This window comes from Dendrobates tinctorius, unplaced genomic scaffold (assembly GCF_039654945.1).
Source record: "Dendrobates tinctorius isolate UK_male_01 unplaced genomic scaffold, ASM3965494v1 ptg000035l, whole genome shotgun sequence".
In the NCBI taxonomy this organism is placed as follows: Eukaryota; Metazoa; Chordata; class Amphibia; order Anura; family Dendrobatidae; genus Dendrobates; species Dendrobates tinctorius.
This window is the reverse complement of record NW_027361703.1, coordinates 33479009-33623187: the sequence shown is the minus strand read 5'-3', so window position 1 is coordinate 33623187 and position 144179 is coordinate 33479009. Positions and strand designations below refer to the sequence as shown.

Genomic DNA, 144179 nt, shown 5'->3' with positions numbered 1-144179 from the left:
TGCAATTTTAGGATGTATTAACAGAAGCATACAGTCTAGATCACATGAAGTCATTATTGCCCTCTACTCCTCTTTAGTCAGACCTCATCTGGAATACTGTGTCCAGTTTTGGGCGCCACATTTTTAAAAAGACATCAACAAACTGGAGCAAGTTCAGAAAAGAGCGACCAGAATGGTGACCGGTCTGCAAACCCTGTCTTATGAGGAAAGGTTGCAGGATTTGGGAATGTTTAGCCTGCAAAAAAGAAGACTGAGAGGAGACTTAATAACTGTCTACAAATATCTCAAGGGCTGTCACATTGTAGAAGGATCATCTTTATTCTCATTTGCACAAGGAAAGGCTATAAGCAATGGGATGAAACTGAATGGGAGGAGACACAGATTAGATATTAGAAAAAACTTTTTATAGTTAGAGTGATCAATGAGTGGAACAGGCTGCCACGATAGGTGGAGTTCTCCTTCAATAGAAGTCTTCAGAGGCTTGACAGATATCTGTCTGGGATGATTTAGCGAATCCTGCTTTGAGCAGGGGGTTGGACCAGATGGCCCAGGAGGTCCCTTCCAACTCTATGATTCTATGATTCTTTATGATGAAACTCAAAAGCCTTCCATCCATAGATTCTGTCAGTTGCTTGATCTGTTTACGATCAACATTGCGTGCAGCAGCCACCACAGCCTCCCAGACACTGTTCCGAGAGGTGTACTGTTTTCCCTCCCTGTAGATCTCACATTTTATGAGGGACCACAGGTTCCCTATGAGGGGGCCATGATACTGACTTCTTCCTGTACCACTGCTTGAAGAAGGTGTCTTCCAGAAACTGGCAGTAGGTCTGGGAGTTGAGCTTCACTCCATGCTCAACCCCAAAAGGTCCCACAAGTTCATCTTTGATGACACCAGCCAATACCAGTACCCCACCTCCACCTTGCTGGCGTCTGAGTCGGAGTGGAGCTCTCTGCCCTTTACTGATCCCGCCTCGGGCCCATCCATCTGGACCATCAAGAGTCACTTTCATTTCATCAGTCCATAAAACCTTATAAAAATCAGTCTTAAGATATTTCTTGGCCCAGTCTTGGCTTTTTTTATGTTTCTTGTTCAAAGGTGGTCATATTTCAGCCTTCTTTACCTTGGCCATGTCCCTGAGTATGGCACACCTTGTGCTTTTTGATACTCCAGTAACGTTGCAGCTCTGAAATATGGCAAAACTGGTTGCAATCGGCATCTTGGCAGCTTCACACTTGATTTTCCTCAATTCATGGGCAGTTATTTTGCGCCTTGTTTTATCAACACGCTTCTTGTGACCCTGTTGGATATTTGCCATGAAACGCTTGATTGTTGGGTGATCACGCTTCCAAAGTTTGGCAATTTCAAGACTGCTGCATCTCTCTGCAAGACATCTCACAATTTTTGACTTTTCAGACTCCATCAAATCTCTCTTCTGACCCATTTTGCCAAAGGGAAGGAAGTTGCCTAATAATTAAGAACACCTTATATAGGGTGTTGATGTCATTAGACCACACCCCTCCTCATTACAGAGATGCAAATCACCTGATTTACATAATTGGCAGTTGGCTTTCAAGCCTATACAGCTTGGAGTAGGACAACATGTATAAAAAGGATGATCTGATCAAAATACTCATTTGCCTAATAATTCTGCCCACAGTGTATTGGAAGCGTAGTTGACATAAATTTGATTAAAAAAAAGTAAAAGCCATCTCACCACATCACAGTGAATCTATTCGGGATGGTCCTAACATCTAGTATTAAAACTTTCTACCATTTGACAAGTGACATACATGAAAAGAAAGGGAGCATGGTCTAAAGCTAGGTTTAACATTAGCGTTTGAATCCGCAGCATATCATCCGCATGCAAAGACGCATGCACAAACGCATGCAAGAAGCATGTTTAGGCAGCATTTTTTATCCGCATCATCTTACGAATGACGGAAAAAAGCACTGCGTGTGCATGTGTTTGTATGCGTTTTTGCATGCGTTTGCGTTGTTTCTGCGTATGCATTCAATGTTTCCAATGCTTTTCCAGTAGAGTTAGTGTGACAGCAAAGGAAACATTTCACGAGTAGAAGAAAAAATGGATTCAATGAGCAAGTTGGAGGTTTTTACAATGGCTCTCAAGGTTCACTGATATGAACATCAATGAAAATCTGTGGCTAGACCTCAAAATAGCAGTGTATGTTAGACGACCCAGGAATATCACATAACTGGGAGAATTATCCAAGGAAGAATGGATGAAAATCCTTCAAACGGGAATTGAAAGACTCTTGGCTGGCTATGAAAAGCATTTACAAGCTGTGATACTTTCAAACGGTGGTGCTACTAGGTAATAACCGTGTAGGGTGCCCAACCTTTTGCATTGGCCCATTTTCCTTTTGTAATTTTTAAAAAGTAAAAGATGAAAATATATTTTTGTTTGCCTAAAATACAAAGTAAATGTGTCATCCTAAACTTTGGGCCTATATATGTGTATGTGATGACCTATATGTGTATGTATGTGCTCTGTGTACACATGTGTGTGCTATGTGTGTATACATGCGTTTGTGCTGTGTGTATACATATGTGTGTGTGTTCTTGGTTTATACATGCGTGTGTGATATGTGTGGGTTTTCATGCGTGTCTGCTATGTGTGTGTGTAACATACATGGTGTGTGTCACACATCATGTTTGTATTTAGCATCCACATTTATAAATACGGGCAGGGCAGACGAGAGTTCATTGGTGTAAATATGTAATCGCCCAACAAACGAGCAAAATGCTGCTGATTTATTAGGTGATTAGATTGGGTTAGTAAAATAATTAATTGGAGTGTTGAAACCATTAAAAATAACTTGTACTATACATTCCACCCCTGGTTTTCAATCACTTTAGTTAATTAAGCTGCCACTAAACTATACCATTTATCAATTATTGCATTGTTCATATATATATTTATGTATTTATTTATTTATTTGCTACCAATAGAAAACCACTTTGGTAAAAAAAAAAAAAAACATCCTGGGCTTAAAAAGGGAAAAAACAAAACAAAATCAAACATTGGACCTACAGGTACAGAAATATCAAATGTCTTTGTAGAAATCTTCTTTCTTCGGATCTTCTTAAACCACAATCCTATTGGGTCTCTATTGCAGGGAAGCAAGGGGAGTATCACCAAAGCCTAATGCCAGGGTAACTTCACTACTTTCCCTGGATAGCAAAAGAACAGACTCTAAAGAGTAATCCGTCCCTGCCCTTTATGACATTAACCCCTCGATTCTCCAAAGCAATCGGTGAGGGAAGTGCAGGTGTCCATGGCTGAACATAGAATCCCTTCGTCTTCTATTGCTGCAGCTCTTCAGGGCCTCACTTTATATGCCATTTGGTTTCAGGCAGAAGCTTCTAGGGTTAGTTCTCCCCTCGCTTATCATCAGCTGGCAGTTATGAGGATTCACCCTGGTGACGGTTCAGCAGCATCTGGGCTCAGTCTCAGCGCTCAATTGGATATCTTCAGTCTATGCACAAGACACAGCCTGCACTTTGGGAAAGTGAAATTCAAAATCATACTTGAAAAAGTTCCAAAGCCTTGACAGAGCTAACAGTCCAAAGCAACAGTCCAAGATAGATTAACTTGTCCAAGATAGCTCAGTCCTGGTGGCTTGTTTTTCCACCCCTTGATCAAATGAATAAAACAAAACTACTGTAGGTTTGTTGGTCCAAATTAAATGTGCCCAGAACGACCATTGAAATTTTCTACTGTAGCAAATAAACATTTCTATTCTAGATGATAAATACTAAATAAAATATATCATACAGTATATGTTTGGACTTATACTGTGTATATATATATATATATATATATATATATATATATATATACACTCACTGGCCACTTTATTAGGTACACCTGTCCAACTGTGTGTTAAGACTTAATTTCTAATCAGCCAATCACATGGCGGCAACGCAGTGCATTTAGGCATGTAGACATGGTCAAGACAATCTCCTGCAGTTCAAACCGAGCATCAGTATGGGGAAGAAAGGTGATTTGAGTGCCTTTGAACGTGGCATGATTGTTGGTGCCAGAAGGGCTGGTCTGAGAATTTCAGAAACTGCTGATCTACTGGGATTTTCACGCACAACCATCTCTAGGGTTTACAGAGAATGGTCCGAAAAAGAAAAAAAATCCAGTGAGCGGCAGTTCTGTGGCCGGAAATGCCATGTTGATGCCAGAGGTCAGAGGAGAATGGGCAGACTGGTTCGAGCTGATAGAAAGGCAACAGTGACTCAAATTGCCACCCGTTACAACCAAGGTAGGCAGAAGAGCATCTCTGAACGCACAGTGCGTCGAACTTTGAGGCAGATGGGCTACAGCAGCAGAAGACCACACTGGGTACCACTCCTCTCAGCTAAGAACAGGAAACTGAGGCTACAATTTGCACAAGCTCATCGAAATTGGACAGTAGAAGATTGCAAAAACGTTGCCTGGTCTGATGAGTCTCGATTTCTGCTGCGACATTCGGATGGTAGGGTCAGAATTTGGCGTAAACAACATGAAAGCATGGATCCATCCTGCCTTGTATCAACGGTTCAGGCTGGTGGTGGTGGTGTCATGGTGTGGGGAATTTTTTCTGGGCACTCTTTGGGCCCCTTGGTACCAATTGAGCATCGTTGCAACGCCACAGCCTACCTGAGTATTGTTGCTGACCATGTCCATCCCTTTATGACCACAATGTACCCAACATCTGATGGCTACTTTCAGCAGGATAATGCGCCATGTCATAAAGCTCGAATCATCTCAGATTGGTTTCTTGAACATGACAATGAGTTTACTGTACTCAAATGGCCTCCTCAGTCACCAGATCTCAATCCAATAGAGCATCTTTGGGATGTGGTGGAACGGGAGATTCGCATCAGGGATGTGCAGCCGACAAATCTGCGCCAACTGTGTGATGCCATCATGTCAATATGGTCCAAAATCTCTGAGGAATGCTTCCAGCACCTTGTTGAATCTCTGCCACGAAGAATTGAGGCAGTTCTGAAGGCAAAAGGGGGTCCAACCCCTTACTAGCATGGTGTACCTAATAAAGTGGCCAGTGAGTGTATATATATATATATATATTGAAATAAATCATAACTCCAGAGTATCAAACACATCAAATTCATGTCAATCACATTTGAATAATAATGATGATCATAATTACCAGTACAATCATGCTAATTGAGATCACAAAATAATGTTACAACTAAATCAAAATCAGAACACTTACATGTTTCTACATTTTTTAAGGAAAACAGAACCCAAACCAATATGCTATTAACCCAATTCAAGCAAATTATTATTTTTACATGATAATATACACATTACATCAACACACACTCTCCCTGTCTTCACCTAATGCATTCATTCAGTGGGCATGAGAGATTCTTATTTAAATATAGACAAAAACACACTTTGGGTAACCACACATTTGTGTTGCATGCTAATACTTTAGTCGGGTGTAGGCGAACAAAGTTATATTAGGATCAAAAGACCGACATTAACAAACATTCACTGAAATCATTTCTTTAATGTATTTCAGAAAAACCCAAAATGCACGGGAGCTCCCAAAAAAATAAAAATATGAAAAAATCAAAAATAAAAGTCATAAAATATCATCTAAATTTAGATAGGTGGACTCCTGTTTTAGTACTGCAGTAACAAACTATTTACTTTGCACTCTATTTACATGTTAATTAAATGAGCGCTGCGGAATATGTCGACGCTATAGAAATAAAATGTATTATTATTAAACGGCCAAGAGTTTCTTCTTTCACTCCTGCAAATAAACAAAAGGTTACTTACACCCCCCACCCCAACATTTAGTGGACTGAAAAGAGAAAACAGTTCCTTTAAAAACCAAGAATGCTAAACAAAGTACAAACAAAATTGAAAGAATGAGCTCATAAAAAACAAAAATAAAGATACCAAATAAAAAATAAAAATACCAAGTGGATTTTTTCTTTGGCTGTGAACCAATTTTAACAAAGGATATCCATGACAAATACACAAAGAACATACAGTGACAAAACATGTACAAATAAGTCATCTATTTCTTTAGTCAACCCCCAGTATATCACCAGACATCCAACACTAGTTCAATGTCTGTAATTTCACTCCCTCTTTTCCTTGCATGTTTCTCTCACATGGCTCCCACATACAGAATCATCTTACATCTGTTGTGGTCTTTTGCTTTTTAAAACATCAAGGTCTATTACAAACCCTCAAGTGAGAAATGCACATTTATGCATCACCAAGACCAAACCCAATTCATCATAAATGCCAGCCAGCACATATGTCATAGTATGCTCACAGGAATATTTCTCTTCTTAAAAAACTCTAGAACGAAAACAAACATCAATAGACATAAAAAAAAATGGCAAAACTGTTCAAACAACAATTTTCAGGGGATGTTCCACAACTTTTATCTAAAATCTGCAATTTAATTAGTCCATGAGGGAATCATGGCAGGGGGTGTAGTATGCCTTTGTTTTGAAGTGTAAGGGGCGGATACAGTAGGGGCTGTGTATGCCTCCATCGGGTGTCCCACCTCTATCTTTCCAACCCCCTATCTCATTTGTCGCCACCCTCCTGGGCCTGGCGATGTGCAATTTACTTCTCCTCAGATCTTGCCATCTCCTCAACAGGTCACTAGCAGAGATCCCATCTATCTCTTGGAAAGGAACTCCACTAGCTATCAGGTCACAAAACAACTCCTTCCTGCTCTTTTAATTTGGGTATCATCTTCTTTTCTCCTTTCTTGAGCTACTCTCTCTACTGTACTATTTTTGACACTTTTGTTTTCTCTGGAGCACATAACTGGGAGATTAAATTGCATGCTGTGTAGACAGTAGTAGAATTTCCCATAATTGCACTGAACATAGTGAATAATGGGGCTTTGTAAGCAGCGGGGCACCTTCTATGAACTTATTATTCATAATTACTGTCAATGTTGCAGCATCTGGTCCCTTCCAATCCTCAACAACAGCAAAGTGATCATTCAGATTTGGCAAATTATTACGAGTTATACCACCTATGCATGTGATTTCTCTCAATCTCTCAACTCTGTATGTATGAGACTCCCATCAAGTCTGTGGTATTAATTCAAGAGGAGAGTCATACACTGGTGCCACAGAATCCCTCACCAAGTGCAACAAAGAGAAATTCTCTGCAGTGTCCCTTACCCATCTCATTTTTAGATGTACCATAGGATCAATACAGATACTACCAATTCCTAATGCCTCTTGATTATTAAAAAATATAGTATCGGCTCCCTGATCCCATAATCTGAGAATCCACGTTAACAAATGTTCTCCTGCTTGCTGCCTGTACCTGGTAGCTAATTCTGTTAATTCTCCTGCTGAATAATTCCTAATGTCCTCTGTCATTGTGACGAGGTCAGCTTACCGCTGAGTCGACTTTTCTTTAGAGTGGACCCTCTGGGTCGTGGCACCCACCCACCTAGGGTGAGCTGACCTTGTGAGGAACCACCCCCTATACAGGGAGTGTCAGGGGCAAGACCAAGGGGTGAGCCACCACGACTGCTAGCACCAGACGGCCGGCTCAGGTAGACACTAGGTACGAGTGTCTGACTACAAGGACGAGCAGGAAGCAAGACAAGATGTAAGTTCAAGGTATCTTCATTAAGACAACTTCAGGAAAACATTCAGTGCAAAAACGTGAGAACAAGCAAACACAGCAAGGAGCGTGCGAGGGCACACCAAGGTCCATGGCATGGTACGTGCCAGGTGGCACACCTGGGTCTCAATGGCATCGGACTCTGGACAGCAGGCAACGATCAACATGGTCATCAGGTTCCAGATTTCTGATGGCGATCGGCAGGATCCGGCAAACCAGGGTACAGGCAGAGAGACACGCCAGGGTCAGGGTTCAAGACAGAGTCCTGCGCATGCAGAGAGACACGCCAGGGTCTGGGTTCAAGGCAGAGTCCTGCATGTGCAGAGCAACACGCCAGGGTCCAGATAAAGGAGCCACAGATGAAGACACGGGAATCCAGTGGGGAGGACTGCGAGTAGACAAGGAAATCTTCATTCTCTGGCTGCCACAATTTTCCAAGCAAGTTCAGAGAACATGGGGCCGGGTCTGAATCTTCATCAGAACGGTGGCTGAGGGTAGAGCCATTTTCCAATCGGGTTCGGAAGACATAGGCCGGGTCTGAATCTTCATCAGAACAGTGTCCGAGGGTACCACCATCTTCAAAGCGAGTTCAGAGGACATGGGCTGGGTCTGAATCTTCATCAGAACGGCGGCCGAGATACCAGCGGAGTCCATGGCCTGAGTATTCTGTGACGAGGTCAGCTTACGCTGAGTTGACTTTTCTTTAGAGTGGACCCTCTGGGGCATGGCACCCACCCACCTAGGGTGAGCTGACCTTGTGAGGAACCACCCCTTATACAGGGAGTGTCAGGGGCAAGACCAAGAGGGTGAGTCACCACGACTGCTGGCACCAGACGGCCGGCTCAGGTAGACACTAGGTACGAGTGTCTGACGACAAGGACGAGCAGGAAGCAAGACAAGACATAAGTTCAAGGTATCTTCATTAAGACTTCAAGAAAACATTCAGTGCAAAAACGTGAGAACGAGCAAACATGGCAACGTGCGTGCGAGAGCACGCCAAGGTCCATGGCATGGTACGTGCCAGGTGGCACACCTGGGTCTCAATGGCATCGGACTCCGGACAGCAGGCAGCGATCAACAAGGTCATCAGGTTCCGGAGCTCTGATGGCAATCGTCAGGATCCGGGCATCCGGCAAACCAGGGTACAGGCAAGGAGGCACGACAGATATCCAGGCATGGTGCGTGTTAGGGAACACGCCGAGGTTCAAGGCAGGATTCCAGGCAGGGTACGTGCTAGGGGCACATCAGGGTCCAGGGCAAGGTGCAAGGCAGTGTGCATGTGTAGGGGACACGCCAGGGTTCAAAGCAAGGTGCAAGGCAAGGTGTGTGTGTAGGGGACACGCCAGGGTTTCAAAGTTCAACAAACAAGATAGGGTGTGTGTGTAGAGACACGCCAAGACACAAGGTACAAGGCAGAGTCCTGCGCATGCAGAGAGACACGCCAGGGTCAGGGTTCAAGACAGAGTCCTGCGCATGCAGAGACACGCCAGGGTCAGGGTTCAAGGCAGAGTCCTGCATGTGCAGAGCAACACGCCAGGGTCAGGGTTAAAAGCAGAGTCCTGCGCGTGCAGAGGACACGCCAGGGACAGAGTACAGGCTAGGACCTGTGCGTGTGAGAGGGCACGACAAGGGACATGGCAAGACCTGTGCGTACTTTTACAGAAGTACAGGGAGGTATACCACGGGGCAGGCGAGGGCCTGTGCATGCTAAGAGAAGCACGGAGCGCACAGTGCAGAGACAGCATGGGTGCAAGGAAGCACAGAGAGCACGGTTGGGGCACTGGCTAGCTGGACGGGCTGCAGCACAAACAGGCGGGTAAGACTCCAGCGAACCTGACTGGGGCATAGCAGGCGACACAGCTGTCACTGACCCACGAGCACGGCTGAGGCACAAGCAGGTGGGCACGGCTAGGGCAGGCACGGCTGAGGCACAAGCAGGAGGCTAGGAAGGCCAGGCGCATGCAAAGAAACAAGGCAAGGCAAAGCAAGAAACAAGGCAAGGCTAGGCGAGAAACAAGGCAGGACAGGGTACGGAACATGGAGCGGAACATAGGCAGAAACAGAGCCAGGTCAGAGCGAGAACAGAGCTAGCAGTGGAGCGTAGGCCGAAGCCCAGAGCCGGATCAAGGGAGCACCGTGAGACTAGACATTGAAATGTGCAAGAGAGCACAATAGGACAGAGTCTAGCAGCGGAGCGTAGGCCGAAGCCCAGAGCCGGGTCAAGGGAGCACCTTGAGACTAGACATGGAAATGTGCAAGAGAGCACCATAGGACAGAGTACGGAAAACCAGGCAGAGACAAGAAACATGAGAAGCACTACAAGGCTCAGAATAGCAAAGACCCGAAATGGCGAAACATGCAAAGGCAAAGAACAGCGGAAGTACTACAAGGCAAAGCAAGGCAAAGACAAACATGGCACGAGAGACAACACAAGACATGGCACGAGACAGGAGGCAGAGTACAAGTACAGAGCATGTGCAGAGACGTACGACAGGGCAGAGTGCAGGGGCACAGAATACAGAAAGCGACCGAGCAGACCAAGCAGCCATGCAGGGAAGCAACATGATACTCAGTCCCCGACCACAGGAAGGGGCGGTCTGATATAGCACCATAGCACCTGCACTACCGGGTGAGGATCAGGGAAGGACTTCCGGTTCAGATCCTCCAGGATCACAGAGAGCACTGCCAGATCAGACTGGGCCGAACCACAGAGAAGGTCACATGATCAGGGGTTCCAGGAATACCTAGAGGATTGCAGAATCAGACAGTGATAGAACATGGGAAAGGTCACATGATCAGGGGTTCCAGGAATACCTAGAGGATTGCAGAATCAGACAGTGCTAGAACATGGGAAAGGTCACATGATCAGGGGTTCCAGGAATACATAGAGGATTGCAGAATCAGAGCAGAGACGGGTGGTTACCTAGCAACGGCGTGCAGCCATGAGGTAAGGCGCGCGTGCACACCGCTCCAGGCATCTTGCAGCATGAGACATAACGGGCATGAGAATTCAGTACACGTGCACACCGCTCCAGGAGTCATGCGGCATACCAGACATGGCGGGCATGATAGTTCGGTGCATGTGCACACTGCTCCAGGGGTCATGCGGCATAACAGACATGGCGGGCATGACAGGCATAATGGACATGGCGGGCATGACAGTCATGGAGGCTTGTGCTCCAACAGCTGCATTTCCAGCATCCATCCTATCTCCACTGCGCTGTGTGACTTCTCTCTTGGTCTTTCTTAATAGAATTGGTCTGGCATGCCTTTCTACCTCATCTATCTCACTGTTAGAGCCATCCCATTCTAGCAAATCTGACCATTTCTCATGTGCAATCATGGTCCTAATCTGTGAATCTGTGCAGTACGAATATCTGTCACTGGCTGCTGTCTCCTCCTGCGCTTATTCTTATTCACATTTTTCATTACATAAGCGTCAAAATTCCTTTGCATATTGTCATGCTGTTTCTTTTGGTCTCTCAAAGCTGATTGCAAGCTAATCCTTTGCTCTATAAATGTATGCAGCTCTAGTCTAAACACGTTATCAATCTCCCCCTGCAAACTTTGAAGTGCCTGGACACAGACCCATCCAACGTCTGCTGCTGATTTCTGCTCTTTTGCATCATACTTTGAGAGATCAAATTTGGCAGCAACAGCTTGGGGATTTGATAAGCGCTGTCCCTCCATATACTTATTACATTCCTGTTCCATTGGGGACCATTTTCATGATAACATTCATTCTGGCAAAGGTCTGACACTGCTGCTCTCAACTGCTTTCCTATTCTTAACAAACTTATTCAATTTTGCAAACATTTTTATTCAAAACAATCCTGCTTTTGACACCACTTTGTTTTGTAATGGATTCAAAAGGATTGTAATGAATAAGAAAATGCTCACACAAGAATTGAATAAAACTAGTTAAATTTACTTAATAAATGATAAGATTAAATAATAAACAATTTAAAAATAAATGCATATGAGTCAGAAAACAAGCATTATTCATACATTACATTATTCAGGAAGAAAAATCCATCCGTGTGTCCATCCCTCTCTCATCTGTCTGTCGCTCTGTGTGTGCCCCTCCCTGTATGTCTGTGTGCTCTTTAATGTCTATAAACTTCTTTGATGTCCCAAGGTATGTGTACTGGACACGGAAACTGCCTCCAATAAGGGTAAACATCTCATGGGAAAGGTCTAATTAGTATCTTTGAATGTCAAAGGTCCTTTGTTTAGAAGTTAAGTGTTAAGATAATAAAAAACTGTTATTTGTCCTCTTTGGACAGTTTGAACAAGTTTCAATGATCTGAATTTCAGGTAGGTTAGCATATATATATTTAATATAATATATATATTAGTTATATATATATATATATATTAAACCATATCAATAATTAGTAAAAATAATTAATTGGAGTGTTGAAACCATTAAAAATAGCTCGTACTATACAGTTATGAACGCAATCTTTTCCTTTGCCGACTCTGTAAGAGGTACCTGCCAATAATCTTTGGACAGATCGAGCATGGTAAAGTACTGGGCCTGACCCAGTCGCTCGATCAGCTCGTCCACAAAGGGCATTGGATAAAGATCGAACTTCAACACCTCATTTAATTTACGGAAGTCATTACAGAACCATAATGATCTGTCTGGCTTCAGGATCAGCACAATCGGGCCAGCCTAGTCACTCCGGGGTTTCTCAATTACTCCCAGCTGAAGCACTTGTCTTACCTCACTCACGATGGCTTGTCTACGGGCCTCAGGCACACGGTATGTTTTCATTCATACCCTTAAGTGAGGCTCGTTGACAATGTCATGTTGGATAACAGAGGTACAACTGGGTAGTGCCGAGAATACATCTGCATTCTCTTGCACTAATTTCCAGACCAATCAACGCTGCTGTTTTGAGAGAGTGTCTCCTATTTTTACCTCTCTCTCAGCCTCATCCTTGGCCAATGACAGAGGGTTCCCTGTTGGTATGAACGGAGTTGCCTCCACAACCAAATATTCCCAGTCCTTCCAGGCTTTTAGTAGGTTCACCTGATATAACTGTTAGGATTTTCTCTTCCTTGGCTGGTAAACTCGATATTTCACTCCCCCCCCCCATTTTTCTCGAACCTCACATGGAACTTTCCATTTTGTCATAAATTTACTCTCTGCAATGGGCCCTAGCACTAACACCCAATCACCTACTTTAAAGGAACTGACCGTGGCCCTTTTATTATATTGCAGCACTGTGCGGCCTGGGCATCCATTAGATGCTCCTTTACTATGGGCTTGACTGCCGCAATCCGGTCCTGCATACTTGCCACATGCTCGATTACACTCCTATGTGGTGTTGGCTTCTGTTCCCATGTCTCCTTAGCTACGTCCTGCAACCCCCTCGGATGTCTGCCGTACAATAGCTCAAAAGGAGAGAAACCTGTGGAAGCCTGTGGTACCTCGCAGATCGCGAACATCAAATAGGGCAATAACATGTCCCAATCCCTCCCATCCATGGAGACCACGTTTTTGAGAATGAACTTGAGGGTTTTGTTAAACTGCTCAACTAATCCGTCGGACTGGGGGTGATACACTGACGTGCGCAACTGCTTTATCTTGAGCAGCTTGCACAATTCCTTCGTCACATTGGACATAAAAGGAGTCCCCTGATTAGTAAGGATCTCCTTTGGTAGCCCAAGGAGACAGAACATGGCAAACTTCCGGGCTATAAGCTTAGCCGAGGTGTGCCAAAGCGGTATGGCCTCCGAATACCGGGTGGCGTAGTCTACGATCACTAATATGTGTTGATGGCACCGGGCGGATTTTACTATCGGACCGACCAGATCCATCACAATCCATTCAAAAGGTACCTCTATAGTACTATTAGTTTGTGGTGAGTGAGGTTAGCTGGCACTCAGGACATGTTTCACAGAACCTTTTCACCTCAGTGTAGACCCCAGGCCAAACAAAAACGCCGCAATATGTGCTCCTGCGTCTTTTTGGCCCCAAGTGCCCTCCCAGCATATGGGTGTGAGCCATTCCAAGCACCGCCTGATGGTAGGATTGGGGTACTACTAGCTGTTCTACAACCACCTCCTTCCACATTTTATAAACTCTGTATAATAACTCCTGATTGATTGCCATATGTGGGAACACTGGCTCCGCACCCGGTTGTTGAGTCACCCCATTTACCTCAATTACTCTTTCCTGTGCCCGGGTCAGAGTGGGATCCTGGAGCTGAGCTGTCCCAAATGTACCAGGGGACACTTCCAGCTCGAGGATCGATGGGATATCCACAACTTCTCCTTCCAATACCTCTAGGGGAACCTATCGGGGTTACACTCTGCCCATAGGTTGGCGACCCTTACGGCAAGTATCCCCGACTCGGGATCTTCGTGCTCCGCGCCAGGAATAACATTTACCCTGGGAGGGTTCATTTTATTTTTCCATAAAGACCAGAAGAGGGGTAAATCCCTTCCCAGGACAGCCCCATAAGGAAAGGTCCTCAGTACTCCCACCATATGTTTAATTTCCTCGCAGGGCGTATCAAATGAGACCTCCACTGTCAGGTACTCATGGAGTTCACCATGAATGTATACAACACCCACATTTTTCCAAGTGAGTTCTAAGTCCGAGATTAATGACCCATGCACCAATGTCACCAGGCTCCCCGAGTCCAGGAGGGCCTCGGCCTGGTGTCCGTTGACGCTCACCTGGCACAGATGCGGTTCACCCGCTGGGACAAATGGATCCGCGGTGAAAATGGCCAGGACGTACATGGACATAAGGCGAATGTACCCGCAGTCCATGGGATCAGCTGTCAGGGGGCAGTTAGTAGCCACATGTCCTGGCTGTTGGCACTGTTAACACTTAATAGCTGTGGCACGACTGGACCTTGGGGTCGATTTAGGGAAACTGGGTCTCTTGTCACTCTCACTCCAGGGTACCCCTTCAGTGCGGACTCGGTCCTGATTGGCCCCAGGAGAGGGTCGTGGACCTTTCAGAGGCTCCTGGGCTGGCGGGCCCCGGCGTGATAACCGTAGTGGAGCAGAATCCCATACAAAGTCTTGAGTGATCGTATACCGCTCAATCAGGTTGACCACCTGGTCTAGGGTGCCAGGATCCCTTTGGCCCACCCAACACTGAATAGTGTCTGGCAGAGTTCTTACTGGACGGTCGACCACCATCCTCTCCATCTGGTAAGGGTTAAGGTCTCAGGCTGAAGCCTTTTTTTTAAGAGCTGTAGCTAGTCAAATGTCTGAGACCTGGCGGGGTGAGACTCCATACAGGACCACTGAAAGACCCGTTGAGCCCGCACATATATATTAACCCCCAGTCAGGCAAGGATCTCACCTCTCAGTTTCTCATAGTCCAGGGCATCATCCTGAATGAAGTCCAAGTAGGCATTATGGGCATTTCCTGTCAGGAAGGGGCCACTGGGTCATCAGCACGCTCTCTTGCTCTACTGTGCGCTCAAACACTGTGAGGAAAGCCTTCAAATCATCCTCAGGACTCATCTTCCTCAGTGCTGACCGGACCTTGTACCAGACCTCCGAACAGATTGTGGTTGTTGGTCAGGATGTCTCTTGCAGGGCCACAATCTGTTGTAGGATCAGCTCTTTAGTTTTCTGCTGCTGCTGATACAGTAGCTGCTGCTGGTGATTGTGTGAGGAGACAGAGGTCGTCATGTGTCTCCCGCCTTTGGACACTGTTCACATGTATTACGTGTTGAACAATGTTGTTTATAAGTATTATATGTGTTCATGTAATGTTGCTGAAATATGTATGTATTTGATATGTACTGTTTATAAGACTAGGGATAATATAGGATAATAGCATAGGACAATAGTGAGGGGCACCAGAGATAGGGAGCATTAGGGGTTTTCCAGTTGGGAGGGGTTACAGAGGAGTGCAGCATAAAGCAGTGGGATATAGGAAGGCACTTCCTGGTTAATAGTCAGTCGAGATGCAGCAGTGACCAAAGACATTCTGACAGCCGTGGGATTGCCAGGACCCGTCATGTCTTTAAACAACCACCGATCTGCTATATGAAGCTAATTAGCAGTTCGTATTATACTGTTTAGACAGGCTATGACTGAACTTTCATGTGTGCAGAATGATTGATTGTTACGCCGTGCGGCTCTCACCGCGCACCTCCGGAGCTGGTGCACGCGGCCCAACATCTTCACTTCCTGTCTCGCGGACGGCGCTGGGGTCCCATAAGGTGCACGCATGCGCCGCGCGCTGACTCTGCTGCTGCACAAACCCACATCTCCGACTGCGCTCACACCAATGCTGACGTCTCTATGGTCCCAGAGGACCTGACCCAAAAGTCCCGATGCGCATCCCCTATATCAGGCTGCCTCTTCCTGTAGGCGGCGCCTGATTATCGTTTTGACTTCCTTGCTAGGCCTGCTTGGTCCCTGCATGGTCGCTCTCTGTACACAGGTCCACTACCTTGTACTCTGGCGTGCTTGCTAGTAGCGCTCTGTTCTACCTTGTACTCTGACTTGCTTCCTAGTATGCGCTCTGCTCTACCTTGTACTCTGGCGTGCTTCCTAGTACGCGCTCTGCTCTACCTTGTACTTAGGTGTACTTCCTAGCACGCGCTCTGCATTGTCTCGTACTCTGGTGTACATCCTAGCACGCGCTCTGCATTGTCTAGTACTCTGGCGTACTTCCTGGTATGTGCTCTGCATTGTCTTATACCCTGTGTGCCCCTGTACACACGCTTTATGCACTCCTGTACCCAGCGTGCCCCGTGTGCATGCTCAGCAGAATCCGGTACCCTGCGAACCCCCGTGTATACGCTTTACGCACTCCTGTACCCTGTGTGCCCCCATCTTCACCCTGCTAGACACGCTCTCTCGTGCCTCCTTCGAGCCAGCCACCTGGTTCCAATAGTTGCGGTACTTTTTCCCCCTGGGTCTTCCCCTGACGCTCCCTGAATAGGGGTGGTCCTCACTAGGTCAGCTTGTGGGTTGGTATCACGTGGATTGGCTTGTCAGCTTGTGGGTTGGTATCACTACCCAGAGGGTCCACTCCATGAGTCGTTACATTGATTACATGATCGTCCTGTGCTCATAAGAAGAATAGCATTGTTCTCAGCAGCAGGGCCATTCCATGGTAACTTATGCCGTTATATTCACAAGCCAAAAACTGAGTTAATAATGGCTACAGACTGTTCTTTGAAGGCAGGCACAAAAATGAGTGAATGTACAGTTAGATACATATATATTTGGACAGAGACAACATTTTTCTAATTTTGGTTCTAGACATTACCACAATGAATTTTAAACAAAACAATTCAGATGCAGTTGAAGTTCAGACTTTCAGCTTTCATTTGAGGGTATCCACATTAAAATTGGATGAAGGGTTTAGGAGTTTCAGTTCCTTAACATGTGCCACCCTGTTTTTAAAGGGACCCAAAGTAATTGGACAGATTAAATAATTGTAAATAAAATGTTCATTTCTAGCACTTGGTTGGAAACCCTTTGTTGGCAATGACTGCCTGAAGTCTTGAACTCATGGACATCACCAGATGCTGTGTTTCCTCATTTTTGATGCTCTGCCAGGCCTTCACTGCGGTGGTTTTCAGTTGCTGTTTGTTTGTGGGCTTTTCTGTCTGAAGTTTAGTCTTTAACAAGTGAAATGCATGCTCAATTGGGTTGAGATCATGTGACTGACTTGGCCATTCAAGAATATTCCACTTCTTTGCTTTAATAAACTCTTGGGATGCTTTGGCTTTATGTTTTGGGTCATTGTCCATCTGTAGTTTGAAACGACGACCAATCAGTTTGCCTGCATTTGGCTGGATCTGAGCACATAGTATGGCTCCGAATACCTCAGAATTCATTTGGCTGCTTCTGTCCTGTGTCACATCATCAATAAACACTAGTGACCCAGTGCCACTGGCAGCCATGCATGCCCAAGCCATCACACTGCCGCAGCCGTGTTTTACAGATGATGTTGTATGCTTTGGATCATGAGCTGTACCACGCCTTCGCCATACTTTTCTCTTTACATCATTCTGGTAGAGGTTGATCTTGGTTTCATCTGTCCAAAAAATGTTCTTCCAGAACTGTGCTGTGTTGTGAGTTCATTTTCCCCTTCACCATTGAGTTCTGATGAACGGACCTCTTCTGGTGAAGGAAGGTAGTGAGGCTGATTACAAAGCACCTGAGCAGAATGATGATGACTGGGTGACTAGAATTGCTGACTGGATATAAGGCAGCTGACGCCCTTCTGCCTTGCGGGTGATTACTTTGAGGGATTCTTGGAGACCAGTCTGTTTCCTGCTCCTCAAAAGCTAAGTTTTCTGCTATACTTTTTGCATTTGTGTTTTGGTTTTGTTTTGCCTTGTTTTTCTGGATTTCTGCCTTTCCCTGCTGGGTGAGCTGAATTCCTTTTTGCTCTGTCTTCAGAAAATACCTGAGTACTGATATGGTCTTTTTGAAGCCTAGCGTCTTCAGGGCTTTTTTCCCTATCAGTCTGTTGGCTCTTGTTTTTGAGAGGGTTTTGGCGGATTGCAGACAGCAGCTTTTCTATTCTGTCCTATTTAGTTAGCTTGGGCCCCATCATTTGCTCAGCCTATCTTTCCATCTGTGTGAGTGTTTTTTCATCTTGCTTCACCGTCATTATATGTTGGGGGCTGCCTATTGCTTTGGGGTCTGCTCTGGGGCAGTTTAGATTTCCCTTGCTGTCTTTAGGCTATGTAGTTCTCCGGCTGTGATCGAGGGGTCTAGGGCGCCGTAGGAACCCCCCACGGCTACTGCTAGTTGTTGTTAGGTTCAGGTGTCTGCAATCCGATAGCTGCCAACTTCTCTGGTTTTCTGGACTTAGCTAGTATTTCTGTTTTTGCCTCCTACGGTGACTCATTCATAACAGTGCTGGCTTTTTTAGATGTTTTTTAGCAAAGTCCAGTCTAGCCTTTTGATTCTTGATGCTTATGAGTGGCTTGCACCGTGCAGTGAACCCTCTGTATTTACTTTCATGCAGTCTTCTCTTTATAGTAGATGTGGATATTGATACGCCTACCTCCTGGAGAGTGTTGTTCACTTGCTTGGCTGTTGTGAAGGGGTTTCTCATCACCATTGAGATTATTCTGCGATCATCCACCACTGTTGTATTCCGTGGGTGCCCAGGTCTTTTTGCATTGATGAGTTCACCAGTGCTTTCTTTCCTTCTCAGGATGTACCAAACTGTAGATTTTGCCACTCCTAATGTTGTAGCAATTTCTCGGATGGGTTTTTTCTGTTTTTGCAGCTTAAGGATGGCTTGTTTCACATGCATGGAGAGCTCCTTTGACCGCATGTTTCCTTCACAGCAAAACCTTCCGAATGCAAGCACCACATCTCAAATTAACTCCAGGCCTTTTATCTGCTTAACTGAGAATGACATAACGAAGGGATTGCCCACACCTGTCCATGAAATAGCCTTGGAGTCAATTGTCCAATTACTTTTGGTCCCTTTAAAAAGAGGGTGGCACATGTTAAGGAGCTGAAATTCCTAAACCCTTCATCCAATTTTAATGCGGATACCCTCAAATGAAAGCTGAAAGTCTGAACTTCAATTGCATCTGAATTGTTTTGTTTAAAATTCATTGTGGTAATGTCTAGAACCAAAATTAGAAAAATGTTGTCTCTGTCCAAATATATATGGACCTAACCGTATATTGTACATTACACTATTCTCAATAGATTTCAACACAGTTTGATTTTTCAACAATACAAATTAAATACAAAATACAGTGTTATTACTTGGTAACTTATGCTACACAAAAAGAAAAGGCAATTGTCCATATCATGAGACTGCCAAATTTTCTGTTCTGGCAAACAGGGGAGAAGCACTATTTTTATTGTATTAAAACACCATAGTCCAAGGAACTTTAACATATTTATTTTAACCTCTCAAGTTAAATGCAACAGCTTTTATTACAAGAAATGTAAGTAACTTACGTTACAACACAATATAGTAACTTACGTTACAAAACAAAGAATGTGTTCAACTTTGTCAGCGTTCATATTTGAGAAGGCAAATTGACTTTATTTAGACAAAACATAGGCTGCATTTGATGCTTAATGCACACTTGCGGAGTCTGGTTGGGTCCCGTGGGGGAGTTAATGCACGCTTTTGGGGTCTAGTAGAGACCTGGGCGAGGCGGGGTTTGGGGGTTAGTGCACGCTTGTAGGGTATGGGTGGGGTTCCGGGGGGGGTTAATGCACGCTTGTGGGGTATGGGTGGGCTCCTCACTGGGGCAGGGGTTAATGCATGCTTGTGGGGTCTGGTTGGGCTCCCGGGGGGATTAATGCACGCTTGTGGGTTCTGATTGGGCTTCCGGGGGGATTGATGCATGCTTGTGGGGTCTGCTTGGGCTCCTCACTGTGGGGAGGGATTAGTGCACATTTTTGTGGGGTTTGGGAGGGCGGTTAGTGCACTTTTGAGGGGTCTGGTTGGCACACTTGTGGCATCTGGTTAGCCCACGGGGGGAATTAATGCAAGCTTTTAGGGTCTAGTTGGGCCCCAGAGGGGTTAATGCACGCTTGCAGGGTCTGGATGGGCCCTGCATTAACCCTCCCCAGGAGCCAGCCAGACTTCACAAGCGTGCATTAACCCCCCATGAGTCCACCAGACCCCACAAGCGTGCATTAACCCCCCCAGGAGCCCATCAGAACCCACAAGCCTGCATTATCCCCCAGGAGGCCACTAGACACCACAAACGTGCATTAACCCCCCTTCTCCATGAGCCCAACTAGAACCCACAAGCGTGCATTAACCCCCGTGTTTGTGTGGTCTGGTTGGGCTCCCGGCGGGCGTGGTTAATGCCAGCTTGTGGGGTCTGGTTGGGTTTCTGGGGGAGGGGAGATTAACGGTATGTGCACACGTTGCGGATTATCCTGCGGATATTTTCGCACGGATTTGGCTAAATCTGCAGGTAAAATGACCTGCATTTTACCTGCAGATTTCGTGCAGATTTACTGCGGATTTTCATCTCTTCATCTTTTCAGCTGGCGTTAATGGCATTGTGACTCTAAAAATACAAAGAATAACCTTATAATATAAAGTAAAATGAACATCAAAATCATGATAGTATTTAATTATTTCAAAAAGCTGACTGTAAGTGTTGTCCAAAAATTGAAAGGCAGGTAAAGGGCATGTCACACTAAGAGATATCGCTAGCAATATCGCTATAACTAGTGACGTTATAGCGATATTGCCAGCGACATCGCTGTGTCTGATACTTACCTACGACCGGCTCCCCCGCTGATTATCGCTGATTGCGCGAGAACGTTCAGGACCGTTTCTCGTCGTCAGCTTCCTGTGGCGCTTCCTGCTGTGAGGATGAGCGACGCGTGGAGCCGGGCGGGAGGACGCATGATCGCCTAGTGTGACAGGTAAGTAGCGATCCCCGTCCCCTGCGATGTCGCTGGTGAGATCTGCCTGTGTGGCAGCTCACTAGCGACCACTTAGCGATGTACCAGCGATCCTGACCGCGTCATATCGCTGGTGGGGATCGCTGGTACATCGCTAAGTGTGATAGTACCTTTACTTACCAAGCTGAAGTAACTTAAATTACAAAGCTGATGGTAACTTACGATACAATAAGTTTACTTCATACAGAAACTGTGACGCTTTTAGCAGCAACATGAAACTTAGGCTGGTTTCACATTCGCGCTTTTTAAGCGCACGCACGGCCGGGGGTAGCTCCGCCCCCGAGCCGGCTCTCTGCCCGGCATGCCCGCCCCTTCCTTGTAGCGCCGCCTCCTAGCGCACAGCGGCGCCTGCGATCGGCGCACCCTATCTTTAGCATAGGGTGCGCAGATCGTGCGCAGGCCGTGCGCTAGTTGCGCTTTGACCTGCGCACTTTTGACGGTGCGCCGTGCGCGCCAAAATCCGAAAAGTTTGATTTTGGCGCGCACGGCGCACCGTCAAAAGTGCGCAGCGCAGGTCAAAGCGCAACTAGCGCACGGCCTGCGCACGATCTGCGCACCCTATGCTAAAGATAGGGTGCGCCGATCGCAGGCGCCGCTGTGCGCTAGGAGGCGGCGCTACAAGGAAGGGGCGGGCACGCCGGGCAGAGAGCCGGCTCGGGGGCGGAGCTACCCCCGGCCGTGCGTGCGCTTAAAAAGCGCGAATGTGAAACCAGCCTTAGTGAATAATGTAGTTAATACATTATGCAATATAAGAACTCTGCACGTTACAACTTAATTTATGCTTAGTTCTCAATACTACAATTTTTTTTAATCTTTTTGGTTACTTACGTTACTGAGAAAATGTCTACAATGGATATGTGCAGAATTTCTGGTAAACAATAATCTTACAGAACCAAAGATAAGATATTATAGCATTTTGGTTTCCTAACAGTACTTCTTTTATATTTACTGAACTTAAGTTTTGCATGTTGCTAGTTAATAGTAATCCACTTACCAATATAGCCTGTTACTGTATGAATCCAGTAAGAACATTAGGTGTTCACATGCAACCCTCTGCCATCTTGGAAATATATGGAATTTGAAAGAAACAGTATTGCCACCTTATGCCATGTGTAATGAAGTACCAACTTACAAAAAATTAACTATTTCCAAAATATTTGAAATTTTTGAAAATATTCCTTCTCAGCATGGAACTGCCCAGCACATGTTTATACAGGATAATGTGATTCAGAGATTGATGATATTTATGGAAGCGTAAAAATCATTTCACTCTACAAACAAACATTTTGCTCATGTATCGAGTGTTTGACAGCCTTTTCAGAAAGGAAAACATTCAGTTTCTGATTATCAGCTGCAGTGTAATTGCACCTTAAAGAGTAACTAAACTTTTGGGAGAATTTCCTATGTTTTAAGCCCATTTATTCTGAGCAGATCAGTTGGGGCCACAATCCTGAGACCTCACCAATCGCTCCACAGACCAATTTGAAATGCATATCTCAGGAGACTGAAGAGCATACACAACACAGAGCTGATATAGTAGAAAGTCATAGCTCTGTCCTCAGACCTGCGCACTTCTAAGAGGTCTGTTGTGCGCCATGTACACTTGTCGAGTTTTGCAGTTAAAATAGCAGAGTGATGTGGGGAAGACTCGAGTTATGTGGAGGACGGTAACCGTTATGTGGTCTAAGATGGCGCCGAACCTGGATTCTGTAATGGCAGTTAGTGGTGCAGAACAACAAGAAGGTGCAACCATTGTGGGCATAGAAGAAACAAAAGGGTGTGAAGAGTTGTCTGACTCTCCAGAGGTTACGCCTACCGGAGGGAATGTTTGAACTGCAAGTGTCAGCATACAGCAAAGAGTGGCCGCTGAAGTAAAACAAAGTGGAAGGAAAGGCCCACCCAGAAAGGTATGATGTAAGAAAATGAGCAGAGGAGATAGAGAAATGTGATTGTAAGCTGAAGAGAACCCCAAACAGTGAGAGGTGGAGTCACGATGGTCAACAAGCGGCGGAAGAGACAGCACCATTTGTGGGTTGTAAGTCAGAGAAAGAGAAAGAAGAGCAGTGTGATATGATGGCAGTGTGGAAGTTATTGTTGGCGAGAAGTGGTCAGGCACAGAGTAAGCCAGTTGGGCAAGGACGGTTGTGCCAACTGATGGAGATGATGGAGTCAGAGGTGAGGCTGAAAGGCCTGTTAGAGACATCAGAGGCCAGGTATGAGCTGGAAGCTGAACCTCTGATGGCGGCCTGGTTCATGGCCCGCAGTTCGGCGAAACACATGGAGGCTTTACGGACCCAGGCGCCAGTGGATCCCTTACCAACACCAGAAGTGGTCCCCATCCCTGGACGGGCAACCCCTGTGCCCAAAGTCACCAGCATAATTCGGGATAAGAAGACCGGAGGAGAGAGTGCGCATCCAGCTGACTAGCCCTGGAAGCGAAGACCTAGCTCAGCAGATGACACGGACTGTTCTTGTGCTTCCATCAAGAAAGAGGGTATAGTTTTCTGAGTGGCCTGAGGGGGTAGCTTGTGGGTGCTGTTTATGGGTGAAGATGGAGATCCAGAGGCAGTCTGTTGCAGTGTCGCCACGTGCACAAGTGCCCATCCCAAGGGTCGTGATGATTCACCCACATCCGGGGGTTTGTGCGGAAGAGGGGACCAGAGTAGTGGTCCCAATCTCCTGTAGCTCCATGGAAGAATTGGGAGCAGAGACTGAGGTATCCGCCAGGCTTCCGGCAGTGACAACTACCCCAGCTGTCTTGTACATGGCGCAAGGTGCGCACTTGGCTATCTATGTAAAGGGGGCCGGGTCCAGGAAGAAAAAATGGGTCTAAGGAAAAGTGAGAATTGATTCTTTTTATGGTGACGGAAGTTAGAGAAGGCCGTGTCGTGCAAGTTGCACCCTCGTTTTAAAGGTCAAGGTTCCAGTGGGTCTATGTCCCACATATCTGGGACTCCCCCACATAAACGGCGGAAGTGAGTCCCCCCCCTAGTTTTGCTGCGCTCTTTGAGCATCCCCCTCATGGATTAAGAGACACTGCAGCCTTAGTTAAAGACTGAATCTCATCCAGTAAGAACATCAACCTTAAGGGAATGTGTGTGTTCCTGTCTTATAGACAGATGTGAAGAAAATAGGCTATGTCCTCGTCCTACAGACTGATGGGGGACAAAGGACCGTGTCCTTGACGTGAAGGGCTACCCTTACTTTACATGGATACACTAGGTCGTGTTGTTAGCTCGAGGGCCCTTGTTCAGATGGAATTAATCAGAGGAACCGGTGCCGTGTTAGTAGAATAGTAAAAAAAAAGGACTCGGATGGTCGTAATTCCAGGGTCCTAACTGAGAGGACAAGCTCTGTGCTTCTCAAGCAAATGAAAGAGACTTTATCTGGTTCGGACTAAAAAATGTGCAGAAGAGTGGCTCAGTATCTTCCAAAGCATCTGGAGATATAAGTAATGTGCGGCAGTGTGTTGGTGCTTTGCACGTCTTGAATGGCTGAGGACAGCCATCATTAGAAAAGGAGGAAATGTAAGATGTACACTTTGCCTATGTTTGACCTTGAAGAACCAAGTCTTGCTATGTTGCGTAATGTGAACTGTGTTATGCAATAATGATGTCGATAGTTTGAATTGCCTGACAGTAGGGATAACAAAAGTTAGTTTTGGGACTAGCCCAGAGTGGGAGGAGCTAAGCAAAAGGGAAAGAGAAAGTTTCCATTTGGGACGTCAATAGGTTTTGGAGTGCATAGAAAAAAGGTCTGGAGTCAGCAGTGCTGCATTTCATCCGTGTCCCAAGTAGTAAGTAAGTAGTGAGAGAAGACTAGAAGGAAGAGAAAGCATAATCCGGAGCAGAAACGAGGAACAGTGACTGAGAGATATACCAGAAGCGGGTCCTAGGGGAGGAGTTTAGAGGCCTTGACAGGATGGAGTAAGTGAGACGAAGAGAGTGCCCTGGACAGACGTTCCAGTGCGTCAGTAGGATAGAAGATAAGGTGCCATTCTGGCACCATAATTCCCAGTGGGGGAAGAAGACTTGCAGGTTGAGTAAAGGACTCTTGCTAGCTAAACTGTGGTACTGAGCTGGGTTGTGGTGAAGCAGTGAGGAGCAGTGAAGCCATAGAACAGTGTTGACGAACCTATGGCACGCGTGCCAGAGGGGGCACGCAGAGCCCTCCCGGTGGGCACGCGCACCATCTCTTCAAAACTAGCGCCGCCACCACTCTCCTCAGCCCGCTCGTAATTTCCCCCATCAATAGCGTCCTCTCCCCTCTGCTCTCTAACTCACCCATCAGGCTGCGCACCGTTCCATCAGTCTGCGTGCGTGCTCAGGATGGGGATCTCGCACGTGCTCAGGACGGGGATCTCGCGAGGGCTGTGGAGAGTGGCGGCGCTATTGCCGAGATGACGCACGTGCCCACAGGTAGGACTGATATATGAAGAGACCAGATCAGTGTTGCAACGGGCAGAGGTGAGTAGTGTTTTTTTTTTTTAATGTGGGGCCATTATACAGTATTTACCATCATATGGGACCATTAATACAGTATGGAGCATCATTTGGGGCCACTATACAGAATGGAGCATCATGTGGGACCATTTATACAGAATGGAGCATCATGTGGGGCAATAACACTGTATCAAGCACTATATGGGGCCATAATACTGTATGGAAGCAATGCAGGGCCCCGTTATACTGTTATAGAGCACTATGTGTAAGCCCATTACACTTTATGCAGGACTATGTAGGGCCCATTACACTCTATGGAGCACTATGTGAGGCCCATTACACTGTATGGAGGACTATGTGGAACCATTGTACCGTATGGAGGACATTTTGTGCACATTACACTGTATGCAGAGCTATGTGGGGATTACCTTTGGAGAATCACACTGTGATGGGGTCATCATTCTATGTTGGGAGTATTGAGGGAGGGGGATAAAGTAGGGTCATCATACTGTGTATGGAGGAATACTGTGTTAATGTATCCTTTACATATTTATATCCGGCCTTTGGGCCATATTCTTTTTACTGCTATTACATTATTCCACTATAATTCCAAAAGTTAATCATTTTATCTGCTAAGGAAACCACGGTGGCTCAGTGGTTAGCACTGCAGCGCTGGAGTCCTGGGTTCAAATCCCACCAAGGACAACATCTGCAAGGAGTTTGTATGTTCTCCCCGTGTCTGCGTGGGTTTCCTCCGGGCACTCTGGTTTCCTCCCACATTCCAAAGACATACTGATAGGGAATTTAGATTGTGAGCCCCATCGGGGACAGTGATGATAATGTGTGCAAAGTGCTGCGGAATTTGTTAGTGCTACATAAAGAATATTGTTATAAGGAAAAACTTCCTCAATTGTAGACATTGTTTTTAACAATTATCAAGGTTGGCCAGCGACTTTGTCAAAGCTTTTAATTTTGGCCCTGTGTGTATTTAATTTGACATCCCATCATGATAAAGCGTTACTTACAATTGTAAAGAGGTTGTAAAAAACAACTTGTCAATTTTACTTTTCAATAAAAATCCCCTTCATTCTCAGGAACAGACCTCCACTGCAATCGGTGGCTAGTATTTTAAGCTTGGAGTGCAGCGCTTACAAGCTCTTTTCTACAGACGCCATAGAACACTAATGAAGTTGTTTTTCTAATCTAAAACTTCAGTATTCCGGTTAAATTGCCGTGTTGGCACTTTGCTATAAATAAGTAGGTTTTAGACTGCAGTTTGGGCACTCGGTCTGTAAAAGGTTCACCATCACTGCCATAGAACAAGTAAAGAGAAAGAAGAGAAAGGGATTGAATTTTTGTGAGGAAAATGTTAGATTGTCAAGGTTTGATAAGACGCGTACCCGCTATCTACTGTATATAACCCTCCCCAAATCAGTGTCCAATAAAAGGTTTATTTTGAACTGATGCAAAGCTCCCAACAGTCCGGTTTTTGATTGCATGCCCCGCTGTCCCGGGCGGGAGCTTATTTTTCCCGCATTTCACAGAGCCACACGCCCCCGCATGCACCAACCTCATACATCCTCGCCCTCCCTGACAGACCCACCGGCCACCACAGCCCCACAGTGATGAATCTCAGCAATGACATAGCCGATCGCTGGGCTGTTCAGTGCGCACAGGACCTGTGATGAGGTCACATGAAGGGAGAAGTCAGGATCACATGATCAGGGGCCGCTGAGGCCCCTGATCATGTGACCCCTGACTCCTCCCCTCCTATGACCTCATCACAGGTCCTGTGCGCACAGCCCTCAGTGTCACTGTCTGCAGGAATCTGCTGTGCTGGTTGTCATGGTTCTGGATGAGGGGAAGTTTATGTGTGGGGTCAGGAGGGGTTTTCACTATGGATGTAGCAGAGCTGCGCGTGTACAAGGTGTACGTAGCAGAGCCAAGCGTATACGAGGTGTACGGAGCAGAGCCGCGCAAGTACGAGGTGTACAGTGCAGAGCCACGTGTGTACGAGGTGTACGGAGCAGAGCCGCGCAAGTACGAGGTGTACAGTGCAGAGCCACGTGTGTACGAGGTGTACGGAGCAGAGCCACGCGTGTACGAGGTGTACGGAGCGGAGCCGCACGAGTACGAGATGTACAGAGCAGAGCCACGTGTGTACGAGGTGTACGGAGCAGAGCCACGTGTGTACGAGGTGTACAGAGGAGAGCCGCACATGTACGAGGTGTACGGAGCAGAGCCGCGTGTGTACAAGGTGTGTGGAGCGGAGTCGTGTGTACGAGGTGTGCAGAGCGAAGCCACGTGTGTACGAGGTGTACGGAGCTGAGCCACGTGTGTTCGAGGTGTGCTGAGCGAAGTCGTGTGTATGAGGTGTGCGAAGCAGAGCTGCGTGTGTACGAGGTGTACGGAGCGGAGCCGCGTGTGTACGAGGTGTAGGGAGCAAAGCCGCGTGTGTACGAGGTGTGCGGAGCAGAGCTGCATGTGTACGAGGTGTGCGGAGCAGAGCTGCGTGTGTACGAGGTGTACGGCACGGAGCCGTGTGTGTACGAGGTGTACGGAGCAGAGCGGCGTGTGTACGAGGGGTACAGAGCAGAGCCGCGTGTGTACGAGGTGTACGGAGCAGAGCCACATGTGTATGAGGTGTACGGAGCAGAGCCGCATGTGTATGAGGTGTACGGAGCAGAGCCGCATGTGTACAAGGTGTACTGAGCAGAGCCGCATGTGTACGAGGTGTGCGGAGCGGAGCCGCGTGTGTACGAGGTGTACGGAGCGGAGCCGCATGTGCACAAGGTGTGCAGAGCTGCGTGTGTACGAAGCAGAGCCGTGTGTATTCAAGGTGTACGGAGTGGAGCTGCGTGTGTAGGAGGTGTACGGAGCAGAGCCGCATGTGCACGAGGTGTGCAGAGCCGCGTGTGTAAGGAGCAGAGCCGTGTATTTTCGAGGTGAGCGGAGCTGCGTGTGTAGGAGGTGTACGGAGCGGAGCCGTGTTTGTACGAGGTGCACGGAACTGAACCCTGTGTGTACAAAGTGTACGGAGCTGAGCCGTGTGTTTACGGAGCGGAGCCGCGTGTGTACGAGGTGTATGGAGCAGAACCGCGTGTGTGTACGAAGTGTATGGAGCAAAGCCGCACGTGTACAAGGTTTACGGAGTTAAGCCATGTCTGTACAAGGTGTTCAAAGCGTGGCCGCATGTGTACAAGGTGTACATAGCAGGCCCGCATGTGTACGAGGTTTACGGAGTGGAGCCATGTGTGTGCGAGGTGTACCCAGCGGAACCATGTGTGTACGAGGCAAAGCGAACCGTGTGTGTATGAGGTGTCCCGGATCCAGCGGGACAGTCCCGATTTTGAGAGTATGCCCTGGCAGGGAGCTTACTTTTCCCACGGACACAGGAGTACACAGCGGAGCCCCAAAGAGCACTTTAAAATTCACACGTGACGTTCAACCGGAAGCGACATGCTAGAAGCTGACCAGAAATTAGGTAATTTCGGGAGGAGATTGTGACGGAACCATGGAGGCACTTCAGGGAATGCTTCAGATCCATCACCGTGTCCTCCTCCGATAACGCGGACAGCGGGATCGCCTTAGACTCGGGGATGCCGGCCATGTGAGTGGATCATGATATCTCCTGCACTGGGAGGCTCAGGTGGGCATTACAATGGGAGCCGGGCTGCTATAGTATCTTTATAGAATCTTTCTCTCTCTGTTTCTTTCTTTCTCTCTCTAATCTTTCCTTCTTTCCTCTCTTGCTTTCTCTCTGTTCTTTCTTTCCCCTCTTCCTTTCTCTCTCAGTTCTTTCTTTCACTCTGCTCTTTCTTTCTTTCTTTCCCCTCTTTCTTTCTCTCTCTAATCTTTCTTTCTCTGTTCTTTCTTTCTTTCCTCTCTCTCTCTTTTCTTTTTCTCAGTTCTTGTTTTCGCTCTTTCTTTTGCTCTGTTCTTTCTTTCCCCTCTTTCTTTCTCTGTTCTTTCTTTCTTTCCCCTCTTTCTTTCTCTCTCTAATCTTTCTCTCTTTCTCTCTCTCTGTTCTTCCTTTCTTTCTCTATGTTCTTTCTCTCTCTGTTCTCTTTCTTTTTCTTTATCTCTCTGTTCTTTCTGTACCATCTTTCTTTCTTATCTCTCTCTGTTCTTTCTTTCCCCTCTTTCTTTCTGTCTGTTCTTTCCTTCTTTCCTCTTTCTTTCCCTCTGTTCTTTATTTTCCCTCTTTCTTTCTCTCTCCCTTTCTGTTCTTTCTTTCCCCTCTTTCTTTTTTCCTCACTCTCTTCTTGTTTTCTGTCCACTCTCTCTCTCTGTTCTTTTTCTTTCTTTCTCTGTTATTTCTTTGTTTCCCCTCTTTCTTTCTCTCTGTTCTTTCTGTTTGTTCTTTCTTTCTTTTTTCCTTCCCCTCTTTCTCTTTTCTTTCACTCTGTTCTTTCTTCCCCTTTCTTTCTCTCTAATCTTTCTTTCTCTCTCTCTGTTCTTCCTTTCTTTCTCTCTCTGTTCTCTTTCTTTCCCTCTCTATTCTATTTCTTTCCCTTTTCTTTCTTTCTGTCTCTCTGTTCTTTCTTGTCTTTCTCTCTGTTCTTTCTTTCCCCTCTTTCTTTCTCTCTCACTCTCTGTTCTTTATTTCCCCTCTTTCTTTCTCTCTTTCTTTTTTTCTATCTCTCTCTCTCTGTTTCTTTTTTCTGTCCCCTTTTTCTTTCTATCTGTTCTTCCTTTCTTTCTCTGTTTCTTTCTTTCTTCTTTCTTTCTCTCTGTTCTTTCTTTTTCTCTTTCTTTCTTTCTCCTATTTTTTTCTCTATCTCCTTTCTTTCTCTCTGTTTTCTTTTTTCCTCAGTACCAGTCAGTGTGCCCACAGTACCAGCCACTGTGCCCTCAGTACCAGTCACTGTGATCAGCAGTGCTAAATGGGTGTGTTTGTGGCTTGGACATGGGTGTGTCTAGTTGTGAAACGGGTGTGTTTGGGGGCATGGCCTAAAATTTGCCATGGCGCGCGACGCAGACTTTGTGCCTCTTTCCCTTCTTCAAAAGTTGGGAGTTATGCTGATGGGCTCCCTCCTTGAACTGTGAAACCTCTGGACCTGGCCAACCTACATCATTGGATACATGCAGCCTGCACGGGCGTAGCGCCCTCACAGCACAAGTCCACACACCCAGCCGGGCCCCACCTTCATGTAACATGCCGAGGCATATGAGACGAGTGCCTCGCCCACGGCTACCGCCCCGCACCACAGTACACAGGTTGCAAGTAGTTAGCTGTCGTGTGCAACCTCCATTTTGGTCCATGATAGGAAAGCTACCTGCAGCCAGAACTCCGACAGGATTGGATTCTTGCGGACAGTGGTGTCTCAGTTACGCTGTCACACATTGCTCAACACTCGACACAATGCTGCATTGTGCGATATTGCAAGTGTTGTCATATGGCGACTCCGGTGCAGCCATAGCCTGTTGTGGTGCTCGTTGGGCTTTGAGTGACCACATGTGCAGTACACCTGTGCACCCCATCTCCTAGTGATCACTGGATAGTGTATGGCCCGGGCTGTACAGCTGCCTGCAGAGAGGGGACAGGTTGGGGTGTTTACCACAGTTTCCTTTCTATAGGGGCAGCCCCATGTGTTACTACGGGCAGCAGCTGGCACTCCAGCCTGAGCCCCCTCCAGCCTATCACAAGCCCCGGACTGGAGCGGTGGGCGGAGTCACAGTGCATGTTAGGTCATCATACCGCAGATCACATTGCCGTCAATGACGGCCTTCACAACAGGGATGCGCTTACTTCCCTGTTTCCTATTGGCTGAGAGGGAAGGCTGTGTCTTCTATGCGAGCAGCGATTGGTGGAAACGGAGTTGACGTTCTTGAATCCCTAAAGTTGTGTCTCTCACCTCTGGGCTCCTGGTCTCTCCCGGGGTGGCCTGCAGGTGGTACAGGCCGCACGGTGCGTCACACGGGCACATTGGTGTAGACAGGTAGGTGGCCTCGTCGCCGCCGCCGCTCACGTCGTTACCGGCCAGGTTAAGGAAGGCCTGCTGTGGGCGCACGCTGGCCGCGGTGTGGAGCGAGACCGACCCGCACTAGTGCGCGCTCCCGTGTGCGGTGACCGCAGCCTCTCACTCACGGTCAGTGGCGCGGAGAATGACGGCACGCTGCTCTCACCGTCCTGGTGGAACCCTGAGGAGACCGGGCCACACATTCAGCTGCTTGGCCCATTAACCAGTACAAGACCGGTGTCCCCTTTCATTACATGCAGTTTTATAGGGGCGTTCGCTTGTGTGGGAGGTATCCCCTGTCTGTGGACTATGGGAGAGCTTCCCAAAGGTTAGGGGGGCACCCACTGACCTGAGACCCTCTGAGGAGTCCTTTGTGAGTGAAGCGGCCATCTGCACTACTGCTCTGTACATAAAGGGTCAGCCCTCCTAAGCCGTGTATGATAGCATGATAGGAGGGGAATAACATGATGGCTGCGATTTGGTGTCCAGAGAAATGCATGACTTTCTTATATGTAAGTCAGGAGTATGGGGCCGGGCGCTGATCTGCAGGAGAATCTGCCTCCAGAGCTTATTGGAATGGGGCCGCCAGTGTTGGCAGAGGGCTGCGCTCACCTAGTCTTCAGCACTCTCAGGAGAATGAATGGAGCAGCAGTGCACCCCACTGACTGCTCCACTTACTCTCAGGATCTTGGGGGTCTCGGGTCAGACCCTCAGCAATCAGGAAGTTACTCCCTATGCCACTGATATTTGTAAAGAGGAAATAAAGGAAGTATGAGCCTAGTTTTCATTTTTTTTTCTTCTAACCATGAAGGAAGGCTAAAATACAATTTATTTATTTTACTCATATAGCACCATTAATCTCACAGCGTTTTACAGACATTGTTGTGCTTCTTTGTGTAACAAAAATGTGTATGTGTGTGTGTGTGTATATATATATTAGTAGAGTTTCTCCAGCGATCAGTCCAATGATAGAGTAAAATATAACTTTTATTTTTCCATTAAAAAGGTTCCATGTTTCTTCAGTAACAATTTTGCATACAGTCAATCCTTTTTGGACGACATGTTTCGACACTACATATGTCTTCCTCCAGACCTGGCTTCCTTTAGGTCAGACCTCCCCTCTGTGTCTAGACTGCAGTAAACCCGCTGTATCTCCTATGCAGGAAAGCGGGAACAGTTCCCCTTCCTTTCCTGTCAGACCCCCTGGATCATCTCAAGAGGATGATAACGCTGTCTTGCCTGCCGCCCAGTGGTCATCTTTTGCCCCCGGGACAATGAGGTTCCTTGCCCAGGGTGGGCCTCCTCCTTGTCTAAAGCCGTGGCAGACACTGGAGAGGATGGAGAAATTAAGTTCTCTATCTTCTCCACACCTGTGCTGATATTGTCTCATGGGAGAGAATCGAATCAATCTCTGACAGAGGTTGAGCCGAGTGTCATCAGCTTAATTTATTTGCCCGATTCTCTCGCATGAGAAAATATACGCTCATTCAATCCTTTATATGTAGACTTGCTTGTTTTAGGCTATGTGCACACGGTGTGGATTCTGCTGCGGATCCGCAGCGTTTCGGGCCCTGCTTGTCCGCAGCAGATTTAGGTGCGTTGTACAGTACCATTGTTCCACTATTACTCCCCAGCAACATGCCCGCTGTCTTGGGGTCATACTCGACTCCGAGCTTTCCTTCGCCCCCCACATTCGATCACTGGCTCGCTCTTGTCATCTGCACCTCAAAAACATTTCTAGAATTCGACCTTTTCTTGCTTTTGACTCTGAAAAAACTCTTACTGTTTCTCTTATTCATTCTCGTCTCGACTATTGTAACTCTCTTCTAATTGGTCTCCCTCTTACCAAACTCTCCCCCCTCCAATCTGTCTTGAATGCTGCAGCCAGGATCATATTCCTCACCAATCGTTACACCGATGCCTCTACCTTGTGCCAGTCATTACACTGGTTACCCATCCACTCCAGAATCCAGTACAAACTTATTACCCTCACTCACAAAGCTCTCCATGGCTCAGCACCACCCTACATCTCCTCCCTTGTTTCAGTATACCACCCTACCCGCGCCCTCCGTTCTGCTGGTGACCTAAGGTTAGTATCTTCAATAATCAGAACCTCCCACTCCCGTTTCCAAGACTATACACATGCTGCGCCAATTCTTTGGAATGCACTTCCCAGGTCAATACGACTAGTCCCCAATCCCTACAATTTTAAGCGTGCCCTGAAAACGCATTTATTCAGACTGGCCTACCGCCTCAACACATTGAACTAATCTATCCCTGTGTGGCACAGCCAAAAGTTTTACCATAACCAGGTTCCCCGCATCATGTTCCCACATGCTTTATGCATCCATTAGCCCTCTGTGTCTGTACTGTTACACACTTAACATTACGGCTGGTTCATACAATCAGGACAATTGTTACCACCCACCTTTTGTGTCTACCTCTTTTCTCATAGACTGTAAGCTTGCGAGCAGGGCCCTCACTCCTCTTGGTATCTGTTATGATCTATGTGATTATTGTTAAGCTGTAATGTCTATCGTCTGTACAAATCCCCTCTGAAATGTAAAGTGCTGCGGAATATGTCGGCGCTATAGAAATAAAATTTATTATTATTATGGTAAACTGAAAAACGCTGTGCACATGCTGTGGATTTTTCCGCGGGTTCAAATCCGCAGCATGTCAATTCTTTGTGTGGAATCCGCAGCGGTTTCACACCTGCTCCATTGTAGAGGTGTGAAACCGCAGGGCTAATCCGCAGGTCTTTTGACCTGAGATTTTACCTGCTGATTTTTCCAAATCTGTGCGAAAAAATCCGCAGGACCAAAATCTACGTGTGCACATAGCCTTAGGGTATGTGCACATGTTAAGTATTTGGTGCAGAAATTTCTCCATAAAATAGGTGTGTTTTTCACTTGTGTTTTTGGTGCAGCTTTTCCCCCATTCATTAGTTTGAAAGAAAACTGCTGCAAAAATGTTGAAATAATTGATATGCTGCAGATTTAAATCTGCAAGCCAAAAATAAGCAACACGTGCATAAGACATTTTCATCCACTTTTCTCAAATCAGGAAGTCTTTCAGGTTTTGTGTCAAATTTGTACAGAAAAAGGCTCAACAAATCAGCAGCGTGTGCACAGGCCCTTAAGGCATTGGGTCATCCGGAAGCAGGTAAAGAGGTTGCCCAGCACTTTTACATTGATGTCCTGTTCCTGGGGCTAGTGACAGCTGGAAGTGATCAGTTGTGGAGTTGCACAGCTTTGTCATCTGTGTACTGGCTGCAGTGGGGTCCTGGAGATCCTCTCCCCTCCCCCATTCATTACACAAAGCAAAAGTTTAAGGGTGTGTGCACACGCTGCGGATTCTCAGCGGTTTTGGTTCAGTTTCTGCTGCGGTGTACAGTACCATAATATCCTATGGGAAATGGAAACCGCAGTGCAGACGGTGCGGATTCTTCCGCAAGGATTTGCTGCGGTTTCTAATCCGCAGAAAGAATTGACATGTCATTCTGTATTCCGCAGCGGTTTACCATCTCCTCCATTGTAGAGGTGATAAACCGCAGGGCAAAACCGCAGGCTAATCCGCAGATAAACCGCAGGTCTTTTGACCTGCGGATTTTGCTAAATCTGCTCGGATCAATCTGCAGCAGAATCCGCAGTGTGTGCAGTGCACACACCATTAAAAGAAAGCAAATCTTTCACTAATTTGCGCAGACAGAATGGAAATTGTGAAATCTGAAAATTGCACTTTTGTTTTTGTCATTGATTTGTGTTGCTCATAATTCTTATTATTGTCTTGGTTGCTTTTCTTAATGTTGTAATCTTTGTCTTACATTTACAAGGTCTCAACATGTGGCAAGTTGTGAAGTGTCGGAGATATAATGCTGTATATGACCAGTTGGTACGTCGTCACCATAAAGCTGTACTAGCGATAAGACGGGAAGACATCAATGTCTGGGAGAGGAGAGCCCCGCTTGCTCCAAAGCATGTGAAGGAGCTCACAAACCTTGGCTACAAGGTCCTGGTGCAGCCATCAAATAGAAGAGCTATCCATGAGAAGGTAATGGATCTGATCATAGCCTTCTGACGTTTACATTTGTCGTATTGTTTTAGCTTTTTATGAAGACTGAAATTTTTCCCAAGGTATTAACAGAAAAAAGGCCTAATCACTGTTCAACCACATATTTGATGCAGTTTTTAAATGTGGGTGCTCTCCAGGCGTATTCTGGGTGGAATCTGCCTGAAAAAGACACTATGTGAACGTATCATTTGGGTGCATCAAGACAAATGTTTTGTGGGTTCCTGTGCTGCTCTTGTGGAGAATGGATGAATGGCGCACACCAATACAATGTAAGCCTATGTGCTATGCACATTGTTCACATATTAGACTCATATTACACACACACACACACACACACACACACCTCACATATTAGACACATACAGTACACACACCACTGATATACAGGCCTAAAGTGTTGACACCCTTGAAATTATCCCAGAAAATAAAGTATTTCCTCCAGAAAACTATTGCAGTTACACGTTTTGTTATACACGTTTATTTCCTTTGTGTGTATTGTAACAACACAAAAATATACAGCATAAAAAAGGGAAAATTGGACATAATTTCACGCAAAATTCCAAAATGGACCTGACAAAATTGTTTGCACTCTCTACTTAATATTTTGGTCTTCCTGCAGCGGCTGGGTGATCACGTGTGCCCTCTATGAAAGAGTGAATATTCACTGCTCTCCATTCCCGTAGGCGTGGGGAACAGTGAATATTCATCTTCTTTTTAATAGTGGGCAGACATGATCCCCAGCCGATGCACGATGCCGATGGCTGCGGGTAAGTGTCCATGCTATTAAAAAAAATTAATATTCACTGCCCTCCACTATCATAGTCTCTCCCACCTCTTGGCGCTGGCTTCAGTGCATAGAGGAGGGAGAGACTATGGGTGTGGGGAGCAATGAATATTCATTCTCTTTAACATTGGGCACATGTGTTAGCTGCAGCCGCCGGCTCCTGCCTCCTGTGACCTGCTCTTCCGTCACAGCTACCCACCCCCCTCCCCAACACACTCTCCATCCACATCCACATAAGGTACATTCAGACTATAAGACGCCCCCCCAAATTTTCCTCCAAAATTATGGAGGAAAAGAGTGCTTCTTGTAGTCCGAAAAATTTGGTAACCACAACATTTGTGGCTGAGGAAAAACTGATGGGAACAACCTGCCTATATGATAACACATAGACATGCTTTTTAATATGAAAAAACGGTCTAAAAATTGTCCTTCTTACTTTTGTGCTCAGGCATACCATTCAATCATTGCCTATAAATCCATGAGAGCAACTAAAATTTCCTGTACGGGGACAAACTCAGAATTCTCCTGCCTAATACTGTGGTCTACACAAAACCTGATTGCACATGCATTTTAGAAATGTTGCTTGCAGGGTGCTGGACTTGATTGTGATGCAATTCCATTTGTGTGGCAACGACACTGTGTATCCATTCATGTGACTCAGTGCCAACAAATGACCGAAACCATATCAGAGATTTGTGATGTTGTAGACGGAGAACTAGCAATTGATTCTCCATCCATACTCCAGAAGAATTAGCCATTAGCTAAGGGTACTGTCACACTTAGCGATGTACCAGCGATCCCGACCAGCGATATGACGCGGTCAGGATCGCTGGTACATCGCTAAGTGGTCGCTAGTGAGCTGCCACATAGGCAGATCTCACTAGCGACATCGCTGGGGACGGGGATCGCTACTTACCTGTCACACTAGGCGATCCTGCGTCCTCCCGCCCGGCTCCACGCGTCGCTCGTCGTCACAGCAGGAAGCGCCGCAGGAAGCTGACGACGAGAAACAGTCCTGAACGTTCTCGCGCGATCAGCGATAACCAGCGGGGGAGCGGGTCGCTGGTAAGTATCAAAAAATATATATAAACTTGGCACACACCAAAGGTTTCTGATGCAGAAAGTTCACGGATTGGGATCCTACTTGGGCACCACCTACAATTCTCAGGGTTGTGCCAACGGTTTTGTTCTTGCTGGTAAGTATCAGACACAGAGATATCGCTAGCAATATCGCTATAACGTCACTAGTTATAGCGATATTGCTAGCGATATCTCTTAGTGTGACATGCCCTTATTGTAAATTCTATTGATCCTGAAGTCCTTGAAGTGAATCTTTCTCAAGATATCTGTGTAACCTCTTAAAAAGGACTTTTCACACCAAATTTTTGACGTTGAACTGGACACACAATGTAATTGTGGCTGCAGAGTGGAAAAAAAGAAGGTCTTTGTTTGACTTTCATTTCACCTCTCTGGTGTGGAGATATTAGCAATCAAAGTGTGTTCCATCTAATTAGTTGAACTTTTGACCAAGTGGGTGCTCTCACCCACTACACCTAACTAAAGTTGGCTCATTAGGCTTTTTGATCAAGCCTCTTCTTTTTTTAAATCTGAAATGTCACTTTATGTGGTAATAACTCTGGAATGCTTCCACATACAGTTGTGTAAAAAGCGTTTGCCCCTTCCTGATTTCCTGTTCTTTTGCATATTTGTCACACGTAAATGTTTCAGATTACCAAACAAATATAAATATTAGACAAAGATAACACAAGTAAACACAAAATGCAGTTTTTAAATGAAGGTCTTTATTATTAAGGGAAAAAGAAATCCAAACCTACAGGGCCCTGTGTGAAAAAGTGATGTTCCATATGTTTACTATACATCAGCATCATTTTTGAAACATCCATTTATTTTCTTCGAAGTTTAGCAGCAAATTTATGTCTTTCAAGAAAATTTCCGAAATGCTTATTCGGCTTTGAAGTGACTGACGGGCCGATATATTGTAAAATGCCAGAAATATGCAACCATTTTAAAAGCTAAACCAATCAAATCACTCAAAACTGCAAAGGGTAACAGGAGAGAATGGCTCCCAAATGTGTTACAAAGTTTCTTGACAGTAATACCTCTTATGTGCTGTTTGACTTGGAACATAAATTTTATAAATTTGGAATAGATTGTGGCTGCCAAGTCACATTTCGCAGAGCCCTTGTGGTGCCAAGATAGCAGAAATCCCCAATAAGTGACCCCCATGGAAACTAGACATCTTAAGAAATTCATCTAGAAGTATAGGGAGCAATTTGAACCCACAGGTACCTCACAGGATTTTAGAACGTGAAATGAATTTGAAAAATTTTGCAGTAAAATGTTGCTTTAGCTCCATATTTTTCATCTTTACAAAGGGTAACATAAGAAAATTGACTTTAAAATTTGTCACATACTGATCACATTTTTCAGAAATTATCACCCCTTTTGTGCTCAGAAATGACTTTGTGGACACATGGCAGGGCTCATAAGGAGAGGAATACTCTTTAATTTTTCTAACAAATTTGTGTAGAACAGATTGTAAATGCCATGACACATTAGTAGAGTGCCTTAGGTGCCAAAACTGCAGAAACCCCCCACAAGAACACCATTTTGGAAATGACTAATGTTCTAAGGAAATCATCTAGGTGTTTAGTCGCCACTTTGAACATACAGGTGCTTCAAATAATTTTAGAATGTGATGCGAAATTGAAAAATTAAAAATTTTTGCTCAAAAATGTCACTTTAGCCTCCTATTCATTTTATAAGGGAAAATAGAACCCCGAATTTGATACACAATTTTAACCAAATGTGGCAATACCTCTTAGGTGGTCAGAAACTAATATTAGGCCACTCAGCAGTGATCAGGGCTTTGAAAACAGGGCTGTGAAGTCGGAGTAGTGGAGTCGGAGTCGGTGCTCATTTTGGTGGAGTCGGAGTTGGAGTCGGTATAAAATGGACCGACTCCGACTCCTAAAATATATAATAAATTGGGTACAGTAGTTCAATGCAGAATGTGCTGAATATTTTTTCATAGGAGTTTGGGAAAGTTATGAAATGTCCTATAAATGGCTGTTATATTCCTGATCTAAGGCTACATTCACACACAGCGTTTTTCCTGTATTTTTTGAGGATACGTTTTTCAGCTGCAAAAGCTGATCATCTTTTTAAAAAACCGCATCACCTGAAAGGTTTTTGAGCTCATAGATAATGTTTTCAATAGCAAAAGCAGATTAGAAATCTGCTCTATCTATCCATTTATCCATATCCGTCTATCCATATCGTATCTGTACCAAAAAGAATGAAAACCGGGTAGTACACCAATATATATTCTGTTCTATCTAAATATCTTGATTATTGGATCATAAAAATGATTAAATGTCTGAGGTTCACATTGTACTACAATAAATTTTTCATTTAAATATAAGCAATATGTGTCGGAGTCGTGGAGTCGGAGTCGGTGTAAGGGAAATTGAGGAGTCGGAGTCGCAGGTTTGGCTTACCGACTCCACAGCCCTGTTTGAAAACGGGCACTTTTAGTGATGGGCTAAATGGAGGAAAATGTATCCAACTATGTGGCAAACTTCAGTTTATTCCCAAGATGAAAGGACACCAGTAGTGCAAGAATGACCAATTTATTTTTCAAAGTGACTGGTATGACTAGTACTATGGAATATAAGGATAGGGCTTAAAAAAAGTGGATTCAGTTATCACCAATTAGAGCCAAAAAATCAGCAGAAGCTCTAAATTCCAGCCAGTAATTACACAGGGGTGCAAAATTTGTGTTTATGGATTTTTTTTTTTCAAACCCAATTATGGATTCTTATGCTTTCTTGAAAAGAGGGTATTTCAAGCAAAACGGGCAGGGGGATTTCAGCTGACTGAGGCACTGGATGTATAGCTGATGGTAGACAAGGATACACTATTTTATATTTATTTTTCATTTTATATCCTGAAGTCTTCACTTTACAAAAGTAACACACTGTTAGGCTAGTTTCACACTAGCGCTTTTGAGCGCAGCGACGGCCTGCGCACGGCCGCCGATAAGCCCCGCCCCCTGCTGCGCCTCCGCCGGTAGCTCCGCCTACCGGCGCATGACGCTGCATGCGTCCTGCGTCCCCTATCTTTGTCACTGGGGGCGCAGGCCGTGCGCAGTATGCGTTTGGCGGCGCATGCGCCTTTTTGACGGTGCGCCGAGCGCAACCAAACTGCAGCAGGTTGCGTTTGGCGCAGGTCGGCGCACCGTCAAAAGTACGCATGCGCCGCCAATCGCATACTGCGCACTGCCTGCGCCCCCAGTGATAAAGATAGGGGACGCATGCAGCGTCATGCGCTGGTAGGCGGAGCAACCGGCGGAGGCGCGGCAGGGGGCGGGGGTTAGCGGCGGCCGTGCGCAGGCCGTCGCTGCGCTCAAAAACGCTAGTGTGAAACTAGCCTTACTCGCCAAACCATGGGTTTACCAAATGGCATCTTAACACATGTTCCCTCACAGCACACTGCTTGACCACTTTGGGAGGGACCCAAGACTTATCTTGAGCACCAAGTTTTACTTTGAAATATCCAAAATGGGCTTGCTTGACAAATGTGCTGATGTTCATCCTTTGACTCTGAAAGGTGAAACTGCCACAGATATAACAAAGGAATCAGGACTATTTAGGCACTTGCGACTAGAAATGGCAGAGACAGACATGATCTGAAAGGAAAAAAAGAAGCGTGTAAGTGGAGAAAAAATTCTGCTAACTCCTTGTGTAAAGAATTTCGTAATACGTTTCGCAATATAGAGCGACATACAACCTCTCGCCACACTGTCTAATTTTGTAACTGAATAGCCTAAACAACCTATTGCCGGTTGCCAAGGTCGCCTTCCACCCCTCCCGACTCGAAGGTCGATTCGCTCTCTGCCAATAGGAGATCACTCGTGCGACCCTCTATCCAGCCTAGAGTAATTGCATTAAGATAAGCTGTAGAGAATAAACCTGACGTGATAGAAGAAAACTAACCCCAGCTTTGAAATCCGCATACCTATACCTAGGTTGACTTTACAGAACACTGGCTCAAACCGACTGTTGCTATCAGAGGAAACATCATCCAGTTATAAATGAGATGAGTGATCACATATATTCCATCACGCCCTACAAATGGCAAATTTAGACAAGTGTGCAAAAACAGACCTGTACAGTTAAATTTCTTGATGTAGTGTAATAATTTCTTTTCAGATTTTTGGATAAGCAGCTTATTTCCTTTTGAAAAGGATGACGTAACAGCATATGCCAGGAATTAGGTATTCCCCTTCCATATGCGACAACACAATAGTTGCCAAATTGGACCAGTGTAACTGTCAGGGCTGTGGCGTTGGTAAGCCGACTCCAACTCCTCAATTTCCATGACCCCCAACTCCGACTCCAACTTCCTCATACCAGGGCTGTGGAGTCGGTAAGCCAAACCTCCAACTCCTCAATTTCCATGACTCCGACTCCAACTTCCTCATACCAGGGCTGTGGAGTCGGTAAGCCAAACCTCCAACTCCTCAATTTCCATGACTCCGACTCCAACTTCCTCATACCAGGGCTGTGGAGTCGGTAAGCCAAATCTCCAACTCCTCAATTTCCATGACACCGACTCCAACTTCCTCATACCAGGGCTGTGGAGTCGGTAAGCCAAATCTCCAACTCCTCAATTTCCATGACACCGACTCCAACTTCCTCATACCAGGGCTGTGGAGTCGGTAAGCCAAATCTCCAACTCCTCAATTTCCATGACACCGACTCCAACTTCGACTCCATCAAAATGGGCTCCGACTCCACAGCCCTGGTAACTGTCATGCAAAATGTTTAGATTTTTTTCATTTAAATTCTTAACACCTTCCCCCTTGACATTAAAAAGTAACAATGAAAAGTTATGTCTCTACGTTGATACATTAAAATGTAGCTTCATTGTTTTGCTGTTTATGGTACCTAAATTGGACTAGTTAAATACGTATGCAAAGATTTAAAATGTTTTAAAACAAATTAAAAAAAAAAAAAAAACGAGCTCACCCTAGAGTCATTACCAAAAAAGGATGTGACAAGAAATGCTAGATAGGTTTACGTCCTAAAAGCAAGCATCTGCGATAGGTCACTGTATAGTGGTAATATTGGACTATTACAAGTGTGCAAAATTTCAAAATGTTTTCCTTCCAGTACTGTTAAGAAAAATCTTATCTTAAAACAAAAAAAACCCTAGCTTCACAAACAAAAAATGAAAAAGAAGTGCAAAGACGATTGCTTATGGATTTTCTGTTTCACAAGTCAGGAAGCATACTTTCTAAGCCTTGGTTTGAGTATTTTTTTTTTCTTTTGGTATGAAAATTAGCACTGAGGAGACTAAAACTGCCCTTTTTTCAATCAAGAATGAAAAAAAAAGTTATCCTTATTTACTGCAATATATGACAGATTAATGAGTTCAGTCACACAGACTCTGCAGATCCAGCAACTCTCTATCACTTGAATCTGTGTATCATTATTCACAGACTAAAGGGCCTGTCACACTAAGCGATATCGCTAGCAATGTCGCTATAACGTCACTGGTTTTGTGACGCAGCAGCGATATTGCTAGCGATATCGCTATGTCTGACACTTACCTCCGACCGCTCCGCCGCTGGTTATAGCTGATCGCGTGAACGTCCTGGGCCGTTTCTCGTCGTCAGCTTCCTGCTGTGGCGACGCGTGTACGCGGGCGGGAGGACGTCTTCATCGCCTCGTCTGACAGGTAAGGCCTCTTTCACACTTCAGTTTTTTACAATCGGTCACAATCCGCCAGGTTTTGAAAAAAACGGATCCTCAATTTTTTTTTGAGGATCCGTTTTTTTTCCCCATTGACTTGCATTAATGGCGGATTGTGACGGATTGCTGTCCGTTGCATCCGTTTTTTTTGAGGATCCGCCAAAAGTTGCTGTCCGTCACCATCCTCAAAGATTTCAAAACGGAGCTTGTAACGTTTTTTCCTCTGGCGGATCCTCCACACACTCATTTAACCCGAAATTCTTTCTGGGTGCCGGACAAAAAAAAAAACACTCTCTCTCTCACTCTCACTCTCACTCTCACTCTCACTCTCTCTCTCTCTCTCTCTCTCTCTCTTTTCCTTTAAATTTCCTCATTTTCAGGATCCGTCTGAAAACGGATCCTGTGCCATCCGTTCACATCAGTTAAGAACGGATCCGCTTGTCTGACTTTTTGGCGGATTTGAACTGATGCAAAAAACTGAAGTGTGAAAGAGGCCTAAGTAGCGACCGCTGGTGAGATCTGCCTGTTTGGCAGCTCACTAGCGACCACTTAGCGATGCACCAGCGATCCTGACCGCGTCATATCATTGTTGGGATCGCTGGTGTATCACTAAGTGTGACAGTACCTTTAGACCACGTTCACACGTTGAGTATTTGTTCAGCATTTTACAACTAATACAGGTGTCCCGAGTCATGGGCAACATGAATCTATCAATAAAGTTTAGTCAAAGCCAGAGAAGTATCAAAAACAAAGCAGCTTTATTTAAATCCTGACATACCAACAAGATGCAAAAAAACTCAGCGTCAAAAACTAGATAACACCGCATATAAAAAGTGCGAACAAAAACGAAAAATAATGTTAGTAGCCTAATTCATTTAGGCCACGTTCCGTATGTGGTCAGTATTTCACATCCGTATTTGCTCTGCTCCTGATTTTGGCTTACAAATACTGATAGTGTGAATATGGCCTAAGACTACAACTTGCGTTATCTACGTTCATCAGCACTGCAGTAGTATACTGTACTCCGTTTTAGGCGTTTTCTGACTGTATGTATAATTATAAGCTGTGCGCTCAGACCTCCTATCCCTATGCTGTAAAACCCTAAAATGGCCTCCACTTTTCCTGCCCATAGCTTTTCTAGTCCCACTTGATTGACTGCTCTAGACAATAATATATGATAGCTGCCAGGCATTATGGGGAAGCCCATTCTCTTTATCAATATATGAAAAGGTGCGGGGCATTTTTATTATCTGACTGATCCTGCCAATGTAAGTCAGTAAGGAGCAGACAATAGCTGGACCCAATTGTGACTGCATTACCGGAGGTACAAAGATCTTTGTAAGAGTTGTACACACAGTGATAGATTTCTAATTAAATGTATTGTCAGAAAATGACCTGTCGGTTAGGTCAAGTTCTTATGATAAACATACTTTTTTAAAATACTTGTTGATATTCTTTCTGTTTTCTCTTGTCTTTATCTATACTGTTGCACCTACATGTTTTTGCGCCCTCTATTGAGGTTCACAATGGACTTGATACACAATCAGTGACCTCTAACATGAGAGGCCGCAGAGTCTTTAGTATATCCTTGTTTCCAGCTTTCACACAATAGCTTCTCTCAGACTTTTTAAGATTCAGTTGATGTATTTGCTTGTGTTTCCATAGATTACAAAGTAGCCCCAATCCTCTCCATATAATTTAGACTTGCAGTCCCAGTACTATATCTAGCATTGTTTTCTCAAGATAGCAGATAGAAACATAATTGCCACAACTTTTCTGTGAACTTTTTGCCCAATGTTAATGAATTTAATTGGTTAGCATTAGAAGAGGTGGCAGCGAAAGGTCATATAGGGTAATGCGATAACGGCATACGTTTTCCTTTCCTCCGACACTGACCGTGAGGGAGAGGATCTCACCTTCCTTTATTTTTCATCCTCATCCTCTTAATCCAGTGATTCCGAATCACCACGTAGACTCCCCAGGACAGAAACTGAATCACCAACCATCGTTTCTGACCCCTGTATGAACCTCAACCCCTGAAGATTACGAGCCACTGATTCCTGATTTTTGTGGCGCAATTTGGAATCAAACTTGACACCACCAGCCTCACAGAAATAGATTTTTTCAAAATCTTTTTTTCTGAGGATTTTGTAAACCTCATGGTGGGCCAAACAAATTTGTGCGCCCAGCAATTTTTGTCACAAAACAGTCCGTCATCATTTTCTAACTGGACTCCTGTAGACACAGTAGAAATGTTTTGGGGCCTGGTCCTTCACATAGGGCTACTAAAGAAGCCAGAACTTCAGCAATATTGGAGTGTTGACATATTGAACACTCCAGTGTTCCGAATAGCCATGAACCGTAAACGTTTTGAGGCCATCCAAAAACTCTTGCATCATAATGATAATGCACAATGTCCTTTCCGAGGTGACCCCAACTTTGGCCGTATTTTCCAAGTTCAGCCGGTGATTTAGCACTTCAGCAACAAGTTTGCTGAGGAGTACGTGCCTCAAAGGGACATCTGCGTGGATGAGTCCCTAATCCATTTCATGGGGAGGTTCAGATTCCGGCAATACCCTCCCAATAAGAGGGCCAGGTATGGAATTGAGCTATTCAAGCTGTGTGAGTACCTCAGAGTACACCCACAAGTTTAGGGTTTATGAAGGGAAGGACTTCCTGATTGAATCCCCTAAATGCTCCCCTGTCTTGGGAGTGAGTGGGAAAAATGCATTTGATTTCGTGCACCCACTGCTGGATCAAGGCTATCACCTCTATGTAGATAACTTTTATACCAGTGTCCCACTGTTCAAGTCCCTCTCTGCGCGAGCTACCGCAGCCTGCTGTGCTATCTGCAAAAATCAGAGAGACCTCCCTAACACGCTAAGTGGGCAGCTGCTCAGGAAGGGTGAAACCAGGGCCCAGTGTAGCGAAAATATGTTGGTGGTGAAGTACAAGAGGGATGTCCTTTTCTTGACCCGCATACATGGTGATGGCAGCACCCCCAGCACTGTACAAGGTACCTTTACACAGGTCTGCAAACCAGAGTGTGTACTGGGGTACAATAAGAACATGGGGGAGTTTATCTCACTGATCAAGTCCTCCAGCCGTACAGTTCCATGAGAAAGATCAAGGTGTGGTACAAGAAACTGATCATGCACATCATGCAGAAGGCAATGGACAACACTTTTGTGCTATCTTGATGTGCAGGACAGACCAGTATCTTGTACCTTCAGTTCCAGGAGGTAGTGATCAAGGTCCTAATCTTTGGAGGTCAGGAAGGAGCAGGCCCCAGTACTTCCGGAACTGAAAGTGCTTGTACCTTACCAGGCCAACATATCCAGGGGGAGGTCCCCCAAACCACAAAAAAAGAAAGGTCGCAAAAAAGGTGCCGAGTGTGTTACAAAAGGGGGATACGCAAGGACAACACTTATCACTGCGACACATGCCCCGACAAAACTGGTCTATGTATGAAATAATGCTTCAGACTGTACCACACATCCGTGGACTACTAAATTAATTTCTGACTGACACAATTCATGTATGCCAATCTGACGAACACTACACTACTCACGTATATAAAAAAAAAAAAATGCCATCCTCATCCAGATAGACAGCCATTCAATCAGCTGCTGAGCCCCCCGGAGTTCTTCGCCGTTCTGGAGGCTGGATGCCCAGCCCCGAGGCTCGTGTGCTTGGCCCGCCGCTCTTGGTGGGGCTTCTCCTTTGTTTTTCGTCTCCGGGAGGAGGTGCTGGCATCCACAGGCTGGAGCGGTACAAGATGCTGAGCCCGGCCAACAGCGAGCAGGCGCCCATGGTCACCTACGTGGAGGATTACCAGGACTCCATTGAGTCGCTGCCGTTCGACCTGCAGAGAAATGTGTCCCTGATGCGGGAGATAGACGCCAAGTACCAGGAGATCCTGAAAGAGCTGGACGACTACTATGAAAAATTCAGACACGAATCTGATGCAATACAGAAGCGGCGCCTTCTGCATTTCATTCAGAGAGCACTTATTCGCAGCCAAGAATTGGGTGACGACAAAATACAAATAGTTAGCCAGACGGTGGAACTAGTTGAAAACAGGACAAGACAAGTGGACAGTCATGTGGAACTGTTTGAAACATGCTAGGATCTAAATTACAGTACAAGTAACAGCAGCAAGAACGCCCAAGATAAGTCTATAAACGAAACGCTCTCACAGACTGAGAAAGCCAGCAATAAAAGATCAAGGAGGCAGAGGAACAATGAAAATCGGGAAAATGCCACCATTAATCATGACCATGGTGACCTTACATCAGGAACACCCAAAGAAAAGAAGCCAAAAACATCAAAGAAGAAAAATAGATCAAAAGATAAAGCTGAAAGAGAAGCATCACCTGCCGATCTTCCGATTGATCCCAACGAGCCGACCTATTGCCTGTGTAACCAAGTTTCATATGGTGAAATGATTGGTTGTGATAATGAAGAATGCCCCATAGAATGGTTTCACTTTTCTTGTAACGTACATAGTAACATAGTTTTGAAGGCTGAAGGAAGACCTTATGTCCATCTAGTTCAGCCTAATTTTAGTGCAGCTGTTCTGCATTGTTGATCCTGGGGAAGGCAAAAAACCCACAGAGTAGAAGCCAATTTTCTCCATAGGGAAAAAAATTCCTTCCCCTAAGCTGGGTCAATCATCTACCTATAATATTATGCTATTCGTAACCTTCTATACTGTTACTCACAAGAAAAGCATCCATTCCTTTCTTAAATTCATTCAGTGAGTTGGCCATCACCACTTCCTCAGGAAGAGAATTCCAGAGCCTCACTGCTCTTACCGTGAAGAACCCTCTTCTATGCTGGTGCAGAAATTGTCTTTCCTCCAAACGAAGAGAATGCCCCCTTGTTCTTGTCACAGTCCTTGGTACAAACAGTTAATTGGAGAGATCTCTGTATTGCCCTCTGATATACTTGTACATATATATTAGGTCTCCCCTAAGTCTTCTCTTTTCTAGAGTGAATAGACCTAATTTTGATAACCTTTCTGGGTATTGTAGTGAACCAACTCCATTTATCATTTTAGTAGCCCGCCTTTGAACCCTTTCAAGTTCAGTAATGTCTTTTCTTGAGCACCGTGTCCAAAATTGCACACAATACTCCAAGTGTGGTCTTACGAGTGATTTGTACAGAGGGAGAATTATGTTTTCTTCTCGTGTCCCCAGACCTCTTCTAATGCATCCCATGACCCTATTTGCTTTGGTGGCAGCTGCCTGACACTGGGCACTCCAATTTAGCTTCTTATTGACTAAGATGCCTAAGTCTTTTTCCATGTCTGATTTCCCCAGCAGTTTCCCATTTAGTAAGTAATTGTAGCATTTGTTTCTCCTTCCCATGTGCATAACCTTACACTTATCTGTGTTAAACCTCATTTGCCATTTTTCAGCCCAATTCTCCAATTTACTCAAATCTGTCTGTAGTTGCAAAACTGTCCTCCTTTGTGTTAACTACCTTACATAGTTTTGTATCATCTGCAAATACTGATATTTTACTGTGTAAGCCATCCTCTGGATCATTAATGAATATATTAAATAGTAGGGGGCCCAATAGAGAACCCTGTGGTACCCCACTAATAACCGTGGCCCAATCTGAGTATGCACCATTAATAACCACTCTTTGTTTTCTATCACTAAGCCAGCTATCTACCCATCTACACATATTTTCCCCTAGCCCAAGCTTTCTCATCTTACTTACCAATCTTTTATGTGAGACAGTGTCAAATGCTTTAGAGAAGTCGAGATAAATGACATCCAATGATTCTCCTTGGTCCATTTGAGAGCTTACATCCTCATAGAAGCTGATCAGGTTAGTTTGACAAGAGCGATCCTTCATAAATCCATGTTGATATGGAGTTAAACATTTTATTAACATTGAGATAATCCATAATGGTATCCCTTAGAAACCCTTCAAAAATTTTACCCACAACAGATGTTAAGCTTACCGGCCTATAGTTTCCAGGTTCCCTTTTACACCCCTTTTTGAATATTGGTACCACATTTGCTTGCCGCCAATCAAAAGGAACAGACCCTGTTTCTATAGAGTCTTTAAATATAAGGAATAGAGGCCTGTCTATCACATTACTTAACTCCCTTTAATACCCGAGGGTGAATGCCATCAAGGCCTGGTGATTTATCAATTTTAATCTTACTAAGGCGGTTCTGCACTTCTTCCTGGGTTAGGCAGGTAATACGTAATGAGGAGTTTACATTATCACTCTGCATTTCCCCAGGCAAATCCTTTTCCTGTGTGAACACTGTTGAAGAAAATGGTTTATGGTGGAGAAAATGAAAAAACCATGGGGAAAGTGTTGTGAATTCACTTTCTGGTCTACCTCTGGTTGCTGGTGAGGGTGGTGGAGCTGGTTGTGCTGACAGAGGAGTCGTGAGTTCTCTTTCCGGGCTCCCTCTGGTGGTTGCAGGAGGTAATGAAGCTGATCTAATTAAGAGACCTGCCACCTGATAATGAGGACGACGATTGGACATGTGGAGTCTCTGACTGAATTTAAGACAGCCAACTTCCTCTATCCCTGCTGGTGATTTTTCCTGCCTCCTGAGGTCTTAGTTTCCAGTTCAGTCCCTGCATTCTCAAGCTAAGTGTTCTTTGCTATTGTTCACATTTGATTTGTTTTTTCTATTCAGTTTTGTGTGGTCAGCCAGCCCCGGCTGGGGCTGTGCTGAATTTACATCCTTATGTTGCTGTTTGTGCCAGTTTGCTTTTTGTCCCTTATTAGATTGGCCTCTTTTTGCTCTGTTTTCAGAATATGCCAGAGTGCTGATATAGTGGGTGAAGTCTAGTGACTTCAGGGTTTTTTTTGCTATCAGAAGTGTTGGACATTTTTGCAGGGTTTTTTGGCGTGATTGCAGACAGTATCTTTCCTTTCCTGTTCTTTGTAGTTAGTGTGGGCCCCACACTTGCTCAGCCTATTTTCCTACCTGTGTTTGTGTTTTCATCTTGTCTCACCAACAGTATATGTTTGGGGGCTATCTATTCCTTTGGGGTCTGCTCTGGGGCAGTTTAGATTTCCCCTTTTCTTGCTTTAGGCTTATTTAGTCCTCCGGCTGTGTCGAGGCGTCTAGAATAATCTTAGGTACGCTCCACGGCTACTGCTAGTTGTGTGGATAGGATCAGGGGTCTGCAATCTGCTTAGTTACCAACCTCTCTGGTTTTCTGTGGCTTAGCTTGCTCTTGTTTTCCTCCTCGGTGACCTAATCATAACAGAAAAGCACTTGAGAAATTGAAAAAAGAGAGGGCATACAACAGTTAGTTGACTTAGTTGAGGGGAAGAGTCTTGAGGAGATCATTTGCATATTCCCAGTGCCTTCTGGGATAGGTGAAGAGTCTCCGCGAGCTCAACCATCACTGGGTTTTGGCCGTTGCAGCTGAAAAGAGGAAATCGGAAAACCTCATTTTTCATCGTTTTTAAGAAATCTCAAGATGGAAGAGGCCAGGAGCCATTTGGTGAGCTGCATTTCTTGCTACATGTTCACAGATTTACCAGTGGAAAAGCCAAACTTCACATGCCACAAATGCAAGCTTGTGTCCCTGTTGGAGGAAAAGTTGCAAAATCTCGAAGAGAGGTTAGCTACGTTAAAGATCATTAAGGAAGGTGAAGAGTTCTTGGACAGAGCAGAATTATCTCTTCATGTTACAGAAAGAGAAGAAATTTGAAGTGCACCTGAAGAAACAGAGGAATGGAGACATGTGACCCAGAGAAGCAGGAGGATCAGGAGGCAGTCAGCACCCATACTGCTCAGAAACCAGTACCAGGCTCTCACGCAGGAAAACGATGAAGAAATACATCAGTATAAGACTTTGCCAACAAACAGCAACCTTGTACGCCCTCAGAGTCCTCCTGGATGGAGAAAGAAAAATGTTGTGAAGAAGAAACGGAGAGTGGTGGTCATGGGGGATTCCCTGTTGAGAGGAACAGAGGCCACTATCTGCAGACCGGATATAACTTCAAGAGAAATGTGCTGTCTTCCAGGTGCAAAAATTAAAGATGTGTCTGACAGGATATCAGGACTCTTCAGACCTACAGATGACTACCCATTCCTGCTACTACATGTGGGGACAAATGACACCGCAAGAAATGACCTGGAAACCATCTGCAGAGACTTTGAAGACTTAGGCAAGAAAGTGAAAGAACAGGGAGCGCAGGTGGTCTTCTCTTCCATCCTCCCAGTGGATGGCCATGGAACAAGTAGGTGGAATAAGATTCTGCAGGTGAACAACTGGCTACGTCGATGGTGCCGTCAGCAACGATTTGGATTTCTGGATCACGGAGTGAATTACTTATACGATGGACTACATGCTAGAGATGGGGTGCACCTTACGAAGACTGGAAAGCATGTATTTGGAAGTCGCCTTGCTACACTTGTAAGGAGAGCTTTAAACTAGAACAACATGGGAAGGGAAGCAAAAGACCAGAAAAAGCCATACACCTGACAAATGCTATTGAGAACTCTGCTATTAGAAGTGGAAGGCAAGAACAAAGACAAAAGAATCTAATTAATAAAAATATTGGAGAAAGAGAAACCACAATCTAAAATGTTTCTATACTAATGCACAAAGCATGGGCAACAAACAAGGAGAATTGGAACTACTAACACAGGAAAAGAAATATGACGTCATTGGAATCACTGAAACTTGGTGGGACGATACACATGATTGGAATACAAGACTAGAAGGATACAACTTATTTGCAAAAAACAGACTTGATAAACGAGGAGGAGGTGTCGCATTGTATGTTAGAAACGCGTATATCTGCACAGAGATTGAAGCTTCAGAGACTGGAAGTTCTGTGGAAACTGTTTGGGTAAGAATACAAGGACAGAACAATGGAAAGGACACCATTGTAGGCATTTACTACAGGCCGCCTGTGCAAGCTGAAGATATGGATGAACTCTTTATGCATCAAATGGCCAAGTTCTCCAAAAAATATGACATAGTTGTCATGGGAGATTTCAACTATCCAGACATTTGTTGGAAATCTCTCTCAGGCAAAACTAACAGGTCAAGGAAATTCTTATCCTCTCTTGCTGACAACTTTATCTTCCAAAAGGTAGGGGAGAAAACAAGGGGAACTGCTACCTTGGATCTAATCCTCATAAACAGGGAGGAAATGGTTGAGGAGGTAAAAGTGGCTGGGACCCTAGGAGGTAGCGACCATGCTATTTTAGAATTTTGGATAACTAGAGGCGGAAGACCTGTGAAGACTCAGACGTCAAGGTTAGATTTCAGAAAGGCAGATTTTAAGGGTTTCAGAAAGAGAATTGGAGGGATCCAATGGCTGGATATCCTTAAAGACAAAAATGTCCAGGAAGGATGGGAAATCTTGAAAAATGAAATTCTCAAAGCACAGTTGTTAACAATTCCAAAAAGAGGGAAGAATAGGAAGCATTTAAGGAAATCAGGATGGATGAACACAGAACTTAAGCACATGCTAAAAAGGAAGAAAAAAATGTTTATAAAATGGAAAGAGGGAGGCATATCTAAAGAAGAATATAATGCTGTTTGCAGAACTTGCAGGGCACAAATCAGATTAGCTAAAGCTGAAAATGAATTGAGGCTTGCAAGAGATGTCAAAAGCAATAATAAAGAATTTTGGGGATATGTCAAAAGTAAAAGAAAAGTCAAAGATGCTATAGGATTTTTACAGGATGAAAATGATGAAATGGTAAGACAGGATGTTGAGAAGGCTGAACTTTTAAATTCCTATTTTGCATCTGTTTTCTCTGAGAAAGGAAATGTAACATCAACTGTTATTCACTGTCCTATTAAGGGAATAGAAGAATCCAGGATATCTATAAACAGAAAGATAGTAAGGAAACACTTAGCTAACCTAAATGAATTCAAGTCTCCAGGACCAGATGAATTACACCCCAGAGTACTGAAGGAGATAGCAGAAGAAATTTTTGAACCCCTCTCCATAATCTTTGAAAATTCTTGGAGAACAGGAGAAGTGCCAGAAGACTGGAGAAGAGCAAATGTTGTTCCTATCTTCAAAAAGGGGAAGAAGGTTTACCCAGGCAACTATAGGCCGGTGAGTCTGACTTCTATACCAGGAAAGATCTTTGAACAAATTATTAAACAACATGTATGTCAATACCTGGATAAGAATGAAGTGATTAAACAGAGTCAGCATGGGTTTGTAACTAATAAGTCATGTCAGACTAACTTAATTTCCTTCTATGACGGTATCACTGATTGGGTGGATCAAGGAAATGCTGTAGATATAGTATATCTTGACTTCAGCAAAGCATTTGACAAAGTCTCTCATAAAATCCTTATTGAAAAAATGACTAAGTATGGAATGGACAAGGCAACTGTTAGGTGGATTCATAACTGGCTTAGTGATCGGACCCAAAGAGTGGTCGTAAATGGCTGCACATCCAGTTGGAAGAATGTCTCCAGTGGGGTACCACAGGGCTCTGTCCTGGGCCCTGTATTGTTCATCTTTATCAATGATTTAGATGAAGGAATTGAGGGTAATCTGATTAAATTTGCTGATGACACAAAGCTAGGAGGGATAGCTAATACTAGAGAAGAGAGAGAGAGGATTCAAAAAGATTTAAATAAACTGGAGAAGTGGGCAGCAACTAACAGAATGATTTTTAACAGGGAGAAATGCAAAGTACTACATCTGGGCAATAAAAATGAAAAAAGCATATACAGAATGGGAGGAATAGGGCTAAGTGACAGCACATGTGAAAAAGACTTGGGTATACTAATAGATCACAGACTGAATATGAGTCAACAGTGTGATGCAGCAGCAAAAAAGGCAAATGCAATTCTAGGATGTATTAACAGAAGCATACAGTCTAGATCACGTGAAGTCATTATTTCCCTCTACTCCTCTTTGGTCAGACCTCATCTGGAATATTGTGTCCAGTTTTGGGCACCACATTTTAAAAAAGACATCAACAAACTGGAGCAAGTTCAGAAAAGAGCGACCAGAATGGTGACCGGTCTGCAAACCCTGTCTTATGAGGAAAGGTTGCAGGATTTGGGAATGTTTAGTTTGCAAAAGAGAAGACTGAGAGGAGACTTAATAGCTGTCTACAAATATCTAAAGGGCTGTCACATTGTAGAAGGATCAACTTTATTCTCATTTGCACAAGGAAAGACTAGAAGCAATGGGATGAAACTGAAGGGGAGGAGACACAGATTAGATATTAGAAAAAACTTTTTGACAGTTAGAGTGATCAATGAGTGGAACAGGCTGCCACGAGAAGTGGTGAGTTCTCCTTCAATGGAAGTCTTCAAACAGAGGCTGGACAGACATCTGACTGGGATGATTTAGCGAATCCTGCTTTGAGCAGGGGGTTGGACCAGATGGCCCAGGAGGTCCCTTCCAACTCTACGATTCTATGATTCTATGACTTGCAGTTCCCAGGGGGAGAATAAAGCATTGTATTTATTGCCCAGACATACCTTGTGAAGGTGATGAGGATGGCATACTTCTTTTTTTTTTTTTTTTTTTTTCTTGTACCCAAGTTTAGGGATATTACTACTCATGTATACCAACCTGATGCACTCTACACTACTTACGTATGCCATTACATTATAAAATTCACATACCAGCAAACAGTAGATCAATTCAAAAATAGGGTCACTTGTGGGGCATTTCCACTGTTTAGGCGCATCAGGGGCTCTGCAAACGCGACATGACACCCGCAGACCATTCCATCAAAGTCTGCATTCCAAAATGTCACTCCTTCCCTTCCGAGCCCCGACGTGCACCTAAACAGTATTTTTCTCCCACAAATCAGGAGAAATTGCACAACAACTTTTGGGTCCAACGTCTCCTGTTGCCCTTGGGAAAATTAAAAAATTGGGGGCTAAAAGATCATTTTTTGAGAAATGTTTTTTTTCTTTCATTTCCACGGCTCTACGTTATAAACTTCTGGGAAGCACTTGGGGGTTTAAAGTGCTCACCACACATCTAGATAAGTTCTTTGAGGGGTCTAGTTTCCAAAATGTGGTCACTTGTGGGGGGTTTCCACTGTTCAGGCACATCAGGGGCACTCCAGACGCGATATGCAATCCGCTAATTATTCCAGTAAATTTTACATTCGAAAAGTCAAATGCCGCTTTCCGATCTCTCTCTGCTGTGCTCCCACACAGTGGTTTTCCCCCATATATGGGGTATCGGCATGTTCAGGAGAAATAGTACTGCAAATTTTGGGGTCCATTTCTTCCTGATATCCTTGTGAAAATATAAAAAACTAGCTGAAGAACCCGGCGCTGCCCGGGCATAGTAACTAACTACGGTTAGTTATAACAAAAAAAATATATATATCTCTGAGTGTAGAGCCCCGCCCACTCCACATAGCCACATTCACTATGAAATCCCACATCCCGTCAGCCAGACCTACTGGACTACTACCCCTAATATCCCACATCGTCCCGTCAGCCAGAGCCACCGGACTACGACCCCTAATATCCCACAGCATCCCGTCAGCCAGAACCACCGGACTACTCCCCTTAATATCCCACATCATCCCGTCAGTCAGAGCCACCGGACTACTACCCCTAATATCCCACATCATCCCATCAGCCTGGGGTTAGAACCAGAGCGCTGAGTGGAACGGTCCTAACTTCCATACCAATGATCCCTTTAATAGAAGCCTGGGGTGAGAATCAGAGCGCTGAGGGATTTACCCTAACTTCCATGCAGGAGATCCCTGTAAGAGAGCCTGGGGTCAGTACCAAAGCACAGAGTGGATTTGCCCTAACTTCCATACCAATGATCCCTTTAAGAGACCCTGGGGTCAGAACCACAGAGCTGAGTGGAACGGTCCTAACTTCCATACTGGGGATCCCTTTGAGAGAGGCCTGGGGTCAAAACCAAAGCGCTGGATGGATTTGCTCTGACTTCCATTCTAATGATCCCTTTAAGAGGGAAGATGCGCCTACGAGATGGAGGATATGTGATGTGTTCATGGGCACGGGAGGGGGGATTCATTTCTGTCATGTGCGCTGTGCTCCTTTCTGGGGGGGGCAGACAATGGCTGGGAGCTTAAGTTCCCAGGCATGCTAGATTTCTCCCACCATGTCAGTGTCTGCTGAGGTGTTGTCAAATGGGAAAACTTGCTTATAGCAACCAATCACAGCCCAGCTTCTTTTGAACAGCTCTGGTGAAATGAAAGATGCTTCGTGATTGGTTGGTGATACACACATACATACATTCAGTTTTCTATATATAGATTTGAGTCTAAAGTTAAATTTTAGTGAAAAAAGTTAATGTTTATTTTTTTCCTTCCACATTCCATTAATTTCTGTGAAGGACCTAAAGGGTTAATAAACTTCTTGAATGTAGTTTTGAGCACCTTGAGGGGTGTAGTTTTTAGAATGGTGTCCCTTTTGGGGTATTTTCTGTCAGAAAGACCCCTAAAAGTCACTTCAAATATGATGTGGTCCCTTAAAAAACAAAAAAAAACTAGTTTTGTTGGAAAAAAGAGAAATTGCTGGTCAACTTTTAATCATTAACTTCTAGACAAAAAAAAATTGTTTAAAAAATTGTGCTGATGTAAAGTAGACATGTGGGAAATGTTATTTATTAACTATTTTATCTCTCTGATTTAAGGGCATAAGAAGTCAGTTAGAAAATTGCAAAATTTTCACCAAATTTCTGTTTTTTTTCACAAACTAAAATCATGATAAAGAAATTTTTACCACTATCGTGAAGTATATGTCACGAAAAAGCAATCTCAGAATCAGCAGGATCCAAGAAAGCGTTTGAGAGATATTACCTCATAAAGTGACACTGGACTGAATTGTAAAAAAAAAATAAAAAAATGGCATGGTCAAGAACGTGGAAACCACCTTAGGGTGTAAAGGTGTTAAAGGGGTTGTCCAGGCTTTGGATAACAATTTACAGTTAGTGCAGTCAGTGGGCCAGGATCAGTGAGGAATACAACGATGCAGGGGAGTGCCTTGGACCAGAATAAAGGATGGCACAAGATTCACATAGCCTCGATACAGAGACCAAATGCCTGATTTCAGTGGCATGTAAAAATTTGGACACCCCTGATCCAAATTACTGTTACGGCCCTCTCTTGGCAGGTTTGTTTTGGTACCTTTTTTTTCTTTCCATTTGATAATGGATTTGATTTATCTCCAGGGGATCAACAGAGATTGGGATATTTTTTTAATGACCCAGCCCTGACTTGTACTTCTCTAGAACTTTGTCCCTGACTTGTTTGGAGATCTCCTTGGTCTTCATGGTGTTGATTGGTTAGTGGTGACTCTTGCTCAGTGGTGAATCAGCTTCTGTGGCCTTTCAGAAAGGTGTGTGTATACTAAGGCTACTTTCACACATCAGTTTTTGTGCATCAGGCGCGATGCGGCGCCGTGCCGCATTGCCGGATCCGGCATAACATGTGAAAAAACTGATGCACCGGTTCCGTTTTTTTGCCGGATCCGGTCAACGGATTATGCCGGATCCGGCAAAAAAACGGAACCGGTGCATCAGTTTTTCCATCAGTTTTGTCCGTTTTTTTGCCGGATCCAGTTTTTAAAAAAACGCCCAAAAGCCACCATTGGCTACTGGCATTTACAGAAAATCCTATATATACCATGGTATACACCCTGTTGAGAGGTTGTTGTTTTGGAGCAAGATGGAAGCCATTATTGGGAACATCGCTCAGGCTTACATTGATTTCACTTTTGAGGCCAATTCTTTGGCAGCAATTGTCATGGCGAAGGAGCGACGAAGGCAGCGTATCATGCGTCTGCGCCGACGTCGTTTCTGGATTCACCCTATAACTGCACAGAGGCTGACACTGGGAGTGTTTGCAACGTTATATCTGTCGTTGCGAGGAAATCCAGAGAAGTTTTTTCATTATACGAGGATGAAAGTGGAAACTTTTGATTTTTTTGCTGGACAGGGTTGGAGAACTGATCCGGAGACGTGACACCTACTGCCGCTTCTCCATCTCACCACCGGAGCGTTTGATGGTCACTCTCCGGTAAGCAATTGTTATTCTTTGTCCTTCAAAGCAGACTTCAGTATACTGGAAATGTGTCTCCTCCTGTTGTTGCAGTTATTTTGCATTAATTATTTTTTTAACTTTTCCCACAGATTCCTTGCAACAGGCGAATCGCTTTCGTCGCTACAGTACCAGTATAGGATTGGGATTTCAACATTATCAGGTATCATCAAGTACACATGCCGCGCATTGTGGGACAGTCTACATGAAGAGTTTATCCCACAGCCCACAACAGAGAGGTGGCTCGAAATAGCTGACCAATTTTACAGCATCTGTCAGTTTCCGAATTGCCTGGGTGCAGTTGATGGCAAGCATATCAGGATCACTAAACCAGCAGGATCGGGATCTGAGTTTTTTAATTATAAAAAATATTTCTCAGTAGTCCTGATGGCGATTGCAGACGCCAAGTACAAATTCGTTGCGGTGGATATTGGGGCCTATGGATGCTCCAATGACTCACAAGTTTTTAAAATTTCAGCAATGGGACGTAATTTGTACGGAAACACATTCCAATTCCCACCTCCAAGACCACTTCCTCAAACTTCTGGGCCACCACTGCCATTTGTCTGCGTAGGTGATGAAGCGTTTCAACTGTCAGAACACCTGCTGAAGCCATACGCAAGCAGAGACTTGACACCAACAAAAAGAGTGTTCAACTATCGCCTGACACGAGCACGGCGGATGGTGGAGTGTTCGTTTGGAATTCTTACCGCTAAATGGAGAGTACTGTTGACCGCAATTAACTTGAAAACAGAAAATGTGGATGAGGTGGTAAAAGCATGTGTTGTGCTACACAATTTGGTTATTAGTAAGGAACAGATTGCCATCGAAGACAATGATGTTGAAACCACATTGCATGATTATCGCAGTGCTAATGTGCGAAGTACTCTAGCAGTGTCCAGAATGAGGGACACATTTGCCGAGTACTTTATGTCACCTGAAGGTAGACTTGAATGGCAGGATGACATGGTTTGAGATGTTAAAACCAATTTTTTACCTTGTTGTACCAAACCATTTCTGTGGTTTAAGTTACTTTACCTTGTTAGCTTCAATTTTGGTAAAGTATTAGTACCTTTGTATCAGTATTCTATATTGTTTTACTACCTATTTTTTGTACCAAAATATTCCCATTTTTTAAATTCCTGACAAAGCTCTTTTAAAATTGAACAAAAATTATCATTTAGTAAAAAACTTTCTACTAAATCATGTAGTGTGGTGTGTAGAAAATAATATAGGGGCTATAAAGCGGTATCCAAGGACCTTCCACAGTACTGCCCACCAGCAGGCCTCCCCCCACCGCCACACACGTACGTTACTCATACATGTTCTTGTACACACACTCCCATACATTCACATACTCACACACACCTACTCTCACACAATCACTCACACACTCACACTCATTGAGTTTTATACATCGCCATGTAATATTAACAGTAAAAGAAACAAAAACATTTGATAGACTGAAATTTTTTTTTTATTTTTATCAGCTTTAGCTGGAATTTTTTCTTTTATATTTTTGTAATAAAACTTTTTTATTGGTAACAACAAAACACATTAAAGATTGGTGTAATGTGTATCGGAAATAGTTTTGGAGGGGCTCTCAGTTTGGACCACTTCAACAGGGGTGTTATGGGAGGATGTAGTTTGTGAGGGGTCAGATAGCAAAGGACAAGGTATAGGAATGGAGAAAGAAGGTGAAGGGGTGGATAAAGCTGATGAAGGGGTGGAGAAAACAATAGACGGGGGGGAAACTAAACTGTGGGTGAAGGACGGTTGAATTTGGGATGTGGAAGGAGACTGTATGTATTGGGAAGGGAGTGTAGGTTGGGAAGGGAGTGGAGGCACGGATGCAGTTGGGAACTGGTACGGGGAAGCAGACTGGAAAGGGGCAGGAGGTTGGTACTGGGGAAAATGGTATGGTACAGGAGGGGTAGGAAGGACCGGGCCTGGAGCATCTACTGGGCCGGTTGGAGGGGCTGCTGATGTCACCTGTGCTAAGGCCACCTGGCATGCTTGCATTACATGCAGCTGCTGTTCAGGAGTTAGGTTGTCCAGCCGCTCAATCACAGCTTTGAAAAAAGAATGATGCGGCGCTTTATTTGCATCTAGATGCATCCTTTCAACACGCGTGCCTAAATCAAGCACCTCTCTAGTAACAAGATTGAACCCAGCAGACATTTGCTGGGTCATGACTTTCATAGCGTTTTGAAAGGATGCATGTGGATTCATAAACTCTGCAGCAAACTGCCTTTCCTGACCCCGCTGACGCAGCCGCCCAGAACTCAAAGGTGTTCTATAGAGGGCAGCTGTGTCAGAGGGCTGAGGTAAAGGAAAGCCTACCTCGTCAACAGCAGCTTCATGTAATGAAGCCTGCACAGATGCTCCAGCAGAGGTGGATGGGGCTGAGGGATCACACACAAGGGAAGGCAGGGAGGGTGCAGAGGGGTTGGGTATGTTGTGGTCCATGGTGACGGCCTCCTGGGGGATCGCTCCAGAAGGGTTCAATGCAGGCTCCCGCGTGCTGCTGAAGGTGCTGTTGAAAAAAGTAGAAAAAAATAGACATTAATATCATGATATTCATTAGCCCTGGCTGCAAAAAAAAAGATTACACATTTGACCATTTTTTATTTAGTCACTTCTGGTAGGAATGTTTACCTTCTTGTCACCATAGTTGATCTCAGGAATGACAGGGCTTCAGAATACTTATAGCGGCTCCTGCGTCCTCTTGATCCGCTGGGAGCCTGCATCTCTTTGTTGAACTCCTTCTTGAAGCGATCCCGCATTGACCGCCACCGCAACTGAACTCTTTCCCCTGAAAATTGAAAACACAAAATGATTAGGATCAAGCACAATACATCCGGAAACATTACTGAAATGTGAATACTTACGCTGTTCTTTCTGTGCCCGAGAATGGAGTTCCTCCCAGTTAGATACCACAGCATGGCACACTTCCTCCCAGAGTCGTCTAGTAACACTAGCATCTGCATGGAAGCGGTCCGCCATATTCCAGAGCGGCTCACGATCTCTCACCATATCAATCAAGAGGTCCACATCAATAGCCACATCCTCACTGTCGGAATCGTGAGCACGCTGTGAAGCCTGTTTAAAGACAAAAAAGGTAAACATAACAATCACAGCATTATGTACAAACCTTATAAAAGTCCTAAAAAAAAAAATCCTTACTCTATGGCGACCGCCCCGGCGTGGTTGCCGACGACTCTGGGAGGCACTTTGAGGAACTCTCGGACGAGCCACAGATTCAGAAGCCTATAATGAAAAAAAAAGAAGAAAAGGAAAATTAAATGCTGTTATGTTGATCTTGTTTTTAGGTCCAGTGATGTGTAAGAACATGTTTTAGTGCAATTAATGCAGAGATACTTACATGCGGGGAGCCCACTCCAGGCATTTCTCCGCTACGTCCGTCTCCTTCTGAGAGACCCTCTGGTTCAGCTTCCTATTAAACAAGAATGCATATATAGGGTTATGTGTACCAAGAATGTTCTGGCAATAAAAAAAAAAAAAAAAATACCTCATTTCGCTGGCGATGTGAGGGAGGGCTCCCAGAAGAAGACATGTCTGGCTGAAATTCTGTAATGAAAACAATTGTTACCTACAACACTAACCATATTCAAAGCTTTCAGGCCTGTATAATTACAATATGGGTTGCAAATTAGGATTTTGCAGTAGTGTCCTGGGCAAGTTCCTGCATGAAAAAAGCACGATGTAGTTTAGATTTGTGCTGTGTGCAACATTTATTTTTACAATCAAACAAAACAACAAAAATAGTAAAAAATAAGATTTTTTGAATTCCACTCTCACCACCCTATAAAATGCAGCTTGGACAACAAACCATCGCAAAATTACTATGTATATACTCGTGTATAAGCCGCACCGGCCCAAAAATTGGGAACACATAAGCCCAATGTGTAATCCATACACTATGGCCCCATATGCTGTTCCATAGAATATGCCCCCATATGCCAAAAAAAAAAAAAAAACCTATTGTGGGTCCATCGCCCCTGTCTGCCACTTCTTGTGTCAGTGACTGTTCATCCAGCAGAGGGGGACACGCACTTCTCACATCAACGTACCCACTGAGGATGCAGCAGAGACCGCAGTGAGCAGCAATGGACCCAGGAAAGGTGGATATCACTATGCTTGCAACGCACAGATTCAGGAATGGTAACGTTACCACTGAAGACAGGAAGGGAGACAGTGGAGAAGCAAGCAAGGCTACAGATATGACAGCAGGATGATCTGTGACACCCCTGCTCCCCCTCTGACCCACAGGGAGATGACCCGTGTATAAGCCAAGAGGGGGACTTTTAGCACCAAAAATGGGAGTAACATCTTGGCGTATACACGAGTATATACAGTACCTCCCCCTACAGTATTTACACATAAATTCACCCACCCACCCACGCAAACTACTTCACACTGTCCTTCATAATTAGAATCCCTCCCCACACTGATGACCACACCTGAAACTTTTTAAAAACAATAGTACAATGTATAAACAACATACATGTGTGTGTGTGTGTGTGTGTATATATACATATACATGCTGGGCAGGCAGCAGCAGGTACAGCATGGGACTCCAGCGTGGTGGCGAGCAGTGACAGCAGTGATGGGGGTTCTGCGGCAGAGGGTTCAAGTGGCGTTTGTGGGGGTCATGGTGGTGACAAGTTTAGTTGGGAAGGCGGCAAGACAGTCGCTGGCTGTGACGGGCATGGGTGCGCAGGCATCGGCAGTCACACAGACAAAACGAAAACCTATGCTTGCAAGAAAATTTTTATACTCACACTCAAACTCCTGCTCGCTGGAGGTCCAATAGTGGATGGCTGTCAAAAATCCAGTTGGTTGCTGGATGTCTGGCTGGCTGGTGTATATGTGGCAGAATCCAGTGGCTGTGTGTGTCTCCAGTAGCTCTTTCTCCTCTGCATTAAGGGTGATGAATGCCCTCTCTCTACCTTTCCTATAGGGTGGGTGGAGATTGGCAGGTGTTTTTCCCCAAATTTGATACTTTTTGGAGCATGCTCAGTGCAAAAACCGGATCCGGCGCCGGAATCAGGCAAAAACCGGATGCCGCCGGATCCGGCGGCCATAGACTACCATTATTAAAAAAACGTATGTCGCCGGATCCGGCGTCATCCGTTTTTTTACCGCAGACAAAAAACGTTACATGTAACGTTTTTTCCAGACGCCGGACCGGCTGTTTTTGCCGGATCCAGCAAAAACCGGATACGCCGCATAGGCATCCGGCGCAATGCGGCAATAATGAAACTCTATATGGAAAAAACTGGATCCGGTGGCAACAGGCGCCGGATCCGGTTTTTACACTTTTCGCCGCATCGCGCCTGATGCACAAAAACTGATGTGTGAAAGTAGCCTAACAGACCAGGTGACACTTCCTTTCCCTAAACATGTGACTTAAGAAGGTAATTGTTTTGCACCAGAAATTTTTAGGGCTGAATATGTATGTACATGCTAATTTTTAATCAAATAAATAAGGCAGCACTCTGTAGCGCCATAGCTTGCAAACATGAAATATGAAAGTTGACCTGCATAACTGCATTAGAAATATGAAAAATTGAGAATGCTTAGCGTATAAATTGGCCAATTCATGTGTACCTGGAAGCAACGTTAAGGCGATTCTCGTGTTCCAGAAAAAAAGCCAAAGGTGGGTGAATACTTTTGAAAGCCATTGTACTGCTTGGCTTATTGATTTGTGCAGAAGCTCCATGTCCTGGAGAGCCTTCCCTATGTTAATTGTCTCTTATTCTGTATATCTTATCATATTATTGTAGTGTAGGGAATAACAGGAGATCACTGAAGTGCAGATAATCTCTTGTATGGTCATAATATGGCGAGTTAGCCCATCTCCCTTTCTTATGTTACCTTGTTTTTAGAATAGGTAAGGTATTAATAGATTAGTTTATTGTCTATGCAATATTTTATTCACAGTTTGCCTTTCCTCTGGTAGGCTCTGTAGCCCAAGGGTATGTGAATTGTGCCATCATATTTTCTGTCCCAGGACATTTTTTTTTGGAATCCCAGTCAGCTCTGGTATGGCCCATGATGCTAGCACATCTACACTATTAAGTAGTTTGCACTATTTTTTAGGCATTTTGGATAGTGGTGTCTTGGTTCCCTGTATAAGAATAATTTTAAGGGATTATAGAATAGATTTGAAAGTCTTTTTTCGTTTTTTGTGAATTTTGGCTTTGGGACCCGTTTTCATATCAGATATTTGATTTTTCTGTGTTTATTCAATATATTGCAGTGAACTGAGGTGGTAGACTTGGTTTAGAATTGTGACCTCAGCATAAAGAAAAAGCATGAATTCCCGAAACGGCACGTGTGTTAGTTCTAGCTCACTGTCTGCAAAACATCTGATGACATGTTTCAGGCAGCGGACACAAAATAGCAGTGAAATATATGTTGGCTAGGGTCAGCTTGTGGATTAAGTGAAGGATGCAGAATACTGCAGTCCTGGGACTGTAAGGCTGTGTGCAAACAGTATGTTTTTGATGCGTTTTCCCACGTGGAAAAGGGCCAAAAAATGCTATGGAATCCTTATACAAGCTAATTCCATGACAATCCTGAAGTGTTGTGCACATGATCAGTAAATTTCCTTTGAGTATTTGCAGTGCATTTTTTTCTGCAGCATGTCAATTCTTTGTGCATTTCTGTAGCGTTTTTCACCCATTGACTTCAATTGAGTCAGTCAGATCCGCAGCCAAAATGCAATTATAAAAATGTTTGTGGCTTTGCTGAGTTTTTTGTTTGCGTTTTTACCGGCTGGTAACGTTACCGCTGGCCAGAGTACTGCGGGGTCATGCTGTCAGATGTCAGCATGACCCGCGGTAACGCTACCGCTGGTAAGAATGTCAGTCCTCTGAGCGCTGTGGGGACATGCTGTCAGATTCAGCGTGATCTCGCAGCTCTGACTGTGACCTGCAGCGGTGACCTGCAGTAAAAAGCTTAACGCAGGTGAGCAGGCGTGGGCTGATGAGTCTACTGCTGTCAATGATAATAACAGTGACAGCAGGTGCCACTGATGGGAGACGTAGTCTCATCATTCGGCACCTGTGCACACAGTTTAAAAAAAAAAGTAAAATAATTCAAATAAAAATAAAAATAATTAGTCACCTAACACCAAACCCCGATGCCCTTGTCTCCTTGGAAAAAATTTAAAATAATAAACCACCATATACTCGTCCGCTGTAGTCCACATAATCCAGAATGTCCCACGGCAATCTCGCGTGTAGAACAGTCCCATCGGGGGATGAGACTGCTCTACCCAGCCGCCGGCGATACACTGCAGGAGCGATTACCTTTTGTCAGTGTATCACTGAGCTGCCGTGAGAGAGGTCACTGGAGTTCATCAGCTTCGGTGCTTTCACTTACGGCACCACCGCAGCATGAGAACTTAATGTTGTGGGACATTATGGATTATCTTCTCGGCGGACAGGTGAGGAATATTGTGGTTTATTATTTTAGATTTGTTGCAGGAGATGTGGATTAGGCGTTCGGTGAGTATGGTTTAATTCAATAAAGGAGTCTGTCATTGTTTCAAATAAAGGACTTTATTCTGGGGGTCTGTTTTTATAACACTATGGGGTTACTAATGGATATAGACGCCTCTCCATTACTAAACTGTGGGCTTGATGTCACCTGACAATACAAAGATGACTTCAATCCCACAAATATGAACCCCACTTTCCACCGCTACAGGGCAAGTGGAAAGAGCAAGGCTAAGTGCCAGATTTGGCGCATCTTACAGATGTGCCTTTTCTGAGGCAGCTGAGCGCTAATGATTTTGGTCCAGGAGGGAACCAATTTTAATGGCCCCTTCCTAGGCTATTAATATCAGCCCGCAGCTGTCTGCCTAACCTTTGCCAGTCAGAATTTATAGGGGGACCCCATGTCAATTTTTTTTCTGGGGTCCCCCTGTAAACTAGACAGTAAAGGTTAAGCGAACAGCTGTGAGCAGATATTAATAGCCTGGGAACTCTTATGGCAATTGGCTCCTTCCCAGAATATTAGCATCAGCCCTCAGCGGTCAGCTTTCCCTCTGCTGGTTATTAAAATTATGCGGGAGCCCACACATTTTTTTTCCATTTTTTTTTTCTTTAAAGTAAACAGTTGCTATTTGGTTACAGCCTATGTAGGTTTGTTATGTTAATGCTCCTATATAGGCTGGTGACAATGTGTGTGTAAGTTTTGTGTTTACTTATCGGCTAAGTAATGGGGGTGTCGGGCTGACACCTTTTCATTACTAAACCTAGGGCTTGGTGTCAATGACAGCTGCTGACACCAAGCCCGAATCCCATTACCCTGATGCCACACTGCATCTGAATAAAACAGGTGGTGTTGAGCCAAGAAATTGCATCACAAAACTATTTTTTTTAAATATCTTTATTTAGCTCAAAAAAGCCTTCATTACTATACAAAAACACATACAAAAACCTGCATTTTTGCAGCAGAGTTCTTGCTGCCCGGAGATGCAGAAACCTTGCAGAAATTTGTGCAAGCAAATACTCAACGTGCGCACATAGCCTAAGTCTGAATCATGTGGCCAGTGGCCAGTGGCCAGTGGACTACTTTTCTACATATGAAGCGATATATTCTCTTGATATTTAACAGATTAAATTTATTTACTTTTTTAAGGTCTGAGAGAAGTTATTGCGTGGAAGTTTACAAGAGGTTGATACTTCTGTAAAGATCACTTCTCAGCTGTTCTCATATTATTATCATCACCCACAGGACTACAGTGGAAAAAACTTACATTTAGGTTTACTTTTGCCCACAAAATTGTGTATATCATTGAACGTGATCACGTGGCTGTTTAACCGCTTAGATGCTGCTGTAAATAGCGACTGTGGCATCTCGCATGGCCCAATGGGCCTGAAATGACTACATGCCAAAAAAGTTGTTGCCAGATGTAGGGATCAAGGTAGATGTGTTGGATTCTTTTCGCAACAACTTGTTTTTGCATAACACTAACTTTTATGAGTATTTCGTTAACCTACCCAGCCACCAAGACAAGTGATCTATATTGTTGTGATGATCCATCCTTCAGCCCACTCCTTAAGTAATAAGTGTTTAGAGGAAGCTGTGACTTCACTATTTTGGAGGGTAGTTTGAGGCTTGTTGAATAAAGAAGATGTTGGGTTTCTACATACGTATTTAAGGTGTAGGCATTATGGATGTATAGACTTCTTCTTGCTTATGTTCTGTGTTAATAGGAGGTGCTCATTTTTTGAGCAGACTGTAATGTAACGACAGGTCTCGCTACAATATCGGCCAAGTTGAGTTTTCTTTATTAGCAAGGGGATAGCTGCTCATAACATTTGCTTAAATGTCCTAGTTCTAGTACCTGAACACTCTTATTTTGAGTGGTTTATGAATATAAAGGATGATATTCATTGTAATGAAAGCAAATGCTACATAATGGCAAGTAATGAATAACAACGCCTGAATAGTAGTCGTGCAATATCTGAAAATAGTTTTTTGTAGTGTAACCATTGACTTTATGTGGCTACATTTTCTTTTAAATCCTTAAAAAAAAAAATGTTGGACTTTTTTTTAAAGGACGTTTAACAATTAAAGAGTAATTTGTTTGTAACAACAGTATTTCTTCATCTTCACTTGTATTGGGGTCAGCTATCTGAGCATTATTGCATTTACTGGCCAATGTTGTTCAATACATGTAACGTTCAGAATGAAAGTGTTTTGTTCCAGTGATTCAAGGACACCTTGTGTTACCACAAAGATACAGTCTCTCTTATTAGTACAAACTGACAGAAAGACTTATCATATTCTTTTCTTTCACTGCAACGCCTTGAAAGCATGAAAAGAGGGAGACAGACCATTCTTTCCTCTATACTGTACCCAGTTCACCCCACTTGAAACTGAAAAGAAGTAAAACTTTAGATTTACTTCAAGAAAACCAATGCCAATGATATTGCTGAGCAGTCTTCTGTAGAGAACAGGACAATTGAGGCCTCGTGACTGGTGTTAAAATTTTTAACTTCTGTTTTTTTTTCCTCTTAAAGGGAATCTGCCAGTAGGTTTGTCCTACTTCATCTGAGAGCAGCATAATGTAGGCAAAGAGACCCTGAATCCAACAATGAATCACTTTTCAGTTTACTGGGTGCAGTAGATGTAATACAATCAGAGTTCTTAGATGTTAAGAATGCAGCAGAGCTGAGAAAGCTAACCCCCAACCACTTCAGGCTCTGTATTTACATTCTTTATAGACAGTGAGCAGTCCAGGTGATAAAATGTTCAGTGTAAGTACACAATAGCACACAGCCTGACATGTGACACATAGTTCAAATCTGTGTTTTAACATCACCTTCGTGCTGTCCTCAGATTGCATAGAAAAAATACCTGCTTACAGATTTCCTTTAACAGAAACCTGTCACAAGTTTTTTTTGCTTATAAATCATGCCCATCACATTTAACATCATGTGAATTGGCGTCCTACAACCCCTTAATATTCTCAGACATGCCCCTGCATACCTCAGAAATAGTATTTTAAACTTGTGCTACATTGGATTGTACATTGCGCATTCCTGTCTGATTTTGGTTTCTTCAGATTGCGATCAGCACTGCCTGGTACCTTCAAATGCCGCTCCGGTATGTCACGTCGTCCTGGGAGCTCTGGGGTTAGAAAATCATTACATAGTGTGAATCGCAGATGTTCAATTTATCCTGCGTGTTTAGACTCCCATATTAAATGGATTTTGTTTCCTTTGATGTTGAAGAGGTTTACAACCCTTTCTATGCTGCTTTGAAACATTCAGCTCCATCTCACAGCTGCTCCTGACATGGTCATTCCCTGTCTGTATAAAATCTGGCCACACCTCTTCCTCGCCAGTGAAACTTTACTTCCTTGTTCGCTGGAGTTGCTGTGCCGTTGTTGGAGATCATTGTTGCTGCTGGAGAATGTTGTGTTCTGTTTTTGGGTGCATGAATTCCTCATTGTTCTATTCTCATTGAGCTTGTACTTTTCTACCCTTCCCTATATACCTCTTTTTATACATTTGGTTGGGTGTTTGGAAAGTTAGTTGCTTTTTGTTATTCCGGTCTGTCTTGTGTTTGTACACTAGCATTTCTTTCCCAGGCCTCCTGGGGGAGGGAACAGCTTAGGGTACAACAGGAGAGCAGTAAGGCTATGTGCGCACGTTGCGGATTTGCTTGCGCAAATGTCTACGTGGATTCTGCATCTCTTGGCAGAAAACTCAGTGGAAATTCCACGCCTTTTTGTGCAGATTTCATGCGTTTTTGATGCTGATTTACATGCAGATTTGTTAGCGGTTCCGCAGATAAGAATCCGCAGACCAATCCGCAGTGTGTGCACATACATTTGACACTTACCCTTTTAAAGAAATCCTAATACATTGATCATGTAGTCTCTTCTGAAAGCTGTATGCTACAGAACAGAAGTTGAACATATTAAAGGGAATCTGTCAGTAGGATCAACCCATCTAAGCCGTCTATATGGTCATGCTGGTCATAGAATTATTGAATCATAGAATGTTAGAGTTGGAAGGGACTTCTAGGGTCATCGTGTCCAACCCCCTTCTCAATGCAGGATTCCCTAAACCATCTCGAACAGATGTCTGTCGAGCCTCTGAAGACTTGCATTGAAGGAGAACTCGCCACCTCTCATGGCAGCCTGTTCCACTCATTGATCACCCTTACCGTCAAAAAGTTTTTTTCTAATATCTAATCTGTATATTCGCCCCTTCCATTTCATTCCATTGCTCCTCGTGTTTCCATGTGCAAATGAGAGTAAGGATGATCCCTCTACAATGTGACATCCCTTCAGATATTTGTAGACCGCTATTAAGACTCCTCTTAGCCTTCTTTTTTTGCAAGATAAACATTCTCTGAACTTGCTCCAGTTTATCAATGTCTTTTTTTTTTATTTATTTATTTTTTTATAAATGTGGTACCCAGAACTGGACACAGTATTCCAGATGAGGCCTGACACAGGAGGAGTAGAGGGGGATAATTACTTCATGTGATCTAGACTCTATGCTTCTTTTAATACATCCTAGAACTGTTTGCCTTTTTCATGCTGCATCACACTGTTGACTCATGTGCAGTCTGTGAACTATTAGTATATCCCAGTCTTTTTCACATGTGCTGAAATTTTCATTTTTCTTGCCCAGATGTAGAATCTTGCATTTTTCCTGTTAAATACCATTATATTAGTCGCTGCCCATTGTTCAAGGTTATCTAGATCCTTCTGAAACCTTTGTCTTCTCTAGTGTTTGCTATCCCTCCTAGCTTTGTATCGTCTGCAAATTTGATTAGTTTACCTTCAGTTCCTTTATCTAGATCATTTATAAAAATGTTGAACACTGGGGCCAGGACAGAGCCTTGTGGTACCCCACTTGAAACACTTCCAGTTGGATGTACAACCATTAATAAACACTCTTTGAATATGATCACTGAGCCAGTTATGAATCCACCTAACCGTAGCCTAGTCAATTCCATACTTGGTCATTTTTTTCAATAAGGATAGTATGAGATACTTCAGCAAAGCATTTGATAAAGTTAAGATATACTGTAGCTACTGAATTTTCCTGATCCACCCAGTCAGTGATTCCATCAAAAATGGAAATTTGATTAGTCTGGCATGACTTGTTTGCTACAAAATCATGCTGGCTCTTGTTAATTACTGTATTCTTATCCAAGTACTTGCATACATGCTGTTTTAATAATTTGTTCAAAAATCTTTCCTGGTATAAAAGAAAGGCTCACTGGCCTGTAATTTCCTGGCTCTGGGGATAACATTTGCCCTTATTCAATTTTCTGGGTCTTCTCATGTGCTCCAGGATTTTTCAAAGACTCTGATTAGTGGTTCTGCAATTTCCTCTGCTAACTCTTTCAGTTACCCTAAGATGTAATTCATCTGGACCAGGAGATTTAAATTAGCTAAGTGTACCCTCTCCATGTCTCTGTTTATAGATAGTGTAAATTCTTTTATTCCTTCAGTGGCACTGTGAAGATCTGTTGATGTTGCAATTGCTTTCTTAGAGAACACAGATGCAAAATGGGAATTTAAAAGTTCGGCCTTCTCAAAATCATCTTTGACCACTTCACCCTTTTCTTCCTGTAAAAAACCTATAACATCTTTTGACTTTTCTTTTGCTTTTGACATACCCCCCAAAATCCTTTTTTTATTACTTTTGAGCTCGCTTGCAAGCGTAACTTCATTTCTGGCTTTAGCTCTTCTCATGCTTGCCCTGCAATCCCTGCAAACAGCATTATATTCTTTAGATAGGATCTCCTCTTTCTAAAAAAGAAATAAAAAAAAAAATAATAAAAATTAATATATTAAGGTAGCGCTGTCATTCAGGTAGGGGATACTCGCTTGGCAGCCAATAAATCACATCCGGCACAGGTTTCCTAACATAACTCCAACAGTCCATGTGGTTTCTTAGGCATCATAAACCAGGAACAGCAACAGAAAGTTCATATAAACAGCATAGCGTCCATGACAGCTTCACTCTGCTTATCCTGTGGTCACACAGGTTGTGCAATGTCCAGTACACAGGTTCTCTAGCCTCAGAATTATATCCCCTGTCCAGGTTTACCTCATGGCTGCTTCTCAGTGCAGACATTCATTCCCTCCAGGGAACTCTCCCACACACATCTCACGTGTACAGGAAGGCAGACCCATCTTCCTTCAGTCGGTCTCACGTCAGCCCAGACGAGACCTTTCATACGGACCAACCGGGTCCCAGCATTCACTCGTGACCTACCCTGGCCACCTTATATGGTCCGTAGCCACGCCCCCCGGATCACATGGCTATGACCTCATCACAGGTCCTTCACTCATTCACACTCACATAGTCTTTACTATAGGCGTTTTTAAACACACCCCTAGGTGGATTTGTAGGTAGCTCTCCCTAACACATTGGCACGAAAGGTCAGCTCTGCTGATCAGCACATATTCAAGCCTTCATCTCAAGGCCACCCACCTTGAGATACATTACGATCATTCAGCATCCTACTCCAATCAGGGCATTGGAAATGCTTATACGCCTGTCCTGGGACACCCACACAGCGCCCCCTAGCGGACACAGTGGTCACTACACCACAATATATACACACACACTATAGACCAAAAGTTTGGACACACCTTCTCATTCAAAGAGTTTTCTTTATTTTCATGACTGTGAAAATTGTAGATTCACGCTGAAGGCATCAAAATGATGAATTAACACATGTGGAATTATATAATTAACAAAAAAGTGTGAAACAACTGAAAATACTGTATGTCTTATATTCTAGGTTCTTCAAGGTAGCCACCTTTTGCTTTGATTACTGCTTTGCACACTCTTGGCATTCTCTTGATGAGCTTCAAGAGGTAGTCACCGGAAATGGTTTTCACTTGACAGGTGTGCCCAGTCAGGTTTAATAAGTGGGATTTCTTGCCTTATAAATGTTGTTGGGACCATCAGTTGTGTTGTGCAGAAGTCTGGTGGATACACAGCTGATAGTCCTACTTAATAGACTGTTAGAATTTGTATTATGGCAAGAAAAAAGCAGCTAAGTAAAGAAAAACGAATGGCCATCATTACTTTAAGAAATGAAGGTCAGTCCGAAAAATTGGGAAAACTGTCCCCAAGTGCAGTGGCAAAAACCATCAAGCGCTTCAAAGAAACTGGCTCACGTGTGGACCGCCCGAGGAAAGGAAGACCAAGAGTTACCTCTGCTGCGGAGGATAAGTTCATCCGAGTCACCAGCCTCAGAAATCGCAGGTTAGCAGCAGCCCAAATTAGAGACCAGGTCAATGCCACACAGAGTTCTAGCAGCAGACACATCTCTACAACAACTATTAAAAGGAGACTTTGTGCAGCAGGTCTTCATGGTAAAATAGCTGCTAGGAAACCACTGTTAAGGACAGACAACAAGCAGAAGAGACTTGTTTGGGCTAAAGAACACAAGGAATGGACATTAGACCAGTGGAATTCTGTGCTTTGGTCTGATGAGTCCAAATTTGAGATCTTTGGTTCCAACCACCGTGTCTTTCTGCGACACAGAAAAGGTGAATAGATGGACTCTACATGCCTGGTTCCCACCATGAAGCATGGAGGAGGAGGTGTGATGGTGTGGGGGTGCATTGCTGGTGGCACTGTTGGGGATTTATTCAAAATTGAAGGCATACTGAACCAGCATGGCTACCACAGCATCTTGCAGCGGCATACTATTCCATCTGGTTTGCGTTTATTCGGACCATCATTTATTTTTCAACAGGACAATGACCCCAAACACACCTCCAGGCTGTGTAAGGGCTATTTGACCAAGAAGGAGAGTGATGGGGTACTACGCCAGATGACCTGGCCTCCATAGTCACCAAACCTGAACCCAATCGAGATGGTTTGGGGTGAGCTGGACCGCAGAGTGAAGGCAAAAGGGCCAACAAGTGCTAAGCATCTCTGGGAACTCCTTTAAGACTGTTGGAAGACCATTTCCGGTGACTACCTCTTGAAGCTCATCAAGAGAATGCCAAGAGTGTGAAAAGCAGTAATCAAAACAAAAGGTGGCTACTTTGAAGAACCTAGAATATAAGACATATTTTCAGTTGTTTCACACTTTTTTGTTAATTATATAATTCCACATATGTTAATTTAGAGTTTTGATGCCTTCAGAGTGAATCTACAATTTTCATAGTGATGAAAATAAAGAAAACTATTTGAATGAGAAGGTGTGTCCAAACTTATGGTATGTACTGTACACACACACACACACACACACACACACACACACACACACACACACACAAAATGGTTGGTACCCCTCTGTCCCAGAGGATCTGTCTGCAGCGTCAGCTTAACATCTTCATTGCCGAACACCACAGGTGGCGTCACGAATCATTCACTAATAAACTTTAATCATCATCCACACGTTCAACATCTTCCCCTTTTACAATGGACGCCCAGGGCCACGGACTGGGTCGCAGCTGCCGTGACATCTCCCATTGAAACCAACGGGCCCGGTTCCAAGTACCCCACGGCCCTGGCACGGGGCAATCCACCCCCATATGCTGCCTCATAGAATATGCCCCCATATGCTGCTCCATAGACTATGCTGCCCCATAGAATATGTCCACTTATGCTGCCCCAATGAGATGCTCCATATAATATGCCCCCATATGCTGCTGCTGCTGCAAAAAAATGTCTTACTCACCTCTCCTGCTCAGGACCCAGCACTTGAGATATTCACCTGTCCGGGGTCCATCGCTGCTCACCGCTGTCTGCCGCTTCCTGTGTCACTGACATCAGCCAGCAGAGGGCGCGGCGTGCACTAACCACGTCACAGCGCCCCCTGCTGCCTAATCATCACTGACACAGGATGCAGCAGACAGCGTTGAGCAGCGATGGACCTGGGACAGGTGAATATTGGAAATACCCCCTCCTGGGGCGGTCTCTGCAGTCCCGCTTCTACGACTCCCACGGTCTCCGGCAGCTCTTCCTTCCTTCAGCGGTCACATGGTACGGCTCATTAAACTCATGAATATGCGTATATTCATGAGTTTAATGAGTGGTACCACGTGATCGCTCAAGGCAGGAAGGGAGACCGTGGGAGAAGCGGGGGGGCTGCAGAGACTACGCCGGGGGGGTCAGTATGATCTCTGACACTCCCCCTCCCCTGCTGGCTCCCATGTATAGGACTCGTGTATAAGCCGAGAGGGGGTGGGGTGGGGGGGGGCGGACTTTCAGCCCCAAAAAATGGGCTGAAAATCTCGGCTTATACACGAGTATATACAGTAATCTATATCTATATATCTATTTTTTTTTTAACCAATGATTAAGTTCTGTGTTCATCCATTCTGGTTTCTTTTAAATGCTTCCAATTTTCCTTCTTTTCGGGATTGTTACTGATTGTGCAGTGAGAATTTTATTTAGCAAAATCTCCCATCCCACTTGTACATTTCTGTCCTTTAACACATCCAGCCATTGGACCTTTCTTACCCTCTTTCTGAGTAAATTAAAATCTGCCTTTCTGAAGTCCAACCTTAACCCCTTTCCTACATTGGACGTGCACAGGTGGCTCAGTGGGTCCTGGGTTCAAATCCTACCGAGGACAACATCTGCAAGGAGTTTGTATGTTCTCCCCGTGTTTGCGTGGGTTTCCTCCCACATTCCAAAGACATACTGATAGGGAATTTAGATTGTGAGCCCCATTGAGGACAGTGATAATAATGTGTGCAAACTGTAAAGCGCTGTGGAATTTGTTAGCGCTATATAAAAATGAAGATTATTATTATTTATTCATATTCCGTCCATGTGACCTGGGACCTAAGTCCCAAGGACGAAATATTACGTCACACGCGATCAGCGGCGCTCACGGGGGGGAGCGCAGCTGATCGCGGCCGGGTGTCAGCTGATTATCACAGCTGACACCTGGCACTATGTGTCAGGGGCGGTCACGGACAACACCTGGCACATTAACCTGGCACAAACATGATTGCAGTGTATCGGGGGGCATAGGAGAGAAGCGCGCAGGGAGGGGGCTCCCTCCGTGCTTCCCTGCGACCCCACGGAGCGACGCGATGTGCTGCGTCGCTCCGAGAGTCCTACTCCCTGCAGACCCCCGGATCCAGTATGGCTGAGAGCAGGCAGGAGGAAGCCTGCAGCAGCGCTTGTCAGATCGCCGATCTGACACAGCGTTGTTCTAAGTGTCAGATCAGCGATCTGACAAAAGACGGTGATGTCCCCCCTGGGACAATATAATACATTAAAAAAAAAAAAAAAAAATCCCTAATTCTTTTTTTTCCTAAATAAAAAAAAAACAATAAAAGTACACATATTTAGTATTGCCACGTCCGTACCGATCCGCCCTATAAAGCTACCCCACTATATAACCTCTTAAAAAAAAAAAAAAGCAAAAAACAATGCTTTATTATCATACTGCCGAAAAAAGTGCAATAACGCGCGATCAAAAAGACGGATATAAATATCCATGGAACCGCTGAAAACGTCATCTTGTCCCGAAAAAAACGAGCCACAATACAGCATCATCAGCGAAAAAATAAAAAAGTTATAGCTCGCTGAATAAAGTGATGCAAAAATAATTATTTTTTTATATAAAATTGTTTTTATTGCATAAAAGCGACAAAACGTAAAAGAACGACATAAATGAGGTATCGCTGTAATCGTACTTACCCGATGATTAAAACCGCCTTATCAATTTTGCCACATGCGGAACGGTGTAAACGCACCCCCCCCAAAAGGAATTCATGAAATGCTGGTTTTTATTCATTCTGCTTCCCAAAAATCGGAATAAAAAGCGATCAAAATATGTCAAGTGCCTGAAAATAGTACCAATAAAAGTGTCAACTCGTCCCACAAAAAATAAGACCTCACGTGACTCTGTGGTTCAAAATACGGAAAAATTATAGCTCTCAAAATGTGGTGATGCAAAAACTATTTTTACAATAAAAAGCGTCTTAGCGTATGACAGCTGCCAAACATAAAAACCACCATAAATAGTAAATCAAACCCCCCGTTATCACCCCCTTAGTTAGGGAAAAATAATAAAATAAAAAAAAATGTATTTATTTCCATTTTCCCATTAGGGTTAGGGCTAGGGTTTGGGCTGAGATTAGGGTTAGGGGTGTGTTGGGGTTAGGGTTGGAGTTATAATTGGGGGTTTCCACTGTTTGGGCACATCAGGGGCTCTCCAAACGCAACATGGCATTTGATCTCCATTCCAGCCAAAAAAGTCAAATGGCGCTGCTTCCTTTCCGAGCTCTGCCATGCGCCCAAATAGTGGTTTACACCCACATATGGGGTATCAGCGTACTCAGGACAAATTGCACAATAACTTTTGGGGTCCTATTTCCCTTGGGAAAATAAAAATTGGGGGTGAAAAGATCATTTTTGCGGAAAAAACATGATTTTTTAATTGTATTGCTGTACGTTATAAACTTCTGTGAAGCCCCTGGGGGTTCAAAGTTCTCACCATGTATCTAGATAAGTTCCTTGGGGGTCTAGTTTACAAAATGGGGTCACTTGTGGGGGGTTTCCACTGTTTATGCACATCAGGGGCTCTCCAAACGTGACTTGGCGCCCGATCTCAATTCCAGCCAATTTTGAGTTGAAAAAGTCAAACGGCGCTCCTTCCCTTCTGAGCTCAGCTATGCACCGAAACAGTGGTTACCCCCACATATCAGGTATCAGCATACTCAGGACAAATTGCACAATAACTTTTGCAGTCCAATTTCTCCTGTTACCCTTGGTAAAATAAAAAAAATTGGGCCTGAAGTAATTTTTTTTTGTGAAAAAAAGTTAAATGTTCATTTTTTTTTTTTTTTTTAAACATTCAAAAAATTTCTGTAAAGCACCTGAAGGGTTAATAAAGTTCTTGAATGTGGTTTTGAGCATCTTGAGGGGTGCAGTTTTTAGAATGGTGTCACTTTTGGGTATTTTCTATCATATAGACCCCTCAAATTGACTTCAAATGTGATGTGGTCCCTAAAAATAAAATGGTGTTGTAAAAAGGAGAAATCGCTGGTCAACTTTTAAGCCTTATAACTTCCTAACAAAAAAATTTTGGTTCCAAAATTGTGCTGATGTAAAGTAAACATAAAGGAAATGTTACTTATTAAGTTTTTTGTGTGACATGGCTCTGTGATTTAACCCCTTCGCACCCGAGCCTTTTTTTGCCTTCGTGACCGGGCCAATTTTTTCAATTCTGACCAGTGTCACTTTATGAGGTCATAACTCTAGAACGCTTCAACGGATCCTACCAATTCTGACATTGTTTTCTCATGACATTTTGTACTTCATGATGGTGGTAAAATTTTTTAGATATGATCTGCGCTTATTTGTTGAAAAAAATCAAAATTTGGCGAAAATTTAGAAAATTTTGCAATTTTCAAACTTTTAATTTGTATGCCCTTAAATCAGAGAGTGATATCGCACAAAATAGTTAATAAATAACATTTCCCACATGTCTACTTTACATCTGCACAATTTTGGAAACATAATTTTTTTTTTTTAGGAAGTTATAAGGGTTAAAAGTTGACCAGCGATTTCTCATTTTTACAACAAAATTTGCAACACCATTTTTTTTAGGGACCACCTCACATTTGAAGTGAGTTTGAGGGGGTCAATATGACAGAAAATACCCAAAAGTGACACCATTCTAAAAACTGCACCTCTCAATGTACTCAAAACCACATTCAAGAAGTTTATTAACCCTTCAGGTGCTTCACATGAATGAATGGAATGTGGAAGGGAAAAAATAAACATTTAACTTTTTTTCACAAACATTTTACTTCAAAACCATTTTTTTTTTATTTTCACAAGTGTAAAAAGAGAAAATGAACCACAAAATTTTTTGTGCAATTTCTCCCGAATACGCCAATACCTCGTATGTGGGGCTAAACCACTGTTTGAGCACACGGCAGAGCTCAGAACGGAAGGAGCGCCGTTTGACTTTTTCAATGCAGAATTGGCTGGAATTGAGATCGGATGCCATGTCGCATTTGGAGAGCACCTGATGTACCTAAACAATGGAAACCCCCCACAAGTGACCCCATTTTGGAAACTAGACCCCCCCAAGGAACTTATCTAGATGTGTGGTGAGCACTTTGAACCCCCAAGTGTTTCAGTAAAGTTTATAATGTAGAGGCGTGAAAATAAAAAAATCATTTTTTTCCACACAAATGATCTTTTAGCCCCCAATTTTTATTTTCACAAGGGTAACAGGAGAAATTGGACCCTAAGAGTTGTTGTCCAATTTGTCCTCAGTACGCTAGTACCCCATATGTGGGAGAAAACTACTGTTTGGGCACACGGTGGGGCTCGGAAGGGAAGTAGTGACGTTCTGAAATGCAGACTTTGATGGAATGGTCTGCGGGCGTCATATTGCATTTACAGAGCCCCTGATGTACCTAAACAGTGGAAACCCCCAATTCTAATTCCAACCCTAACCCCAACACACCCCTAACCCTAATCTCAGCCCTAACCACAAACCTAACACCAACACACCCATAACCTTAATCCCAGCCCTAGCCCTAACCCTAGCCCTAACTCTTGCCCCAGCCCTAACCCCAGCCCTAACCCTAGCCCTAGCCTGTGTACCTGCTTTTTTTTTTTCTTTCTTTTTTTTTTATTTTTGTGACAAGATCGCTGCCCTGCGATCTGACTCATAGTAATGCCACCACTTCTCTGATCTCACACTGACAGATGATCAGAGGTGAAGCAGCGTTACTATGTGACAAGATCGCTGCCTGGCACATAATAACGCGACTTCTCCTCTGATCTCACACTGACAGATGATCAGAGGTGAAGCAGCGTTACTGTGTGACAAGATCCAGGCAGCGATCTAGTCACACAGTAACGCTGCTTCACCTCTGATCATCTGTCAGTGTGAGATCAGAGGAGAAGCCGCGTTACAATGAGTGAGATTGCCGGGAAACAAGAAGCTTTCCTAGCGGTCGCTCCCATTGGCTGCTGTGACGCTGACGTCATCAGGACCTGAACCAATCAGGTCTCGATGACGTCGGGGGTCCCAGCATGCATTGTGCACCGGGATCCCCGCGTTGTAAGGTATGTGGGGGTCCCGGGGGGTACAAAACCGCCGACAGTAGATAAACGTCGGCGCTGCACAAAGCCCAGCAAGCGCCAACGTTTATCTACTGTGGGCGGTCGGGAAGCGGTTAAGGGCATAAAAATTCAAATTTTCGCCAAATTTCCGTGTTTTTTAAAAAAAAATAAACGCAAGTTATATCAGTGAACTTTTACCACTACCATGAAGTACAATATGTCACGAGAAAACGATGTAAGAATCACCGGGATCCATGTAAGCGTTCCAGAGTTATTACCTCATAAAGGGACAGTGGTCAGAATTGTAAAAATTGGCCCGGTCATTAACGTGCAAACCACCCTTGGGCGTAAAGGGGTGAAAGTCTGAGTCCTCGCTGGTCTTCCTCCTCTTGTAATCCAAAATTCGAGGCTGCATGATTGTTGCCTCCTAAACCCGGCCACCTTTTACTTCCTCAACCATTTCCTCATTGTTGGTAAGAATTAGGTTCAAGATCGCAGATCCTCTTGTTCTTTCTTCTACCTTTTGAAAGATTAAAGTTGTCACAAAAAACAATCAGCAAATCAATGGGATATGTTGAAGCATTCCAGGGTTATTGCTACACATAAAGTGACAATGGTCAGATGTCAGAAACTTGGCCTGGTCATTAAGGGGTTAAAATAAGCTCTGGAGGCAGATCTATGTCCCGCCCATAGATCTTAACAGCTCATTTACATATTCAGAAAAACATGGATTTCTTTGGAATAAGAAATCGGATCAGTGATATCAAAGTTTCATTTTATTAACCTTTCTATGACTTGTAAGCCCATATAGACAGCCTATAATGGTTGATCCTACTGACAGATTCCCGTTACACTGAGGTTTATGGGGAAATGTTTCAGTAGAATCTTTTCCCCCAATTTGTATTTTGTTAATTTACTTAACTGCTTATTCTGGTCTTAAAAGTCAATACGGTGGTCTTAAAGTGATTGACAGCCATCCCAGTATAGTAGGCATACAGGAATAGCTGTCAATCACTGATTTGACTAACCCACTTGACTGCTAAGTCCAGCATAAGAAGATATTTCAATAAAAACAGGTTATATTTATTTGAATTTTCCTACAATCTTATGTATCAATGTGCTCATGTTCTTCTGTTTAATAACATGACACATACAGACTAAAAATTCCTGTTGCTTTTAGTGAATGTTCTATCTCACCCCACTGCTGGATTCACAGCTGCACTGCTCATTACTGTTGTAAAACGTCTTTTATGCTGCTATATGAGAGGGATGAAGATAAGGGAGCAGGATCTCCTCTTTGTGTGCAGTTGTGGAGACATCATAGCAAATAGTCTCCACCTTGTACTGAGCTGAGTTCAGGGAAAACTGACAAATAGAAAGAGAGCCTGCAGAAGAGAAAACCTTTGACCTTCACTTGCTTGGTTCAATAATTAAAACAATTATTGTGTTAGCCTTTAGCCCCTTCCCAACATTGGAGGTACTTTACATCCTAACTGGGAAGTTGTTCCCTCAGTTGTACTTGCCAATATGTCATGATGATCCTGTTGTCTCTGGAACTGTGCCCTGTGCTATCACTGCGGGAGTTCAGCTTAGCTAACAGCGTTTCTGCTTCAACAGCCTGTTTCCGTGCTTGCAGTGATCCTACCTGTTCAACACTCGAGATGCCGTGGTCAATAGCGACCACACCATCTAAATGGTTGAAAGAAAGAGGATGCTCCCTCTGTAACCCCATTGGCACCCTTCGCACCACAATCCCATGGTGCCAATGGTTGTCAGAGCAAAAGGTGGCCAAACAGTGACCTCCAAGTATAATAGGTATGATTGCCTGTTAGTCAGCATAGCATTGACAGGTGTAATGATCTGCAGTATGTGAGTATTGCGGTGCATTAGACCAGTGATCAGACTATTGAGTGTTCTATTTCTATAGTAAAAAAGAAAAAAAATGTGTAAAAATGTAAACCACCTCCCCCCAATTTAAGGGAACCTGACGGCTGATGCATGCTGCCTGATCCAGTGTCAATGACTAAATTGTCTCATGTGAAAACTAACTTAAAGCTACTTGTAAATGTTGCGTTTCAAATTTAGAACTAAAAAACGAGTGTTCCATTCCACACACCTCCTCTACTTATAGTACAGTGAGTTAGTAAGGTTTTTTGATCTGAGGAGTTAAGAATCGTCAGTTGTAGGTCAGTGAGATTTTGGTAACCCTAAATCACTGAAAGAATAAGGTACCAAACTACTTACCCATATAAACATGCTTTGTGCTAATTTCTAACCCCTTTATAATAGTAAGTTTTTGTTTTCAAGGACTATATCAAAGCTGGTGGAATGCTGCAGGAAGACATTTCCGATGCGTCCCTTATTGTAGGTGTAAAGAGGCCACCAGAGGAAAAACTCCTTCCCAAGAAGACCTATGCTTTCTTTTCTCATACTATAAAGGCTCAAGAGGCAAATATGTCACTATTGGATGAAATTCTGAAACAGGTAATTATTTACACAATGTCTGTCTGTACTTTACTTGTGAATGGAAAATTTGAAGACGTACCATTTACCTAATATCTTTCTATAACTGGGTATAAATGAGCAATGGGTCAACTTACACGAACACAGGTTCCGTTTGGCTAGGTTCATCTTTGCAGTTGAGTCCGCAGCGTATCGTCCGCAACTGCAAACGCATGCAAAACCACATGCATGCGGTTGCGGACGATAGGCAAGTGCCATTTCCCTGGCAATTTTTTAAATTTACACAAACCACGCCCAATGGGCGTGTCTTATATAAATTATTGGGTACGCATGTCGTTGGGTACGCTTGTGTTTACATAGCCAGTAATGCAGGGGGTTTTTCACGCCGCAAAAAATGCAACAAGATGCGTTCGGCGCCCTGCCGCATACCGCGAAAAGGTGCAACCGTGCGCAAACTCACCCTAATTCATACAATCGCATCTCCCTGCGTACCCCATGTTAAATATAGGTACGCAGGACGCTTGCGGATGTATGCGCAACAAACGCAGCGGACTAAACCGCAAACATGAAGCCGGCCTTAGATATCTTGTTCCTGTGATCTTTTTCCACTGTGTCTTTAATCCTGGTTTCACTGTTTTGCCACTAGGGACAGTCTCTATTTCTTTAAAGCAAATCTGTCAGCAAGATTTTGCTAAGTAAGCTACAGGCATGGTCAAGTTGACAGTGCTAAACTGATTAAAATTATTTATGGGGTGAAGAAAACCGTCTTGTGGTTCTTGTGTTATCAGTGTTAGAAGTTTTCGGTTAATGAGATGCTCCGCAGCGGGACTGTAGGCTGAGTGTTAGGCCGGGGTCACACTGGCGAGGAATACGGCCGAGTGAGAGGAGCTAAAAGCACGCATTAGACACGGACAAATGATTCTCTATGGGGTCCCTCGCACCAGCCGTATATTTCTCATCCGTATTCTACGCTCCATGCCAATCGCAGCATGCTGCGATTGTCAGCGTACTACGGCCGTAGTACGCCAATGCAAGTCTATGGGTGCGCAAAAAATACGGATTACATACGGACCACACATGTGACTTGCGAGAAATACGCACCAGGTGTCTTTTAGCAAAGTCGGCAATTCAGTGCGCTATACAGTAAACTCACACTGACAGTTTTAATAAAGAAATGAAAGAATAGATATAGACACATAGAATGAATATATATATATATATATATATATATATATATATGCATTCTATGTGTCTATATCTATTCTTTGGTTTCTGTTATAAACCCTGTCATAGGGCTCCACTATATGTCCATTTTGCAAGCCTGCGAGAAAATCTCGCCATACGGATGCCATACGGATTACATACGGATGCAGACATGCGCAAAATACGCGACCACACCTTGCTTACGGATGACATGCAGAGCACTGTTTAGGGGCCATTCATCCGTATTACACATGTAAAATACTGACCGTATTTTGCGTCGGTTAGTGTGACCCCGGCCTAATCTTTCTACTCTAAGCCTGAGAAACCAAGGAAAGACCTGTCCACAGGCCACCCTGAAGCAAAAACAGTCTGTCGCTATGATGAGGCCCACAGGGCGGGCCTGTGGGCAGGTCTCTCCTTGGTTTCTCTGGCTTCGCAGTACTGTAGAATTTCTCCTGGGGCTACTGTGCATGCTCAGGAGCCATTTCCTAGAGGAACTGGACTGGAGAGAAGTAGCTGGGTTCAAGAACTAGCACACATGCTCCAGAGTCCAACCAGCCTTTGTGTAAAAAGCAGAGGTGGCCAGTCCCCTTGGCAATGAGTGGCGAATAATATCAAAAGAGGACATAGCTGGAGAATTTGAGAAGATGGAAAAAGCAAGTATGTTGCAAACGTGGTTATTTTCCCACTGTCTACCTGTCTATTTTAATGTTACAACATGAGGATAACTGTTAAAAGGTTGTTTATATGACTATTGCGCTTTTGCTCTATATACTTTGTGTTTGCCAAAAAGAGATCCTGAAAGTTCATATATTTAAATAACTTGGAGGATATATGGGTCACAGAAGAGCTGAAATGTCTGTGTCACTAATTGTACCTATTTCTTATCAGATTTCAATGCTGAAACACCTTTTTTGAGTTATTTGTTTCAATGCAGCCATTTGGTAAATTCAAAAAAGTTCATTTTTTTCTCATTAATGTACACTCTGCACCCCATCTTGACTGAAAAAAACAAATGTATATTTTTTTGCAAATTTATTAAAAAAGAAAAGCTGAAATATCACATGGTCATAAGTATTCAGACCCTTTGCTCAGACACTCATATATAAGTCACATGCTGTCCATTTCCTTGTGATCCTCCTTGAGATGGTTCTACCCCTTCATTGGGGTCCAGCTGTGTTTATTTAAACTGATAGTACTTGAAAAGGCACACACCTGTCTATATAAAGGCCCTTTTACATTTAGCGATGCACCAGCGATCCGACCAGCGATCCCACCCGGTCAGGATCGCTGGTGCATCGCTAAATGATCGCTAGTGAGCTTTCATACAGAAAGATCTCACAGCGATGCAGCAGCGACGCAGCGCACGATACTTACCATTCACACACAGCGATCCTGCGTCCTCCCGCCCGCATCCAGTGTCGCTCGTCGTCACAGCAGGAAGTCTCAGCAGGAAGCGCCCGACGAGAAATGGAGCCGGACATTCTCGCGCGATCAGCGATGGACAGCGGGGGAGGCGGTCGCTGGTAAGTATCACACATAGCGATATCGCTAGCAATATCGCTATAACGTCACAAAACCAGTGACGTTTTAGCGATATTGTTAGCGATATCGCTTAGTGTAAAACCCCCTTAAGAGCTCACAGCTCACAGTGCACGTCACAGCAAATGAGAATCATGAGGTCAAAGGAACTGGCCAAGGAGCTCAGAGACAGAATTGTGGCAAGGCACACATCTGGCCAAGGGTAAAAACGAATTTCTGCATTACTCAAGGTTCCTAAGAGAACAGTGGCCTCCAAAACCCTTAAATGGAAGAAGTTTGGAACCACCTGAAGTCTTCCTAGAGCTGGCTGTTCAGCCAAACTGAGCAATCATGGGAGAAGAGCCTTTGTGAGAGAGGTAAAGAATAACCCCTAAGGTCACTGTGGCTGAGCTCCACAGATGCAGTAGGGAGATGGGAGAAAGTTGCACAAAGTCAACTAATACTGCAGCCCTCCACCAGTCAGTAGCCTCTCCTCAGTGCAAGACATATGAAAGCCTGCATAGACTTTGCTAAATAAAAACACCTGAAGGACTACCAGACTATGAGAGATAAGATTCTCTGTTCTGAAGAGATGAAGATAGCATTATCACCAAAAAGTTCTAAGCGGTATGTGTGGAGAAAATCAGGCACTGCTCATCACCTGCCTAATACAATCCCAACATTGAAACATGGTTGTGGCAGCATCATGCTATGGGGATGTTTTTCAGCTGCACGGACTTGTTGCAATTGAAATAAACATGAATGCGGCCAAGTATAGTGATATCCTGGATAAGAACCTTTTCAGAGTGCTCTGGACTAGAGTTGAGCGACTTTAGTCGGATCGGGTTTCATGAAACAAAATTTGTTTCAGATGAAACTGGTCCGACTAGGGCAGAAAAAATTGGAGTTTCGTCCAAAACCCGATCCCAATGCAAGTCAATGGGGAATAAAAGTTGGCATTGAGTGGATGAATGTCATCCGCTCAATGCAGACTTTTATTTCCCATTGACTTGCTTTGGGGTCGGGTTTCGGACGAAACTCCAACTTTTTTTTGCCCTAGTCGGACCAGTTTCATCTGAAACAATTTTTGTTTCATGAAACCCGATCCGACTAAAGTCGCTCAACTCTACTGTGGACCTCAAACTTGGCTGAAGGTTCACATTCCAACAAGACAATGACCCTAAGCACACAGCTAAAATAACAAAGGAGTGGCTTCAGAACACCTCTGTGACCATTCTTGACTGGCCTAGCCAGAGCCCTGACCTAAACCGAATTGAGCATCTCTGGAGAGACCTGAAAATGGCTGTCCACCAACGTTCACCATCCAACCTGACGGAGCTGGAGAGGATCTGCAAGGAAGAATGGCAGAGGATCCCCAAATCCAGGTGTGAAAAACTTGTTGCATCATTCCCAAGAAGACTCATGGCTGTACTAGCTCAGAAGGGTGCTTCTACTCAACACTGAGCAAAGGGTCTGAATATTTCAGTTTTTCTTAATAAATTTGCAAAAAAATTCTACATTTCAGGTTTTTTTTCAGTCAAGATGGGGTGCAGAGTGTACATTAATGAGAAAAAGAACTTTTTTGAATTTACCAAATGGCTGCAATGAAACAAATAGTGAAAAATTTAAATGGGTCTGAATGCTTTCCATACCCACTGTATATTTACAAAAGACCAAGGGATTTGATGGGTCCTCTTTAAGCAATAGCATAATATTTGCCAAGTAAGGTTTTCAAAATAAACTAAATCCTTTTGCGTTTTTGTATTGCATTATTTTATATTTAGTTTTTTATGCTAATTTTGTTTTAATTTTAAATGCACGATAATTTTGCATTCATTTTTTTTTTCTTCTAAAGGAAATTCGACTAATTGATTATGAAAAAATGGTGGATCATAGGGGAATGAGAGTTGTGGCTTTTGGACAATGGGCTGGTGTAGCAGGTACGTGTGCTAATTTTCTTGAAGATACCACTTACCGTATTTTTGGGACTATAAGGCGCACCTAGATTTTAGAGGAGGAAAATAGGAAAAAAATTGAAGCAAAAATGTGGTAATGACACGCTGTTATGGGGGGGAGATACACTGCTACAGAGGTAATGTCTCTCAATTCTGTACTAATATCACCCATCCTGGGTATATACAGTATGTCCCTAATCCAGGTATACATAGCCCCCCTCATCCCCATTCTGGTATGCTTGGTCCCCCTCATTCCCATCCTGGTATGCGTGGTCCCCCTCATTCCCATCCTGGTATGTGTGGTCCCCCTCATTCCCATCCTGGTATGCGTGGTCCTCCTCATTCCCATCCTGGTATGCGTGGTCCTCCTCATTCCCATCCTGGTATGCATGGTCCTCCTCATTCCCATCCTGGTATACATGATCCCCCTCATCCCCATCCTGGTATGCATGGCCCCCATCAGAAAAAACATAAAAAATTCTACTTGCTTTCTCTGAGCTCCCTAGCATCATCCTGTTCTGATGCCAGCTGTTGATTTATGTTTGTAATGGCAGTGACGTCATGCGCTGCTTACAAGCCGAGATCAGCTGCCGGTATACTCACTACTCCCAACGCCCGGGACTACGGGCATTGGGAGCAGTGAATATTTGTCATCTTTAATAGCAGGTACACTTTTAACCACAGCTGCCAGCTTCCTGCAGCTGCTGGGTGATCACATGTGACCTATACTAAAGAGAATGAATATTCACTGCTCTCCACTCCCATGGGCATGGAGAGTAGTGAATATTCATTCTCCTTAATAGCTGGCACAAGTTAGCCTCTACAGGAAGCCGGGCTGCTGTAGATAACATTGTCTCCGCTATTAAAGCGAAATGAATATTCACTGCTTCTCAAGCTCATAGTCCCTCTTAGCACTGGCTTCAGTGCATAGAGGTGGGAGGGAATATGGGCGTGGGCAGCAGTGAATATTCATTTCTCTTTAGCAGCGGACAAAGGAGTTAGCTGCAGCAGCCAGCTTCTGCCTCCTGTGACCTGCTGCTCCGCCACTGTCACTCCCCCACCTCCCCATCCACAGCCACAGAAGGTTCATCCGGACTAGAAGACGCACCTCCCATTTTTCCTCCAAATTTTTGGAGTTAAAAAGTGCATCGGATAGTCTGAAAAATAGGATAGGTATATAAATCATCCACCTTTTTAAATATGTATTCACAGACTTTAAAGCAAAAAAAAATTCTGTTAAAATTAAAAAGGATATACATGGAGTTTAAATTGAGCTCTTGAAAAATTGTGGCTGTGGGTAAACTATACAGCGGTGGTGGCATCCTGTTCTAGAGATGCAACACGCAGTCATACATGTAATACTGTCTGTGAGTCATTTACATTGTGCACCTAAAAAACACCCCAACTGAACACATTCAATTCATATATGCAGGAATGATCAACATGTTGCATGGATTGGGCCTGAGGTTCCTTGCACTGGGACACCACACACCTTTCATGGTAAGTTGTGTAAAATGTACTAACATTATATCAGTTATTATACTGAACCTTTTTAATAGGTTGATTTTTGGCGCTTAGACTTGTTTAATCTCTTTCCTTGTTCCTTTTATACTGTGTTTTTTGTGTTTGCAGCACATAGGTATGGCTCATAACTACCGAAACAGCAGCCAAGCTGTCCAGGCTGTGAGGGATGCGGGATATGAAATATCTCTTGGCTTGATGCCAAAATCTATTGGACCTCTGACCTTTGTGTTTACTGGGACAGGCAATGTTTCAAAAGTGAGAGAACCTGACTTTTTTTTCCTTTCACTGTCAAGAACAAATGAAATATGCCAGGATTTTAAATGACTAATGTGACTGATGGCAGTTCCAGTTGTCTATGATAATTGGTCCAATGTCTGATCGCAGTGCACGTACTGGCGACGCAACTCTGGACCCGGGCATGATAGCGTCATATATTTCTGTGAATCTGTGAAGCTGGTCAGGAGAGGTGCGGCTAGCCCGTGCATTGTGATCGGACTGATTATCATTGACATCTGAAACAGCCCTAAAATATAGGGGACAGCTAAGTTCCTGGTTAGAGATGGGAGAATTGCTTTGCAGGTGTCCTCTCCAATGGCCTAGTTTGCAATCTGGCTTGGAACCTGCATATCTTTTTACTTCCGAGCATTCCTTGATCTTCTTTTCATTAACTGGACTGGCACTAAACAGTAGAATAAATTCTGCAATCTCTAATCCCAGCATCATGTTCAGGGTGCAGACAGACAGCAGTATTACTCGTGCGACAATCACATCTCTGTTATCGTACTGGCCATCTGCTCTCCTGACCTGAGCTTAAAGGCAACCTGTCACCAGGTTTGGCCGATACGAGTTACGGCCATCACCTTTCAGGGCTTATGTAGAGCATTCTATAATGCTGTATATAAGCCCCCAATCCAACCTGCAAGATATGAAAAATAACTTTTATCATACTCGCCTGTGGGGCGGTCTGGTCCGAGGGGTGTCGCTCTTCTTGGTCCGGTGCGTCCCATCTTCTTACGATGCCACCCTCCTGCTTGCTTCATGGCTCCCCGGCATTGCGCCCCTGTTGAGGGCAGAGCAAATTCCTGCAGTGCGCAGGCGCTGGGCCTCTCTGACCGTTCCCGGTGCCTGTGCACTTTAGTACTTTGCTCTGTCCTCAACAAGGCAGATAAGTATGCCTGCGCAGGAGGGCGATGCTGGGGAGCCTGTGAAGCAAGCAAGAGGACAGCATCGCGAGAAGATGGGAGGCGCCGGACCAGGACATGTGACACCCATCGGACTGGACAGCCCAGCAGGTGAATATAATAAAAGCTATTATTCTTCTCTTACAGGTTGCATCGGGACTGATATACAGCATTATAGAATGCTGTAGATAAGCCTTGAAAGGTGATGGCCGTAACTCGTATCGACCTAACCTGGTGACATGTTCCCTGTAACAGTTGCATAGAAATACATCACACTGTAATGCTCAGGTCAGAAGAGGTGCCGGGCCAGTCGGTGCAGTGCAATGAGATCATCACACGAGTTATACAGTCCTATCTGCGCCCTAAAAGCTATAAAATTGTTGTCTACTACATTTAATCTTTCCTAATGATTCTAGGATGTTTTAAAAGAAAATAAAACAAAAACATTATTCACCTACTGGATCAGCTGCCCCATTCTGTTGCTGGTGTTGCCCCCTGGGCCCCTGACTTGCTCTTCATATGGGGGAGTTCTGTAATGGCTGCAGCCAATTAGCAGCTTCTGATTGGCTGCAGCCTTGACATTCCATCAGTGCTCGGACTGTCTGGCGGCTCTCTCAACCCAACCCTGACAGCTGCATAGAAATATTAGGGAGAGCCGCCGGCCAGTCCATGCACTGCGTTCCGATCTCTGTCTGATTTATACGGCTGTCTGACTGCATCCTTAAAGTGAATAATTAATGCAATGAAGAAGATTTGTCGGATAAGTGGAGAAAGCGGCATTGTTCTGTAATAAAATATATTACAATCTTTCTTATCAAATCTTGTTCTATTGATTTATGGGAAACAAATGTGAATCATTTCCTTTACACTTTGAGAATGAATGTGAATATTGTTTATTGTCCAGACATTTTGTAATGTGCATGATGAAGTTCTCGACTCAGCCATGCACCATTATACAAAAACATTTAGTTTTCCACTGCAGAATTTTACATGAAATGCAGGAAATGCTGGGTGTTAATTATTTTTTTCAATTTGTTAATTTCCTTCTTGCAAATTAGGGAGCTCAGGAAATGTTTAATGAATTGCCCTGTGAATTTGTAGAACCTCATGAGCTGAGAGAAGTTTCCAAGACTGGAGGTAAAACACATTTCTTAGCAGAGATCTTGTTTTTCCGTGTAATGTCTTCCTCCCAATCATCTTTCATCTTCCCTGTAGATCTCCGAAAAGTGTATGCAACTGTGCTAAGTCGTCATCACCACCTTGTACGGAAAACCGATGGGGTCTATGATCCAGTAGAATATGACAAGAACCCAGAACTTTATACCTCCAGGTTTAATATTGATGTAAGTGTAAGAAATGTTTCTTTAGTTCCCACATGTATTACATGACTGCTTTAATCAATAAATGATATTATATCGCAGTCTACCACCCTATACTTGAGTTGTGTTATGTGTATTTGTGCTTTTCTGTATTGGCCTGTCTGTATTACATGGCAACCATATTAATCCTTTTTCTTTTCCTGTTCTTTTTTTTCTCAAAAGATTGCACCTTACACAACTTGTTTAATTAACGGAATATATTGGGATCCCCATACCCCCCGTTTGCTCACCAGACAGGATGCTCAAAGGCTGCTAGCTCCGGTTAAGTCTACTGCTGTTGTCACAGAGGGATGTCCAGAACTACCGCACAAGTAGGCACTGCGGCACTGCTATCGGGATGTACCATGCTTGCTTTGTTATGTTTGCTCCTTCAGGGCCATATGCCGTTCTACATTCTGTCATTTAGTTTATGTGCAAGGAATCTATCAGTGCTATGCAAAGAAAACTGTCCTAAAGACAGGATCTGGAAATGTGCACTCTAAGTTTTTTGCTGAATCTTTTAGAGATGATCCACACTTCTAAATGCCTGAAAAATCACATAGAAAAAAAAACTTTAAAAATAATTTCTTAGTCATTTCAATTGTAAAACAATTATGTATTTTTCTTCCAATTCAGGTTTTGAAAAACTCAAGATGGGAGAAATGAGAGCGCCCGTCACTTTTTGTTAAATATCTCCTGTTGGAATTTACTCCAAACTAGGCATTGTCCAATCAAAAGGCTATAATAAGGAAAACAAAACTCTGCAAAAACACTTGAAAAACTCTAAAAATTCCTCAAAAAAGCTCTAAGGGTATTTGCACCCTAAGTTTTTGAAGTGGAAGCTCCAAGTTTTTGAGAAGGATTTGGAGCGTTTACACTCCATTTCTGCACCAGAAACGCCTCAAAACCTCAATGGAATCATACCTTTTCAAAGGAACGTTTCCTGAAGCAGTTTCCACTGGAAAACTATCAGTTTGATCACCTCATAAAAACTTTGTGTACATATTTCTTCTCTAAATGTGCACACTGAGTTCTTTTAGGAAGTTTTGGAACAGAAACTGGGTGGAACCTCTCCAAATCCTCTTCAAAAACATTGAGTCTTTTTGCAGAGTTTTTAGAGCAGAAACTGAGCAAAACCTCAAAGTGCACATACAAGCAAAAACTATCCAAAAACCACAAGTTTTGATTGGAGAGTTGTTGATGTTTCTGCTCTGAAAGCTCAGTGTGAACACACCCAAGACAGGAAACCTACATGCAGGTTTTGAATTCAGTGTACAATTTCGAGGTATAATTTGATGCAGCAGGAAGAAGTAGATGTCATTCCTGGATATTTCCTTTACTTTTTGAAGACATTACAGTCTTCAAAATATGGCACCTAAATGTATGTAAATTCATCCTAAGGATAAAATCACATGGGACATAATTGCTGCTGTAAATTTATATAAAAGCAGGCAAGTGGATGAGACTGCATCACCGCATGGCATGTGGACTGTGTTGTGGATGTATTTCCATGTAGCAAGAGTGATATCCACAGTAAATTTGCCACAACTTTGCACCGACATCTGCAGCTGTAAGTTTCTGCTGCATGTGTACATGCCCCTAAAGGGGTGTTCCCAACTAATTTCCGGTGTCCGATTACGGGGACTCCTACTTTTCCTGAGAAATAATGGCGCGGTGACCATGCATATACACCAATCCCCTATTCATAGTCTATGGGGCTGCCGATGATAACAGAAGACCATGAAATAAGCTGTGGCGCACATTTGCGTTCTCTACAGACGGTTCTCTTGGTTACTAAGATTGGTCGGAGTCCCAGCAGTTGGACCCCAGTAGTCAGCAAGCTATCACCGATCTTGGCTAAACTCCTTTACGTTGGTAAATGAGATGGGAAACGTTGTGGCTAATCCAGTGTCATTATTTCTATAGTCTCCCTGTACATTTCTTTTTCATCTTTCTGTGTCCTGTTTGACTTTTATTGCCGACCATTAAATCTACTGTAGATAATTGCATTGACCTGAGCGCTCAGCATGTCCCGTCCATAAGAGGGATGGAGTCTTGGGCTGCCGTCTCGCTTTAGTGTTTTGGTCCATGTCCTAAATGTGTTACTTTAATCCTTCAGACTTTTAGCCATCGGTGACATCTCCGCAGACACTGGGGGATCCATAGAGTTCATGACTGAATGTACCACTATCGATATGCCATTTTGTATGTATGATGCTGACCAGCATATTATTCATGACAGGTGAGTCCTCTTGTTCTTTATTTTCACCTATGAAACCCAATGAAATCCTTAAATGCCGGAATAAACTTGTCGCTATATTCTAGTGTTGAAGGAAATGGTATTCTGATGTGCTCCATTGATAATTTGCCTGCGCAGCTTCCTATTGAAGCCACGGAGTACTTTGGAGACCTGTTGTTCCCATACGTTGAGGAGATGGTGAGTATACCAAGTCTTTCTTATGATCTATTTTCAAGCATTTTTGTGGATCTTTTGTGGACAAACTCAAATCAGTCAGTTTCTCAGGCCAAGGCAGCACGTCCTTATTTTTCCAGGAAAGTTCTTTGTATGGCTGAGACCTGTCGAGCCGTAGATTTATAATATTTTAGGTCGGTTAGTGGTGAATTGATGAATGCAGATGCCTGCTTCTTGACAAGCTTTAGTTCTTATAAGTTAATCTCCGTCTGGCAGTCCTTTCAAGGTAAGCTTGTGATGCATTAAGAGGGGAAGCGTGCCAATATCCCATGTATATAAAATAAGTGGAGCGCTGAGGTCCTGGGCTCACCCGGAGTGTAATGCTACCAAGGTTTACAAGTGTCATGTGGTTACTTTGTTCTTTTCTGTTACATTACTGTTTCAAGGCTGAGTAGTATGGAAGTTAATACACTGTAGAAAATGAAGAATGGAAATCATTTTATAGCACTAGAAGTAATGGAAGACCCATAGGGAAATTCCCACCAGTGTTCCCTGGATGCAGGTATAAATCTCCCAGCCGCTGCCACTCCAGTGCTAATGGTCCAGTGCTTCCCCAAGCAATCTTGGTTTATATTATCTGTATAAACAGATATGCAGTGATCGTGTCCCAATACAATATGGCATTGTCCCCATGGTGGGAGGGGATCGCCGCACCCTTTGCGCATTTCTACAACTACTCAGACCAGTTCTACAAGTTGGGACCGAGCAAAATACAGACCTAGTGAGCAGTGACATTCCTGGGCGGAATTGTCTGCAAACAAAAAATGATCATGTGCCAATCAAACATGCCGATTCTGGAGAATGGCCTGTCAGATACTAACAGACGGCACTTCCAGCCATCCATCCGAGCCGGGTCTCTTTCTATTCTTTAATGGGTAAGAGAAGCTTTTTTGGATTGGAAACAAAATACAGCCAAAAATGGATGAAAATCTGACCAAGTACATTAATGAAAGTCTGTTTTCTTTTTCTTCTATGTTTAAAAAAACTTCTGACACCTGAATATGGCCATACTCCTCATTGTAATATGGTAGCAGGGATTTTATGGGTACTCATACAAAAATGTCCATACTGCTCATCGTTCAATCCCAATGGTCTAATTTAGGACGTGCTCTTATGGTTTTGATGCCGTTTTTGCTTTAGAACTGACCCATTCCTCTGTAAATTTGTCTTTCCCCCCCTTTTCAGCTGATGTCAAATGCTACAAAACCAATTGACCAGGAAAAATTTTCTCCTGTCGTTCAGAATGTAAGTCTTTATACCTTTCTCTCCATTTCATCATCTACAATGCTCGACTTCGATAACATATTGAACAATCCATTTTCTTTTTTTCCCTCATTTGTCATTTGGAAACTCAGGCAGTGATTGCAAGCAACGGTACACTTATGCCTAAATACAAATATATCCAGAAGCTCCGGGAGAGCAGGTAAAAGTCAATTCTATTCCATTTTAGGGCTCTCCCACAAAAAAATGCTTTTGCTATTGTCAGGCATGGACTAGTGGCTGCTGCACGGAATTTAGTCTGTGACTACATGGCGGCAACTAGGCGCGGCACGGTGGCTCAGTGGCAGCGCTGGGGTCCAGGGTTCAAATCCTACCAAGGACAACATCTGCAAGGAGTTTATGTTCTCCTCGTGTTTCCTTGGTTTTCCTCCCACACTCCAAAGACATACTGATAGGGAATTTAGGTTATGAGTCCAAATGGGGACAGTGCCAGTAATGTCTGTAAAGTGCTGTGGAACTAATGGCGCTGTACATGTGAGTAAAATAAAATATAGCGCTATAACTAAAGATCAATGCAGTTTCTTGAATGATATTTAGTTATAAGAAGTATGATTTGTACAACAAGGTCTTTGTTATTTAAAGAGAAGCCGTCACCCTCGCGACCATTGTCTTCAGCCAGTCACCTGACACACGTCGGGGGGGGTAGGATTTATCTAGACTGCAGGGAACACCTATGTATTATCACAAAACACCTATTGCTGAGAACAAATACAAAAATGAGGCTTCTTACCTTAATGATCCATCAGGTACATCACTGATTTCTATGGCTCCTTTTCTTCAGAAGGTGTATGCTACTGGTGATTGTTTGCAGCGGTCACATGTCTGTATGCAAGAAAGAGGATGGCAGCAGGAATCAGTAGGGGAATATTTTTAGAACACAATTTAGCTCTTGTTACAGTCACTCACATCTTACTTTTGTCCCTTGTCCTTCTTCCAAGAAATCAGTCTAAAGGCTCCGTCACACACAGCGAGATCGCTGATTTTGTGATGCATCAGCGATCTCGCCAGCGATCTCGCTGTGTGTGACACGCATCAGTGACCTGCCCCCTCGCCGGGTATCGCTGATCGTGCACGAATGTCTTGGGCCGTTTTTTTTTATAAATAGTCTCCCGCTGGCCAGCACGCATCGTGTGGCAGCGGGAGAGCAACGATCAGCGAGCTCCCAGTGCTGTAAGCAGACGCTGGGAGCTGGTATCTAAGGTAAATATCGGGTAACTAAGCACGCGCCATCACTTAGTTACCCGCTGTGTACCTTAGATACCTGCGTGCTCGCGCAGGGAGCTGGTAACCAAGGTACACAGCGGGTAACTAAGTGACGTGCGCGCTTAGTTACCCGCTGTGTACCTTAGATACCAGCGCCAGCATGCAGGTATCTAAGGTACACAGCGGGTTACTACGTGATGGTGTGCGCTTAGTTACCCGATATTTAACTTGGATACCAGCGTTCTTGCTGGTCCTGATCGCTGATGAGGCTGCCTGTTTGACAGGTCACTAGCGATCATGTAGCGAGGCACCAGCGATCCTGACAGGGTCGTATCGTTGTTGGGATCGCTGGTGCATCGTTTAGTGTGACGGGGTCTTAAGGCCACGTTCACACGTTCAGTATTTTACCTCCGTATTTGTAAGCCAAAACCAGGAGTGGAACAAACAGAGGAAAAGTATAATAGGAACACGTCACCACTTCTGTATATATCACCCACTCCTGGTTTTGGTTTACACATACTGAGGTAAAATACTGACCAAATACTGAACGTGTGAATTTGGCCTAAAGAACTGGTTGTTTACTTCCTCAAGTGTCACATCCCTTTACCTAAAAGTGGTTTCAATGCTATGGCTGATCAATGTTTTCGATGGCTTAATTTTAATTGGGGTCACGTAGATTAATATGTCTTCTAATTTATTTATTTTTTGTCCACAAGTCTTAATAAGGTTTTGTTTAATTCCCAGAGAGTATGCCCAGTTATTGACTGTGGGATCGAAGAAGAGGATTCTGGTGCTTGGATCTGGTTATGTTTCAGAACCCGTCATAAGTTATCTTACAAGAGATCCTAATGTTGAAATTACTGCAGGTAATAACTCTTGTCAACATTTTGACATCTTGGTCTTATCTACTAATCCATGATAAAATAGGTAAGGGATAGTTCTACTTTTTGAGCAACACTTTACAATTTGTATATGGCTAGAACATACAGAAAAGCGAAGCTAAAAATCAGTTGTATGGGCACCTTGTTATTTTTAGGTTGCACTGGTGCCACATTGCAAAGGAAATGCAAACTTTCCTGCAGTTACTCCACAGATCACCGCTGATTGCTGGGGGTCCTTGCATCATGGCACCCTGAAGAATCTTATTTCTGGGAGCTAAAAAACATTCAGACCATGTTTGACAAGACCTTTTAATGTTTTTATTGCTAATTTTGCGTTTAAGGCCTGTTTCACACATCCGTTTTTTGTGTCCGCCAAACGGATCCGTTTCCGTTTTTGACGGAAACGGATGCAAACGGATCCGTTTTTTTTAAAAAAAACGGATCAGTTTTTTGACGGATCCGCGGTAACCGCTAATGAAAGTCTATGGGACACAAAAAACAGATCCTGCAAAAAAATGGCGGATCCGTTTTTTAACGGAAACCAACGGATTTAGACGGATTTGAAAAAACGGAAATGTGATCCAGGCCTTAAAGGGATATTCCCATTTCCAAAGTCCTATCCCAATATATAGTAGGTGTAATAATAATATTACCAAATACCTCCAATTAGAAATGTAGTATAGATTTCTTGATAACATATGTCTCTGATCTCATGTGCAGGCCATTGCAGCAAGTATCTATGGTTATGACCACTAGCAATTAACTAACTGTCACTCTATGAGTGGTCGTAAGCATGGATAGCAAAGCTACTACAATGGCCTGCACATGACGTAAGAGACACAGGTTATCCAGAGAACTATACTATGTTTCTATGTCTCTTGCATCATGTGCAGACCATTGTAGTAGCTTAGGTATCCATGGTTACAACTACTCATATATTCATAGTTATCAGGAGAACTACACTACATTTGGAAGTATTTGCTCATATTGCTATTATTACACCTACTACATTTTGGGATAAGATCTTCGAGATAGGAATACCCCTTTAAGAAACAGTTACCAGATCGGCCGCATTCTGGTTTTGGAGTCTACTGTCTTTACATCTTTTATGCAATAGATCTTTTTGATCATAGAAGAAAACTGAAATTGAAAATTACAGGTGTGAACAGGGTGCCACTCCACTTTATAGATGGAGTAATTTTACTTTATAAATTGATGAAAGTTGCGGTCTCTTGGCTCTTGTTCTGATCAGGCGGATTTGGTGGAATATAACAGGTGATGCAAGACATGATGGACTATTTTCTTAAAGGACGGATTATTTTATATCATCATTTAGATGAAGATATTCTCAGTGTGCATTATCAGTTTTACGTATGACTAAATTTGACCCCAGCTCCATCGAATTGAAGCCTCATCCCCTTTGGCAGATCTACTGGGCCCTCCCATGCTTAAAATGGCTATAGATGTAAGGGCATGTGTTGGACTAATCACTCATCCTTCTCACAATACTGAGCCTGCTAGCCCTTGCACTGTTGGAAATTTACTCCGTCTTCCCCCATAGAAAAACATTGCGCCTGCGCTGAAGACTCTGGTCACATAACCATCCATCTACAGCCATCTTATGAGCAGGAGTGTCCTGTGGACTTACAGCTGAACCAAGAGCATTCATGGCTTCAATAATATGAAGAAAAAATTAAAACGTAACAAATCTTTAAAAAGGTTATATCTTAGTAATGTGTGCATTTTTTCACAAATTGGCAGATATTCTCTATAAATTGGCCTATTTAGTAATAAATCTGGCTAATAACATACTAAGTATGGATGATTTTTAGGCCATGTATTTGCATCCACTAAAGTATTCTTGGACTGTTACATTGAAGTGCTTGAGGTAATATTTGTTTTTCCAGTGTCCATGATTAAAGATCAAGTGGATCATTTATCAAAGAAGTACAACAACACAACCCCCATGGAGTTGGACGTCTTCAAGAGTGAAGAGAAATTGTCCTCGCTAGTGAAGAAACATCAACTTGTTGTCAGGTTACTGTAGCCATTTTCACTTTCTCAACAATATATAAGTTTTCTGCTTTTCAGGTGCACTATATGGCCAAAAGTATGGTAGGTCCCACCCCAAACTATTGAGCTCAGATGTTTTGGCTAAACGGGTGCATACAATCAGGCACACAGCCATGGGATCTCTCTTTTTAGTGATGTGGAGCATACTATAGAGTTCAGGAACTCTTAATGTTGTACTGTATCACATTTGTCACAAGTCCTTTGTGAAACTTTGGATCTGTGATTGTGTGGAGGAAGAGTCACAGTTCATCCCCATGGCGGTAGACCATGCACTACCAGGCTTGGATGACCAGAAAGCTTCTACTGGTGAATTGGTCTGGTGTCCACATTTTTTGGCCATAAATAATATCTCCTTCAAGTTAGTATCTTAAAGCTAGAAACTTGTTCGCACCATGTGCATCACCTCCACCTTGTGATTCTGTGCAGTGGCTACACTGTGTCCCTCCACAGAATACCAATAGCAAACGACTTTTGGCTATGGAAAAGCGGTTTAATAAACTGATTCAGTCAGCTGTATGTAACGGCTAACGCTCTGCTGTTAAGACCAGGAAAAGAGATGACACCAGTCAAAAAGTTATATGCATCCTAAATGATGTCAAAGCAAACGTCATCTCATGTTGCAAAAACAAAAAGAGAAAAAAATCCAAACACGGCGCACTTCAACACAAAAACAAAGTAATAATGTTAGTATTGCTCGTATCGAATAAGGTTTCATTTATACCACAAAGTGAGTGCCATAAAAACAAAGCCTAATAAATTGAAGAATTCTTTGTATTTTTTTCACTTTAACCCAAAGCAAGTGTTTTAATTTTGTTTTTACTATATCTATATATGTTCCAAAATTGTATCATTACAAAAAAAAAATAGTTCTCGTACTCTACTTCAACTCCTGGCAAAAATTATGGAATCACCGGCCTTGGAGGATGTTCATTCAGTTGTTTAATTATGTAGAAAAAAAGCAGATCACAGACATGGCACAAAACTAAAGTCCATTCAAATGGCAAATTTCTGGCTTTAAGAAACACTAAAAGAAATCAAGAACAAAAAATATGATAGTCAGTAATGGTAACTTTTTTTTAAACCAAACACAGGGGAAAAATTATGGAATCATTAAATTCTGAGGAATAAATTATGGTGTCACCCTGTAAATTATCATTCCCAAAACTAACCAGGCATCAAATTAGATCTGCTCGTTAGTCTGCACCTAAAAAGGAGTGAGCACACCTTGGAGAGCTGTTGCACCAAGTGGACTGACATGAATCATGGCTCCAACATGAGAGATGTCAATTGAAACAAAGGAGAGGATTATCAAACTCTTAAAAGAGAGTAAAGCCCCCCGTTACACACGGCGAGATGGCTAGCGATATCGCTGAAGCGACAACGATTTTGTGACGCAACAGCGACATCGCTAGCGATCTCGCTAAGTGTGACACGCCGAAACGACCGGCTCCCTGCTGCGGTGTCGCTGATCATGCGTGAACGTTCAGGATCATTTTTTGATCGCTGGCGTCACGCTGACCAGCATGCATCGCTCTGTTTGACGCCCCTTATCAACGACGCGCGACCTAGTTGGCGACTCCGAACTCATATAGATAGTGCTGAAGGACGCCTATTCAAAGTCTGAATCGCTATTATAGACAGTGTGTGACACGGTACCAACGATCGCCGTGGTCGTTAGTGACATCGCTGATGCGTCGTTATGAAGATTGGCCTGTATGACTGCTTACTAGCGATGCACAAATGATCTTAGCCAGATTGTATCGTTGGTGCGTCGCTACGTGTAACGGTACCCTAAATCATCACGCAATGTTACAAAAGATGTTGGTTGTTCACAGTCAGCTGTGTCTAAAATCTGGACCAGATACAAACAACATGGGAAGGTTGTTAAAGGCAAACTGTTGTGAATTCCCTTGCTTGGACTTTTGAGCCGGAGCTCCCTCTGGTGGTTACTGGGAGTAGTGAAGCTGGCCTGGTTGATGGAAGTTTGCCACCTGATGACGATAATTGGGAATCTGGGATTACTGGCTGGGAGCATATGATTGAGCAGGCTTCCCTTGGTGGTTGAGGATTTCCTCCTTGTTCATTTGGAGTTCTTTTGTCTCTTGCCTGATCTGCATGGTTCAGTTAAGTGATTCTTTGCTAATCCTTTGCATCTAATCTGGTTGTGCCTTTTTTTTGCTTTCGGCTTTGTTGCTAGGGTTCAGCGTACTCCCTGCTGGATGGGCCCCGTCATGTGTTACAGCTTGTCAGTTTGTTCAGTCCCCTGTAATGTTAGTATCTTTTGCGTTGCTTCCAGTTCATACCAGAGTGCTGATCTAGAGAGGGGGTGAGGTCGTGTGGCCTCAGGTTTTTTGTATTTCAGATGTGTTGGATTTTTTTTTAGGGTTTTGTGCGTGATTGCAGACAGTATCTTTTCTGTCCTGTCTAGACAGCTTGGGCCCCACCGTTTGCTCAGTCTGTTCTCTGCCTGTGTTTGTGTCTCATCTTGTCTCACCAACAATATATGTTTGGGGGCTGTCTATTCCTTTGGAGATCTGCTGCGGGGCAGTTTAGATTTCACCTTTCTGGCTTTAGGCTTAGTTAGTTCTCTGGCTGTGCCGAGGTGTCTAGGGCATCGTAGGAACGCTCCACGGCTACTGCTAGTTGTGTTGATATGATCAGGGGTCTGCAGTCCGTTTAATTACCAACCTCCCTGGTGGCTTAGCCTGTTCCGGCCATCCTCCTCGGTGACCCATTCATAATTGCAAACATAATGGTAGACCAAGGAAGACATCAAAGCGTTAAGACCGGAAACTTAAAGCAATATGTCTACAAAACAGGAAATGCACAACAAAGCAAATGAGGAATGAATGGGAGGAAACTGGAGTCTACGTCTGTGACCGAACTGTAAGAAACCGCCTAAAGGAAATGGGATTTACATACAGAAAAGCTAAACAAAAGCCATCATTAACACCTAAACAGGAAAAAACAAGGCTACAATGGGCTAAGGAAAAGCAATCATGGATTGTGGATGACTGGCTGAAAGTCATATTCAATGATGAATCGCAAATCTGCATTGGGCAAGGAGATGATGCTGGAACTTGTTTGGTGCCATTCCAATGAGATTTATAAACATGACTGCCTGAAGAGAACATGCAAATTTCCACAGTCATTGATGATATGGGGCTGCATGTCAGGTAAAGGCACTGGGGAGATGGCTGTCATTACATCTTCAATAAATGCACAAGTTTATGTTGATATTTTGGACACTTTTCTTATCCCATCAATTGAAAGGCTGTTTGGGGATGGTGAAATCATTTTTCAAGATGATAATGCATCCTGCCATAGAGCAAAAACAGTGAAAGCATTCCTTGAGAAAAGACGCATAACGTCAATGTCATGGCCTGCAAGTAGTCCGGATCTCAATCCAATTGAAAACCTTTGGTGGAAGTTGAAGAAGAAGGAGAATTTTTATTTCTATAGCGCCGACATATTCCGCAGCACTTTACATTTCACAGGGGACATGTACAGACGTTAGACATTACAGCATAACAATAATCACATAGATCATAACAGATACCAAGAGGAATGAGGGCCCTGCTTGCAAGCTTACAATCTAGGAGGAAAAAAAGGTAGACACGAAAGGTGGGTGGTAACAATTGCCCTGATTGTATGGACCAGCCATAATGTTAAGTGTGTAACAGTACAGACACAGAGGGCTAATGGATGCATAAAGCATGTGGGAACATGATGCGGGGAACCTGGTTATGGTAAAAACTTTTGGCTGTGCCACACAGGGATAGTTAGGTTAATGTGTTGAGGCGGTAGGCCAGTCTGAATAAATGTGTTTTCAGGGCACGCTTAAAATTGTGGGGATTGGGGACTAATCGTATTGACCTGGGAAGTGCATTCCAAAGAATTGGCGCAGCATGTGTATAGTCTTGGAGACGGGAGTGGGAGGTTCTGATTATTGAGGATGCTAACCTCAGGTCATCAGTAGGGTAGGGTAGTATACTGAAACAAGGGAAGAGATGTAGGGTGGTGCTGAGCCATGAAGAGCTTTGTGGGTGAGGGTAATAAGTTTGTACTGGATTCTGGAGTGGATGGGTAGCCAGTGTAATGACTGGCACAAGGTAGAGGCATCGGTGTAACGATTGGTGAGGAATATGATCCTGGCTGCAGCATTCAAGACAGATTGGAGAGGGGAGAGTTTGGTAAGAGGGAGACTGATTAGAAGAGAGTTACAATAGACGAGAATGAATAAGAGAAACAGTAAGAGTTTTTGCGGAGTCAAAGGTAAGAAAAGGTCGAATTCTAGAAATGTTTTTGATGTGCAGATAACAAGAGCAAAGAAAATGGTCCATGAGAAGGCTCCAACCTGCAAAGCTGATCTGGCAACAGCAATCAGAGAAAGTTGGAGCCAGATTGAGTACTGTTTGACACTCATTAAGTCCATGCCTCAGAGACTGCAAGCTGTTATAAAAGCCAGAGGTGGTGCAACAAAAAACTAGTGATGTGTTGGAGTGTTTTTTTGTTGGTTTGTTTTTCATGATTCCATAATTTTTTCCCTCAGAATTGAGTGATTCCATAATTTTTTCCCTCAGAATTGAGTGATTCCATAATTTTTTCCCTATACTTGGTTAAAAAGGTAACCATTACGGACTACCACATTTTTTGTTCTTGGTTTCTTTTAGTGTTTCTTAAAGCCATAAAGTTGCCATTTGAAATGACTTTAGTTTTGTGCCATGTCCGTGATCTGCTTTTTTTCTACAAAATTAAACAACTGAATGAACATCGTCCAAGGCCGGGGATTCCATAATTTTTGCCAGGGGTTGTATATGTCAACAGCAAAAAAAAAGAAAACATGGTGGTTTGAAGGCATAAATTGACAAGCTAAAGAAAATCACAGTGTTCTGATGCCACATTAACTGTGCCAACTTTTGGATTCGGTAGTAAACATATATACACCGCTACAGAAATAAATCCTACAGTCTTGGCGTTTGTTACTCCATTATTTCAAAGATTGCAGAAATGGAATCAGCTGATTTTTGCCGATCCTATGAGCTGGGTGTGCTGCTATGTGCAGAAATGTGCTCATTTCATTAGTAATAGTTGTCATCTCTTTGTTAGTTTCCATTGCTAAAAAAGTCATCAAACAACCCATGTGTTGATATGATTTTATAAGTTTGGTGGCATCTAAATGTAAATGTGCTCCTATTCCACAATGCAATACCTCCATATTCTTGTCAATTGTCTGTTTTTGCCTTTTTCAGTTTACTGCCCTACTCTGCGCATCCATTAGTGGCCAAGAAATGCATCAAGAATAAGGTGAACCTGGTGACTGCCAGTTACCTAACGCCGTCGATGAAAGAACTCCAGCAAAGGTATAATATCCGGCAGTTTGTGATCTACAACCTTTTGTATCATTAATCAAACATTTGTAAATGGTCCCCCCGATCGTCCATGCAGTGTACATAGACATGACTGTTCTACAAGATTCGCCTTTTCAGGATTTGGAGTATGATTTTATGTGGACCATCTTATACTTTAAAAAAGTAACGTTCTTCATTTTGACTGTCTTAGCATTGATTTTATCACTTAAACATTTTTCTCACATTCTGCTTTCCTTGCGTTGCTTACCTCGTCAGCAGGTAAGTAGCCTAGAACAGCGCTTACTGCACTTTTTTTTTTTCTCTGGCATAGTAGTCTGCTACTCATGGATTTTATTGTCTCACCCATTCCTGTGCTATATTGATACATTGACGAGGATTTTTGCTACCTAATCAGAGCTCAGGATAATGGGCTACTTGATGTAGTTTTGATAATCTGCTGCTAATAAAATGGTGATAGAGTACTAGCAAACCTGCTACCATATTCATGAGCTCTGTATAACCCCATCTTCACCACTGATTGGCAGCTTTCTGCCTATACACAGAAAGCTTCCAATCAGTGATGTTGATGTGAGCAGGGTTATACAGAGCTCAGCATTCAGAGCACTGCTAGATCTGCAGCTGATAAAAAAAAAAATTGATTTTATCTAAACTGCAGCAAGCAGCCCAGTAAAAGATAAACCTCTAGGATCAGGGTCTCTGCCCCTATATCTTATCGCTCTTAGCTGGTGTAGCAAAATCCTGCTGACAGATTCCATTTAACCAGTCTACTCGGTTCCTTTTATAGCCATTTTATCGTTTGGCTTGACAGTGGCTTAGTCTCCAGTTTTGAAGCGTTTCAGGGTCTTCTGATGCTGCTTAGTTCGGTAACAGCATGAATGATGTATTTTGCTTTGACAATAATAACCCTGGAACGTATATAATATCACGCAGACATAACCGTACATACATTGTTCATAATTCCTGGTAACTTGTTTCGTGATGTGGTATAATGCTGTATGTAACTGCATAGAAGCGGCTACAGCCACGCGGCAGGACACGTGGCCACTTATGTGTCTGTATTTCTTTGCAGCGTGGAAGATGCTGGGATCACAATTGTCGGTGAAATGGGTTTGGATCCAGGTCTTGACCACATGTTGGCTATGGAATGCTTTGATAAAGCTAAAGATGTCGGAGCAAAGGTACTAATGAAGAGGTTGCTACATAACTGATGGGTTTCTTTTTGAGCTTATTCAGTATCAAGAAGATTCCCATGCTAAACTTTAAAATAATGATATATTAGTAAATCAGAAAATTGTTTCCCAATGTTCCTTTTGCTTAAATTAAAGCCCCAAATGAACAGAGACATTAAGAAATGTATCCTAATTATTATGCATATAAGGTGTCTTGCAGAACGTGCTTTCTAGGAGAGCTAGCCGGCCTACAAGTTAAGATTCACCCCTTTAGTGAGCCCTGTGAAATAATGCAATGCTTGTTATTGTTGGACATTGATTTGTTGAGTAGATACCTCTCCTAAGTGGCACTTGCAAGACTGTCTGTTTCATTGAGTAAGCTTCTTGGCTTCTTTTTCTCCTATGAGTTTGTATGTTCTCCTCGCATTAGTGTAGGTTTCCTCCGGGTACTGCGGTTTCACCCCACACTCCAAAGACATTTAGATTGCGATCCCCAATGGGGCAGTGGTGACAATATATGTAAAGGGCTGCAGAATATGTTGGTGCCATGAATTTAAGATGACTAAGAATACAAAGGCAGTACTTCCCCAAAGCTCCTTCTTGCAAGGTGTACTGAAACACCCCTGAACAAGGGTTGTGTGATATCTGCTGTCCTTGGTAATAATTTTTTGTTTTCTGCAGGTGGAATCCTACATTTCTTTTTGTGGAGGTCTTCCAGCCCCTGAATGTTCAGACAATCCACTGAGATATAAGTTCAGCTGGAGCCCTCTGGGTGTTCTCCTAAACACAATACAACCTGCCACATATTTAAAGAATGGAAAGGTTAGTGCAATGCCATTTTTAATATATAACATTTTATGAAATATACAATATTATTTTTTGATTTGCCGTCATTTTTGGAAATGCATAGACAATATTGGAGTAGATCTTATTGAGCATTAGAAGGTTTGAGTGGTACAATCCTGTTCATACAAGGCCTCAAGGACTTCCCATGGTATTGTTTTACACAAAGTTGTAAGAGTGACCCATAATGGTGCAAAGACCTCTCTTTTACCCCCTATATGTGTGAATCCATAACGACATGTACAGGTTTGTTTTCTTCAGTACACATGGGAAGACCTGGCATGGGAAGACCTGGCGGGTCTCCTAACCTGAGTTACTGGTTTTATCCAGCTCCGATTAAGAGACTCCGTGGTCATGCCAGGTCTTCCGAATTTCCAAGTGTGAAATTGGCCTTTAGTTGGAACTCCAGATCCAAATTGTTGCTTATGAAGTAGGGCTTCTATTGTTTGCTGCTTTACATTGGACTAGATCCTTGTGCCGCTGGAATCGGAATGTGCACGCAGTCTTTACCGCTGATATGTTAGGGGCTTACAAAATAATTCACAGTCTGGAAATACTGTTGTAAAGGGAACTTGTATAACCAATTCACCGAGAAAACCTTTTACAAAAAATCTTAAAATCAACAAAATTTATTATACCATATTAAAAAAATCACTAAATAACTTATCACTATATCAATAATGCACCATACCACCAACAACAAAAAAGAGAGCACCGTAGAGGAGTGCCTGCCCCTACACTGACCTACTTGCCACTACCTACCAGTGGAGGTTGGAGCCCTATAACCTGTGCAGTGGCGCCCCCCTGCTCATCAGCGGCTCTCCCTGCTCACCCTATAGGGTTTGATGACAGGGATGTGGAAAAGGTATGAACAAGTAGGTGAGAAAGTATAAGGGGTATCTAGGTGATTTTTCACATAGATGGAATCAGGTACATCAATGTTAGATTCTTAATAGTCATTTGTGCTAAATCTATATAAACTCCTTTCTACACAGTTCTTCTTAGTCTTGAGATTCTAGTGACTACTCTGGGCAGATCTCTTTCTATACTAATATCTAGATAATAGCAAGTGCCAATGATATAGCTCCCAACAATAGAGATTAATCTTCCAAATCAAGGTTGTTCTCAAAAAACATAGGATAGCCTCCTGGGACCATATAAATAGAGGTTTAACAATCCCTAATAGGTTTCTGTGAGAAAGAAAGGAGTCTATAGAGAACTCTATAGATAGACAGCCATGTCATATTAACTCTTGATGATACTGCAATATAGAAAACCTCAAGCCTCTTTGTGTCTTAGAACGTTTAACCCTCAATTGTGAACTCATATGATGTACGATGGAGGATATCAAATAATAGAGATCTATTCTAGCAAATAACAGGAGTACCCCTCAATAAAGCCAGGTGATATCCCCAACCACTTAATAAATCCCCAAATAGCCATTTATGAATTCATAAAGTCAAATGACCAAAACCACACAAGATATGATATTCCCAGCTATTATACTGCTCAAGGGAACACAATAGGACAAGCAGATACAACTCCAGGTATCATTACAACTCAAAGCTTTTCCACTCTTCCATGGTTCATCAGGAGTAAAGTTAAACCATAGCGCACTTAGCTTAATCGACCATGCGAGGCATTAGATCAGGTCAGATGTCCAGGGACAATCTCCCTTTTCGTTTCTGGTATGATGCAGAAAAAAAGTGCATCATGTCAGGGGGCTGCAGCTTTCAGAGTCTGTATGTTTATACACTAGAAAGCTAGATCACTCTAGTGCACTGTCAAAGGGGTTATATGTAGTGATGAGTGAGTGTGTGTTCGGCGTGCTTGAATTCTATGTTCGAGCCCCCGCGGCTGTATGTCTCGTGGCTGTTCGACAGCTGCAACACGTGGGGATTGCCTGTTTGTTAGCCGAAACACATGCAGGGATTGTCTGTCTTACAGCCGCGAGACATGCAGCCATGGCGACTCCAACATAGTATTCAAGCACGCAAAAGATACTCTTTAGTTAGTACATAAGCATTTTCCGAGCACACTCGCTGATCACTAGTTATGTTTAAGGTCATGATCAGCTTTAATATCTGGGAAAATGCTGGGACTTCGAGGCGAAGGGAATGCGCTTTGTTGTCTATCATGCATTTTCATCCCTCTTATTTAGGACACTGCAGTGCAGTTCTATCCTACACAGGACTTTGGGGACTGACACTTCTTCTCTGACATGCGTGATGGGCCCTCAAATCCCCCCCCCCCTTTTTTTAGCTTCAGTAATCTCAGAAAGCCGCAGGCCGCACTGCTATCATAATACTGCGCACAGCTATGGTTTACCAGTATATAAAAAGATGCAAATTCATTATAGTTAGAAACCAATGCATACAACACAATAAGCACACTTTTTTCAACACTTTTATTAAATAACCATTGGAAGGACAGTAAAATACATATTTGATGTCTCCACACTAACATATAACACAGCGATTTGCTTTCTTTCAACAATAAAAGTAGACATTAAACAATATCTTTTGTGTATCACAAAATGCCTAAAAATCTACAATTCTTGCAAAAACCAAGCAGTTCAATGTTAAAAAATAAAGAATATTATGGCTGAGTAATTACTGAACATACATTTCCACCAATGAAAGAGTTAAGCGGTTATACCGTAAATTGAGAAAAAAAAATCTGCAATAATTCACATTATTTTAACCATGTCCATGCAAAAATACCAATCTTTAGTGTAATTCTCCACCTTTTCAACCTCTTAATTCGTCTTCATAGGTTGTTAATATTGCTCCTGGGGGCTCGCTGCTTGAGTCCGTCACAGAAATGGACTGGTTTCCAGGCTTGAATCTAGAAGGCTTCTCTAACCGGGATAGTACAAAGTATGCTGAACCCTATGGGATCCAGTCAGCTCATACCCTCATGAGAGGGACTCTCCGGTACAAGGTACGTTCTGGCTGGTAAAGGGCTTGAACACTAAATAGAAGCTATCACTGACAGCTATAACGAGCCACGAATAGATGAAATGTGTTTCCCCATATGATCAAGTTCATAGGACGAGTCTGTAAGGTTATACAGAGAAACTCTGACTGATAACATTAGAGGAACACAAGATCACATTAACCACTTCAAGGATGGCCATTCTTCCTCATTCGTGACCAGATATCCTCCTCTTTTTCGTACATGAGTAGAGTTGAGCGATACCGTCCGATACTTCAAAGTATCGGATCGGAATGGATCGGCCGATCTTAAAAAAAAAAAGTATCGGTATCGCCGATTCCGGAAGTCCCATTCAAGTCTATGGGACTTCCGGTATCGGAATAAGAAAAACCCTGTTTTTGCCTTGTACAGCCTCTCTGGGGTCTGTACGGGCCTTTCGGGGGGGCTGTGCCGGCCTGCCAGGGGGTCTGTGCAGGCTCCGGTGGTCTGTGCCGGCCTGCCGGGGGGCTGTGCCGGCCTGCCGGGGGGGCTGTGCAGGCTCCGGGGGGCTGTGCCGGCCTGCCGGGGGGCTGTGCCGGCCTGCCGGTGGTCTGTGCAGGCTCCGGTGGGCTGTGCCGGCCTGCCGGGGGTCTGTGCCGGCCTGCCGGGGGTCTGTGCAGGCTTCGGGGGTCTGTGCAGGCATCGTCCGATGGGACTACAAGTCCCATTGGGCGATGCCTGCTACCATGACAGTGATTGACACATTAGCCAATGATGGGACAGTAGTAGTCCCATCATCCGGCTAATGTGTTGAATGTAAAAAAAAAAAAAAAAAAAAAAAATTACATGCTACATACATGCTACATTCATACTACATACTACATACATGCTACATTCATACTACATATATACTACATGCAACATACATACTACATATATACTACATGCATGCAACATGCATACTACATATATACTACATGCTACATACATACTACATATATGCTACATATATACTACATGCATGCTACATACATACTGCATGCTACATACATACTACATGCTACATACATACTACATATATGCTACATACATACTACATATATACTACATGCATGCTACATACATACTGCATGCTACATACATACTACATGCTACATACATACCACATATATACTACATACATACTACATGCATGCTACATGCTACATATATACCACATACATACTACATACTACATACATACTACATGCATGCTACATACATACTACATGCTACATACATACTACATATATACTACATGCTACATACATACTACATATATACTACATGCATGCTACATACATACTACATACATACTACATGCATGATACATACATACTACATGCTACATACATACCACATACATACTACATACATACTACATGCATGCTACATACATACTACATATATACTACATGCATGCTACATACATACTACATATATACTACATGCATGCTACATACATACTACATGCTACATACATACTACATACATACTACATACATACTACATGCGTGCTACATGCATGCTACATGTTACATACATACTACATATATACTACATGCATGCTACAGATACTACATACATACTACATACATACTACATGCTACATACATACCACATACATACTACATATATACTACATGCATGCTACATACATACTACATATATACTACATGCATGCTACATACATACTGCATGCTACATGCATGCTACATACATACTACATACATACTACATGCTACATACATACCACATATATACTACATACATACTACATACAATACATTCATACAATACATACATAGACATACAGTACATATAACATAGAGTAACATACTTACCAATACTTGTCACATTGTTCCCCGAAGCCATTGTCTTTTACGGAATAAATATTAACATAACAAACCACAAAAATACTCACCCATGATCCGAAGCAGTCCACTAGTGTGTCCCACGACGATCTTGGGTAGAGAACTGCAGCATCAGCTGATGCGACCGCTCTCTACGGGCTGCAGGAATCCAATGACGGAAGGTAGGTATCCTTCCGCACTGTATTCCTCCGCCACTTAAAAAAAAAAAAAAAAAAAAAGTCCCTAGTCTCACTTTATGCCATTTCCCACGCAGCAATGGCATAAAGTGAGACTAGGGACTTTTTTTTTTTTTAAGTGGCGGAGGAATACAGTGCGGAAGGATACCTACCTTCCGTCATTGGATTCCTGCAGCCCGTAGAGAACAGCAGCATCAGCTGATGCTGCAGTTCTCTACCCAAGATCGTCGTGGGACACACTCGTGGACTGCTTCGGATCGTGGGTGAGTATTTTTGTGGTTTGTTATGTTAATATTTATTCCGTAAAAGACAATGGCTTCGGGGAACAATGTGACAAGTATTGGTAAGTATGTTACTCTATGTTATATGTACTGTATGTATTGTATGAATGTATTGTATGTAGTATGTATGTAGTATATATGTGGTATGTATGTAGCATGTAGTATGTATGTAGTATGTATGTAGCATGCATGTAGCATGCAGTATGTATGTAGCATGCATGTAGTATGTATGTAGTATGTATGTGGTATGTATGTAGCATGCATGTAGTATGTATGTAGTATATATGTAGTATGTATGTAGCATGTAGTATGTATGTAGCATGCATGTAGTATATATGTAGTATGTATGTAGCATGTAGCATGCATGTAGTATGTATGTAGTATGTATGTGGTATGTATGTAGCATGTAGTATGTATGTAGCATGCATGTAGTATATATGTGTTATGTATGTAGCATGCATGTAGTATGTATGTAGTATGTATGTAGCATGCATGTAGTATGTATGTAGTATATATGTGGTATGTATGTAGTATGTATGTAGCATGCAGTATGTATGTAGCATGCATGTAGTATATATGTAGTATGTATGTAGCATGTAGTATGTATGTAGCATGTAGTATGTATGTAGCATGCATGTAGTATATATGTAGTATGTATGTAGCATGTAGTATGTATGTAGCATGCATGTAGTATGTATGTAGTATGTATGTGGTATGTATGTATGTAGTATGTATGTAGCATGCATGTAGTATATATGTGTTATGTATGTAGCATGCATGTAGTATGTTTGTAGTATGTATGTAGTATGTATGTAGCATGCATGTAGTATGTATGTAGTATATATGTGGTATGTATGTAGCATGCAGTATGTATGTAGCATGCATGTAGTATGTATGTAGCATGTAGTATGTATGTAGCATGCATGTAGTATGTATGTAGTATATATGTGGTATGTATGTAGCATGCATGTAGTATGTATGTAGTATGTATGTAGTATTTTTTTTTTTTTTTTTTTTTTTTTTTAACATTTAACACATTAGCCGGATGATGGGACTACTACTGTCCCATCATTGGCTAATGTGTCAATCACTGTCATGGTAGCAGGCATCGCCAGATGGGACTTATAGTCCCATCGGACGATGCTTGCACAGACCCCCGGACATCAGCACAGCCCCCCGGCAGGCCGGCACAGCCCCCCGGCAGGCCGGTACAGACCCCCACAGGGTGCACAGACCACCGGCAGGCCGGCACAGCCCCCCGGCAGGCCGGTACAGACCCCCACAGGGTGCACAGCCCCCCGGCAGGCCGGCACAGCCCCCCGGCAGGCCGGTACAGACCCCGGGCAGTCCACACAGCCCCCCGGCAGGCCGGTACAGCCCCCCGGCAGGCCGGTACAGACCCCGGGCAGTCCACACAGCCCCCCGGCAGGCCGGCAGAGACCCCCGGAAGGCCCGAAATGACGGCGCATCATGATGCGCACACACCGCGCATCATGATGACGTCAGGCTGTCAATCAACTTTGAACTTCCGATTCCGATGCCGACTTCCGATATTGAAAAAATATCGGAAGTCGGTATCGGAATTCCGATACAGCAAGTATCGGCCGATACCCGATACTTGCGGTATCGGAATGCTCAACACTATACATGAGGTTTGAAGAGCCATAAAAATGTTTCTCATTTCGATATTCAAATATTTTTTTTTTCTTGATAAGTGAGGTCTTATATAAAATATATTCTAGTTTTTCTTTTTTTCTTTTTTTCTTTTATTTTTATTGCTCAATATTGGGGAAAAGACTAAAGGAAAAAAAGGGAAATGTCTGTCATTATCACCAAGGACCACTAAAATCCGTTTTTAAGCGATGCTTTCCAATTGTTTTTCTGTATTGGATACGTGTATATTTTGTTTTTTTTTTTGTTATAAACTGGCAGCAGCTTTTTTATTTTCAAATTTGTTTTAATTTTTGTTTTTCCTTTCTGCCTATTTTTTTCCATATTTATAGTTTATTTGATACATTGTCTTTCCTGTAAGATCATAAAAGATCTTTTGGGATGAATTTCAACATTTATTGCATAATTTACCTGTAACTGTGGCTGGCATAGGAGCTTGAATTAGAGGCAAAGTTAGCCCCCTGTCTGCACTGCCTAGGTAATACGAGTTTGCTACGATGGAGCCGCTGCTGCTCCCTCCTGGCATCTGGCACTCACATGATTGCTGGCAGCACTTCTGCTCCTGTATTCACAGTATTCAGGAAGGCAGACATGGTAATAAACTCTCTCTGCCTCCTCTATGGGGGAGTTCGCCCATCTCTGACCTCTGTTCTCGGCTCCTGCAGAACTATACTACATTTCTAATTGGAGATCTCTCCTATTATTATTTAATTCCCATGATGATGAAAAGGCTAAAGTTAAAGGCCTAGTATTGAAGTGAGGCGCTGGAATTTTCCTACAGTTTTGATTGCATTTTATAGTGAGGAACCTTTTGGTTTTTATATTTATTTTTTTTTCTCTGCAGTTTAAAAATTCTTAGTACCAGCAAACATTTTAGCTTAAAGCATGATTTATTCATTGTAAAACGGTTATTTTATTTAAATAGCGGTGATCCTTACTACTTTCAGTAACAATCCATGCATTTTTATTTGTGTAGGGATTTGCTAAGGCAATGAATGGGTTTGTGAAATTGGGATTAATTAACGCTGATCCCTGTCCACTGCTAGCCATGGATGCACCAGCGATAACATGGGTGAGTATAGCCATGGGGTTTGTTTTATCATAAGTAAATGTGAAACAATATGATAAAAGGGGATGGTTTTCAACATTGTAGACTATATAACCAGAAGAAGTTTTTTTTTCTGCAAGATCCCTTAGGCCTCTTTCACACATCAGGTTTTCGCCGTCAGGCACGATCCGGCGCTTTTGACAGAAACCGGATCCGGCGAAATGCAATGCCGGATTCGGTTTCCCCCCCATTGACTTGCATTTGCGCCGGATCGCGCCGGATGGCCATGCGTTTCATCCGGTTTTCGCCGGATCCGGCAATGTGTCGCGATCCGGCGTCTGGAAAAAACGGCTACTGTAACGTTTCACACAATGAAAGCCTATGAGCGCCGCAATGCGCCTGATCCGGCGAAAGCCGGATCCGGTGGCCGGATCCGGTTTTTTTTGGTCTGAGCATGCTCAGTAGCTCTGCCCACAAGACATATATAAAAGCAAGACAGTGGGACCCACAGCCACACCCAACATGCCACCCAAGAAAGCAACCAAGCGCAGCAGGAGAAGGCAGGAGACCACTGCAGCACCATCAGCACCACCACCACCCCAAATGGAGCAGCAAATGGAACATGCTGAGGAGGGGAGGCCAGCAGCAGATGAGAGACGGTAATTATCAAATCCCCCATTCCTCCAAACTAGGGCTATTGAATATCAAGATATTCATTGGCCCTTTGTTTCTCTTTATTCAACAGCCGCCCAATAGATGCAGCAGCAGCAGCAGCAATGGCAGCAGCTGGAACACCACCCACAGGCATGGAGTGTGGCCACCAGGAAGACAGCACATCATCTTCTGGGAGCCCTCCCTCGCATCGTCAGCGTTTGACGGTAAGTTTTTATTTCCAAAATCCATCATCTCTGTAATATATGTCTATTCATTGCCTTTTATTTCAAAACAGGATTCACAAGATGAAGAGGAGCTCCCAGAAGAAGAAGGAAGGGGTGGACAGACACTTGGAGTGGGCTCACAATTGGTAAGTTTTTTGCATCAAACACAACATCACACTACACACAACACATAGAAAACAATGTTCTGCAGACCACACACAGCAAACAAATGCCTACATCCAAAGACATAACATTTTTTGTTTTCTTCTCTAGTCTTCCCAATCTGGTGCTCGGCCAAGAGGTCCTCGCAGTGCCTCCCAGGGTCGTCGGCGACAGCAACGCAGCGGTCACCAGCGTGTAAGTATAAATATTTTTGCTTTGTTTTTTTGCACTTTTTATTTCATTTCTTTTGTGGAGGCTAATTATGTTATTTTTGTCTTTTTCTTTAACAGCCTTCACAGCGTGCTCCCGACTCTGACGGTGAGGATGGAGGACTCGATGTGGACCACCTCATCGATCTCGTCAGAGAAAGGGAGCCGCTCTGGAATATGGCTGACCGCCGCCACGCTGACCTTATCGTTACCCGACGACTCTGGGAGGAAATCTGTTCGCTCCTTGTGGGCCGCTGGGAGGACCTCGATATTCGGGCCCAGATTAAAGAGCGTAAGTATATACAGTACCGGTTGCTTGATGTAAACCAGTGTTTCCCGAACTCCAGTCCTCGTGGTCCCCACGGATCATGTGTTCAGGAGTTCTATTTACTATGGAAATCCTGAAAACATGACCCCTGGGGACCATGAGGACTGGAGTTTGTGAAACACTGATGTTGTATACTAACCACTCCTTTCTCGTTTCAGGGAACAGAATTGTGAATCGGTGGCGGTCTGTGAGGGATCGTATCAAGAAGGAGTTCAATAAAGAGATGCGGTCCCCGAGTGGATCTGGAGGACGCAGGAGCAAGTACAAGTACGCACAAGCCCTGTCGTTCCTCCGGGAAACAATGGTCACTAGAAGGTAAATATTACACACCACATGTGAAAAAAAATGTTAGATGTAACTTTTTTTTTTCAGCCAGGGCCATACCATGTCAGTATTTTAATTGTTTTTTTTTCTCTTTATTCCACAGCACGGTGAGCAGCACTCGGGAGCCTGCACGATTGGACCCTTCTGAGGCGATCCCTGAGGAGACCGGCACCGAGGGACACTTCGACCGCCCCGGTACATCTGCACCTTCCCAGCCTTCCCACACATTCGACCCATCTGTCCCATCCACCAGCACAGGAGCATCGTGGCCGCCTACATTACATGAAGCTGCTGGTGAGGAGATCGCTTTCCCTTTACCCCACCCTTCTGCCCCTGCCACCTCTAGTACACCTGCGGGTACTGGGCGGCAGCGGCAGAGGGGTCAGGAAAAGAGTTATGCGCCAGAGTTCTTGCATCTGAATGCATCTTTCCAGAACTGTCTAAAAGTCTTGTCAGAGCAAATCTCCGCAGGCTTTCAGCAGATCAACTCCAGCATTCTGGAGGTGAAGACACTTCTGCAAACCATGCATTCAGAAGCAAGATCTTCGCCAAACCACACCTTTTTCAGGTCTGCTGTGGAGCGCATGGCAACACTATCTCCTACCCAGCAGATGCATGTAATGCATTCGTGCCACGGTGCTCTACAGCAGGTTACATCCCAACCTCCACCTCCCACCACTGTAGTTCCTCCACCTGCACCCCCTCCAGCCACTTTCCATCCTCCCCCTCCTATTACATCTGCACCCCCTCCAGCCACTTTCCATCCTCCCCCTCCTATTACATCTGCACCCCCTCCAGCCACTTTCCATCCTCCCCCTCCTATTACATACCAGCAACCTCACCAGTACCAGCAACCTTCCCAGTACCAGCAACCTCCCCAGTACCAGACATCTCCCCACTTCCAGCAACCTGCCCCGTACCAAACTCCTTCCCCGTACCAAACTCCTTCCCCGTACCAAACTCCTTCCCCATACAACTTTCCATCAACATCATCTGCTCCTACAGTCCCTGCCCAACCCTCCACTCCACCGCCCACCACCTCTTCTGCCTCCCACATGTCCACCCATTCTTTAGCTTTTTCCACACCATCACCTCTAACTGTACCTTCCCCACCACGATCCCAGTCCTCTCTCCACACTCCCATTGTCGAAGTGTCCCGCAGCCCCTCCAGCAGTATTTCCACCCCACACTACACCGAGTTATAATGTTTTTTTTGTAATAAAAATGCCCATTTGGTTGGTTTCAAACCTTTATTAAAAAAGTTTTTTTAACTTTAAAAACAGTTTACACAAAAAACAATATTTTAAATAAAAGTTAAATTATTGTTTACACTGGTTGTCTGTCATTTCTCTCTGCGGCGAAATATGTTTTAAAAAAAGGTTAAATACAGGGTATTTAAAAGGTAAAAAGGTATTCAAAACCAGGTATATAACTGTGGGTACATTTTAGCTTTTTGCCACAGTTGTGTTCCTGGTTGTGTTTGAAGCAAAGTATTTCACCTGAAAAGTTGTGTTTATTGTTGGTGATTTCCTAACAATGAACACAACTTTTGTTAAAAGGTGAAATACTTTGCATAAAACACAACCAAGGAACACACCTGTGGCCTAAAGCTAAAAATAGAGACCATGACAAGATAGCCAACTTTGGTTGGCAAAGGTATATACTGTTGGTCCAGAAGGTACACAAGTTTGGTTAGGGCACAAATCTTTCACACTCTGTCATCCTGCCAGTGTACTCTGCCTTGAGGTGACATAAAGTATAGTGCAAAATTGTCCCTCATTACTGAAACCGTCACAGAACTTCTAGTGGTAATATTTCCAATGACAACATCCATCTTCGCCAGTAACTTGCTCTTCTCTCCAACCTGCACTTTCTCCTCTACAACCTGTCAAAGAAGGGCTGTAGGAACACGCTATATATAGTTTTCCAGTAGCCAATCCCGTTCGGAAGGCCACAAGGGTCAATTTTAAAAACCAGATCCGGCGTAATCCGTCGAAAAACGGATAGAAAAACGGATGAACCGGATGAGACGGATCCGGTTTTGTCTGTCAAGAACAAGACGGATCCGGCAGAAAACCGGATCCGGCACATCAGGTTTTACAAAACATTTGCCGGATCCGGCATTCCGGCACGACGCCGGATCGCGCCTGACGCCGAAAACCTGATGTGTGAAAGTAGCCTTAGGGTTTGTGCACACGTTGCAGATTCTGCTGTGGATCTGCAGCAGAATTGGCCCTGCGGATCCGCTGCAGTTTCTGCTGCGTTGTACAGTACCCTTTTAATCTATGGGAAATGAAATCCGCAGTGCACACGGTGCGGAATTTTCCGCGCGGATTTGCTGCGGTTTCAAATCCGCAGTATGTCAATTCTTTGTGCGGATTCCGCTGCGGTTTGGCACCTGGTCTATGGCAGGTGTCAAACCACAGGGGAAACCCGCAGGCTAAACAGCAGAAAATCTGCAGATAAACTGCAGGTCTTTTGACCTTCGGTTTTACCTGTGGATTTAGACAAATCGGCGCGGAAAATCCGGCAGCAGAATCCGCAACGTGTGCACACAGCCTTATAAGTGTCATAAAGCTGCCCAGAACACATATATGATCTAGATATACATATATTGAGGTAGGGATGTTTTGTGTAGATATGTGTATTTGCACATATAGAGTTTTGAGGACAAAAATATTGATAAATGCACCTCTTAAAGGGAATCTGTCACCGGAAGTTGGAGGCCTGTGTCCAGTCTGATGGGCGGTGTTTCTTCTTTTTTTCTCCACCCCATCCGTGGCCCCCGTCCGTGATCTTTTCCAGAATTCTAGTAGTCCTACTCCATAGCTTGCGCAAAGCAATCTTGCTCCGCGCACACGCAGTATGCTTTGCCCAACTGAGGGCAAAGCCGAAAATCATTACTGCTCATGCGCAGGTACACTATGTCCCGGAAGTATTTCGCTGTGTTCCGGGACATAGTGTACCTTGTTTTATTAGATCTCGGATATGGTACTTTTACAGTTCTATTACATCTAGATATTTTTGGGGTACCGTATATACTCGAGTATAAGCCGACCCGAGTATAAGCCGACCCCCCTAATTTTGCCACAAAAAACTGGGAAAACTTATTGACTCGAGTATAAGCCTAGGGTGGGAAATGCTCCATAGATTATTCCCCCATATGCTGCCCCCATAAGAAGCTCCATAGATTATTCCCCCATATACTGCCCCCATAAGAAGCTCCATAGATTGTTCCCCCATATACTGCCCCCATTAGAAGCTCCATATTGTTCCCCCATATACTGCCCCCATTAGAAGCTCCATATTGTTCCCCCATATACTGCCCCCATTAGAAGCTCCATATTGTTCCCCCATATGCTGCCCCCATTAGAAGCTCCATATTGTTCCCCCATATGCTGCCCCCATTAGAAGCTCCATATTGTTCCCCCATATACTGCCCCCATTAGAAGCTCCATATTGTTCCCCCATATACTGCCCCCATTAGAAGCTCCATATTGTTCCCCCATATGCTGCCCCCATTAGAAGCTCCATATTGTTCCCCCATATACTGCCCCCATTAGAAGCTCCTTAAGATCATTCCCCCATATGCTGCCGCTGCTGCAGCATGTAAAAATAAAAAAAATGACATACTCACCTCTCCGTCGCTGGGTGTCAGATTCTCACCTGTCCTGCGTCCATGGCTGCTCACCGCTATCTGCCACGTCATCAGTCAGTGACGTCCAGACTGCAGGGGGCGCGGCGCGCACTAATCACGTCACCGCGCCCTCTGCTGTCTCAAGTAAATGACCGATGACAGACAGCAGCAAGCAGCGATGGACACAGGACAGGTGAGTATCGCTATACTTACCCGTCCTGACGCTGTGTCTTGAGCCCCCAGCTTCTCCGCGCTCTATCTTCCTGCCTTCAGCGTTCACGTGGTGCCGCTCATTAAAACTCATGATATGCGCATATTCATGAGTTTTAATGAGCGGCACCAAGTGACCGCTGAAGGCAGGAAGAGAGAGCACGGGGAGAAGCTGGGGGCTCAAGACACAGCGTCAGGACGGGTAAGTATGACCTGACACCCCCGCCCCCCTCCCCCTCTGACCCCCCGGTGTATATGACTCGAATATAAGCCGAGAGGGGGACTTTCAGCCCAAAAAAACGGGCTGAAAATCTCGGCTTATATTCGAGTATATACGGTATTAACATTATTTCAGGATCCAATTTGTTTTGGTTTTGGTGATTTGGCTTCTTAAGGGGATGTCCCAATTGGCTATACAGACAATTTCATAGGTTTATATCTGTACCTGATTCATGCAGCCCAAACTGTGGGCAGCATGAATCATAGTCCAGCTGTATGGTTGCAGTCAGGAATATTTTTCTCTGAAATGCTCTGGTATTTTAGGGTAAGTTCACACAGGAATTTTTTGCTGCATTTTTTATGCTAATTTTCAGCTGCTTTTTCCATTACCAGCAAAGCTTATAAGATTTTAGAAATCTCATGCACATATGTTTTGTTTTTTTGTGTGATCAGGATTTTGTGCTTTGCTGTGTTTTTTGGACATAGAGCATGTCACTTCTTTCAGTGTTTTTGCTGTGTTTTTTTCAGCGATTTTCACCCATTGACTTGAATGGGTGTTGAAAAAACGCTGCAAAAACGCAGGTGTCATTATTTGCAGCGTTTTTGCTGCAGAAAAGTCATGGACATTAGCATGGACAAAGAGACAGAAAAAAAAACTCGCGTCTAAACCTGCGCTTTTGCCACAGCTTCTTTCCTGCCAAGAATATCAAGTTTTGCTGCAGAAAAAAAATCAGTAAAAAAGTCCTGTGTGAACTTACCCTTAGAGAAAATGCATTTTCTTGGTTGCTTCATTAGGGTGCATAGGAACGAGGGGTTAATATGCTGCAATCTGTAGACTGACACTAACAATACAGGCTAGACTGTAAACTCTACCTATCTCTCATAGCTCCGTATGAATGTTGCGGGTCACCCGGTATGCTCTGGTAGAGGTCAGACCGCCTCTAGGGCTACCATTGTTCTCTGGTTTCGACCTGCCAATGCGGACGGTCGGACTGTCAGGGCATAGACACCTCCAGGCGTCTGTTCTATTCCATAGGGCTGCTACTTTTTTTTTTTGTCCACATCTTTGTAGAACTCTTATCTTTGCGTCTATTGATGCAAGTTTTAGGAGAAAAGTTCTGTAAGCAGCGGTTGCTTGGGTAGTAACCTGAAGAATTTTGATTCTTCCTTCTGCAACACTGGTATTAGTTTTCCCACCTCAGGGACCGCTTTAGAATGCCCCAAGGTTCTTGTGTCCCCAATGAAGCAACTGAGAAATAAAGATTTTTGGTACTCATTGTAAAATGTTTTACTTATAACCTTCATTGAGGGATATGGCACTTTCCCTTGTTTGAGGGGTCTTGGATTTGGTCCTCCTACTGCTTTTGCATTTTGCACAAACTGAATTGCTGGGTGTTGGCAGCCCAGATATAGTCTATTAGGGAGGAATCGGCTTTTTTTTTTTTCTAAGATATATTCTTAGTATCAGCCTCCAGGTGGCTGCACATTGATCCATGGTTCCTGTGTCCCCCAATGAAGGCTACAAGAAAGAGAATTTACTGTGAGTTACCAATATAAATACTTTCCTCATTTTTGGGACATAAGTATTCAAGGAGTGATACCTTTATTGGCTAACCAGAGAAATTATATTTGCAAGCTTTCAGGGCTCAGAAGGCCCCTTCATCAGGCTTATTACAAGTGAATTACTGAGAAGAGTACCGTATTTTCCGGCATATAAGACGACTGGGAGTATAAGACGACCCCCCTAAATTTTCCAGTTAAAATATAAAATCTTCTTAAAAGTCGGGTGTCTTCTTATACGCCAGGTGTCATCTTACAGGGTGGGTGCAGACCAATCTGAATATGTTGGGGGGGGAGTGGTCCCGATGACGAAGGGAGAGGGCATCTCACAGGGAAGGTGTAAGTGGAGTATCCCCCTATTACCTCATTTGTGGCAGCGGTGCTCTCGGCAGGTCTCTGTGCTGAGGGGGGTGGCGGCGGGGGCTCTTTCAGCAGCGTGTGGGCTCTGTGCTGGGGGGCAGCGGCAGCAGCTCTTTGTGCAGCGTCGGGGCTCCACCGGCATTACTCATGAAGATGAGTGCCGAATAATGTGATGGAAAAATACCCCACAACTAGACTCTGGAAACGTGTTTTGTGGAGTGACAAATCACTTGTCACTATCTGGCAATCTGGGTTTAGTGAATGCCAGAAAAACATTGCCTGTCTGACTGCATTGTGCCAACTGTAAAGCTAGGTGGAGGAGTGATAATGCTATGGAGTTATTTTCCAGGGGTTGGTCTAGGCCACTTGGTTCCAGTGAAGGGAAATTTTAATTTAGGAAACATTTTGGGTAAGGCCCTTTTCTGTACCAGCATGACTGTTCCCTACAGCACAAATCAAGGTCCATAAATGCCTGGTTGGGTAAATTTGGTGTGAAAGAAGTCAACTGACCGCACAGAGCCCTTACCTCACCCTCATTGTGCACCATAGGGATGATCTAGAATGGAGATTGTAATCCAGGCCTTTTCCTCCAACATCATCGTCTGACCTCCATAATTGCTCTTCTGGATGAATAGCTAAAAATTCCTAAGGACCCAATCCAAAATCTCATAGAAAACCTTCTCAGAGAAGTGGAATGTTATATCTTTGGTGGAAAAACGCCAAAAACAAGGGCACAAGATAGGAAATAATAGTATGCCATATGTCAAAAACTGAACTCCTGGTGTTTCCTCCCTCCACTAACCTACCTATGCCCGACATTGCCATTTCCATATGTGATTCTACCATTATTCCCCAGCAACTTGCCTGCTGTCTTGGGGTCATTCTTGATTCAGATCTTTCATTCACCCCCCACATCCGATTACCATATATACTCAAGTATAAGCCGACCCGAGTATAAGTCGAGGCACCTAATTTTGCCACTTAAAACTGGGTAAGCTTATTGAATTGAATATAAGCCTGGGTATGCATTGTCCCCCTCATCCCTGTCCTGGTATGTGTGGCTCCCCCCTTCCTGTCCTGGTATGCGTGGCTCCCTCCGTCACTGTCCTGGTGTGCATGCTTCTTATTACAAAAGAAAAAAACATCCTACTCAAACTCCAGCGTGCCCTCGCAGCATCTCGTTTGTGCCGGCTTCCTGCAGCTCTTCCTGTGCTGAGCGATCATGTAGCACCGGTCATTAAGGTTATGAATATGCGCTCCATGCCTATGGGAGTGGAGACGCGTGCATATTCATTACCTTAATGAGCGGTGCCACGTGATTGCTCAGCACAGGAAGAGCTGCAGGAAACCGGCACCAACAAGATGCTGCGAGAGCGACTGGGCCAACGAGATGCTACAAGGGCACGCTGGAGGGTGAGTAAGATCGGATATATTCTGGAAGCCGGCGGCTGCAGCTGTCACTGTGCGCGCTACAAGAGAAATGAATATTAATTTCTCTTTAGCAGCGGCACAGACTTTAGCCACAGCCGCTCCTGCAGCTGTGACCCGCTGCTCCCCCTCCCACGCCGGCTTTCTGGGACAATGACTCGTGCATAAGCCGGGGGGGGGGGGGGGGGGTGTTGCGTTTTCAGAACAAAAAAGTGCTGAAAAACTCGGCTTCTACATGAGTATGTACGGTACTTGTTCGCTCTTGTTATCTGCACCTCAAAAACACTTCTAGAATTCGACCTTTTCTTACTTTCGACTCTGCAATATCTCTTACTGTTGCTCTTATTCATTCTCGTCTGGACTATTGTAACTCTCTACCAATCCGTCTCCCTCTTGTCAAGCTCTCCCCTCTCCAATCTGTCTTGAGTGCTGTAGCCAGGATCATATTCCTCACCATCTGATACACCGATGCCTCTACCTTGTGCCAGTCATTGCACTGGTTACCCATCCGCTCCAATATAAACTTATTACTCTCACCCACACAAATCACTCCACAGCTCAGCACCACTCTACATCTCCTCCCTCGTCTCAGTCTACCACCCTACCCGTGCCCTCTGTTCTGCTAATGATCTGAGGTTAACATCCTCAATAATCAGAACCTCTCATCTCCAAGACTTCTCACGTGCTGTGCCAATTCTTTGGAATGCACTACCAATTTCATTAATCCCCAATACCCACAGTTTTAAGCGTTCCCTAACAATGCATTTCTTCAGACTAGCCTACAGCCTCAACACATTTATTTAGCAATCCTTGTATTGCCGGTTTCAAAATTTTCACCATAACCAGGTTCCTCGTATCATGTTCTCACATGCTTTATGCATTTAATAGCCCCTTCTGTCTGTACTTTTACACATTCTGGCTGATAACCGATTCATGCAGCATTACATGAACATCCGATTTCTTTCATTATGGCTGGTCAGAACAGTGAAAGCACCTTTCATTTCTCCTCTTTTCCTCATAGATGGTAAGCTTGCGAGCAGCGCTCTCGTTCCTCTTGGTATCTGATGATTTATGTGATTATTGTTATGCTGTAATGTCTTTTATTGTCTGTACAAGTCTCTAAAATGGAAAGTGCTGTGGAATATGTTGGCGCTATAGAAATAAAATGATGATTATTATTATAAGGATCAATTCCATATTCATGCTTATGGATTTAAATATAGAATGGGATGTCATAATAGCTCCTGTGGGTGTAATGTGTAGTTGTACATTACTTTTGTCCATATTATTTTGACTGATTCTAAATATATTTGCACATAAGGCACTAAATGTTTCTGGGCTACATTCCCATAGCTAAAATGTATCTATTCCAATATATAGAAGGAGCTCCTGTGTCATCTGCTGAAGGTCCCAGCCACTACCAGTGTGGACCATGTGAAAGAGGCTGTATATGATAAAGTAGGAAGGAATGACAGCAACATGGAGGTAGTCCAATGGTAAGAGCTCTGGTCCTCTTCTACAGTCATGTTTCAGGTTGAAGGGAGAATCATTGGGGTTTAGCTATACTGGGCTAGCGGATAACAGGTGGAGCTGCTCATTATTATTTTCTATTTTCGTTCACAATTCTTTATACGTGTGAGATTATAATGGATATCTGCAACTTTGGAAATAAACCCTTTGTATTATGTAGTATGCCTGCTTCTTTCATAAAGTTATTAGAACATTCCTAAAGTTTATGTGTAACCAAGATATCCCATCGTTCCCAGCTGCAGCAGTGCCACTGACAATAGTGACATCTTTGTTGTGGCTAGTAATTGGCTGTCTCTTCACCTGCTAGGTTGTCATCATCATAAAGCAGAACTTTAAAAATTATAATGACATACCATTAGAATTTTCATTTCTGAAATTGTTTCATTGTGTTTTGTCTAAACAGGTTTGGATTACTAAGTGATGAACCAGTGCCTGTAGCAGAATCGATTGTTGGCGCCCTAGCGAAACATTTAGAGATTATGCTTTCCTTTGGTACGGCTGATGTCACTTTATGCTTTGAACTTTACCAGCTGAAGGTTTTGTGCAAATGTTGAAAGTTTTCTCTATCCATAGGATAGGGTATACATTCCAGATTGCTGGTACAACTGCTGAAACCCCATCTGATCCCCAAAACGGGGTTATGAAGAGCCTTGCTTGAAATGAGCATCCTCAACCTATGCCCCATTCACACTTGGCTCTTCAAATACACATTATCAGGATCAGAAAGTTATCCCTTATCCTATCAATAGGGAAAAACTTGGCATATTCACATTAATAAAATGTTTAATGCCATCCACCAGTGGCTCCTTAGTATCTGGTTGAATTTACTTACACTTTTTGAACCGGTCACTTTTGCCTTTTAGCAAACTGGTGTTATAGTATATTAGTGATGCACAATCCAGTGTAGGATAGATATCACCCTACATGGGCACATCAGCTCATGGTTTACCTGTAACAATGAAGAACAATTCTATAAATCACTTTTGCTGAATTCCTGTCGTTGCCAACAGAACATCTGGTCCTATAAGCTGTTTAGTCCAGTGACCTGCTATTTTCATCTTCTCAGGTCCAGGAGAACGTGATATGATTGTCATGAGAAATGATGTTGGCATCAGGCACCCATCTGGACATCTGGAGTCCAAAAACATTAGTTTGGTTGTGTATGGTGAGGTGAACGGCTACTCTGCTATGGCCAAAACTGTGGGATACCCAACTGCTATCGCTGCCAAAATGGTTTTGGATGGTAGGTTGTACACTTATTACAAGATATCTTGGTACAACACTCAGTAACAACTATGTTCTTCTGTCATATACAGTTGTGGCCAAAAGTATTTACACCCCTGCAATTCTGTCAGATAACACTCAGTTTCTTTCTGAAAATTATTGCAAACACAAATTCTTTGGTATTATTATCTTCATTTAATTTGTCTTAAATGAAAAAACACAAAAAGAATTGTCCTAAAGCCAAATTGGATATAATTCCACACCAAACATAAAAAAGAGGGTGGACAAAAGTATTGGCACTGTTCGAATAATCATGTGATGCTTCTCTAATTTGTGTAATTAACAGCACCTGTAACTTACCTGTGGCACCTAACAGGTGTTGGCAATAACTAAATCACACTTGCAGCCAGTTGACATGGATTAAAGTTGACTCAACCTCTGTCCTGTGTCCTTGTGTGTACTACATTGAGCATGGAGAAAAGAGAGAAGACCAAAACTGTCTGAGGACTTGAGAAACCAAATTGTGAGGAAGCATGAGCAATCTCAAGGCTACAAGTCCATCTCCAAAGACCTGAATGTTCCTGTGTCTACCGTGCGCAGTGTCATCAAGAAGTTTAAAGCCCATGGCACTGTGGCTAACCTCCCTAGATGTGGACAGAAAAGAAAAATTGACAAGAGATTTCAACGCAAGATTGTGCGGATGTTGGATAAAGAACCTCGACTAACATCCAAACCAGTTCAAGCTGCCCTGCAGTCCGAGGGTAGAGGGTACATCAGTATCAGCCCGTATTATCCGTCGGCGTCTGAATGAAAAGGGACTGTATGTTTTGGAAGAATGTTCTCTGGTCAGATGAGCCAAAAGTAGAGCTTTTTGGGCAAAGGCATCAACATAGAGTTTACTGGAGAAAAAAAGTGGCATTCAAAGAAAAGAACACGGTCCCTACAGTCAAACATGGCAGAGGTTCCCTGATGTTTTGGGGTTGCTTTGCTGCCTCTGGCACCGGACTGCTTGACCGTGTGCATGGCATTATGAAGTCTGAAGACTACCAACAAATTTTGCAGCATAATGTAGGGCCCAGTGTGAGAAAGCTGGGTCTCCCTCAGAGGTCATGGGTCTTCCAGCAGGACAATGACCCAAAACACACTTCAAAGAGCACTAGAAAATGGTTTGAGAGAAAGCACTGGAGACTTCTAAGGTGGCCAGCAATGAGTCCAGACCTGAATCCCATAGAACACCTGTGGAGAGATCTAAAAATGGCAGTTTGGAGAAGGCACCCTTCAAATATCAGGGACCTGGAGCAGTTTGCCAAAGAAGAATGGTCTAAAATTCCAGCAGAGCATTGTAAGAAACTCATTGATGGTTACCGGAAGCTGTTGGTCGCAGTTATTTTGGCTAAAGGTTGTGCAACCAAGTATTAGGCTGAGGGTGCCAATTCTTTTGTCTGGCCCATTTTTGGAGTTTTGTGTGAAATGATCAATGTTTTGCTTTTTGCTTCATTCTCTTTTGTGTTTTTTTCATTTAAGACAAATTAAATGAAGATAATACCAAAGAATATGTGTTTGCAATCATTTTCAGGAAGAAACTGAGTATTCTCTGACAGAATTGCAGGGGTGTCAATACTTTTGGCCATAACTGTACGTCTGCACATATTTTCTATCATATCTATAGCTAGAAAACCCGCATTGCTGAGAGCACTTAATGCCCTATAATACCTTGCTTATAGAGAGTAGGTGGTGAAGTGCAATCACTCTTAGTTCTTCTCATGCAACACTTAACTGGTTAACAGCTTACCTTTCTTTGTTTTGTCTGATATTTTCTTCCATTCTTCCTCTAACCTCAAGTTCTCAACTAGTTGTGAAAGTGTTCTCATCCCTGCGTTATCTCGTATCCCATATTGCCTGACCCCAAAGTCTCCTCCGAACCCTGTCCTGTCTCCAATGTTTGAGCATGTGTATTGCTATTTCAAGCATTGTCAAAAATGCTGGCTAGGTGTAACACTGTGTATGAGCATCATGTCGGCCATATCGTTTAATGAAGTCTTCCCTGCGGTTCTCTTAGCTACTTGTACATATACATCTACAACAAACGTATTCATGTTTCTTTCTTTAGGTGAAATTGAAAGCAAAGGCTTGGTAATCCCATTGACTAAGAATATCTATGGACCCATCTTAGAGCGGGTTACAGAAGAAGGCATTTTCTATAATACCAAGAGTACATTTTCTCTGTAATGGCTGCAGATATGCCATATGTACACTGGATTACACTTCATCGGTGTATTGTGTGGATGATGAGCCTCACCAAATACAGTGACAGGGTGATTGTTCTCCAACTAAAAGTACCACTGGGCAGTGCAAAGGAATTCAACGGAGAAAGCGAATCTAATGCCATGTGATTGTAATTCTTACCTCGTTTACACTATAGAATGATGGAAAAGATTCCATACTTGGGTAACACACTACATCTTGTATCAGAACAACCATAGCTTATTTTTCTGTACGCATATAGTATTTTCCGGTAGAAATTAGTGATAAGGCCATTTTTTTTGTTATGTAATTTGTTATGGAGACTTTTTAGAGACCGTAAGGAGACTTTTGAACTTTCCCCGTATCTTCTTTACTGTTCCGTGACTGACCAAAATGCTTTTCATGTGCCAAATATTACTTCTGTGAAAGCTTTAAATATGAATGTAGGAAACATCTCTCCGTGATCATAAAGGTACACATAAAGTCAAATTTTTCTGGTGTAACTAAAGCAAATACCTCTTGAACATGTCCCAGCAAAGACCAGAAAGTCTACTAACCTTTAAAATATGCAAATAACCTCTTCAGAGGGAAGGAGGACTGGAAATGGGAATCTTTAAAGTTGATGTCAACCCTTTTAACGAGCCTTGTCACATGACTTGGGATAATAAACCAACCCAGATACTCCATTTCCAAACACAAATTTTCTGTTTGGCTTCTTATCCTAAGTCATGTGGCAAGGCCCCTCAGTTTGTCGATTTTGACTTTTAGGCTTTCTACCCCCAATAGGTAGCATTACAGGACCTGTCTGCATCTCTGGAGAGGCCATTTATTTAATATCCCAGAGGAGCATTACATGGCCTATAAGTCTCCTTACAGTGACTTGGCACTCTATAAAGAAAATGTTTAATCTTCAACATCTTCTGTCTAAATCCTTGAACTATAAATTGCCAACTTTGAATCACTGCTGTGCTTTTTCTGCTGACAACAGAAAGATTCAAGATGGAAACCTCAACTACCTCCACAGTGAAGTCCTCCACAGACTTTTCTCTGTCCACAGATCAACAAGCCTTTAAAATGATTGTTCCTCTAATTCTAGTACTTGATGGAATATAGATGGTATAATTTTACAGATTTGCCTGAAATTATTTGCACATGTGCGACAAGAAATATATTTTCACCTGAATTCAGGATATGTTTTCAGGCTCTTGGGGTAATAATTGACCACCACGACAGACCCAGTAATATTGTCGATTTCATTCTTTGTATTTTTATTGCGCCTGTCGGCGATTTACATGTGTGTGCATTTGCTTTATTTCTATATACACACTGCTGATCTTTTAGTATTTTCTTATGTGAACTGATTTGTTTCTGAAATGATGCCCCTGTACTGCTGCGGGCACAACCCACCAGAGGCGCTTTTGCATAGTGGGACCGCTGTAGTAGACTGTTTATCTGTTAGATTACTTTTCTGCTGTTCTTGAGGAGGAGGTTACCTATAAATCAGCGACTGCTACCATGTGAATCAGACTGGGTGAATCTGATGTTTTATTGAGATAATATTTGTGTATGTTTGAACAGCTTTTTTGGAAATACAGTTGCAGGAAGGGAATTAAAATTGTCTTTTTTTTTTTTTTTTGTCTGTAAGGGGTGGTCCACTAAGCGTTTCTCATAGATCTGACACTAATATGATAGGTGAACATTCAGGCTTATGATCCATACTGTAAACAACTGAAAATAAATTATTTTTAGTAGATGGGTTGTGCCATAGCGGACATCTATCCACCAGATAGGGGATAAATGTCTGATCTTTGAGATCTACCAACTAGAACACAGGTCACATGCATCCTTTTCCTTCTCATTGCATAACCTCAGTGAGTGAGCAGGAATCGAGTATGCCCCCTGATGCGTCATTCAATAGGGCTGATACTGTGGGTACGTATGTGCCACATAAATCTGCCATAACTGGATATTGCTGATACAGCACCCAAGTGCAGGCTTGCTACATGATTTCTTACTGTTAAATGGATAAAATGGTTATCTAGAGGGAGAGAGGACCTTTTAAGGGCTTATAATCTACAAGGAAAGGTGGCAGTAGATGGTAGAGGATGCTCATTTGTTCGGAATATGTCAGCACGGCTATTATAGGCTTTCCTGAAGAGGTTGGTGTTCAGGATGCTTTCAAAGGTGCATGGAGGCTGTATGGGGAGATTGTTGGAAGAACCGACAAGTAGGCAAGGAATGACATCTTATAAGGACCAAAGATAATATATGGCGGAGGTAGAGGGAGATTGGTCAGAAATATATGGAGGAGAAAGATTGATGGCCTTCTATGTCTTTGTTAGTATTTTTGTATCTAGTATTGCTAATGGAGGGATTGGTGAAAGGGAAAAACAACAATATAATAAGGAAAGAGGTGAATTAACTAGGTAGCAAAGTTGATTATGAATTGGTGATATTCTAGATTGGAGGCAGAGAAGTCCACATGGGGCATGAGACACTAGTATATTTATTGACTCAAATTCGAGGAAAGATAAGAATAGAGAAATATTTGTGAGGTGGTAAGGACTTGGATATGCATTTAAAGTTCACCATTATGAGCTTCATGAGCTGAAATACATGCACTTATTTACCTTTTCATGCTGAAGGCTGCACTGCTCAACACAAAAAAAAATCATCAGCAAAGGTAATATCTCTGTTTTATGTAGTTTGATATGCCAATTCCAAAAATATGCTTAGTTTTGCTCTATCACATAAAGTTTCTGAGAGAGAAGTATTTTTGTTAATACGTTATTTCTGCGTTTTCAATGTATGTGGTTTTTCCTATGTTATTCCCATTTCTTTGCTTGTCTTACTTAATTGTGAATTTTCCTTCAGCGACAGCATCAGTAAAGGTTTTAGTGAGTTTTATGGGAAAGAGTATTTACAGTGCAGTCAAGCAATGACTGCTTCTCGGAAAGTCACATGTTATGGGGAGGAGCTAACTGTTATGAGGCGTTAAGATTTGAGTCAGTCAGAAAAGGATGGTGATGGCAGCAAGGACTGGTATGTGAGACTCTGACAGGAGCCAGGCCTCTACAGGGATCTGAGCCCTGCCACAGGGAGATAGAAGGGAAGGCAGTGGACAACCACCATTGTGAGAGGATTTTCACTGCATTTCTGGGAGGGCAAGTCACCTCAGAGGGAAGAAAACAGCTCAGCTACTGAGGTGTAGCTGAGCGAGGGTCTCCACAGAGAGAGAACCTTAAAGCAGCCAATATCACAGTGAGAAAATGCCTGTCTGCAAATGTTCATCTGTAAGGAATAGGCTGACCCATTTACCTTCCAACTGTATATAGTTATATACCAGATTACCTCCTGTAAAATCAGTTCTAAATACAAGCTGCCTCTGTCATCTCTAGGGAAATATCTACATAGTTGGTCGGCTCATCGCATATTTTTGAGTTTGTCACCACTATTGAACTGAACTTACTCTACTGTTTGATCTGATTTAAAGGAGAAAAATGCCCCATCAGTGTATCAGTCATCCGAACAGATTGTGCTATGTGTGGGGTTCTTTAACACGAAAAGGCCAAGTACATTCAATCACTCATGATATTAAAAAGATGTACCAGATGCACTTTAAGTGTCCACGTGGTGATCAAGACAAAAGCTAGACCCCTCATGTGATATGCTTAAGTTGTTCAAATGGTCTTCGTGACTGGTTGAATATGAGGAAAGTGGCTATGCCATTTGCTGTTCACATGATTTGGAGAGAACCCAAAAATCATAGTGATGACTGCTACTTTTGTTTTGTCAAGCTGAAGGACTTTTCTACGAAGAACAAACAGAAGATTAATTATCCTGTACTTAAATCTGCGATTAGGCCAATTCCACATGATGGTACCTTGCCAGTTCCTGTACCACTGTTGTCTGGATTGGATGAAAATGAAGTAGAATATGAAGACTATGGAGCTGAAGCTACTGGCGAAGACATGGAGACCTCAAGTCAAGATGAGTATGAACCTGATGGAGCAGCCAGAATGCTTTACTCAACATGAATTAAGTGATCTCATCAGAGACCTTTCATTGTCAAAAGATAATGCTGAACTTCTTGCATCTAGGTTGAAACCGAAGAATCATCTTCATGATGATGTCAAAGTGTGTTATTACTGACACAGAAGTAACACTTTAAGGCTACTTTCACACATCAGGTTTTCGGCGTCAGGCGCGATCCGGCGTCGTGCCGTAACGCCGGATCCGGCAAATGTTTCGTAAAACCGGATGTGACGGATCCGGTTTTCTGCCGGATCCGTCTTTTTCTTGACAGACAAAACCGGATCCGTCTCATCCGGTTCATCCCTTTTTCTATCCGTTTTTCGACGCATTACGCCGGATCCGGTTTTTAAAATTGACCCTTGTGGCCTTCCGAACGGGATTGGCTACTGGAAAACTATATATAGCATGTTCCTACAGCCCTTCTTTGACAGGTTGTAGAGGAGAAAGTGCAGGTTGGAGAGAAGAGCAAGTTACTGGCGAAGATGGATGTTGTCATTGGAAATATTTTGAAGAATTTGGCGGATTTTATAGCGGAGGCGAATCGTTTGAGGGTGATTGTTCTGGAGAAGGAGAGAGCGAGACAGCAGCGCATCAGGCATCGTAGACGACGTTTGTGGATCCACCCCATCACAGCCAAGAGAATGACGCGTGGGGTCTATTCTACACTCTGCATGGACCTTCGACGAAACCCGGATACATTTTTTGGATATGTTAGGATGAAAATGGAGAATTTTGATTACTTGGTGGAGCGCATTGCACACCTCATAAGAAAAGCGGACACCTATTACCGCTTCTCTGTTTCACCCGCAGAGCGTCTGATGGTGACTTTAAGGTAAGCCACATTTATTGGATATGCTCGCATCAGAGCACACTTTCACTGCAATCTTGTTGGTGGTAGTTTGTATCTCCAAGTGTTATAGGTCAGTTTTGGTATGTAATGCTGTGATTTAAAACTAATTTATTGTTTTTTAATTCCCCACAGATTTCTTGCAACTGGAGAATCCCTTTCGTCACTGCATTTCCAGTACAGACTCGGGATTTCCACCATATCTGGAATTGTGAAGTACACATGCCGTGCACTGTGGGACTCCTTAGCTGAAGAGTTTTTACCAGAGCCCACAACAGAGAGGTGGATTGAAATTGCTGACAAGTTTCAACAGATATGTCAGTTTCCCAACTGCTTGGGCGCTGTGGACGGGAAACATATCCGCATTGTAAAGCCAGCTGGATCGGGATCGGAATATTTCAATTACAAGAAATATTTTTCAATTGTCCTCATGGCCATCGCTGACGCGGAATACAAATTTATTGCGGTTGATATTGGGGCCTATGGCCGCTCCAATGACTCTCAAGTTTTCAAACTGCCATGGGGCGTAAACTGTATGGAAACACCTTCCAGTTCCCACCACCTAGACCGCTGCCGCAAACATCTGGTCCACCTATGCCATTTGTCTGTGTAGGGGATGAAGCCTTCCAGCTGTCAGGACACCTTTTGAAACCGTACTCTAGCAGAGGATTGACAAGACCAAAACGCATTTTTAATTACCGCCTCACAAGAGCAAGAAGAATGGTTGAATGTACCTTTGGTATTCTGACAGCCAAATGGCGGGTCCTATTGACTGCGATCAACCTCAAGACAGAAACTGTGGACGAGGTGATCAAAGCGTGCGTGGTACTCCACAATTTTGTTATCTGCAAGGAACCCATTTCCATTGAGGACACCTCTGAAGAAACCACCTTGCAAGATTACCATGACATTACCACTAGAAGTTCTGTGACGGTTTCAGTAATGAGGGACAATTTTGCAATATACTTTATGTCACCTCAAGGCAGAGTACACTGGCAGGATGACAGAGTGTGAAAGATTTGTGCCCTAACCAAACTTGTGTACCTTCTGGACCAACAGTATATACCTTTGCCAACCAAAGTTGGCTATCTTGTCATGGTCTTACTATTTTTAGCTTTAGGCCACAGGTTTGTACCTGGTTGTGTTTTATGCAAAGTATTTCACCTTTTAACAAAAGTTGTGTACATTGTTAGGAAATCACCAACAATAAACACAACTTTTTAGGTGAAATACTTTGCTTCAAACACAACCAGGAACACAACTGTGGCAAAAAGCTAAAATTTACCCACAGTTATATACCTAGTTTTGAATACCATTTCACCTTTTAAATACCCTGTATTTAACCTTTTTCGCCGCAGAAAGAAATGACAGACAACCAGTGTAAAATAATTTAACTTTTATTGAAAAATGTTTTTTTTAGTAAACTTTTTTAAAATTTTAATAAACTTGTTTAATAAAGCTTTGAAACCATAAAACTGGTCATTTTTATTTAAATACACATATTATAAATCTGTGTAGTGTGTGGTGGAAATACTGCTGGAGGGGCTGCGGGACACTTCGACACTGGGAGTGTGGAGAGAGGACTGGGATCGTGGTGGGGAAGGAACAGTTAGAGGTGAAGGTGTGGAAAAAACTACAGAATGGGTGGACATGTGGGAAGCAGAAGAGGTGGTGGGTGGTGGAGTGGAGGGTTGGGCAGGGACTGTAGGAGCAGATGATGTTGATGGCAAGTTGTATGGGGAAGGAGTTTGGTACGGGGCAGGTTGCTGGAAGTGGGGAGATGTCTGGTACGGGGCAGGTTGCTGGAAGTGGGGAGATGTCTGGTACGGGGCAGGTTGCTGGAAGTGGGGAGATGTCTGGTACGGGGCAGGTTGCTGGAAGTGGGGAGATGTCTGGTACTGGGGAGGTTGCTGGTACTGGGGAGTTTGCAGGTACTGGGGAGGTTGCTGGTACTGGGGAGGTTGCTGGTACTGGGGAGGTTGCTGGTGCTGGGGAGGTTGCTGGTGCTGGGGAGGTTGCTGGTGCTGGGGAGGTTGCTGGTGCTGGGGAGGTTGCTGGTGCTGGGGAGGTTGCTGGTGCTGGGGAGGTTGCTGGTGCTGGGGAGGTGGATGGTGCTGGGGAGGTGGATGGTGCTGGGGAGGTGGATGGTGCTGGGGAGGTGGATGGTATGTAATAGGAGGGGGAGGATGGAAAGTGGCTGGAGGGGGTGTAGATGTAATAGGAGGGGGAGGATGGAAAGTGGCTGGAGGGGGTGTAGATGTAATAGGAGGGGGAGGATGGAAAGTGGCTGGAGGGGGTGCAGGTGGAGGAACTACTGTGGTGGGAGGAGGAGGTTGGGAGGTAACTTGCTGGAGAGCAGCGTGGCATGAATGCATTACATGCATCTGCTGGGCAGGAGAGAGCGTTTCCATGCGCTCCACAACAGACCTGAAAAAGGTGTGGTTTGGCGAAGATCTTGCTTCTGAATGCATGGTTTGCAGAAGTGTCTTCACCTCCAGAATGCTGGAGTTGATCTGATAGCCTGCGGAGATTTGCTCTGACAAGACTTTTAGACAGTTCTGGAAAGATGCATTCAGATGCAAGAACTCTGGCGCATAAGTCTTTTCCTGACCCCTCTGCCGCTGCCGCCCAGTACCCGCAGGTGTACTAGAGGTGGCAGGGGCAGAAGGGTGGGGTAAAGGGAAAGCGATCTCCTCACCAGCAGCTTCATGTAATGTAGGCGGCCACGATGCTCCTGTGCTGGTGGATGGGACAGATGGGTCGAATGTGTGGGAAGGCTGGGGAGGTGCAGATGTACCGGGGCGGTCGAAGTGTCCCTCGGTGCCGGTCTCCTCAGGGATCGCCTCAGAAGGGTCCAATCGTGCAGGCTCCCGAGTGCTGCTCACCGTGCTGTGGAATAAAGAGGAAAAAAAAACAATTAAAATACTGACATGGTATGGCCCTGGCTGAAAAAAAAAAATTTACATCTAACATTTTTTTTCACATGTGGTGTGTAATATTTACCTTCTAGTGACCATTGTTTCCCGGAGGAACGACAGGGCTTCTGCGTACTTGTACTTGCTCCTGCGTCCTCCAGATCCACTCGGGGCCCGCATCTCTTTATTGAACTCCTTCTTGAAACGATCCCTCACAATTCTGTTCCCTGAAACGAGAAAGGACAAAGTGGTTAGTATACAACATCAGTGTTTCCCAAACTCCAGTCCTCATGGTCCCCAGGGGTCATGTTTTCAGGATTTCCATAGTAAATAGAAATCCTGAACACATGATCCGTGGGGACCACGAGGACTGGAGTTCGTGAAACACTGGTTTACATCAAGCAACCGGTACTGTATATACTTACGCTCTTTAATCTGGGCCCGAACATCGAGGTCCTCCCAGCGGCCCACAAGGAGCGAACAGATTTCCTCCCAGAGTCGTCGGGTAACGATAAGGTCAGCGTGGCGGTGGTCAGCCATATTCCAGAGCGGCTCCCTTTCTCTGACGAGATCGATGAGGTGGTCCACATCGAGTCCTCCATCCTCACCGTCAGAGTCGGGAGCACGCTGTGAAGGCTGTTAAAGAAAAAGACAAAAATAACATAATTAGCCTCCACAAAAGAAATGAAATAAAAAGTGCAAAAAAACAAAGCAAAAATATTTATACTTACACGCTGGTGACCGCCGCGTTGCTGTCGCCGACGACCCTGGGAGGCACTGCGAGGACCTCTTGGCCGAGCACCAGATTGGGAAGACTAGAGAAGAAAACAAAAAATGTTATGTCTTTGGATGTAGGCATTTGTTTGCTGTGTGTGGTCTGCAGAACATTGTTTTCTGTGTGTTGTGTGTAGTGTGATGTTGTGTTTCTGCGTTTGATGCAAAAAACTTACCAATTGTGAGCCCACTCCAAGTGTCTGTCCACCCCTTCCTTCTTCTTCTGGGAGCTCCTCTTCATCTTGTGAATCCTGTTTTGAAATAAAAGGCAATGAATAGACATATATTACAGAGATGATGGATTTTGGAAATAAAAACTTACCGTCAAACGCTGACGATGCGAGGGAGGGCTCCCAGAAGATGATGTGCTGTCTTCCTGGTGGACACACTCCATGCCTGTGGGTGGTGTTCCAGCTGCTGCCATTGCTGCTGCTGCTGCATCTATTGGGCGGCTGTTGAATAAAGAGAAACAAAGGGCCAATGAATATCTTGATATTCAATAGCCCTAGTTTGGAGGAATGGGGGATTTGATAATTACCGTCTCTCATCTGCTGCTGGCCTCCCCTCCTCAGCATGTTCCATTTGCTGCTCCATTTGGGGTGGTGGTGGTGCTGATGGTGCTGCAGTGGTCTCCTGCCTTCTCCTGCTGCGCTTGGTTGCTTTCTTGGGTGGCATGTTGGGTGTGGCTGTGGGTCCCACTGTCTTGCTTTTATATATGTCTTGTGGGCAGAGCTACTGAGCATGCTCAGACCAAAAAAACCGGATCCGGCTTTCGCCGGATCCGGCGCATTGCGGCGCTCATAGGCTTTCATTGTGTGAAAAAGCCGGACGCGCCGGATCCAGCGTGTCCGGCTTTTACGCCGGAGACAAAAAACGTTACAGTAGCCGTTTTTTCCAGACGCCGGATCGCGACACATTGCCGGATCCGGCGAAAACCGGATGAAACGCATGGCTATCCGGCGCAAATGCAAGTCAATGGGGGGGAAACCGGATCCGGCATTGCATTTCGCCGGATCCGGTTTCTGTCAAAAGCGCCGGATCGCGCCTGACGGCGAAAACCTGATGTGTGAAAGAGGCCTAACACAATTTTTCACTGTTGATGGACCAGTGGTGTACTGTAACAATATGAATGACCTCTGAAGAACTGAATCAAGAGTATTTTGTTGCAGATTGGTGATTGTTTATTGACTCATCCCAGAGAAGTTTGAAAGCAGTGTTGCTTCACAATAGAATTATGAAACCATCAATCCTTATTGCTCACACATGTCATCTAAAGGAAAGTTAAGAAAATCTGTCCGTTGTTTTAGATGCTATACAATATAAGCATCATCAGTGGAATATTGGAGATTTGAAAGTGATTGGGGTGCTAATGGGAATGCAAGGAGGTTTCACAAAATATTGTTGCTTCTTGTGTTTATGGGACAGTAGAGATACAGTAGAGCATTACGTTTGTCTCTACCTGGAGCATAGATGTTTCTCTGTCCCCAGTCACGACAATGTTCAACATAATCCTTTAGTTGCTCCAACAAAAATCTTTCTTCCTCCTCTACATATAAAGTTGGAATTGATTAAAAACTTTGTGAAAACCATGGCAAAGACAAATTCACAAGGGTTCCAGTACATTTCACAGAAATTCTCCAGCATTTCACCAGCAAAACTGAAGGAAGGGGTATTTGTTGGTGCTCCGATCAGAGAGCCTATGAGAGATGATGTGCTTGAAGGAACTCTAAATGATAAGGAATTGAGATCTTGGAAAAGCTTCAAGTGGATCTATGAAAACTTCTTAGGAAAACAAAAATCTCCAGAATGTGTTGAAGGTGTTGAGGAACTGCTAAATGCATACCAGTGTCTTGGATGTTGCATGTCTCTGAAAATGCACTTTTTGCAATCACATTTAGATTTCCCTCAAAATCTTGGGGATGTAAGCAATGAACAAGGCGAGCGGTTTCACCAGGACGATAAAGTAATGGAACACTGCTACCAAGGTTTTTGGAACGACTCAGTGATGGCAGATTACTGTTGGATGTTATATAGTGACAACCCTGAAAAATCATATCATAGTCTTAGTGCTTGACAGTCTAATGTCAAGCACTTTTTTAATTTCCGCTCATATTTTGCTTTCTATTTTGCATGTGAAATTATTTGGTTCAATAAAAACTGTTTTGTAAGGTGAAGCATTTTTTTCTGATATGGAGATTGTTTTCTTAATGTCGACAGTATATTTGCTATACCTTTATAATAATGATGCTGCTCCATGGAAACTATACGTGTTACAGAAAAACTATATACATTTTTGAAATCAGGGCAAAAAGATGATTCAGAAAAGTACAAAGTCACCTGTGATGGTTACAGAATATATTATTTTGTAGACCTGTCATTCGAGGGCATATAAATTTTTATATTTCCGCTCAAGATGTGCAAGTATGTATATTTGGGCTTTTGGATGAATTTCTAGTTCTCTTTAGAGTTATGGTCACAATTTACTAAGTTTTCAATAGTCCTATTTGACAGAATTAATATTGTGATTAGAAGGGCCACCCATGTATCTACTGTATGTTACAAGCATGCTATATTAGCGAAACTATTGAGAGCCACCTCTTAATCTTTAAATTCAGATATTTCCATTTGGTCCCTTTGCCACAGATGTATAAAATATAGCACTTGGCCATTTAGTCTGCATTTACAAACAACTGTAAAGGAATAAATTATTCTAAAGAGCTTGTTGAATTTGAGCACAGTACAGTAATATGATGTCACCGATGTAACAAGTCAGATAGTAGAATATATAAAAGAAATTTCACAATCAACTGGTGAGTAATATTATTGAATAGTGGAAGGAACCACGGCAGCTCTTAAAGTTAGAGGAGCATAGGCAAGTGCTGAGACCTGTGAGGGATGAGGGAGACTCCATTTTGGATTATAGGTTCAGGACATCTCTTGAAATGTGCCCCTCACCCTTGGGATTTCACAGGATCATTGTTTTTCTTTAATTAACTCCAAGAACAAGCCCTTTGAAGCTTGGGGAATAGCAATTAGCACAAGGGTGTGAGCCTAGTGCAGCTACAGCCAAACTGGATTCCTTTGTCTGACTCAAACACATGGAGACATTGTGGCACTACAGGTCACAGCAAGGCTCTGAGGTATTGAATCTGGAAAATGACCTATAACAGAATGTAGACACAGAAAGAACACACAGTATGACAAACGTGCATAAATACTCTGTTGTAAAATATATGTAACAGTAAGCCGCAAGTGCTAGTAAAAGATGTTAACAAAACCAGGGTATTTTGTTGATACGTTTTTTTGCAAAAAAATGTACGCTAAGCCAGTCTACCACGTCACGGTATACCCTTCTCGGAGCAGTCTTATCTAATATATTTAAAACCTGAACATGTGAACATTACCTTCATGAGCAGGGTTCAGAAAGGTGCTGCCCGGTATGGGCTCGCTGGGCAAAATGGCTTTTTATGTGCATGTCCCAAAAGAGAGAGGCGGGGATCTCCCAAAGCTTGCATAAGCAAGAAATCAATAGATTCAGAACACATGACACATGCACAGAAAATGAACAGGTCAGTATAACCCTGTTCACACCACCCAAGAACTAAGACACAGAAAGAACACACAGTATGATAAACGTGCATAAATACTCTGTTGTAAAATATATGTAACAGTAAGCAGCAAGTGCTAGTAAAAGATGTTAAAACCAGGGTATTTTGTTGATACGTTTTTTTTGCAAAAAAATATACGCTAAGCCACTCCACCACGTCACGGTATACCCTTCTCGGAGCAGTCCTATCTAATATATTTAAAACCTGAACATGTGAACAATACCTTCATGAGCAAGGTTCAGAAAGGTGCTGCCCGGTATGGGCTCGCTGGGCAAAATAGCTTTTTATGTGCATGTCCCAAAAGAGAGGCGGGGATCTCCCAAAGCTTGCATAAGCAAGAAATCAATAGATTCAGAACACATGACACATGCACAGAAAATGAACAGGTCAGTAAGACCCTGTTCACACCACCCAAGAACTAAGACACAAGTACTGCTTACTGTTACATATATTTTACAACAGAGTATTTATGCACATTTGTCATACTGTGTGTTCTTTCTGTGTCTTAGTTCTTGGGTGGTGTGAACAGGGTCTTACTGACCTGTTCATTTTCTGTGCATGTGTCATGTGTTCTGAATCTGTAACAATGTAATATCTCTGAGCCTAGCCGAGCACATTCTCAGAACCGGCATTCCTTCCCCCACACACCCGTGCCTGGAAGCCACCTGTAACACTCTGCATTATGGAGATATAAAGCGTAGCTACCAGGGATTACATACGGTAGGAATATTTGATCTCCCTGCACAGATAAAATCCAGTGGAACCCAGTGGCGGTGCCGCCGACCCATTTGGAGCTATGAGTGGAAAGTTATGGGCCATCCACTGTTCTACGTGAAAATCATACTCAGAGCTGGAAGGCGAGAGGCTGCATAAGCCCAGGGGTGGGCACAGAATGTGGGAGGGAACAGCCTAGGAGATACGCGACAGCTCCTCATATTGAGCTTAGTTTTCCTACTGGCAGGAGGATCCATTAGCTGACGCGGCCATGAAAACCATGTAAATAAAATATTTGGACCTGTGATCCATCAGCATCTCTCTGTGGTCACATGCTACATAACACGGTAATTGCAACCTATCTATACCCTATCCTTGTACTACACTCTTGACTGTATACATGTACACTCACTGGCCACTTTATTAGGTACACCTGTCCAACTGTGTGTTAAGACTTAATTTCTAATCAGCCAATCACATGGCGGCAACTCAGTGCATTTAGGCATGTAGACATGGTCAAGACAATCTCCTGCAGTTCAAACCGAGCATCAGTATGGGGAAGAAAGGTGATTTGAGTGCCTTTGAACGTGGCATGATTGTTGGTGCCAGAAGGGCTGGTCTGAGTATTTCAGAAACTGCTGATCTACTGGGATTTTCACGCACAACCATCTCTAGGGTTTACAGAGAATGGTCCGAAAAAGAAAAAAAATCCAGTGAGCGGCAGTTCTGTGGCCGGAAATGCCTTGTTGATGCCAGAGGTCAGAGGAGAATGGGCAGACTGGTTCGAGCTGATAGAAAGGCAACAGTGACTCAAATTGCCACCCGTTACAACCAAGGTAGGCAGAAGAGCATCTCTGAACGCACAGTGCGTCGAACTTTGAGGCAGATGGGCTACAGCAGCAGAAGACCACACCGGGTACCACTCCTCTCAGCTAAGAACAGGAAACTGAGGCTACAATTTGCACAAGCTCATCGAAATTGGACAGTAGAAGATTGGAAAAACGTTGCCTGGTCTGATGAGTCTCGATTTCTGCTGCGACATTCGGATGGTAGGGTCAGAATTTGGCGTAAACAACATGAAAGCATGGATCCATCCTGCCTTGTATCAACGGTTCAGGCTGGTGGTGGTGGTGTCATGGTGTGGGGAATTTTTTCTTGGCACTCTTTGGGCCCCTTGGTACCAATTGAGCATCGTTGCAACGCCACAGCCTACCTGAGTATTGTTGCTGACCATGTCCATCCCTTTATGACCACAATGTACCCAACATCTGATGGCTACTTTCAGCAGGATAATGCGCCATGTCATAAAGCTCGAATCATCTCAGATTGGTTTCTTGAACATGACAATGAGTTCACTGTACTCAAATGGCCTCCTCAGTCACCAGATCTCAATCCAATAGAGCATCTTTGGGATGTGGTGGAACGGGAGATTCGCATCAGGGATGTGCAGCCGACAAATCTGCGCCAACTGTGTGATGCCATCATGTCAATATGGTCCAAAATATCTGAGGAATGCTTCCAGCACCTTGTTGAATCTCTGCCACGAAGAATTGAGGCAGTTCTGAAGGCAAAAGGGGGTCCAACCCGTTACTAGCATGGTGTACCTAGTAAAGTGGCCAGTGAGTGTATATTGTTCTGGCAACAAAACCCCCATAAATGTAATGAGGTGAAATGGAGATGGGGGAAAGCAACCCACTCCAACACCATATGCACAAGCTCAATCAAAGCTATGAATTTCAGGAGAAACAACCAGAGCATGCGATCAATTTGCATATAAAAATATCAAATTTTATTTAGAGAAAGTACTACAGGTGAAAATCTCAAAGTAACAGAAGTGCTCATCAAATAATGCAGACAGTATTAACCCAAATGTCCCCAACTCCTCCCTCCCACTATGTGGGTAATTGGATATATGGTCATATATCCAATTACCCATATCATAATGCCTCTGACCTGGATGGCCCTCTATGTGAGCTGGTCCTCGAGTTCGTCGACTTTATCCTTACCCACAATTTTTTTGTTTTCAAACACCATTTTTATTTACAGAAGTGGGGCACAGCCATGGGCGCAGCCTGTGCGCCCTCGTACGCCAACCTTTTCCTTGGCGCCTGGGAGAGAGATTTGTTTGGTGACGGGGGCCCGCGGGGCGTTTCCCATGTGCTGTGCTGGTACCGCTTCAATGATATTTTATTTTTGTGGGATATTACTGTTGACCAACTCGGGGATTTCATGAGGTCTTTGAAAGACAATATTGTAACATCCGTCTGACGTACGCATTCAATGATAGGTGTGTGGACTTCCTGGACATTCGCCTTGAGGTCGATGCCGACCGGCGCATCCAGACGGACGTATTCAGGAAGCCCACCTCCATAAATTCTTTATTACATGCCACATCAGCCCATGATCCTGCCACTGTGAGGGCCATCCCAATCGGACAGTTCCTTCGCATGCAGCGCATCTGCTCCACCAATGATCGATTTGAGAGACAAGCCCAGGATCTGAGAGACTGTTTCCTGAAAAGGGGCTATAGTCGCAGGTGTGTGAAGGCAGGTTACAACAGGGCGAGACATACCCCACGCAGCAGTCTCTTACAGTCTACCCAGAAGAGTGGATTGTCAAATGGAGATGGACCTATACGGTTCATCTCTACATATAATCATGAATGGCACAACATGTGTGCCATTTTACATAAACATTGGTCTATTCCGGAGACAGATCCATCCCTGAGGGCTG

General features: G+C 43.7%; 2 protein-coding genes and 1 pseudogene across 3 annotated transcripts; 2 read left to right on the top strand and 1 right to left on the bottom strand.

Moving 5' to 3' along the window:
- The first annotated feature begins 31324 nt into the window (after window positions 1-31324).
- AASS (aminoadipate-semialdehyde synthase) lies at window positions 31325-131323 on the top strand. Of its 2 annotated transcripts, none has more exons than XM_073573385.1 (24): window positions 31325-31458; window positions 35315-35532; window positions 82043-82219; window positions 86778-86862; window positions 88310-88377; window positions 88510-88656; window positions 90641-90719; window positions 90798-90925; window positions 91124-91272; window positions 93060-93182; window positions 93266-93377; window positions 94599-94658; window positions 94769-94836; window positions 96642-96763; window positions 98686-98815; window positions 104104-104214; window positions 105293-105401; window positions 106074-106214; window positions 109011-109178; window positions 114169-114264; window positions 124936-125051; window positions 125489-125577; window positions 126152-126328; window positions 128420-131323. In XM_073573385.1, the coding sequence occupies exons 2-24, from the start codon at window positions 35323-35325 to the stop codon at window positions 128536-128538; spliced, it is 2784 nt and encodes a 927-aa protein (XP_073429486.1). In that variant the 5' UTR covers window positions 31325-31458; window positions 35315-35322; the 3' UTR covers window positions 128539-131323. The 2 variants fall into 2 exon arrangements, with proteins under 2 accessions (XP_073429486.1, XP_073429487.1); XM_073573386.1 differs by lacking the exon at window positions 31325-31458 and adding an exon at window positions 31588-31608.
- Window positions 46235-59191, top strand: LOC141087807 (inhibitor of growth protein 1 pseudogene; annotated as a pseudogene).
- LOC141087806 (uncharacterized) lies at window positions 59280-61635 on the bottom strand. The gene is made up of 5 exons (XM_073573652.1): window positions 61531-61635; window positions 61037-61415; window positions 60804-60960; window positions 60316-60681; window positions 59280-59298 (listed from the first exon to the last, which is right to left on the bottom strand). Exons 1-5 carry the CDS (start codon window positions 61552-61554, stop codon window positions 59280-59282), a joined length of 945 nt encoding a protein of 314 aa, XP_073429753.1. The 5' UTR covers window positions 61555-61635.
- Window positions 131324-144179: the final 12856 nt, after the last annotated feature.

Bases quoted from the DNA above. Each gene is read 5' to 3' on its own strand.
- AASS (XM_073573385.1), top strand. From the start codon at position 35,323: ATGTGGCAAGTTGTGAAGTGTCGGAGATATAATGCTGTATATGACCAG. The intron at 90,720-90,797 runs GTAAAACACATT...TCTTCCCTGTAG, and splicing joins AGAAGTTTCCAAGACTGGAG to ATCTCCGAAAAGTGTATGCA. The intron at 114,265-124,935 runs GTGAGTATAGCC...TCCAATATATAG, and splicing joins ATGCACCAGCGATAACATGG to AAGGAGCTCCTGTGTCATCT.
- LOC141087806 (XM_073573652.1), bottom strand. From the start codon at position 61,554: ATGCCTGGAGTGGGCTCCCCGCAT. The intron at 61,416-61,530 runs GTAAGTATCTCT...TTTTCATTATAG, and splicing joins CTGGAGTGGGCTCCCCGCAT to GCTTCTGAATCTGTGGCTCG. The intron at 60,682-60,803 runs GTAAACATTCCT...TTTTTTCAACAG, and splicing joins TCAACTATGGTGACAAGAAG to CACCTTCAGCAGCACGCGGG.